At 43.2% G+C, this 136,811-nt stretch overlaps 1 protein-coding gene across 1 annotated transcript; it reads left to right on the top strand.

The window, feature by feature from the left end:
- The first annotated feature begins 51,410 nt into the window (after positions 1 to 51,410).
- Positions 51,411 to 130,502, top strand: LOC136572048 (arf-GAP with SH3 domain, ANK repeat and PH domain-containing protein 3-like). The gene is made up of 24 exons (XM_066572668.1): positions 51,411 to 51,926; positions 53,535 to 53,607; positions 54,050 to 54,195; positions 54,803 to 54,877; positions 54,963 to 55,012; positions 60,685 to 60,781; positions 60,894 to 60,979; positions 62,671 to 62,746; positions 62,827 to 62,913; positions 65,030 to 65,133; positions 66,945 to 67,014; positions 78,740 to 78,827; positions 90,091 to 90,139; positions 91,209 to 91,369; positions 91,468 to 91,601; positions 91,696 to 91,787; positions 98,811 to 98,991; positions 99,087 to 99,172; positions 99,284 to 99,399; positions 107,597 to 107,664; positions 107,745 to 107,846; positions 123,920 to 124,109; positions 127,015 to 127,183; positions 127,260 to 130,502. Exons 1-24 carry the CDS (start codon positions 51,804 to 51,806, stop codon positions 127,348 to 127,350), a joined length of 2,514 nt encoding a protein of 837 aa, XP_066428765.1. The 5' UTR covers positions 51,411 to 51,803; the 3' UTR covers positions 127,351 to 130,502.
- The last annotated feature ends 6,309 nt before the right edge of the window (positions 130,503 to 136,811 follow it).

The raw sequence follows: 136,811 nt of genomic DNA, 5'->3' as shown, positions 1-136,811 counted from the left end.
CAGCCTCAGAGCAGACACCATGCTGCAGCTCCACCAGTGAAGCCTAAAGCAGAAGTCTAGCAAGAAAAGTATTAAGCCAACTGCTATATGGCCGAAACGCGTTGTACCTACAATAAACTGTGGAACCTACTACCGCTGCTGGTGCCTACTTACATCTGATACACCATCCTGGACTAGGAGGCGCCTAAGCATAGGCACCTCCGTGAAGTAAGTTAATACTTACCTATTTCTTGCCTTACAATCACCTTATACATTGCCAGAGCGCTGAGGACTTTTTTCTTTTTGTTTGTACCTATTTCTTCTCCACCATTGTCATATGATTGGAGTTCCCTCTAGCTGCTCTCATAAATATATGAAATTCTTCAAGGATTTATGGTAACCTCCTCACCCCCTTATCCAGGAGTCTTCCATCAATATTCACCATCTCTCCATCCTTGATTATCCTTCCAGTGAGCGCTACCCACCATCTGTCATATATAAGTGTTGGTATGGAGGAGCCTGAAATGTGGCATTGAGAATATTGTATATTGAGGAATTAAAACCTTTTCAAGAAAGACCAGAGAGGCAGACATGTTCAAATTGGGTTAAGAGAGGAAATGTGGTAGTTCCATAAGGTATTATTGTACCGAGAAGCCACCGGAAGCTAGGGGTTTGACAGGAGGAACCCCCCTGTCCCACCCCTATCTCCCAATAGGGTGAAGACACCAAGGTCCTAGCAGCACAGTGTGGATAGATTGTCCCAGCGCTGCAGCCTTAGCCTGAGGGTTACTATAGTTTTTAGGCTTACATTATTACCTGTGGAGGCTGCCATGTTACTGCTGTAATATGGCAGCATTTAGATGTCATAATGTAAGCCTAAAAACTATAGTAACCCTCAGGCTAAGGCTACAGTGCTGGAAAAAATCTATGCAGACGCTGCAGTCTGTCTGCTAAGTGCTGCCCGGCATTTCAGCCAAGCATGGTACACGGCCGGCCGCTCACCTCTCCGTCCCGCCGCATTACGGCTACGTTCCCCCTATGCCGCCTCACGCCTGCATTCTGGCCGCCGGCTGTCACCTCTGTAGCCCTGGCCGCATCAGTACTCTGTCATGTCCGCTCCAGGTAAAGCACTTCCACTTCGGTTTGCCCTCCCTGCTGGCGACGCCGCAAAGCGGTTCTACAGTCAGGGTGGTTCGTCCTCCTGTTCCGCCGCCGCCGGGGAAGACACTTGATCGTGGGAGTGCGCAGCTACAACGCCGGTGCCCGCTCTATGCCTTTTCTATAACTCTTTAGTGGCCTTGCAGGACCTGCAGGTGAACACCCTCTGCAACCAATCAGCTACAGGGGGCGTCACCCCCCTGTCAATCTTGACTCCACCAGGAATTCCTGGTGGCGTCAAGATACAATAATACCGTTCCATAAATTAAGCAATATAGATTGGGAATTTTAAGGTAACCAAAAAAGAGGGACAATGGGAGGCAGTAGTTTTCAGAGAACACAGAAAAGGTTGGAGAGACAATAGCAAGTAGGACCAAAATGAAATAGGTTAGCATAGGTTTTTGAGGATGCTTAAAATATAAGCTCTACTCCAAAAATGAGATAATTTAGGGACAGTGCTCTGATTATTCACGTAAAGATATAAATGTATATATTTTTTTATATAGTTGGTATGGTCGTGTACTGAAGCGTGATTATTACCCAGATACACCACAAGGGGGAGAGCACACACCAGATCAGAGGAACACCAGAAGGCATAAAAGTAGGCAATCCGGGAAGAGATAATGAATCGGTAGGAAAAGGGATTGGGTGCTCACAGGGTAAAAGTGCAAGTTGGTGTTTGGTGAAAGAGCACTTACTCATGTAGGAGGTCCCACGCCTGGAGACCTCCCAAAGAAACAATTCTCCAGAAGAGTGTTTGTTTTAGTGATTCAATAAAAGTTCATATACTATTGTGCAGTCTCGGCAATAGCCCGGTATAGGACTCGGCATTCCCTGCTGGGCAGTGAAAGCTACATCACTAGTGATGTAGCATACACTGATCTGCAGAAAGGAGACTGCCGAGAATGGACGTAACATCACGGGAAGGAGAATTGTCCGGCTAGAGGTGAGGTGACCCGGGGGACTGGAGGAGCCAGTAGAAGATCGGTGAGGAGAAGATGCGGTAAGAAGACTGACAGGGGAAGAATACGTAAGTATTGATTTTTTTTAATGACAGAACCCCTTTAAGGGCGCCCACCCACTGGCGTTTTTTTTTCCCTGCGAAATTCGCAGCATTTTTTTTCTCCTGGGGTCTATGGGACTTGTAATGTTAAAATCGCGATCGCGCAAAATCGCAATTTACCGCGAATCGCGGTAAATTGCGATTTTGCGCGATCGCGATTTTAACATTACAAGTCCCATAGACCCCTGCAGAGAAAAAAATGCTGCGAATTTCGCAGGGAAAAAAATCGCCAGTGGGTGGGCGCCCTAAGGGTGACTACCCACTACAGTTTTTTTTCACTGTGAAATTCGCAGCGCTTTTTTTTTCTGCAGGGGTCTATGGGACTTGTAATGTTAAAATCGCAATTTACCATGAAACTGCGATTTTGTGCGATCGTGGTTTTAACATTACAAGTCCCATAGACCCCTGCAGAAAAAAGAACCACTGCCAATTTCGCAGTGAAAAAAAACTCTAGTGGGTGATCACCCTAAGGCTAAAATTTGTTATGTCATTAAAAATGTACTTTAGGCGACTTAGTTCTGTGACAAATATATTTACATGAGAAATACATTCAAAATCTAAGATAAAAAATTGAAATTTTTAGGACAGTTTCTCCAATCTTAACGTGACCGTTTGGCTGTTTAAAGAACTAGGATGGATTTAAAGAACTAGGATGGACAAGCGCAGCCACAACTTATCAATTTCATTCCATTTGTTGAAAGATAAGAATATAGTCCATGATACAATATATGTCTATGGTGGGCAGGTAATATCAGGGAGAGTCAGAGCTCCATGGCTGATATCTGCTGTCAGTACAGATTTCGGTATCTGATGGCACAATGAAGCCTTGAGGGTGGCCTCTGACTTGTAGGGTCTCAAATAAGTACAAGTATCTGGGAAGTTTAGACATCTTAACCCCTTGAGTGGCGGGTTTCCTACCACCCTGTCGTGCCCACCAGGGCAGGTTTTTTAAAATGGTCTAATCATTGAATTTCAACTAATTTTGCAGTTGCGTCTCAAGAGCCATAACTTTTTCATTTTTCCATTGACATGGCCATATGAGGGCTTGTTTTTTGCGGGACAAGTTGTGATTTTTTAAACAGCGGGGAGGAAAAAAAGAAATGGGGAAAAAAGAAAAAAAGGGGCCATGTCATTAAGGGGTTAAATAATGTATTAACTTCCTTCTCTGGGTCATTACAACGCATGGATACCACATGTGTGATTTTATTTTTGATTTTTTACAAAGTAAAGGGAGACAAGTGTTTTTATTATTTTTTTTTTTTTTTTTTATTTTTTTTTAAACTTTTTTTTGTCCCTTTAGGGGACTTCCACAGGGACCCATCAGGACCCCTGATCACATTCCGAGGGTCCGATGTTGACAGCCCTTTACATGCTGCAGTGACAGCCCTTTACATGCTGCAGTCACATAGACTGCAGCATGTAAAGGGTTAACACAGTAGAGATCGGAGGTTTTCTCTGATCTCTGCTGTAAGAGCTGGTACCTAGCTGTCCTCTTACAGCCAAGCACCAAGCTCTCCCTGCCACAGAGACCATCGGCTTGCTTCTGACAAGCCGATGGTCTCTATGGCAAGCTGTAAACAAAGCAGGAGATTGCCGGCATATCGGCAATATCTTCTGCTGGTTTTTCAAAGCCCTTGCTTTGTTCTCTCTGGGTCTGTGCAGGCAGAGCACACTGTCACAGCTTGTGGCATTGTGCTCTGCAGCTCCCATAGTGATACATAGCCCAGAAATCTTCCGGGCTATGTCGCTATGAGCAGTGGAGCTCGTCTCGGAAAATTTCCGGGCGTGCCACTCAAGGGGTTAAGGGTGGGTTCCAGCGTAATTCCTGCAATTTGGCCACACCAAAAAAATGCGGGAATTTCGCTGGAAAAGCACAACGCCAGTTCCGCCAGGCTTTGCCGTGGCAGATTGGTCGCCCCATGTGGACGAGATTTTTGCAAATTCTCGTCCACATGGCTGGCCAATATAGGGATTAGCGTCCGCAGGCGGATTTGCCACAGCGAAATTCCACACGGAAATTCCGCGTCAAATCCGCCCCGTGTGAACGTAGCTTAAGGGCTTAAAGGGGTTGTCTCGTGGCAGCAAGTGAGGTCATACACTTCTGTATGGCCATATTAATGCACTTTGTAATATACATCGTGCATTAATTATGAACCATACAGAAGTTATTCACTTACCTGCTCCGTTGCTAGCGTCCCCGTCGCCATGGATCTGTCTAAATTCGCTGTCTTCTGGCGTTTTTAGACGCGCTTGCACAGTCCGGTCTTCTGCCTTGTGAATGGGGCCGGAGAGCTGGTCCCGCGTCGTCATCGTAGCTCCGCCCCGTCACGTGTGCCGATTTCAGCCAATCAGGAGGCTGGAATCGGCAATGGACCGCACAGAGGCCACTGTGCACCATGGGAGAAGACCCGCGGTGCATCGTGGGTGAAGATCCCGGCGGCCATCTTGGAGAAGGAAGAAAGAAGTCGTCGCAGAGCGGGGATTCGGGTAAGTTATATATATATATATATATATATATTTTTTAACCCATCCTTTGGGTTTGTCTCGCGCCGAACGGGGGGCCTATTGAAAAAAAAACAACCCATTTTGGCACGAGACAACCCCTTTAACGTTAACACGTAGATTATTCTGCTTCAGTGAAATAATGTGAGAGTGAAGCATTGTTTGTAGAATAGAAGAACCCTGAAGGAATGAATTGAAGAGAAGGATCATATGTGGTATCAAGATCTCAACAAGAGTTTTGTGATATAGGTAGGTAAGGCCATTTCCTTAATGGTCTCTGACAGCTCTTCCGCAGTAATGTTCTGGCCCAAATCAATCAATGCATCAAGGAGTAATGTGGGCAATAAGCAGGAGGCTAAGTAATCGTCTAAGCGCTGGTCTCTGCTAGTCGGGTTTGCATTAGGAAGGGAGTAAAGATAGTTATATGAATTATGAAACAATTGTGCCGCTTTAGTGGGATTGAGAAGGTACAGGCTCATAAAATGGAAGAATCTGTCTCAAAATGGCCGCTAGATACAAAATGGAGCATTATAATATATAAATAAGCTTGTGCGTAGTGAAACAACAATTCAAGCAGAAATAACTTTAGAGCATGAGTTTCGGTGCAATGTCTAATGATTTGTTTTTATTCTTCCGAGAACCAAGCCTGGAACAATCCTTATCAGAAGAAACTCCTCCAAGCCATGAGGTTTGGAAAAAAAGAACAAATTGTGCTAACGAGATATTAAAACCGTCTAGAAGCACAAGGGAGGACCAAGGAGGACGAGATAACGCCGGGAGAAACAGACATTTAAAGGATATTACACATATATTCTCACGTTACGCTATTACTGAACAATGCATGATTCTTAATGTTTGTCTAAGCCAATGAGATTAACGCTGTGACTAATGACGTATTCCTTTCCTGTATTAGAACTATACCAAAGTGAATAAACTTTCAGTGTACGCGCCTTAAGCAGAGTGGGCTGTATACTTCCCACGGCTCATCTCTACGTATCTGTGGGAACTGATAACTATAAATTATATAGTTTTTGGCCTCCTTGATGTATCCAGGTACGAACTAATTTGGACCCCAAGGCCTGAAAGGTTAATGTGATCGGTCATGTGTGGCGGTCCTTAACAACTGGCGTAGTTGGCAGGATTTATTGATTGACGCTGATGATAACCATTGGACTACAACACAGACCTGGACTGATATCAGCCGTGCCAAAGTCATAGGACTGATCACCCTTATATACAGAGCGGTAAGTCACATATATACATATATATGATGTCTACCGTGGTCTGTTTTGGTACGTTTGATTGTAGTCTGTCCTGCGGTCAGTCGTTACTCCAATGTACAATTGTTACGTTGTCATCAATAGACATTGTTACCTCAGGTCTTGGGTAATCTTAAGTGACACCAAGGGACAGAATCGATAGATATAGGTACCTAAGTTGTTGTTGCAAATTTATTGTGTATTTAAAGATATCCATGAGTATAGGTTCCAGGGGGCGATTCTGACCTCCAGTGGAAAAAGGGCTCGGATATTAGGTGTATTTAAAAATATCCATGAGTATAGGTTCCAGGGGGTGATTGAGCATAGGGCATCAGACGTGAAAGTCTTTGAACATCACGTGATTGAGCATAGGGCATCAGACCTCCAGTGGAAAAAGGGCTCGGATATTAGAAACATGTTGAAGTTCTTTAAGAAGAAGTCCAGTGTTACTGGTCTCCTGGATCCTGTCCACTTGGTGTCATGTAGAGGAGGGAAGGAGTATGTGAAGAAGGTTAAGAAGTTATGTGAGATAGTGGGTATTCCGTCTGGTGGCAGGCTACAACCTGGATTGTGGTCAGAAATGTTGATTAAGTGCAGAGGGTCACTGAATGATGCTGGTTTATTGAAAGACGCTGAAATGTGGCATAAAGTTTCTGTACAGTTGAAAGCTGAAGGTTATGAGGAAGTTGAATGGATTGAAGAACATGTAAAGTCTTACAAGTACCGTAAGCCTGTCAGACCGCCTCCATACGAGGGCTCTGATAAGACTGATGATGTTCCACATTGGATGTGCACAAGGTGTGGAATTCAAAACCCAAAACGGAGGGAAACTTGTTTTAACTGTGGCGCCCCCAGACCCTGCGCCACTGACACTGTCCCGAGTGAGGAGTTGAAAATGCAGAACATGTGGTGTTATCAGAAGGTGCCAGCATATGTGTTATTTATTAGTCTAAATGCAGGGAATAGTTCATATTCAAACATACAGCTGTTCTGGAAAGGTGGGGGCTGACGGTTTTAGACTTCACTCCTTGTTCAGGATCACAGACAGAGAAGGAAAAGTGTGTTAGCTGATAATGAAGGAATTTTGGTTGATAGACGATTGCTCAAGTTTGCAGAGAAAAATGTTTCAGTAAGTGACGTAAAGTTGAAGTAAGATAGTTGCAGTTTCAAGATGGCGATTATTCATATGCTTTGAGTTGAAGACAAAGGAAGGCAGCCCTTCTTCACCATCTGAGGGCACCGCCTCGGCCGTGTCATGGATGATGTTTTTCTCCCTTTGCCCTGCCCCTAGATGGCCGTATTGTTATTGGGGCCAATACCAGTCGGTAAATCTTGATACGTGTCTAGTATGTAATATTCCTGGACCCTCCCGTCACTATCGCCCAGTCAGGCCACGCCTTCGGTGGCCATTTCAGTGCCAGCCATAGCCCAGCGGCCATTTTAGCATCTGCTGTAACAATACCTTCAGCTGCCCCTCAGGTGTCATCTTAGCTCCGCAGCAGAAATGAGTTGACCTCTGACCTCCCATCTATGTATGTTTTTACCCGGCATACCAATTCTGCGCACTGCAATGACGAGTGCCTTTTCTAAATTTTGCATAGCAACATTCAAGTCCCCTCATCGCGCCTGCAAACAGCCTTCTCCCGATTATCTGTTCTGCAGTCTGTGTTTAGCACCCCCATCCCAAGTAGGTTTGTGCTTAAAACTGCCCACAAATGTAGTTGTTGCTGAAAAAAACTTTTCCACTTTGCAAGGGGGAAAATGGAGGAGAAAGGGAATCCTCTAGTCTGTGTCCCCCTATGACATGAAGCAAGTTCATGCAGAATCTGCAGACAATTATGTGCAATTAACTACCGTACTGTTTGTCCTGTATATTTTAATGTCCTAACATTGTGTCATTGCTGTACGTGTTGTCCATATCTCATAAGTCAGATACTGCTGAGAAGAAAGGTCACTATAGGTGCTAGGATCACAAACGGCAGTAGAAAAGCTTACAGAAAGAAGGAGAGGGTCAATATGTGATAATATATATATATACATACAGGAATAGATAAAGGGTTAATGCTTGATTTGTGAAAAGCCGCAGCTGCAAGTCGCCCCCCTTGTCTCCGAAGGGGGGGGGGGTTGTAGTGAGGAGGAACAGAGTTTAGTGAGATTTGCAGAGAAGGAATGTGTGCTTCTCAAGGCCAAAGATTAGAGCGGAGAACCCTGGACAGTAGCGTTGTTTGCTTGAACAGAATAGAATCCGTAATGAATCCAGTGAATCAATAGGAAAGGTAGGAATTCTAAGGTATATTTTTGCTGTTCTTTGTGTAAATGTCAGTTCTGTGATTGGTTGCACGTGTGTGTAATTGCTAAATGTGTGTTCCTTTTATGGGAAATATTAGTGATGAAGTGGTTGTTGTGGAATCTGTTGTACATCTCTAGTACAACAAACAGTTAAAGTTTGATTGATTCCAGGGAGGGGTGGGAGTGATTGAATGCATTTGTTTGCAAGATGAGGACAGTTGCATCATACGCGTTACGTCCTGTGTGAACTCTTACTAACATTTAAATGAGAGAGACAGATTTGACCGCATGAACGGATGAGAGTTAATGACCTGTGTTTGGACTGTGATGAATGTAAGATGTGTGATGCAGATATTGACTGGGGATAGAAGTGTCCTTCTGCATGAGACTTTACTTGTTTGTGATGTGGATGGGCAGACTGTGGAGTTTGAACGAAAGTGTAAAGAATGATGCAATCGGCCAGTATCAAAGGGGTGGAGCTAGATGATGTAAAAGTACGTAATGGGAGGGGTTCAGAAACTTGAGCAGCTAGTAAAAGTTTTTTGTTTCCTCAAATTTGATGAGACATTGCAAGCAGGACCAGACTAATAATGAATTTGCTTAAGGAATATCACATTCCAAATATTAATAGGTGTTTGTAGATTATTCTGCCCTGATGTAATTCATGTCTCTGTTATTGGCACTGATATCTTACAAGCCTTATCTGCATCCATCAAATTCTCACCAGATGGATCGGTACGGGTTGAGACCTCAGGTGCCGGTTCAGAAGAGTCTTGTAAACTAACTGCTCCAACAAACACCCCTCTTTTTCCAGTCCAGAAAAGACTCTGAAGGGTCAGCCAGGCGCCTACTGCATGTAGGCGCTGTGTGCTGTCGGCGCTGTGTAATGTAGGTGCTGTGTGCTGATAATTTGGAAGCCTGCCAACAAGCCACAATTACACTGTTAATTTTTCTTGCAGAAAATGTCTGTAAAGCCTCTAAAGACAAACTCCAGTTCTGCAAAACAAAGGTTGTTCTCCTGGGTCATTGTTTAGGCCAAGGAACTGGACATCTGACATAGGAACAAAAGGCTGCTGTCCAGGCCATACCTATACCTACATCTGTTGCCAAACTCCGCACCTTTCTGGGCCTTGTTTCATACTGCCGCCCATGGATCCACTCGGTTTCCTCTCTCATGCAACCACTCTATGACTGTCTTTCAATTATTCTTTTCTCTCTCACCTCTGAAGCAGCTCTCTAGTCTTGGGTATTCCCAACTACACTTTACCCTTTACTCTTTTCTGTACTGAACTTTCTAGCCTTTTCTGTACTGAACTTTCTAACCATGTAACGGCAGTGTTGACACAAAAGCACGGAGGACAACCACAGCAACTTGGATACTACTCCATGAGGCTGGATCCAGTGGCTCGAGGAGCTCCCTCATGTGTTTGTGCGGTGGCAGCAGTACAGGCAATGGTTGACAAACCTTCTGAGTTGGTATTGGACTACACCCCCCAATTCCTTAGTGGTCCTCACCCCTCATGTCATTCGAAGCATATTCACGCAAGTGCAATGCAAGCACTTATTTCTGGCCTGTCAGATCTGGCTACAATGTGCTCTTTTCATTCTTTCCAATGTTGCTACAACTTTGAACCTGGCTACTCTACTTTCAGTTGAGTATCCTGGTTCACAGGGGGGAGTAGAAGGCATGGGTGATCTAGGTATTGCAGATCAGCTATTTTTAAATTGTTTGCAACAAGGTTCTGATCTATTTGAAATAGAATATCAGCATGATTGTCTAGCAGTGATGCAACAAGAAAATGTAAGTTTTAAGAGGTTACTGAAGCCCCTGTTAACAATGCATATTTTGAGTTGTTTTTTATAGATGGTCCCAGGGTGAGGATGGACGACTCCACACTGGATATGCAGTGGTCACACAACAAGATGTCCTAAAAGCAGAATGCCTCCGCATGTCTCAGCACAAGAAGCGGAACTGAAGGCCCTCACTGAGGCGTGTAGAGTGGCAGAAGGTAAGACGGCAAACATTTACACTGACTCCCGGTGTGCATTTGGCATAGCTCATGATTACGGCCCAACATGGAAGGCCAAACAGTTTTTTACCTCACCAGGACAGCCAATTAAGAATGATGCAGTGGTGCAGAGTCTCACGGAGGCCCTACTTCTAACTAACAAAGTGGAAAGCTCACACCAATTCCTACACTGGAGAAGCAAGAAGCAACGCCATCACAGACCACACAGCAAAGGCAGCGGCCCTCAAGCCGTGGAAGAAAAGAAGAATTTGACAAAAATCTTGGACATTGACTAAACTTTGGACTTTGATAAAAACTTTGGACTTTGATAAAAACTTTAGACTTTGATATGCTAAAGACTTTACAGTTACAAGCCAGCAAGGAAGGAAAAGACAAATGGACTTAATATGGGAGCAGCAGAACAGTGCGGCGTATGGCGAACAGTCAACAGAACTTGCCTACCACGGTCCCTGTGCCCCATGATGGCCCAACTGACACACGGAAAGACGCACCTCCCAAAGCAGCAATGATGTTGACGCTTGAACGAGGACGGGTGGCTCCTGGGTTTTCTGTAGCTGCTGCATCATTTGTCCAATTTTGCATGATCTTTGCCGTAAGCAGCAGGGCAGAAGTAAATTTGCCACATAACACTTGCCTAGACCACTCTACCCATTTCAGGGATTGCAAATTGGCTACACTCAGCTCCCACTTCTTGGGAAGTATGAATATGTGCTTGTTGTTGTTGATTTCTTTTCAGGTTGGAGACCTACCCTGTTACCAAAGTAAATAAGCAGGTAACCGCACAGAAGCTCATGAATGAGGTAATCTGCAGATATGGGGCACCGGAAGTGATTGAGTCAAACAAAGGTACACACTTTACAGGTGAAATAATGCAACACATCATGTCTGCTCTGGGTATATCCCAGGCTTTTCACACACTCTACCATCCACAGAGTAGTGGGAAAGTAAATCCAAAAGGCAATGGAGGAAACGGGCAAATTTTGAATTGAGTGTCTCCTATTAGTTTTTCTTTTTCTCCGCAGGGTACATGCCACAGTAGCCAAGTTTGGGAAATTATTCTCTTGTTAATTTTGTCATAGGTCTCTCCAAGGAATTGTCAGTAACGCACTCTGTAGCCTCTGCTTCTCTCTCAGGTCATACAGACGAGTGTCACAATCTAAAAATCAGGTGACGGGGTCTATGTGAAAAAGTTTGAGAAAAGCCCGGTTTGAAGGTCCCTACCAGATGTTGCTCACCACCCCAACTGCAGTCAAGCTCGAAAGAAAGTCCACTTGGATCCACACCTCGCACTGCAAAAAGGCCCTGGGTCCCGGAGCACAGAACTCATGATCCTGCATATCCTTTACAGGCTATGGGCAGGGTTGGGGACCTTGGCGGAAGTGGATGTCACAGTGACATTGTGGTACAATTCCTCTAACACACACAAGTAGCCACATACACCTTTGACTACTGTACACTAGCCCCCTGTTTCAGGGATCAGAACAAATTAATACAATCAATAAGACTACACTGAGGGTGAGAATCCAACACCGCATCGTGCTAAGAGAGAAATTGACGATCCAGGTGGCAGGTTTGATCCACGTATATATATATAGATGCAATCAGAGTGCCAAGGGGGGGTGCCAGATGAGTTTAAAGCCAGGGATCAAGTTAAGGCCGGATTTGAGTCCCTGTTTGGAATAGTAACCATCAATAAGAATGTTGATATATATTACAACCAACAAAGGTTCGTGAACTATACAAGAGATGCACTTCAAGGGCTTGCTGATCAATTAGGCCCCACAGCCACCATGACTTTCCAGAACCGAATGGCTCTGGATATGATACTAGCCGAGAAAGGTGGTGTTTGTAAAATGATTGGCGAAACTTGCTGTACATATATTCCAGATAATACAGGTCCCACAGGCAAAGTGACTATCGCTATAAAGAAATTGGCCACATTGTCAGAAGAGCTGAAGCGTAATTCTGGGATAACTAACCCCTGGGATGAGTGGTTTGCATGGACCGGACAATGGAAACAATTCTTGATGCAGATAGGAATAGGGATTCTGGTTACTCTTATCATACTCTTGCTACTTTCTGTCTGTATTGTGCCCTGCATAAAACGCTCCTGTGCTAAGCTTACAGATCAAATGGTGCCTATTGTTCCCGTATATGTTGATAAAGAGACCCCGGGCAATACAACAGAGCGATTTGTCCCCTTATGGATCTGTCTCAACAGAAGCAGGGGTGACCACTCTAGTTTCCCAGCCATTAGAATAGAATAGCATGTGTGTTGTAGCTCCCTTCCGTGTCCATCTGGTCTTTGCGTTTAGTTAGTTAGGATTAGTTGTCGGGGAAGGGATTAGCCCTTGAGCAGCTGACCAACAATGATAGGTAGGGCATAGATCATAAGCTAGAGATAGGGAAAGCAAACCTTACCCCGTCCTGTAGAAGTTATAAAGTATCGTTTATTTAGAGACAGTTTCTAGGGGGGATTGAGAAGGTACAGGCTCATAAAATGGAAGAATCTGTCTCAAAATGGCCGCTAGATACAAAATGGAGCATTATAATATATAAATAAGCTTGTGCGTAGTGAAACAACAATTCAAGCAGAAATAACTTTAGAGCATGAGTTTCGCTGCAATGTCTAATGATTTGTTTTTATTCTTCCGAGAACCAAGCCTGGAACAATCCTTATCAGAAGAAACTCCTCCACGCCATTAGGTTTGGAAAAAAAGAGCAAATTGTGCTAACGAGATATTACAACCATCTAGAAGCACAAGGGAGGACCAAGGAGGACGAGATAACGCCGGGAGAAACAGACATTTGAAGGATATTACACATATATTCTCACGTTACGCTATTACTGAACAATGCATGATTCTTAATGTTTGTCTAAGCCAATGAGATTAACGCTGTGACTAATGACGTATTCCTTTCCTGTATTAGAACTATACCAAAGTGAATAAACTTTCAGTGTACGCGCCTTAAGCAGAGTGGGCTGTATACTTCCCACGGCTCATCTCTACGTATCTGTGGGAACTGATAACTATAAATTATATAGTTTTTGGCCTCCTTGATGTATCCAGGTACGAACTAATTTGGACCCCAAGGCCTGAAAGGTTAATGTGACCGGTCATGTGTGGCGGTCCTTAACAGGATCATAAAGTATGGTATCTGATGGGGTCTTAAGTGCATAAGGGAAAGTTTTAGCTAATTTATCTCTAGAGGTCCTTTCGCACGGGACGACTGTTGGGCAACTGATGCCTGACATTTGTCCCTGTGTCTCCACGCTCCTGCACGGGAGCTAGCAGAGCTGTCTCGCTCTTGGAGCGGCCAGCAAGGGGGTGAGGCTGTGCAGAAGATTTCTCTTGTCTTGCTTCCCTGCCCCCTCCATTCACATAACACAGCGGCCGTTCGCTATTGAACGGTGGCTGTTTAAACTGAACGATGAGCGATGAGCTTCATCGCTCATCTTCAATACTGCAGCAGAGGCCCCATGGCAGCAGAGGTCACATTTTGCATTGCCCACAAGGCACCCAACACCCAAGTGGAGTGTGCTGTAATGTGAAAATGCAGAATCTCACCCATGGCCTGATATGCCTCAACCACCGATATGGCCCTCTTGGAATGCTACAAGGATCCCCCTTAGCCCATCCGGTACCTCAAAGAGACCCAGAGAGCCTCAGGGTAGCTGTCCTAGACAGGTATATCTGCAGCGCCCGCACTGCATCTAGCTTATGCAGGGCCTGTTCTTCTGGAAGAACTGAATCGAGGAAAAAAGTTGGTAGAACAATATCGTGATTGAGGTGGAAGTTTGAGATCAGATTTGTTAAAAAAGAAGCTCAAGGTAAAGAGGTGACTGCCACCAACATGGTCAACTGTAAGGTCAAAACACGCATAGCTATTGACTCTAATGGTTCGAATGGATATGGCTGTCATGCCTCCAACATGAGATAAAGGTTCCATGAAGGTACAGGGGACCAAAAAGGTGGGGCTATGTGCAAAATACCCTGCAAAAAGGTACACACGTCTGCTTCGGCTGCCAACAGACGTTGAAAAAGAAGAGATAGGGTGGACACTTGTCCCTTCATTGAGCTAAGACCCAAACCTAGGTCCAGACCCTCCTGTAAAAATGCTAGGAGGTGAAGCAAAAATAAAATGGGCGCAGCCTTCGCACCAACGAAAATAACTCCTCCAAATGCAATAATAGACTTAGGAGGTTAAATCCTTTCTGGCTTTTATCATTGTATGAGTTACAGGCTGGGAGAAACCACGCTCTTTCAGAACTGCAGTCTCAAACGCCATGCCGTCAAATGCAGCCGAGGTACAGTGGAATGAAAAAGGGGGTCCTGCGAGAGTAGGTCAGCGCAAGGTGGAAGGTGCCAGGATACATTGTCCAGCAGCTCGATGAGATCTGAGTATCACGCACTCTGGGGCCAACCTGCACCCACCAGCATAACTGGGCGACCCTCCGTCTTGATCTTTCTAAGAATTAAGGGAAAGGGACGAAAGATGTAAGGGAGCCGAAAGTCCCTTCATGAAATCACAGAATAAATGCGAATGTAATCTCACCCAGATCTGCGCTACCTATGTATATAAAGAAAAAAGAAGCAGACTTACATGGCAGGGAGAGTTCACAGGTATAATAGACTCCCCAAGGCAGTAATGGCTAATGGTAATCCCAGAGGGAAAATGTAAATCAAAGTCCACCGTGGCATTAGCGGTGAATTTTAAAGTTTTTTAATATCGGGTTCGTATAGCACAACATATAAAACAAAACTTCATACAGACATACAAAAATCATATGCAACGGGTTTCGGCACATGAGTAGAGAGCCTTTCTCAAGCATAAATACATTAAGAACAAATTGCTTATTTAGATCATAATCTCTTACAGCAATAAGCCAATCTATGATGCTTCTGGGTGGTACACCTGGGAGCAGTGTGGCGCCGTTGAATAACGCAGGGTGGGGAGTCGCGCGTCACGTGACATGCATATCTGTAGAAGGAATGCACAAAAAATGTGTTCCACAGTTACCGAAAGAAGACTTAAGCGTAACGACAGCATCACGTCACCCACAGGAGTATACATTCAATAAAACAAGCATAATTGAAACACAACAAGGAAAAGAACAAACTGTCCTGTATATTAAAATGCTAATATAACATGGTTTCTTTTTTGGAAAAATTAGCGATGACCACATGTAAAACATTTTGATATTAATTAAGAGTTACTGGATCTTTTTATGTATTTAAAGAGACAATCGTTTAGCACCTACGAGTCCTGTAAAGATCAGCATTCCCAAATGGTGCAACCTTTTCTGGGGAATGGGCTTTGATGCGTAAAACGTTTTCAAATTTGATTTTAGATAGAATCATCAAGAAAAGACAGGAATTGACACATTATTTTTTAAACAAGCTTTCTACCATGTTAATCAACAGTCAGTAGAACATGTTCTTTATGCCAATAGTTTAGAAATTTTTATTTTTTTCTAAAAAAAAATCCATAAAGTCACTAGGGATTCACTGGATTTTAAGAAGAGAGAATTTTTTTCTTGGCAATATCGTTCCTATACTCGGCTCAAACCTTCTAACCACCAGACCAAAGTTAAGACCGCCAAATCCACTTCACAGTGGACAGGTCAAACTTTGACATACACCCATTCCTTTCCTCTAGACTTCAGAATATTCCTAAACTACTGTTGGAATATGATGTGTGAAACACCTGTAGATTCATACAAGAGGGCAGTAAAGAAACGGTGTACATGCAACTAATGTCCAGTTTTCATCGTGCAGTTGAGTTTATAACAGGTACATTGTGTTTTTCATAATTAGAAGAATATCTTGACAGTTCCTATACTGCAAGTAGCCTGTATTACATCACTAGATTGACTCGTTGTTCGCTACTCGAACATAAAATGTTTCACAAGTGGTGGTTGTTAACTTCTAAATCTGCTTGGTTAGGTGATTATTTGGAGTGTCACTTTGCATTCAGAGCAGATATCTTAATAAAAAAGCATACAGGTCTCTCTCTGTTTGTCTGTCTTTCTCTCTGTCTGTCTGTCTCTGTCTGTTAGTCTCTCACTCTGTCTGTCTCTCTGTCTTTCTGTCTTGGTATCGCTCTGTCTCTCTCTCTTTCGCTCTTTTTCTGTCTCTCTCTGTCTCTCTCTATCTATCGCTATCTCTTTCTGTCTCTATTGTTCTCTCTGTCTATTGCTTTCTCTGGGCCTCTTTATTAATCTCTCTGTCTATCGCTCTTGTTCTGTCTGTCTATCGCTTTCTCTCTGTCTCTCTATTGCTATCGCTCTCTATTTGTCTCTCTATCGCTCTCACTGTTACTGTACGCCATCTCTGTGTTTCGGTCTCTCTATTGCTCTCTCTGTCTGTTTCTCTGTCTCTTTATCGTTATCTCTGTCTCTCTATCATTCTCTCTTTCTGTCTATATATTGTTCTCTCTCTGTTTCTCTATCATTCTCCCTCTGTATGTTTCTCTATCACTCTCTCTCTCTTTGTCTGTTTCTCTACTGCTCTCTTTCTGTCTGTCTCTCTATCGCTCTCTCTGTCTGTCTCTCCATCGCTCTCTATGTCTCTATCGCTTTCTCTGGGTCTCTCTATCACTCTCTGTCTTTCTATTGCTATCTTGTTCTGTCTATATATTGCTCTCGTTCTATCACTCTTTTTCTGTCTAACGCTGTTGTTCTGTCTGTTTCTGTCTGTTTTTTCTCTCTCTCTGTCTTGGTATCGCTTTGCCTCTGTGTCTATTTTGTTCTCTTTCTGTCTGTCTGTCCCTCTCTGTCTTTCTATTGCTCTCTCATTCTGTCTGTCTATCACTCTTGTTCTGTCTATCGCACTCTCTCTCTCTGTCACTCTCTCTGTCTATCTCTCTGTCTATTGTTCTCTGTCTGTTTATCGCTCTCTCTCTCTCTCTGTCTCTCTATTGCTATCTCTCTCTATTTGTCTCTCTATTGCTCTCTTTCTATCACTCTCTCTGTCTTTCTATGCTCTCTCTCTGTGTTTCTCTGTCTCTCTATTGCTCTCTCTGTTTCTCTATCACTCTCTGTTTGTTTTTCTATTGCTCTCTTTCTGTCTGTCTCTACTGCTCTGTCTATCTCTCCACTGCTCTCTGTCTGTCTCACTATCTATCTCTTTCTGCCTATCGCTCTCTCTCTATCGCTTTCTCTCTGTGTTTTTATCGCTCTTTCTGTCACTGTTTCTCTATCACTCTCTCTGTCTCTATCACTCTCACTCTGTCTCTCTATCGTTGTCTGTCTATCACGCTTTCTCTCACTGTCTCTCTATCACTATCTCTGTCTCTCTATCGCTCTTTCGCTCACTGTTTCTCTATCACTCTCTCGGTCTCTATCACTCTCACTCTGTCTCTCTATTGCTCTCTCTGTCTCTCTATCGCTGTCTCTCTCTGTCTCTCTATCGCTGTCTCTCACTCTGTCCCTCTATCGCTCTTGGTTGGGCAGTGTGTGGTGCAGCTTAGCAGTGTATTATGTGTTGCTCATCAATGCTTGACACATTCCAGCACATGCCTGAAGCACAGCAGCGCCGCCCATAGACTTAACATTGTAACTTTCAACCCGCCTGACAGGTCCCTAAATGTATTAAACTCACATCTGATGATTTTACGGCACTGGTGAGCATGTGTGTCATCTAATGACACCAAATCAGCCACCAAAGTTACTGCAAAGGAGTCAAAGTGTGGTGCAAGAAAAAGCATGTAGGCTTATTTATATTAGATATGTATGTTTGTAGTTTTATTTTTTATAATAGTTAATATATCTCGTAAACCTGAGCTAATCCAAGGTTTTCAATGTCATTTTGTCATCCTGAGGCTAGTTCATCAATAGCATTCTCCCTGGAAAACCCCTTTAAAGGGGTTTTCTGGTTAGCAGACATCCCTTTAATAGGGATGTCTGTAGTAAAATAATAAACAGAGCTGTATTCACCCTTCCACTGCCTCCAGGATCCAGTGCTGCAGTCCTGATGTGGTCCCGTCATTGGTTGTGACAGTGGCTAACACCGGAAGTCAGCTTATTACTGCAGCCAATCAGGGGCATCACCACTCGTTCTTATGGTATCGGCCCTCACGTCCTGTGCACCATGAAAACAGCCTCACATCACTGCGGCGAATCCTTTTATCACTTGAGGGAATCCCTACATCCCCTCAGCTGAAGGGATTTTCCCACCACGTCTGAAGGGATTCCCCGCGGAGACGAAGGAAGCCCTGTTGCGGCTGTCACAGCCATGGCAGAGGATCGTGATGTTCTCCCATTGTTTTCAAAACTATGGTCAATATCACAAAAAGAACAGTCTAATAAAGTGCAAAAAGTGACCAAAATACATAATGAATCTGTTTTATGGTATGCAACCATTTTTTTGCTATAAATAAAGCCAGAATTCTGGCACATTAAGCTCAAGCTATCCGATTTTTTTCACGTTGAGAGATGCCCAAATCTCGCGCAGAAATACAACACATAATTCGCAATTGGGAAATTTAGGGCTTATGTTCACGACTGTACTTTCACTGCGTATTACGCGTGTGTTGCACGGTTGCGTGATACTCGGTGAATGAAGTAAGTGAAAATTATTGGACTTTCATTGATCCATACACATGCGCGTGTAGACACTCCATCTAGATACACACAAGAAAAAGATCGCAGCATGCTCTATTTCTCTGTATACCTCTGTGTGAGCCCTGCACATTTGTATAGTCTGTGTATGAAACACTGTCTATATGTAATACATATACACAGTCGCACTGCATGTCCGTGTGTGTGTGTGTGTGATACGCAGGCATGCACAGTGCACTCGCAGCCATATGTGGTCTCTGCTGGCAGAGAAATGTAAAAAAAATCAGTAAAGCGTTTTACTGATTCGTTCGTGGACAGTAGGCCTTACATCTGGTTTTGCAACAATACTGTGAGAAAGATAAATTGCAGCATATTCTATGATTCTGCAGAAAGCTTCCCTTGCTAAGGGCAAGTTAAGAATCGCATCACACTCACATCACAGTCACATGAACATGTGATTTTCATGCGAGTGCGATGCAATTTTAAAAATTTCCCAATTGAAACAAACATTTAAACACTCGTGAAAACTGCATGTACTGCAATGCGATTTTCTCTCAAAACACATCACACTTGTAGGGAAAATCATGGGTTGAGGAGTTTCTGGGACTGATATCACGCCAGCCTGTGTAAATACAGCTTAAGGTCTTATTCACACAAAAATAGTGACCATGTGTAGCATTGGATTCCAATGTATTCACTCACATGAGCAATTTTCAGGCGCGTTAAAAATTTGCACTGTCCAAAATAGAACATTGCCGACTGAAAATGGTTTGTGAAAAGATAGATCTTGCCCTATCTTTTGCGGAGAAATGCTGGAGGCTCCCTGGAGGGAATTTAGCTGCATCCAACACTCGGAAAAGAAGACAGCTGGCTCTATTTAAGCATTAGCAGTCATACTGAGGATTTCTACCGACCGAAGACTTCTGCCCTTTACACTCGACAGAAAACGACCCCCTGATAGCTAAATCGAAGGGTGACTACTCCTTACTGATCCTCCTCGACCTCTCCGCAGCATTTGAGACCGTTGACCACAAACTCTTCCTCAATATGCTTCGCTCCATCGGCCTAAGGCCTTTTTCACAAGGGCGACAGCGATATTGCAGTGAGAAAATCACACCCAATATCGCAGCTGTGTTTCAGCATTTTTTGTGCGATACCGCTGCATTTTCTAACGGCGATACAGCAATTTTCTTGTACGGTTTTGTCACGCAATTTTGCCTCAATTTTGGGATAGGTCTTATTTTTCCCGAAAATAAGATCTACCCCGAACATAAGACATGCCTTTATTTTTCTGTATTTTGAAATATAAGCCCTTCCCCTGAAAATAACCCCTAGCTGCATTACATAAAAAAAACAAAAAAACAACAATACATTATCTAACAGCCATGGTTCGGGTTCCAATGCATCAGATCACATGGGATCACATGGCCGTATTCCTGAGACGTGAAAGTGCCCGGCCAGGCCAATACAGCGCCGGGCGTTTTTACGTCGGGCCTAAAAGATAGCCCTGGAACTATCTTTTGGGTCGGAATACGTCGGCCACTGCATGGGCTTCTATGGGAACCCATGGCAGCAGCTGGAGGTCGGAGGGAGTTTAGCAGCGTGGCTGCTAAACTCCCTCTCTCTGCTCTCCTGCCGCTGTGCAGGTGAGCATGCGATGGGGAGGGAAGGGAAAGGGGTGACAGCACGGTAGTCTCAGCGTACATGCGCCGGGAACCATGCCGTCTGAACGGGCGCACAAACGTTTGATTTGTGCACCCATTCACCAGTTTTATCTCTCCCAACGTAGTGTATATCGTCCGTCCGTGAAAATGGTGTCCGATATACACTCGTGGGAATAAGCCTTTAAAGGAATTTATCACACACTGCAATTTTTTTGGGCCTTGAACAGTCTGAGACCAGTTTGTAGTAGCTTTGTTATAGATATACTCAGAACAAATATAGGTGTGTACAAGTTTGTATGTAAAGTCAACATTTAGAAGGTGTGCTACCGTAGTAAGATAGTGGGAGCAAATAGAAGTAATAGAAATAACAGTATGAAGCAGCAAAAACACAGGAGTAATAGCTACAACTTGAACAATGATCTCTGAGCACTCAGATACGTGTTATCACCATATAGTCAGGGTGTGAAGGTCAGATTAACGTCACATGACTGTAATATTCAGGTGTATGTTAGAACCTGTAAAAGCAGTTACTAGCCAGACTGGTTTGCAGTATTAACTTACAAGGACACAGTAAAGATAAAGCTGGGAGCAGAGGAGAAGCCAAAGAACTGTGTTGGATAAAGCTGGCTAAACACGTTAGATTGCAGATACAGCCATACACGTTGTAGTCTATATTGGCCATTCCAGTCGTTCAAATGTGCCAGAAAGACAATTGTTCTGCAAATATTTTTTAAAGGAATGATCATTCATGCATGAAACAGTTTTCATCTGACTATGGCCAAATGCACACGGCCAGGTCGGATTCCGACTGTGAGATCTCGCAGCGGAATCAGACCCTGTGCCTCACGGTGACCCCTGCGTACCTGTTAATTGTCTTCTTCTCCGTGCTGCGGATGTGTTGGCTGGCGTGCGAACACTCAGTGCAAATACGCCTGTGTGCATTGGGCCTATTTGATAGGTTGAAGAAATACTCAGAGGAACTATATGCCTGCAACCACATACCTGGACTATTGCATGAGGTGGAGCCTCTGGACTTGGAGCCCTACATTATGGAGTCAGAAGTGGTTATGGCAATAAAACAACTAGCCAAAGATAAAGTACCAGGCATAGATAACATACCAGCAGTGCTATTGCTGCCAGTACCAGTGCAAAACATCACAGCGCTGAGACAGGCAGTATGGGCATCCACACAATGGCCACAGTACTGGAAAAGATCTGTCTTCATCCCTCTACCAAAGAGAGGCGACTCCCAGAATTGCTCCAACTACTGAGCAATAGCCCTCATTCCGCATGCAAGTAAGATCCTTATCAAAATTATACAGAAAAGACTGAGATCAGTGAGGATGCGGCACCTGGGATCATATTGCAAACCTGGAAAAAGCTAGAGAATACCAAAATAATATCTACATGTACTTCATCAACTACATAAAGGCCTTTTATTGTGTCGACCATGACAAGCTATGTCATGCCCTACCAGAGCTGGGCATATCGGCACATCTAGTCAAGCTAATAAAATCACTTTATACCCATCATTAAGCCACAGTGAGAACACAGTATGGGAACACAGATTGGTTTCAGATCAGTAAAGGCGTCCGACAGGGCTGCATCCTCTCACCATAATCTATATGCAGAAGTGATCATGTGGAAAATGAATCTAGTCAAATTGGAAACCGGGGTGAAGATAGGTGGCATCAACATCAACAATCTCCATTATATGGATGACACAATTCTGCTTGCAGAAACAGAAGCTGGTCTGAAGCAGCTGATATGTAAGATTAAAACTGAGAGTGAAAAAATGGGCCTCTACCTGAATTAAAAGAAGACTAAAATTATGACAACTGCAAAAAATGGCCAAATTCAAATCAAAATCGACAAGACTTAATCTTTTATGGTTCGAAAATTGACCAAGATGGATAATCTATGCCAGAGATAAAACATAGGATAGCAATGGGACAAATCACAATACTAAACATTAACAAAATCTGGAAAAGTAGGGATATTGGTATAGCAAGTAAATACAGGATAGTGCAAACCATTGTTTACCTCATAGCCATGTATGGATGTGAAAGCTGGACTGCGAAAAAAGCTGATAGAAGATAGTCCTATGGGGAATAGTTAAAGGATCTGGGAAAAAAGAAGGCAGAGAGGAGACTTTATAGCTGTCTACAAATATCTGAAGGGTTTTGACTTCAGAGAGATCAGCCCTATATTCATTTGCACATTGAAAGACTAGAAGTAGTGGGATGCAACTGAAAGGGAGGATACACAGATTAGATATTAGAATTTTTTTTCTGACAGTGAGGGTGATCAATGAGTGGAACAGATTGCCAAGGGGACAGAAATCTGTTTGGGATATTTAGTGAATCCTGCACTGAGCAGGGGGTTGGACCAAATGACCCTGGAGGTCCCTTCCAACTCTACCATTCTATGCTTCTATGAATTAGGCTAAATAGCCATTTCAATGTATGGGACTTTAGCTGTTATTTTTTTGCGTGCACAAAAAGTACACCAAAAATAAATCCTAGTTTTGCACACAAATATGCAAGGTCCGATGAGCAAAAACGCTGCACAAATGCACATACTCTCATGTGAATCTGGCCTAAATGGGTACTAACCTTTCATGAAACTTATGCTCATCTACTAGCTTGTGTTAGGCCTCATGTCCACGGGGTTATCCGCAGCGTTTCTCCCGCACGCAGATCCGCGCCCCATAGGGATGCATTGGACACCCGCAGGTAGTTAAATACCTGCGGATGTCATTTTTCCTGTCAGGTGCGGATCCGCGGCGGGAAAAAATCCGGACATGCTCCATTTTAGTGCGGGTCTCCCGCGGTGACGGCTCCTGCAGGCTTCTATTGCAGCCTATGGAAGCCGTCCGGATCCGCTGGAGACCCGTACCAGAATTAAAACTCACCTGCTCTGGACGATGCGGTTCTTCCTAGGGGCATATTCATAATTGCATTTCAAGCATGCCTGGAGCATGGGAAACATAGAAACCGGGACTGGGGAGAGACAGAATGCAGCCAGCCATGAGTGGAAGGGATAGAGCTGACAGCAGTCACTGCTCAGTACTACAGTCCGATTTCTGTTTTCCATGCTCCAAACATGCTTGGTATGCAATGATGAATATGCCCAAAGGGTCTCCCAGCTTCTCTGCTATCCACTGTCTGTTGTCAGGTAAAGAGCTTCTGTAGTAATAAGGACATGTGGTCATTCCCTTAGCAATGGGGGGAGGAGCTATCTCCACAACTGCAAGCTGACAGATCTGGAGATACTGTCATAATGATCCTCACAATCTCTACCACTCCTGGGCTTGTGTGTGTGTCTGTGTGTGTGCACACACATTATATTGGGTTTCCTCAGCATCAGGTCAGAATGCTTGAATTGTCCTGGTAGAGCAGAGTGGTGAGCATTCAGATTCTGCCTCTTTGCTGATTGGATCATAGACTGTGCAATGTAGCATCAGAGGCCAGGGCAAGGAAATACAGGACAGTGAACTACTGGCAGAGTGCTGGGCTTGCTACATGTTCCCTGAGTGAAAGGGGATTGCAGACAACAGGCTAATAGAGAAATAGGGAAGATCACCTGAAAATCAGAACTTACAGACATGAAATGGTGCAAACAGCAGAATAAATAGAGCCTGGTATATTTTAGAAAACTTGTTGAAAACTCAGTTATGCTTTAATTAGTTGGTTAATTGGTTGATCATATTGTATACTGAAATGTATATATATATAAAATTCCAAAATAGTCATTTTGTGTTCATCTCCCTTCCCCCAAGCAGAGATAAAAAAATAATTTAAAAGTTGCATAGACCTCAAAATGGCACCAATAAAAACGACAAATTGTCCCACAAAACACATGCACTTACACTGCTATGTTAACTTAAAAAGAAAAATGCTCTGGTCCTGTAATGTTGTGACACACAAAAAATACTTTTGTAAAAAAAAAGTGTCTATAAAAAGTGTTTACATTGTGCAAAACTGATACAATATAACAAAACCTTTAATTTAATTCTATGTCTCATTATGGTCATACCAAATTTATAAAGGATTGCTCAGTTGTAAACTGTTAATGGCCTACCCTCAAGATAGGCCATCAGTGGTAGATTGGTGGGGGGTCTGTAGCCCAGGACCCCTGCCAATCAGGTATTTGCTGGGCAGATTTATACAGGAAGCAACAGCTCTGTTTCCACTACAGTAGCCAGGCTCAGTACTATAGCCTAAGTGCTCATATATTTCAATAGCCCAGTAAATGGGTGATGGCTGGGGGTACCTGGCAAAAAGGCCTGCCAATCTACGACTGATGATCTATCCTGAGGATTGGCCTTCAATAATTTACAACTGGACATTCCCTTTAACATAGTATTTATACCACATGGAAAATACCATAAAAATAAATCACCAAAAGACAATGGTGAAATAGGTTTTTTTACATTGCCTCTAGCAAAAAAAATAATAATAACAGTTATTCTATACATTATATGCATCTCAAATTAGTCCTTATAAAAACTAAAACTTGTTCTGCCAAATACAGGGTGTCATACAGCTATTTTGACAGAAAAAAACTAAATGCCATGACTGGAAAAGAGGTTACAATTTACTGGTTCTTAAGGTTAAAATTAGTTATGTCACTAATGGGTTAAAAATGCACTTCGGGTAACTAAGTTCTGTATCAAATATTATATATTCAAAATCCACAATAAAAAAAGTGAAATTTTTGGGAGGGTCTTCCCAATTTTAACATAACTTTTAAGCTAGTTTCCCACGGGTAAGCATGATATCGGGTTATGAAACTCAGCGATGTACCGGCAGATGCAAGGCGTTTTTGTGTCAAAAATGTCTCCCATCACTTTGATAAGGTTGCGATCTTCTGGTGTGGCTTTCAGCAACGGTGGAGGATGGGCAAGTGTTTCCCATTGTTTTTAATGGGTAATCTCTAGATATGAGCGAGCGTACTCGGAAAAGCACTACTCGCTCGAGTAATTTGCTTTATCTGAGTATCGCTGTGCTCGTCCCTGAAGATTCGGGTGCCGCTGCGGCTGACAGGTGAGTCGCAGCGGGGAGCAGGGGAGAGCGGGCGGGAGAGAGGGAGAGAAAGATCTCCCCTCCGTTCCTCCCCGCTCTCCCCTGCAGCTCCCCGCTCCGTGCCGGCACCCGAATCTTCAGGGACGAGGACAGCGATACTCGGATAAAGCAAATTACTCGAGCGAGTAGTGCTTTTCCGAGTACGCTCGCTCATCTCTAGTAATCTCACTTTGCACAATTGGCGATGCGTACCAAGGGAACACCCAAAAATGGGACATGCGACTCCTGTATATGACTCCATTCAAAAGAATGGGGTTCATATTCATGTGAGATTTGTGTGAAAGCGGCCTTAGAGGATTACCATTGAAGAATACAACTCTTCCTGCCATAAAGAAGCCATCATGTGATCATGTCAATAGAAGAATAAAACAAGTTATGATTTGTATAATAAGTAGGTGGACCCTAAGCCTCTGTTTAAAAAAAGGTACAGTCAGAAAACCCTGACAATGTTAGTGCTATAACCCGAGGTGCATGTAGCTGTGTTCATTACTAATATATTGATAATTCATTGTTTTAATGGAAAAGACTACTTCCACGTTGAGCAATATTTTAGCTTGTCTTTTTGTGCCATCTTGTGGTAGATTAAGAGTATACATATGTGAATTTCTATACAAAATTCTACATCTACTAATTAGAAATCAAAGAGGCTGTCCCAAGATTTAGAGTTAACCCCTATTTACAGGATAGGGGATTATTGTCTGATCAGTGGGGTACAACTTCTGGGACACCCACCAACTACAAGAAATGCCCGTCCACATTAGAATACAATTTAAAGGGCCATAGGATTTGTATCCCTATTAATTGTGTAGCTAATCTCTGGATATAAGTAAGCTAGTGTTACCTTGGTTATTTATTCATTTTTATCTGAAACTCTTGCCCTCTTTTTCCTCAGATGGTCATGTGATCTCAGTTCTGACCAGCTCAGATTTACTTGGGTTAATGTATTCAATTTCAAGTCAGTTTCTCAGTTTGTGTGATGATATTACATGACTTCTACCAAAGAAACTGCTTAGAGGGGCACACATACACTCCTATTACAGTTACTGTCGATGATCACACAGCTACTATCAGACAGCTATAATAGAGAAGATCACAGCTCAGCATCCTGACTGCATAGCTTATTTAGGTGCATATTGGGTAATGAATAAACTGTAGAAACAGCAAGTAGAAATGGTATAGCCTCTAGCTAATTCTGTGCTAATGCATCATGGGATTGATGTGAAAGTCAGAGCAAAAAATCTCAACATCAAGATGGTGCCTGATAAGCATTAGACAGGTGGCTGCGCTTCATAAAAGTGGCTGCAATACATATAGGAGATCTACACAGTGTGGCAGGCAATGAGGTGTGTGTGTGTGCGCACGCGTGCGCGCGCGTGTGTGTGTGTGTGTGTGTGGGGGGGGGGGTAGCCCTTTAAATTTATGAGTTCCCTTAACTCTATCTACCACCCTATTATATGCTATTGATCTTTAACTGACTAATATTCTCTAAACCTCTAGTTCCCATCTCTAAGACCTTTCCCGTGCTGCACCAGTTCTCTGGAATACACTGCCCCAGACTATCAGGTTAATTATCAATAGCCATAGTTCTAAGCTTGCACTAAAAATCTCTCTTTAGGCAGGTCTATCACATTCCCTAATCTAACTCTTCTCTGTTTCCCCCTCTTCTATATTTCTCTTTAAAACCTTATCCCCTAATCCCACAGTGTCCCTCACACTACATGCACTCAAAGGCACTTCCTATCTGTACATACATAGATACTGGCTGGTGGCCGCAGCATAGAAACAGAAAAAGGACCCCGTGGTCCATCCAGACTCTTTCCTTTCTATTTCTCTCATAGGATAGATCTATGCTCTTCCCTTTATATTGTGTCAAAAATAGCTGGTTAGTCAGCCTAACTCACAGATTTTAGAAGAATATTGGTCCTCCAGCCCACAGAATCTTGGAAAATATTGTCAGAATAGCAAGGAAAAATGGAAACATTTTTAATGAAAACCAATTATAGAAGTGTTTTATATCTATAATAAGCTACCAGCATGAGCACATATCACACCCCTTAATTAAGTAACTAACAGAAGGTGGGGGTTTTCTGGAGTTTCTTTAATTCAGCGCATTGCCTAAGGGTGCGTTCACACGAGCGTAGGCGTATTTACGTTCGCACGAGCGCAGCGTATAATCGCCGGAAAGAACGTTTTTCGCCGATCACGACCAGAGCTAGAAAGCATATTTTCGTTTGTTCCTACCTTTCAAACGGTCTTTTCGGCCATCGAATATGCGTTGGCGCGTATTTCGGTCGCATATGTTCCGTGTTTTTTTCGTGTTGCCGTTTTTACGCGCCGTAAAATCGCCCGTGTGAACGAATACATTGGAAACCAATGCCTCAGATGGTCACGTTTATATGATTGGGCGCAAAAACGCGCCGTTTATGCGCTCGTGTGAATGCACCCTCCACCTGATTCAAACCCTAGCTCAGTTCACACCTGATACGCTAAAAAGTGATACATAATGATGCTGCATAAACGATGAGTGATGAGTTTAACTTTGACAGTGCAGTGTAAATGGCATCTGTTCAGTATTGAACAGCCATTATGTTAACTGAATGGAGAGGGGCAGGGGGAGCAAGAACTGAAATCTACTCCTGCCGCCTAGCTGTGAGGCAGCGATACAAGCAGGATCATGGGAGTGTGTATGTGCGGCTTTAGGCTGCCTGTCCATGGGCGTTGCGGTATCCCGGCAGACGGATGTCCGCTGTCAGTCTACCTGACAGATAGGCTGACCACGGAGAATCGCGGCAATTCACAGCATGCTGCGAATTGCCTCTTGCGAGCGGAGAATCGCAATGATTCTTCGCTCGTGGACAGGGGGTAAACGCTCTCCATAGCAGCGCTATGGAGACCTTTTACTGCGTTCCCCACGGCCGGATTATTGCCTCGGGGAACGCAATTTAAACCCGCCCGTGGACAGGCATCCTTAATGACCACTTTTGTCGTGAGTAGACAAGTAAAGTAGAAGTTACAAAGCATAAACACTAATACAGTAGTATACAATTCTCTCATTCTGAAAGTGGAATGTGGCCACTTCAAAATCTGAGGGAAGGATATTCATGTAGGACTAAGGACTAATGCCCATGGCCGGATTTCTGCTATATTTTACGCGGCAGAAATAACGGCGTTGTCCCGCAGCTATTAGGTTCTATTGAATCTAATAGCTTACTGTTCACGCTGCGGAATTCCGCAGCGTGAAAGAACACGTGGCATGCTCTATTTGCTGCAGGAATATGTGGGTCCGGCTTCCATTGTAGTCAATGGAAGCTGGCCTTCATGCTATACTTCTGCGTCCCTGTCCACCGCCGGCTGCGTCCCTGTCCACCAGGGGGGACGCGTACAGCGGATCCGGAGTGGTGAGTATGGAGGTTTTGGGGGGCACCGTGGTGGACTACGCTGCGATATTCTGCTAGTGGATTCCGCAACGGCTGTGGGCATGAGGCCTAATTGTAGTGAATTTAGGAAGGGTTAATGGTGTTATAACACTAATGTTATAAACTCTGAGGCCTCATTCTCACGACCGTATGAGACCACGTATGGCAACGAGTGTACTGCGCATGATTGCGTATCTGATGCACGCGGTCATGCGCAGTGTGACTGCCTTTTTTTCTTAAATTCCTCACTCTGTTTCAGAGCGAGGTTGCATATAAATCGCAACCTGTATGCAATGTATTGCGCATGGACAGGATTTGCATATGCGCTCATAGAATTGTATAGAGCTCCCGCTGCGTGGTACGTAGAGAAATAGCGCATGCTGCTATCTATTTCTCGTACATATTGACAGTCAGACTTTACACTCTACTGTGAATGGATCAATAAAAAACTATTTAATTTCTTGACTCCATTCACCGCATGCATCGTGGTAGTAATATGTGTTTAAATCACGGTGGTGTGAATGAGCCCTAAGAGGTGATTATCCTTTTTCACATGCATAGCCACCTTCTCCCAGTCCAACAAAACATGTACATTGGCTCTATATAAATGCAATATAACCCGCTTCCCTGAAAATAAGACCTCCCCGAAAATAAGCCCTAGCCTAATTTTCAGGAGGCATGAAATATAAGCCATACCCCCAAAATAAGCCCTAATTACACTACATAAAAAATACATTACCTAACAAGCTTGGTCCAGGTCCCTTTCGCTGCTCTCTAGATGTTTGGCGTTATTCCCGCAGTCCTCACCAGGGCTGTATTGCGGCTACCATGGGCCCTGGGCTCTATGAATATTGTAGGCTCCCCACTGGTATAAAATTGTAATCATTATCTGACGCTGCATAGATGCAATAACAGAACCAAGCTTAACACGTAGATGCAGATACAGTACCCACACCAAGCTTACCACATAGATACAATAACAGAATCAAGTTTTGTGCATAGATATGGTACCAAAACTAAGCTTACTGCATAGATCCAACACCAGTACCAAGCTTACTACAAAGATACAGTACTCAAACCAAGCTTAGTACATAGATACAGTACCACAATCAGGCTTACTACATAAGTTCAGTACAAGAATTAAAGATTGAGTTTTCCTCTATCAAAAAATATATCCACTATCATTGTAAAAAAAAATAAGCAAAAGAAAAAACACTAAAACAGATTCATTAGATCAGCATATATTTTATATACTGTTCTGTCCACTTTTCTATGTGACCCTAGCCTGAGGATATTATTTTTCCTGGAAAACTCCTTTAATATCTCTGCAATATAACAACTGTAACCATTAACCCTTCTCAATCCATTTTAGCATTCAGGGTATCCTAGGAGGCTTGCAGTTTCTGACGTTATACAACGTCGCCATCTGCTGGCTAAATACAGTAACTACATACTGGGATGGGTCGGAGTGCCGCCAGCAGCAGACTGGCCGGCAGAATATACCCTGTCCGACGTCTTCCGACATCAGAGGCTTCAATGATTATGTCGGACGAATTTCCAGTTTCAAGAGTTATACATCAATCATATATCGAGCATGTTCATATCCACAGATATAGCACCTAGGCCTATAGTTCTGTCAACTATCACAGTACTAGACGACCAGATGGCTCAGTCTGTGGCTCAGTGGAACCATGTCCACTGTTCCTGACACAAGGTAGCTATGTGCCATGCTGCAATGAAAAAGTAATCCCATACAGCAATATAAATATCAAGTTTGTAGAGCCACATAGTTACAGATGTAGGAAAGCCCAACATGATTGTGATAACTTTTTGTGATATTATCTTAAGCCACTGAAAAGCTATAATTATTTTAATACAGCAAAAACCATTGTAAAACAATTGAAAGCCTAATCAAACAGTCAAAAACGTTACCCTGAGCCTTCCACGTTTGAAGAATTGTACACAAGATAATGACCCTCTCCTCTTCCTGTTTCCCTCCCCCCCTCCTTTACACCCCGCACTTTCCAATTAAGTTATTAAAATGCATATGATGTATATTGATATATGTTAATTAATACGCACGTGCATCAAGTTTGCTTTGTATATTATTGAAATGCCAATAAAAATCCAATGTACAAAAAAAAAAAAGTTACATATTAAACTTATTTAAAACATATTAAACTTTGCTAGATCGGTACCAGCAGCAGTACAACAACGAAAATGTGCAAACCATGTGTATAAAACTGAAACACTCTTACTATATCCTGAAGACTACAGCGAGCTGTAATACAGTATTCTTCATGTGGGAATGGGAAATGTCTTACCCTATTAAGCCCTGACAATACTAGTTCGCCCTTAATGCCTTAGGCTGCCTGTCCACGGACGATTTTTCACTGCATTTTCTACAGCGATAATCTGGCCGCGGGGAACGCAGTGAATACTTTCCATAGACTACTATGGAAAGCGCAGCCCTGCTGTCCACGAGCAGAGAATCATAGTGATGCCTTTATGATGGCTGTTAACCTGTGTTAGACATTCAGGACAAACTTCGCTTAATTGGGAAAGATTCCTAGTCATATCAAGAATATTATATAATTATGATTGACATAGTATGCTTGTTTTTTTCTTATAGTGCTCCTAATAACTATATGGCTTTGCAGACTTGGTATTTATACTAACATATGTGATTAGTTGGGATGACCTGTTGCCACCCTGTGGTGATTTGGTCTGTATTTGTTTGTAGTACCGATTTATATAGTACATTTGATTTACCATTAGGTGCATAAACAGATGAGCCTATTTGTGGAAGCATTTCCATACGTGAAAATGATGCCCATGTAACTTGACAAATCAATGGCTTTGTTTCGACAAACGTGATTTTGCTGCACAAAATCTTTGTACAAAAAAAGATAGGACCTGCCCTATCTATGTTCGTGTTACGTCTCCCAACCTAGTACATGTGCAAATATGATCCGTAGCGGCGAAGTATTTGTGCATCTTAAACTGCACTAAAGGTTATACATGCAACTTGATTTATTCAAATTGGCTTATTCACATTTTAGCTATGCCCACTTGTACGCATAAGATTGTCTGGTATCCATATTTGATGCATGAAAAAACTTCTAAGCTGAAATGTTGCTTTTGATGTGTAATATATGTAATTATAAATACCGCTAGAATGAGCACATGTGGACATCACCTTGGACTTCTATTTGGATCCTATAACCCGGGATGGACTGGTCCAGCTGTTCGTTCTGCTGCATTCCTCATTATTTACATATTTTGCATTTAAAGGAGGACAGGTGTTGTTTTCTTCTCTCCCATTTACCTGCTGCAGGCCAATAGAGTGTCCATTTTGTGTCTGTCAGGCTATATGTTGATACACACTAGAACAGTTTGCTGCACCATTCATACAAAGGCATCCATGGAAAACCATTTACATGGGGTAGTGTGGCTTATTAATGGCAGAGAAGGTCGCGTCTAAGAAGTGCTCCCTATTAACTCGCGGCTTACCTCCTGTTGTGGACCTTTCAGGGATCATTGAACCCATCCATGGCACGACAAAAGGGCGCAGGCACTCCACATCCATCCTCTGAACGGAATCAGGGAGCAAGCAGTTCTTTCACTGATGGAGACTGCCAGCCACAGCGGGGGTTTCAATATGCTTGTTATAATATGTTTACTTTGCAACACCTATTCCCATAGGTATTAGTTTACTATTGTCCTTCTTTGCAGGTTCTTTTTCTTAGACGGTCCTTGAGTTAAGTCTACTCATTTATTGAATCATTCAGATATCATTGATGTAGCAGGTAGGATGTGGGAAGCGCACCCCAGTATTGGCTTCCTCCACCCGTCCGTAGCGTTTACAGCACGAGGTGCTGTTTTTAATTGTATTTTTGCTTGTATATTTTTTTTTTATGTTTCAGAGATTAGTTCCCTACTTTAGTTTTTGTTATATTTCCCTCTCCTCTTTCCCTTTACTTTTCAACTGAAATGGGTTGGGCATTTGATTGCAAAGTTATTGTTTAGGACTAAGGATGAGCGAGTATACTCGCTAAAGCACTACTCGTCCGAGTAATGTGCTTTAGACGAGTATCTCTCAGCTCGTCCATAAAGATTCGGGGACCGATGCGGCTGACAGGTGAGTCGCGGCGGGGAGCAGGGGAGTGCGGGCGGGAGAGAGGGACAGAGAGAGATCTCCCCTCTGTTCCTCCCCGCTCTCCCCCGTAGCTCCCCGCTCCGCAGCGGTCCCCGAATCTTTAAGGACGAGCAGAGAGATACCCGGCTAAGGCACATTACTCGAATGAGTAGTGCCTTAGCGAGTATACTCGCTCATCCTTATTTAGGACTTTTACCCCTTTATCATTATATCACCATTGTTAATGTTTCTTTTTCCACATTCAATACTAAAGGCCTTAATGTTCCAGGGAAAAGAATTCAAATTTTATATTGTTTAAATAAAGGTTATGGTGGCCTTATTACAGGAGACCCACTATAAGGCAAATCACATGACCAGGAGCACCTCGTGATACTATACCTCTTAGTTGCATAGCCCCTATCTGTTTAAAAAGACCCGTGGGGTGTCTATAGTCTTTTAAAAGTCCTTCCAACATCAAATCATAGCTTCTAAGGTGGACCCAGTGGGCAGGTTTTTGTTTGTTAAAATATGTGTATTAAACAATATGCTGACTCTAGTCAATGTTTCCTTCCTTAACCAGGACCAGATCTCCTTTGGTAGAAGGCTTCTCTGTAATCTTGCAGAAGTCGCAGATGGTTCTAATATACAGGGATGAGACTTTAAACTGGTATTCGGCCCAATGATAAATGCTTTGTCAGGTAGGTCCTCTGTCTCCCTGTCAGCACTACGCACACTAACACGGGAACTGACAACCCTACATCTTATTGATCTATGGAGGCTCTTTCATCCAGGTGTCAGGGACTGTAGCTTCTACTCTATGGCACACAATGGTTATAACTGTAAAGAGCATGTCTTTGTGTCTCATAGGCTTTTAGACCTGCACTCCAGATGTTCCATGTGATCCTTTTTGTGGTCAGATCATGCCCCTGTCTACAGCGAACTTAGTGGCCTAGGAAAGGTTCAAAGAGTTAACACGTAGCATCTAAACTATAATCTTCTTAATGATTCATTATGCTTTAAAGTTATTAAAAAGGCCATAGCATACTTTGCAGTCACTCATCAGAATCACAACTCCGGACGCCCTTTTCAGTGGAAGCTTTTGAAGAGTGTCATAAGGGGAATCCTTATCTCACATGACTTTCAACTTAAAAAAGATTCATCTCATGGAGTTAAATGCTAAAGAAGCATTCAATAAAGGGAGTCCCCAGACACTTTAAAGGCAAAGATATCTTCCCTTAGACAACAAATTGAGTTAATTTTAGATCAATATTCCTTAGGATTTCAAGATAAGGTTAGGTCAGGTTTCTTTCAATTCGGGAATAAATGTGGTCGATGGCTGGCCAGAAGTCTTCTGAGGTCACCTCAGATGTATGTCTCTGGGATCTAATCTAGTAGCGGTGATATTGCGGTTTCAGGCACTAGGGTGGAGCCTCAGGTGTAGTAGCTACAGGTCTGGAGAGTAGTCAGGGAAGAACCAGGAGTCAGCAACAGGAGGTCTCAGTTTGCAGTATGGATGGAGGAGGCAGGTAGTGTAATCAGAAGGGTAGCCAGGGGTCAGCAACAGGAGGTCTCAGTTGAATAGCAGAGGAGCAGGCAGACGTAGAGCTTAGAGGGCTTGATCAGGGCTTGGAGCACAATAATTATGTGCTGGATCTGAGGCAGGGTCAGGCTTTTATAGGAAGTGCCAATTAGTGGCAGGGTGGCGCCAGGACAGAGAGACAGTAAGTGGATTTAACAGGAGCAAGGACAATGCTAGGATCAGCAGAGGAGCTTGTCCAGTAAGCTAAAACACAGGAGGTCCCAGGTTCAAGTGCAGACAGTTACCCCCTTCTTCCAGGATGACCTCCGGACGTCCCAGGGGCCGGTTTCCCTGAATACCTGTCCTGGAATTCCATTCTCAGCCTAGGGTCATGGACGTTGGAGGCAGGTATTTTCTTCTGGCCCATATCTTTGCCAATGCACCAGGTAATGCAGACTGCCTCACTCCCCTCAGGATCATCTCTACAAGAAACTCATCTTGCCTTTGTACTTTTACAGGAGGGAGAGGTGGTTCTGTTGAAACACTTTTAACAGGGGAACATGGAAGATAGGATGGATTCTGAGGCTCTCTGGGAACTGTAAACAGAAGGCCACCTGGCTGATCCGTGCTGTGTTTTGGAAGGGACCAATTAGTCTTTGTCCAAGCTTGGGAGAAGGTACATGACACTATAAATTTTATCACCCACTTGAAAGGTAGTGGCTGCTTGGCAATGTGTCTTCAGTACTCTCTTGTAGGAATTCTTCAATTTGCTCTGGGTTTCGGCTAGCGCCGTCAGTCTGTGATTGACCACCAGGACAGGGGTGCTAATAGGAAGGCCTGGAATAAAGGCAGGATGTATCCCGTAATTAGAATAGAATGGGCTCTGGGCTGTGTTGAGCATCGTTGTAGGTGAACTTCGCTGTTGATAAATAATGCAACCAATCGTCCTGGATGTGGAAGATGAAGCAGTGGAGACACTGCTCCAAAGTCTGGTTTGTTCTCTCGGTCTGGCTCTTAGACTGAACAAGAAAGGCAGAGGAGAGATTCACGGTAGTTCCCAGGGCCGTGCAGAAGCTTTTCCAGAACTTTGAGGTGAACTGAACCCCTCTGTCTGAGACTACATCATCAAGTATTCTGTGGAGTCAGAAAACTCCCCGGATCATCAACTCCGCGATATGCTCGGCGGTGGGAATCTTTTTTATGGGGATGAAGGGAGCCATCTTTGGGAGTCGGTACAAGATGAAAATGAGGGTAGTCATTCCTTTTGAGGGGGCAGGTCCACTATAAAGGCCATAGATATAGATCCAGAGGCGTAACTTGAAGCTCCTGGGCCCCAATGCAAGACCTGTAACAGGGCCTCCAACTATATTGCTTTATTTGTAGTACTAAGCTCCCTATAAGATGAAGAGAGGCCTTACAGGCCCCTTAAGGCTCCTGGGCCCAGGTGCAACCGCATCCCCTGCATCCCCTATAGTTACGCCAGTGTATAGATACCCATGGCCTGGATGGGACTGAAAGAGATTGTACGAAACCCAAAGGGCAAGCTTGTGGTTTCTTTTTCCGAGCACATACTTTGCAAGAGGTGACATACCTCTTCACATCCCTCCTGCACTCGGTCCACCAGAAGGAATAAAGCAAGAGTTCTAAAGGCTTTGTAACTCCAGGGTGTCCCCAAGCTTGGAATCATAGATTGTGAGTCAACCAGCCTCAGGAACATATAGCTGCTGTTCTTGCCTCTAAAGTTCATCTGTGAAAGAAAGCTTTACATTCTTAGAAGGATGACTCAGGAACGTGTCTCTTTTGTATCCTTTCTTTTGTTAGAAGGTCTTCAGAGTGCAGGATACCCAAAAAATTTTGGAGGGACAGAATTGTGTAGTCTGTGTTTGACTAGTCTTTAGGCTCCGGAAAAAAAATATCCTGGACAAAACAAATGCCTTGCCATTTCTGGAATCTGGAATCGTAGGATACAGTAAAATTGAACCGGGAAAAAAAAACAGGGCCTGCCGATAACCTCTTGGCAGTACAGAGAAATTCTAAGTTCTTATGGTGAGTAAGAACTGTTACTGGATGGTGGGCTCCTTCCAAGAGGTGCTTCCATTCGGTGAAAGCTATATTGATGGCCAGAAGCTCCTCGTTCCCGACGTCATGGTATTTTTCTATGAGTGATAAAGTGTAGGACAGAAATGCACAAGGATGTAGTTATATCTTATCTTCAACTCATTGTGACAGGATAGCTTCCACTGTGGAGTCAGAGGCGTCCACCTCAACAACAAAAGGAAATTCTTTATTTGTATAGCGCCAACTTATTCTGCAGCGCTTTCGGGGGACATAGGGGATACAAACAATACAAAAATTACAGAAATTACAGGAGTTACATGTGGTATTCAATTATTTGGAAACAAAGGGGGTGAAATGATATAGAAGGTACAGGCACAAGAGGTGGGGCAAGGGGGAACACAGCAATGTGACAATAACATGTGATATACAATTTTTAGGACAAAAATGGGGTGGGAGTAGTACACGAGGTATGGGGCAGGAAGTGTACATGATAGGCAAAAGTGGAAATTCATAGGGAAGGGCAATGGGCATATTGTGGGGATGGGGGACTAGATCAGGAGTTTTGGTATGCTACTTTGAAAAGATGCATCTTTAAGGTGCGTCTGAAGTTCCGTGCGTTCAGAATTGTCCGGATGTTTTGAGGTAGAGCGTTCCAGAGGAAAAGCGACCGCTGTCTGCAGACCTGACACTTCACAAGAGGTGTGCTCTCTTCCAGGTGCACAAAAGATAGGTTGTCAAGACTCTTCAGCCCTACAGAACACCACTAATTCCTACTAATACATGTAGGGAGAAATGACACTGCAAAAAAGGACCTTGCAACTATCTGCAGAGACTTTGAAGACCTTGGAAAGAAGGTGAAGGAACTAGGAGCACAGGTGGTCTTCTGATCAATCCCAGTGCATGGGCATGGAATAAGAAAACGGAACAGGATTCTAGAGGTGAACAACTGGCTACGTCGATGGTGCCACTTAGATTTTTTAGACCATGGAGAGAATTATCTATATGGTGGACTGCTTGCTAGAGATGGGTTGCAAAATTGTTTGCATCTGATGCGCGGGGTGGAATATTAGCCAATATGTGGGGCTGACATTTACTATTTAAAGAGCAGTCTGTATGGAGTGTGGGCATCCTGGAACATGGACCTACCGCCCTGTTTCATTTCCTTAGCTGTATGAATTTTAGTATGCACTACCATCTATAGGCTTGTGCTATGTTTTTATCCATGTTATTTCTGTTATAAGATATTTATTACTATGTATTTGTATGTTATTGATCTATAGGCTTGAGAAAGACCATAATAGGTCGAAACGTTGCCTGTTTTAAAAGGATGAAACAATAAAAGTTTTTGCTCTTAAATATTTTGGAAGCACCTGTTATGCTGCTACCTCCCTTCTACACATTTGGATTAACTATGAGTGGTTGATGATCCACAACCCGTTGGTGGCTTGGCATAGTGTGCGTAGGTTAAATGCACCTTTTTTTCCCCTCCGGTTTTGCTGATCTTACTGGGGTGATCTGAGTGCTGCTGACTGCTTTTTCTTCTGAGATACTGATATGGAGGTGTTCGGCTGGTTGAGGGTGGAAAGGCAAACAAGTCAGTTTTTGAGAGGTTACTTTAGAGAAAAAGGGAGGACAAGGTGTTAGAAGCAGCAGATAGACAGTCGCTGATGTTTTGGAGGAAAGGTGCAGAGAGGTCGCGGGAAGAGGTGTATAACTGGGTGTCATCAGCGTAGAGGTGGTATTGAAGGTTGAATCTGCGGATGGTTTGTCCGATCAGGGCTGTGTAGATGGAGAAGAGTAGGGGACCAAGGACTGAGTCCTGGGGTACCCCAACAGCAAGGGGGAGCGGAGAGGAGATAGAGACAGAAAAAGCAGTCAGAGAGGTAGGAGGAGAACCAGGAGAAAGCAGTGTCCTTTAGGTTGATACAGCGAAGCATAGCAAGGAGGCGATCATGGTCGATAATGTCAAATGCAGCAGGGAGGCTAAGGAGGATTAGTAGGGATTAGTTCCCCGTCGATCTGGCCGTACTCATGTCATTTGATACATTTGTGAGGGCAGTTTCGGCTGAAATGTAGGGGGAGGAAGCCAGACTTGAGGGGGTCGAGGAGAGAGTTATCAGAGAGAAAACGTGTGAAGCGAAAATAGAGTAGGCATTCAAGTAGTTTGGAGATGAAGGGGAGGTTTAAGATGGGTCAGTAGTTGGCAGCCTCAGTCGGGTCAAGGGTCAGTTTCTTTAGCAGAGGGGATAAGATGGAGTGTTTGAATGAGGAGGGGAAAATACCAGAGGTCAAGGAGAGGTTGACCATCATTTTATTTAATTCCCTGTATTTGATACATGGTCGCTGGGTTGAGTCACTCTTTTCCATGAAAAATATGGGTACCCCCGCCAGGGAAGAAGAAGGTCGAACGAATCCCTCTTTCAAATTTTTCTCCAGGTATTTTCAGAGCACTTCAACTCTGCTTCTGAAAGGTTGTAGAGCGGCCCAAACGGAATAGAAGCACCAGGAAGCAACTCCTTTGGGCAATCATAGAGCCGATAAGAGGGCAGCTGGTCAGCTTTCTTCTTGCTGCAGACATCCCTGAACATCAGGTATTGAACTGGTAACTTCTCAAGGTCCTGTTGACCATCCTCTGGGTCTTGCACTGGTTTATGGGCGGATGGTGCTATCTTGCAGTTCTCTTTACAGTACTCTGAAGGGAAGGCAATGGTCCTTGATTCCCAGTTGATAGAGGAATTATGGTTAGAGAACCAGGGGATTCTGAGAATCACTGGAAATTTAGGGGATGAGATTAGCTGGAAGCTGACCGTTTCTTGATGATCAGGTTTCATGCAGAGCTCCAGTTCGACCGTCTCCTGTGTGACAGGTCCCGAAGACAAGGGTGACCCATCCACGGTTTCCATATCAGTCGGTATGGGCTTAAGTCTGGTTACAATGTTTTTGTCAAAAGCGAATCTAAAGTCCATCAAGTTTCCTTCTGCTCCTGAATAACTGAGCACTGCATCCTCTTATTCCCCATTAAAATCTCTATTGGGAGGACACAATAGTGGAGTAGGGGAAGGGGTTTTCACTCCATTTTGAACTACTGTGTTTGGTGGCACCCCTTTGTTTTGTGACGACTGTACTGGCCGTGGTCTTGACGTTGGCTAGGGTGAGAGTCCTTTGAAATTTATTTGGACAGTTTAAGGCATAATGTCCTGAGCTTCCACAAGGAAGTGGTGGAAAGGGGTCTGCAGATGACATCGACCTGATTCAGTTCTGGTGCAGCTTTAGTAGAGATGAGTGAGCACCAAAATGCTCGGGTGCTCGTTACTCGAAACGAACCCTCGAGCATCGCGGGAAGTTCGACTCGAGTAACGAGCACCCGAGCATTTTGGTGCTCACTCATCTCTACTAAAGCTGCAAGTCAATGGGCGACTCGAGCATTTTTGTATATCGCCAATGCTCGCTAAGGTTTTCATTTGTGAAAATCTGGGAAATTCAAGAAAGTGATGGGAACGACACAGAAACGGATAGGCCAGGCGAGGGGCTACATGTTGGGCTGCATCTCAAGTTCCCAGGTCCCACTATTAAGCCACAATAGCGGCAAGAGTGCCCCCCCCTCCCAACAATTTTTACTTCTGAAAAACCCTCATTAGCAAGGCATACCTTAGCTAAGCACCACACTACCTCCAAGAAAGCACAATCACTGCCTGCATGATACTCTGCTGCCACTTCTCCTGGGTTACATGCTGCCCAACCCCCCCGCACGAACCATTGTCCACAGCGCACACCAAAGTGTCCCTGCGCAGCCTTCAGCTGCCCTCATGCCACACGCTGGCCTCATAGCCACACCACCCTCATGTCTATTTATAAGTGCATCTGCCATGAGGAGGATCCGCAGGCACACACTGCAGAGGGTTGGCAGGGCCAGGCAGCGACCCTCTGTAAAAGGGGTGGGGCGATAGCCCACAATGCTGTACAGAAGCAATGAGAACTCCAATCCTGTGCCACCTCCGTCAGAAGCTGCAAACGTGGGCATAGCAATCCACACAGTATTCATTCTGTCAAGGTGTCGCATAGCTCAATCCACACTGCAAGGGGAAAGCCGTCAGCGCTCTGCCCCCTACCCAAGTCAGTCAGTGCCTTTGTGCCAGACAGGTCAAATACCGCAATGGGAACTAAGTTTGCACCAACAGCATAGGTGGGTCCTAGGAAACCCAAGACATGAACAAAAAATTGATCTGAGCGGCTAAACATGGCAGACTTGCACCGCGCCCACGGCATAGGCCTCGGCCCACAGATTCAGCAATCCTAGGCTGGAACCGGAATTTCACTGCACCCAGGACATAGGCCTCTGCACAAACCCTCAGCAATCGCGTGCCTACAGCGGACTCCAATGCTAGCGTAGCTGTGCACGTCCCATTAGCGCTGTATTGATCCTGTAGTTTGTCCCAACGCAATGGGATAGTAGAGCTAATGTCAGATTAAATACAGCTGGGCTTTGGCCCACACTGCATGCCCCAGTCAGACTGGGGTTCTTTATAAGTAGACACAGGCAGGTACAACTCCGTGTGGACCGACAGCATGGGTGGGTCCCAGGAAGCCACCGGCGTTACATAAATAAATCCCATTGCATTGCCCAGCACAGTTGAGGTAACGTCAGATTAAATGCAGGTGGGCTTCGGCCCACACTGCATGCCCCAGTCTGACCGGGGTTTTTAATACATAGACACAGGCAGGTACAAATCCCTAATGTGAAGTCCGTGTGGACCCAAAGCATGGGTAGCTCCCTGGAACTCACCGGCGGTACATAAACAAATCCCATTGCAGTGCCCTGGACAGCAGAGCTAACGTCAGATACAATACAGGTGGGCTTCGGCCCACAGTGCATGCCCCAGTCAGACTGGTAATATGTACCTTAACAGTAACCGCGTTGGTGGGAATGTGGTGGCGACTGCGGACCTAGTAGCGCGGTTTTATTTAATTGGTTTTCGGAATGTGGCCAGGATTAAGTGGGCCGTGGCGGGGGGATGGTGGGGGGGCTCTCTTGTTGTGTCGTTAAGGGTGAAATCCTTGGACTGCCACCAGATGGACCAATGCAAAGGTATTTGCCAAGAATGTTTTCATTGTTGGAGGAGGAGGGGGATGTTTTTGAGGCATTACATGTCCTCTCCACGTGTCCGTGGTTATATGCACCTTAACAGTAACCGCGTTGGTGGAAAATGGCCTCGCCGCCATCATGTCTTTGGGAAGCCTCCGTTTCCACACCCCAGTGACATAGCATTAGCAGCGGTATAGGCAGAGCCCAGAATTAGTAACATTTCAGCGGTAGCATTAGGGACAGGCCCCAGTAACATATCACTAGCAGCATTATAGGGTGAGCACAGTATTAGTTCCATTTCAGTAGTAGTAGCAGTCAAGACAGGCCCCAGTAACAATTCCTAAGCAGCAGTATAGGGGGAGCACAGTCTTAGTTCCATTTCAGTAATAGTAGCACTCAAGACAGGCCCCAGTAACAATTCTGAAGCAGCAGTATAGGGGGAGCACAGTCTTTGTTCCATTTCAGTAATAGTAGCACTCAAGACAGGCCCCAGTAACAATTCCGAAGCAGCAGTATAGGGGGAGCACAGTCTTAGTTCCATTTCAGCAATAGTAGCACTCAAGACAGGCCCCAGTAACAATTCCGAAGCAGCAGTATAGGGGGAGCACAGTATTAGTTCCATTTCAGTAGTAGCAGTCAAGACAGGCCAGAGTAACATTCCCGTTGCAGCAGTTTATGGAGATAATAGTCTCTTTCACATTTCAGTAGTTGCAGTATAGACAAGGCCCCAGTTACATTTAAGTAGCAAAAGTGTAGGCCAACCCCACACACCTTGCTGTACCATGAGTGCAGGCGAAGCCCATAAAAATTACTAGGATTACACTGTAGGCGAGGGCCCCAAAAAATTGGTGTACCAACAGTACTAATGTACCTCAGAAAAATTGCACATGCCAACCAAGAGGGCAGGTGAAACCCATTAATCGCTTAGCTTACTGTGGCTTAATTTGTAACTAGGCCTGGAGGCAGCCCAGTTAAAATAAAAATTGGTTTAGGTGCAAGTTTCAACGCTTTAATGAGAATTGAAATGTATAAACATGGTTTACAAAAGTAATATGACTGAGCCTTGTGGGCCTAAGAAAAATTGCCCGTTCGGCGTGATTACGTGAGGTTTCAGGAGGAGGAGCAGGAGGAGGAGGATGAATATAATACACAGATTGATGCAGCTAAAAGGTCCCCATTTTTTATGGTGATAGAGAACGATGCTTCCATCCGCGGGTGCAGCCTACGTATTGTTTAGGTACCGCTGCTGTCTGCTGGTGGAGAAGAGAAGTCTGAGGAAATCCAGGCTTTGTTCATCTTTATGAGTGTAAGCCTGTCGGCACTGTCAGTTGACAGGCGGCTATGCTTATCTGTGATGATTCCCCCAGCCGCACTAAACACCCTCTCTGACAAGACGCTAGCCGCAGGGCAAGCAAGCACCTCCAGGGCATACAGCGCGAGTTCAGGCCACGTGTCCAGCTTCGACACCCAGTAGTTGTAGGGAGCAGAGGCGTCACGGAGGATGGTCGTGCGATCGGTTACGTACTCCCTCACCATCCTTTTACAGTGCTCCTGCCGACTCAGCCTTGACTGGGGAGCGGTGACACAGTCTTGCTGGGGAGCCATAAAGCTGGCAAAGGCCTTGGAGAGTGTTCCCCTGCCTGCGCTGTACATGCTGCCTGATCTCCGCGCCTCCCCTGCTACCTGGCCCTCGGAACTGCGCCTTCTGCCACTAGCGCTGTCGGATGGGAATTTTACCATCAGTTTGTCCACCAGGGTCCTGTGGTATAGCATCACTCTCGAACCCCTTTCCTCTTCGGGTATGAGAGTGGAAAGGTTCTCCTTATACCGTGGGTCGAGCAGTGTGTACACCCAGTAATCCGTAGGGGCCAGAATGCATGTAACGTGAGGGTCACGAGAAAGGCATCCTAACATGAAGTCCGCCATGTGTGCCAGGGTACCTGTACGCAACACATGGCTGTCTTCACTAAGAAGATCACTTTCAGGATCCTCCTCCTCCTCAGGCCATACACACTGAAAGGATGACAGGCAAGCAGCATGGGTACCCTCAGCAGTGGGCCAAGCTGTCTCTTCCCCCTCCTCCTCCTCCTCCTCCAAAACACGCTGAGATATAGACATGAGGGTGCTCTGACTATCCAGCGACATACTGTCTTCCTCCGCCTCCGTTTCCGAGCGCAAAGCGCCTGCCTTTATGCTTTGCAGGGAACTTCTCAAGAGGCAAAGCAGAGGAATGGTGACGCTAATGATTGCAGCATCGCCGCTCACCATCTGGGTAGACTCCTCAAAGTTTCCAAGGACCTGGCAGATGTCTGCCAACCAGGCCCACTCTTCTGTAAAGAATTGAGGAGGCTGACTCCCACTACGCCGCCCATGTTGGAGTTGGTATTCCACTATAGCTCTGCGCTGCTCATAGAGCCTGGCCAACATGTGGAGCGTAGAGTTCCACCGTGTGGGCACGTCGCACAGCAGTCGGTGCACTGGCAGATTAAACCGATATTGCAGGGTCCGCAGGGTGGCAGCGTCCGTCTTGGAGTTGCGGAAATGTGTGCTGACCCGGCGCACCTTTCCGAGCAGGTATGACAAGTGTGGGTAGCTTTTCAGAAAGCGCTGAACCACCAAATTAAAGACGTGGGCCAGGCATGGCACGTGCGTGAGGCTGCCGAGCTGCAGAGCCGCCACTAGGTTACGGCCTTTGTCACACACGACCATGCCCGGTTGGAGGCTCAGCGGCGCAAGCCAGCGGTCGGTCTGCTCTGTCAGACCCTGCAGCAGTTCGTGGGCCGTGTGCCTCTTCTCTCCTAAGCTGAGTAGTTTCAGCACGGCCTGCTGACGCTTGCCCACCGCTGTGCTGCCACGCCGCGCGACACCGACTGCTGGCGACGTGCTGCTGCTGACACATCTTGATTGCGAGACAGAGGTTGCGGAGGAGGAAAAGGGTGGTTTAGTGGAGGAAGCATACACCGCCGCAGATACCAGCACCGAGCTGGGGTCCGCAATTCTGGGGGTGGGTAGGATGTGAGCGGTCCCAGCCTCCACTAAATTCACCCAATGTGCCGTCAGGGAGATATAGTGGCCCTGCCCGCCTGTGCTTGTCCACGTGTCCGTTGTTAAGTGGACCTTGGCAGTAACCGCATTGGTGAGGGCGCGTACAATGTTGCGGAAGACGTGGTCGTGCAGGGCTGGGACGGCACATCGGGAAAAGTAGTGGCGACTGGGAACCAAGTAGCGCGGGGCCGCCACCGCCATCATGTTTTTGAAAGCCTCCGTTTCCACAAGCCTATATGGCAGCATCTCCAGGCTGATCAATTTGGCTATGTGCACGTTTAACGCTTGAGCGTGCGGGTGCGTGGCGGCGTACTTGCGCTTGCGCTCAAACAGTTGCATTAGCGACGGCTGGACGGTGCGCTGAGAGACATTGCTGGATGGGGCCGAGGACAGCGGAGGTGAGCGTGTGGGTGCAGGCCGGGAGACGGTCGTGCCTGTGTCCAGAGAGGGGGGTTGGATCTCAGTGGCAGGTTGGGGCACAGGGGGAGAGGCAGTGGTGCAAACCGGAGGCGGTGAACGGCCTTCGTCCCACCTTGTGGGGTGCTTGGCCATCATATGCCTGCGCATGCTGGTGGTGGTGGCTCCCCGGCTGATCTTAGCGCGACAAACCTTGCACACCACAGTTCGTCGGTCGTCTGCACTCTCAGTGAAAAACTGCAACACCTTTGAGCACCTCGGCCTCTGCAGGGTGGCATGGCGCGAGGGTGCGCTTTGGGAAACAGTTGGTGGATTACTCTGTCTGGCCCTGCCTCTACCCCTGGCCACCGCACTGCCTCTTCCAACCTGCCCTGCTGCTGCCCTTGCCTCCCCCTCTGAAGACCTGTCCTCAGTAGGCTTAGCAAACCAGGTGGGGTCAGTCACCTCATCGTCCAGCTACTCTTCCTCCGAATCCTCTGTGCGCTCCTCCCTCGGACTTACTGAAATTACTACTACCTCACCAACTGTCTCATCGTCATCGTCCTCCTCACCAACTGAAAGCTCTTGAGACAGTTGCCAGAAGTCCCCAGCCTCATCCCCCGGACCCCGGGAACTTTCCAAAGGCTGGGCATCGGTCACGACAAACTCCTCCGGTGGGAGAGGAACCATTGCTGCCCAATCTCGGCAGAGGCCCGTGAACAGTTCCTGGGAGTCTGCCTGCTCCTCAGAATGTGTCATTTTCATGGAGTGAGGAGGCTGGGAGGAAGGAGGAGCAGCAGCCAGAGGATTCAGAGTTGCAGCTGTGGATGGCGTAGGAGACTGGGTGGTCGATAAATTGCTGGATGCACTTTCTGCCATCCACGACAGGACCTGCTCACACTGCTCAGTTTCTAATAAAGGTCTACCGCATGGACCCATTAATTGTGAGATGAATCTGGGGACCCCTGAAACTTGCCTCTCTCCTAATCCCGCAGCAGTCAGCTGTGATACACCTGGACAAGGAGCTCGGCCTGTGCCCACCCCCTGACTTGGGCCTCTGCATCCTCGCCCCCGTCCACGTCCTCTAGGCCTACCCCTACCCCTCAGCGTGGTGTATTACGAGTAGAGCAGAAATAGAACGCTGTAATTAAATGTGCCGCTTATTGGCCTGTGGTTGGAGGCTGACTTCGCTTACGGAGCACACAGCAGAGCCAGGAAACAATTATGCACACGCCTGTAGTGAGACCTAGGTGCGTATGACTGAGCTACTTGATTTCACAGGGCAGAACCAGTCAAGTGGCCAAAGGCCAGTGGTAGGCCTTAAGTATTTTGTTTCAATTTTTTAAAATGGTGAGGTGAAAAACCAGACAGACACTGTATGCAGCGTATATATGTATACTGTTTCCCTCTGGCGGGATGACGGCGATCATGTAACGGACACAGCAGAGCCAGGAAACAATTATGCGCAAGCCTGTAGTGAGACCTAGGTGCGTATGACTGAGCTACTGGAATTCACAGGGCAGAAGCAGTCAAGTGGCCAAAGGCCAGTGGTAGGCCTTAAAGGGGTTGTCTCACGCCGAAACGTTTTTTTTAAATTCAATAGGCCCCCCATTCGGCGCGAGACAAACCCAAGGGATGGGTTAAAAAAAAAAAAGTTTATTACTTACCCGAATCCCTGCGCTGCGGCGACTTCTTTCTTCCTTTACCAAGATGGCCACCGGGATCTTCACCCACGATGCACCGCGGGTCTTCTTCCATGGTGCACCGTGGGCTCTGTGCGGTCCATTGCCGATTCCAGCCTCCTGATTGGCTGGAATCGGCACACGTGACGGGGCGGAGCTACGAGGACCAGCTCTCCGGCACGAGTGGCCCCATTCACCAGGGAGAAGACCGGACTGCGCAAGCGCGTCTAAAAACACCAGAAGACAGCGAATTTAGACGGATCCATGGCGACGGGGACGCTAGCAACGGAGCAGGTAAGTGAATAACTTCTGTATGGCTCATAATTAATGCACGATGTATATTACAAAGTGCATTAATATGGCCATACAGAAGTGCTGAACCCCACTTGATTTCACGAGACAACCCCTTTAAGTATTTTGCTTCAATTTTTTAAAATGGTGAGGTGAAATACCAGACAGACACTGTATGCAGCGTATATATGTATACTGTTTCCCTCTGGCGGGATGACGGCGATCATGTAACGGATACAGCAGAGCCAGGAAACAATTATGCGCAAGCCTGCTGTAACGCTTAGCTGGGTATTAATTAGCGACTACTACCCCCAGCAGACACGCAGTAAACTGAAGACGGTCACAGGCAGCCCAAATATAGTATTTTTCCCCAATTTTTTTGAAAAAGCCCACTGCCTATATTGCCAGTATACCTCTTTCCCTGTACCACTGTCCTTGCCTCACCAGTACTGCCCCTATACTCTGTAAAATGACTGCAGACTGAGGACGCTATGGTCTGCACGCCCGATATAAAAAAAAATAATAATTGTGCAACACTGCTAAAAGCAGCCTCAACAGTACTGCACACGGTCAGATGTGGCCCTAAGAAGGACCGTTGGGGTTCTTGAAGACTAAAATAACACCTAACACTCTCCCTATAGCAGCTACAGCAAGACAGCACTTTCCCTGATCTCTCTCAGCGTGCATCTGTGGCGAGCCGCGGGCGGGGCAGATTTAAATACTGGGGTGTCATCTGATCTCCCCAGCCACTCACTGCAGGGGGGTGGGATAGGGCTGGAATGTCACAGGAGGAAGTTGTAATGCCTTCCCTGTGTTTCTATTGGCCAGAAAAGCGCGCAAATTTCTCAGGGAAGGAAATGTAATGGAGTCGAGCACCGCGTGGTGCTCGTCTCTAGTAACGAGCATCTCGAACACCCTAATACTCGAATGAGCATCAAGCTCGGATGAGTACGCTCGCTCATCTCTGAGCTTTAGTCCTTGGCTGGGGACTCAACATGGATTGACTGAAAGAGTAAGGGGTGTTAGTACCCAAACCCTGCAGTCTCTCTTTTCACTGCTCGGAAAGTCTCTGGTCAATTCAGATGCACAGCTGAATGAAATCTTCCAGGTTATCAGGGGTCCACACTCTAACAAGTTCATGCTTTACCCACTCAGATAATCCCGAATGGAATTGGCTCTGTAGTGCTGCTGGATTCCACGTGGTATCATTCACCCAGTGACGAAATTCCGCCGTATACTCTGCAACGGAAGGTCGCCCTTGTCGTAGGTTATGCAACCTCCCTTCGGCCCAGCCGTTCGGATCGTCAAAGATTTGACCCATACGGTCATAAAGGCATTGAGGCTATCAAGAAGCCTACTGTTGATCACTATGTATGGTGAGGTCCAGGCAAGTGCCTCATCAGTGAGGAGGTTGATGAGAAAGAATATCTTTTTCTGGTCACTGGTAAACAAGGTGGGCTGCATCTGAAAATAGATTCGGCATTGATTTAGGAAATCTCTGTATTGGCAATGATCTCCCACAAATTTTGCTGGCAGTGGCATGCAGACATCCAAGCCAGAATGATACAAATCCAACAGTTGTTTCTGTAAGGTACTTACCTCCTTCTGTTGATCCAACACCAGTGTTTGTAACGCAGAAAACTTCTTCTGGTAGGAGGCACAGAATTCTTGGAGCTCCATCACGTGTCTCTGCAGGGTGGTCACTACGGACTCCATTTTTTGTGCATGTTTATTTTATAGAAGTTTCAGGCACTAGGGTACAGCCTCAGGTGTAGTAGCCACAGGTCTGGAGAGTCATCAGGGAAGAGCCAGGAGTCAGCAACGGGGAGTCTCAGTTCGCAGTACGGATGGAGAAGGCGGGTAGTGTAGTCAGAAGGGAAGCCAGGGGTCAGCAATGGCAGGTCTAAGTTCACAGTACAGATGGAGGAGGCGGGTAGCGTAGTCAGAAGGGAACCCAGGGATCAGCAATGGGAGATGTCAGTTTGCAGTACAGATGGAGGAGGCAGGTAGCGTAGTCAGAAGGGAAGCCAGGGGTCAACAAGAGGAGGTCTCAGTTGATTAGCAGAGGAGCCTCTCACACAGCCTCATACAGCCATGATTTTCCATCAGAGTCTGTTCTATTTTTGGGCGTTTAGCACTCCTCATCAATGATAAGGAGTGCTAGAAGCTGGCATCAGCCGCAGCATAGCTGCAGCTGAAAACAAAAGTAAAACGCGGCAAAGCTCTGCGATTTAAATCGCGGGGCTTTGCCGTGTTTATGTGTGAGGGGTTTTTTATTAGGGCATGTAGCATTCATAGCCAGAGCAAAGAGCTGCTCCTACTTCAAAGGCTCTGAGTACCCGTGAATTGCATGGTCACCTCTTCATTTGAATGTTGGTCATGTACTAGCCTATTTCTCCTGCTGGAGACATTGCCATAAATAACTTTACAAAGATGACATCTTTAAATTACAGTTCCTACAATTGCTGAACCCCAACTTTTTAGAGATCCTGAATGGCACATATTATACAGATGTTTAGGTGTCTCTTGCTTAACCTTCTCTATCTGTATGTTCGAGTAGTTCTGTAAATTTGGTATTGTATTCGTGAAACCGGTAATTCCCAATAATGTTATAAATAGGTCTTTCCCCGAACAGAGATTCCTGCAAAGCACGGAATTGTTGGATGACAAAGAAAAATGTAAGCAGTCAAAATCATTTAGGGCAAGTAAGTTCAAGTCCTCTGATATGTGAAGTAGCACTGTTGCTTTCTGTATTAGGCTGAACACATACGCCTGTAATTTGCTACATACCGCCCGTGAGATATACATGTATTACATGCAGCAAGTATGCAATGAACATTTATCTTGAGCGTGTATTCTGCGCAATATATGTGAGCAGCACAATGTAAGGATGACTACCCACTACAGTTCTTTTTCACTGCGAATTTCACAGCATTTTTTTTTCTCCAGGTGTCTATGAGACTTGTTAATGTTAAAATCGCATCGTGCAAAATCACGATTTCGTGGTAAATTGCGTTTTTGCCGCGATGCGTTTTTAACATTAGAAAGCCCCATAGACACCTGGAAAAAAAATGCAGCAAATTCGCAAACGCTACTGGGTAGTCACCCTAATACAGCATATTACGCACAAAATATGCACAGGTAATATGCAATTACAATATGGTCATGTCAGAGAAACTTTATAAGTGCAAAACAGAGTCCATTTAGTGCAGTGTATAGTGATTGACAAGGCAGAAGGGCTTAACCCCCTCTTGTATTTGGAAAGACATATACTTGGAGCACTCATTTCCAACATTTGGGCCTACATGCATGTCCTGTAATCCAAATCCTGTTTTTAAAAGGAGTTGTCGGGAATCTAGACACATTTTGCTAAGAAAAAGAAAGTTTCTAAAATAAAAAACAGACTTAAACTGACACTTTTATTACTTCTGTTGTTCAAGAGTCCCCGCTGGTCTCTGTTTACTTCAGTGCAGCGATGACGCTCTGTACATGCATGTAACCACTGCAACCAGTAACTGGTCTTTGCATCGTCATACAAGCACGACTGGCTGCAATCATCACGTCAATGTACGACACATCATTGACTGATGAGGAGCACCAGAGCGGGGATGGGGGAAGATTTTGAAGGTTTTACTTCAGCCATTTTTCTTGCCTCCTTTTATCAAACTCAGTTTTAGTTCCCAGACCACCCCTTTATGATTAATAGAGATTGTGGTGTTATAAGAGGAGGAGTGGGAGGAAGTGCAAGAACCCTTCAGTGGGGTTCAGTAACTGACGCCTTGTAGGAAGCCAGAAGTGGGTCATGTTAGGAGATGGTGACCACAAAGGGGTCATTGTTGGGTAATGTGATTCAACAGACCAGATGGAACCCAGGATTTCAGATACAAAGCAACAAGAAAAAAAGGTAATACCAACACTAATAAATGCAGTGGCACAAAAGGTGTTAAATGCATTTTTAACCCAAGTATATGTTTATTATTGTTAGTATATTAATATGGCATATTAATGTAGGAGCAATCATCCCATCATCAGAGTACCCTTTGTGTATAGAGTCCTTTCCAAATGATTGGTGCCAAACAGAAAAAAGTGGTGGAATGGTGCATCACTATCACAAATACACAAACAGTAGGAACTCTTCATCCAAGAGCAACATACGGCTCCTCCTCCCTAAGCCTCCGGGCGGAGAAGCCACCTAGCACAGGCGAGCACACAGCACAGGTCACATAGCTGTGCAGAAGACGGCAAGCTCAGACTCTGCTCCTTCCACCGACTGGTCATGTGACTGGGCTAGGCTAGAGGAGGGGGAGCAGGGACCACTCTCCTGGAAGACCTCCTATTGATGGGTGCCAACTAATCCCCACCCAGGGAGAAGAGTCTGGATTACAGGGGAAGCCTTCCACATTGTAGTGACAACTACAAGACGGCGGAGTTACTGATGAAAGGCTGATGATGCCAACTTCACGAAGTTTGTAGCTGGGGAAGATCTCGCGGGTCGGAGTGCACAGAGTCCCGTACTGAGAGGACTCTGCCCGATGCCCAGGACGCCAGCCAGCACCTCGGGTCCAGGAAGGAGCTGGCACCATGCCGGATGCCACCCCAATGTCGCTATTCCAGGAGGTCTCTTCGGAACATCTCCAGGGACCATTGCCCACCGTCCTGGGCAGAGTGCAGCAGTGCAGACAGGGAGTGAGCGCCCTGGAGGAGGTGGGTAGAATGCCAGTGTAGCCGTGGATGTTGCAAGTGTGTGCTTGATATTTGCTACATTGTCTCAATTTTACTATACTGCTTTGTTTTGGCTGTGGTGGCCCCTCTGTCATTATGTCACACCTTGTGGGAGAGAAGGGTGTGTGCGGTGGGGGGAGCAACGTAACTGGAGTGACTGAAATGAAAGGGGCTTTTATTTCCGCATGCCAGTGGCTATAAAATAATACTGCCAGCCCCCTCCCCTAATGTAACTCTTTACATACCTCTCCTCGCAGTGCTGGAGGGGAACATCTGTCTGCAGGAACTATGTAGCCCACTGTCACAGTACACAGGAACACACAATGTCACTGGGAGAGACAGCCACCAGCCTGCTGGTCACACAACAGCAGTACTGCAACATTTACACTCACTACTTTACAGAGAAACAGATAACCATGAGCCAAAATGCTCAAAAAGTGACATTATGTGACTTGAGTTGTGTATCTGTTGCCTAAAGTGATTGTTGAGCTGTAGCTTTACTAGCATGTAGTTATCTTCCCACATCTTTATCTATGGACTATTTAAGTATTTATTAATTTCTCTACTCATCCTGTTGTAGTATTGTTTTAAGTGCAAATTATTCACATCCATGTCTGTGCCTTGTCATAAGTTTGTGTGTGTGTATATATATATATATATATATATATGCCTCTTTGGATCTTTTTTATTATGTCTGAGGAATAACCCTGAGAGGTTCAAAAGCTCGCTATAACATCATGTATTTTTGTTAGCGATTAAAAGGTCTCATATCTACAAAATTACTTGGTTTCTCATTCGGGGAACAATCACATTTTGTTATCTTCCTATATAATGTTACATTTCCTGCTACATCCATTCCCTTTATGTCACTTATTCAATATCGTATATGTAAACAGAATGCACATCGCAACCAATCAGTGTCCTACCTTTGTCTTTCACATACTTGCAATCAATGCATACGGTAGTCATAAAATTTTGTTTTAGTGAAAGTACGCTTCAGAAGACTTGCTCCTTCCCCTAGTAGGACACAGGTGAAGCCGTTGTCTGCAAAACCCCTCTAACTAGACATTGGCATAGACCGATGAACAGAGTGAGTGGGCAGACTTGTGAGAGATATGTATGTGTGTCGCCAGTGTGGTGCATCCTCCATTTTCATTGATTTTCCCCTTGATGTTTGAATGAATGAATAACCTTTTTTTAAGGGATTAGCAGTTTGGTGTGTTCTCATGTGATATTTGTTATACTTGTCAGCACTTTCCTACACTGCTTTGTTTTGGCTGTTTTTGTTTAATAAATACAAGGATGATACATTGTTCCAATCTTTCTACTTTTCCTTCAGCACTACATGTCCCTCATTGACTAGGGCTTCACAGTTACTTGTGTGCAACCTCATATATTCTTTATGAGGAAAAAAAGTCACAGGTGTCTTGTCGTCTAAAGGTTAACAATGTGAACGCGCAAAGCTGCAGTAATGTCAGTTTTACTACCCATCATGCAGCCCTAGGCTTATCATATCTGTACAATTTCTCACAATGACTCTGAACACCTCTTAATATTATTTTCTATTTTTGTCTTTTTTTTAACTGATAGAGTTTAGAGACAGACCTACAGGTTCTTGCCAGGATCCGGAAGAGTGTTAAATCCATCTATACTTCAGGTCTCTGTAAGTATAATGGGGGTACTTGTATAGTTGTGTGAGTGCAGAACCTTGTTTTCAATTACAGCTTCATCTTTATTCCATAAGCCTTTGTTTCATAGAAAATTGATCCATTCCAAAATCTGCCCAAAATGTACAGAGCATTAATGGATTATTCTGTGTAGGCTCTTTAGTTTTATGATCCCAAAAAGTATTTGTAAGATTTCAACATCATAGGATCTCATATAAAAATCTAAAAGGTGAGAGACTGACCCTTCACCGAGGCAAGTTGTGCCCTGCTTTTATATTGCCCCATTCAAATGATTGGCTGTCTATGTAATATGTGGGTGACACTGCTCTGCCAGGACAGATGCCACTCACCAGTTAACATGATTGTCATTTAGAAGGAAAGGATGGTCTTCTTCCTCAGTGTATAAGAAGCTCAGATAATATTTTCCTTAACCTACAGCTTTTGTGGAAGCGCAGGAGAGTTTTATGGATGCTCTGCAGTCTTTGGGTTCCAACCAGCTCTCATCCAACAACCATGAACTAAGCACTGGCTTACTGAACTTGTCTGTCCTTTCACGGGAGCTGGGCTCACTCTTCAGTAACATGGTAAGTGGATTTTTATGACACAATTTTCCTTAGTTCTCACTTTATGAATCTTCAGCCTCAGCTCCCCACCCTGTATGTAACTGCTGACCTGACAGCACATTCTCCGCTTCATATGGCTCCAATTAAAGAGAAACACCCATAGAACTTGTGGGAGTATGCAGACTAATGCTAGAGTGTGAGAGGGTGAAAAAGGAAAAGTGCTGCAATCGTGAAAGCATAGAAAAGTGTAATAAACAGTGCAAGAACTGAGAATGCAGAGAGACGTTCATTTGAAGAGCTGTTACACTTTCAGTAAAACATTTCTGCTCTAAGTAGCCAGCACTGTACTATTGATTTTCTGGATTACTTTCCCCACTGATTCTGTGTCAAATCTTGCCAAGGGAAACCACAACCATTGGCTACATATGTTGTACTTTTGCAAAGCCCCTATGAACATTCTGCTGATATCAGCAGATCTGAGTAGCTCCAGATGAGGGACAATTTGAACAATGGTTGTTTTTTCAATTAGAGGTCTTTAGTAGCATTGTAGAGCTATTATTTTAGTAGAAAAGTGAAAGGATAACAAAAAGCAGTTATATGACTTTAACTCTTCAATGCATTTTGCTAGATACACAACCTGAACAGCATCCTCTCCTTTCCTATGGACTCATTACTTCGCGGAGATTTAAAAGATGGCCGAATGGTGAGGCGACTCATTTATCATAAATCTGTTGAATTGTGGGTGATTATGTTTTAGCTGCCTAACACCTCCTTATATGTTACTACAGGAACTGAGGAAACAGGCAGACAAGAGCTGGAAGGAATGCGAGATAAGAATGTAAGATTATTGAATTTGAATATTATTGAATATTATTACTGAATTTGTAGATTCCCTTGGTACTGCTGGCAGTATACATCTGGATGTAGTACAATGTACAGTAAGGCATTCAACTTTTAAGCCCCCCCCCCCCCCCCCCATACATATTAGACAAAAGTGTACAAACGCGCAGATTTTAGCGGGACCAGACGACTGTTGGATGTGCATGGTGGCTTCCCGACTTTACCCTGACAGATGATGTAGAATGATCGGACATGTTGAATTTCAAGGCCCATCCTTTTGTTTATCCCAGAGATAAGCCTCCAGAGCTGTCTGTCTGGAGGCTTATCTCTAAGCCTTTTCTACTGTCCGTATGGAAAACACTTGAATACTTGCCCAAACTGAGCATTCATGTTTATGGCGGAGTTAGGAGAAATCGCTGTCAGCCAACAGCTGTTGAAGATATATAACTCTTTTAGTTTTGCAGAAAGCCAGGTTTTATTTAAACTAAAATATTTGTTGAATATAAGTAGAGAAGTGCTATATGTTTGTAGATGTTAAAGTTTACCTGCACTTTAGGCTGGGTTCACACAGGGCAGATTTGCTGCGGTTTTCCCGCAGATTGCTGTTGCATATCCGCACTGCGGCAAAACCGCTGCGTTTGCAGTGCAATGCAGCACAAATGAGTTTTGGAAAAAAGCTGTTCTCACAGGACGGATTTTTTCCACACAGCCGCAGTTCGGAAATGCAACTGCGGCGCGGTTTTAAAAGAAACAGCATGTCCATTCTTCTGTCTTTTCCACGGCGTTTTTTGTCCATAGACCTCTATGGACGCAGCTAAATCCGCACCAAAATACGCTGCAAAATGTAAAGAATCACTGCGGAAAAAAATGCTTGCGGATTTTTCCGCACGAAAATCTGCAGGAAAGTCCGCAAGCCAAAATTAACTTTTGAAGTGGTTTTGCCGCAGAAGCAGTTCTTCTGCGGCAAAACCGCAATGGAAAAACCACGTTAGTTAGTTTTAGCAGCATGTGTCTCTGCCTTTCTCCTACCCCCTCTCTGCTCCTCTCCATAGACTTCTATGGACAGCATGAGTCATCCTCCTCCTCCTGTTCACTGTCTTATTATCTCTGTGGATTTCACTTGGCAATGGAAGTGGGCAGCAAATAAGAAGGAAGGGAGACCCCTAGTGGCTAGTACCTAAATGTAATTTTAGGTAAATAGAGTGGCACTTTTCTAGTTATCACATTTCAAATAAAATAAAATAAATCTTGATATATGTATAGGGCCAACTTATTCCACAGTGCTTTCAGGTAATTATTACCCCCCACCAAGCTGGGTTCTCATTTTACCAACCTCAGAAGGATGGAAGGCTGAGTCAACCTTGAGCCAGCTACCTGAATCACGTGGGGATCGAACTTGCAACCTTCAGGTTGTAGGCAAGCGCTTACACTCTGTGCCACACAAGTGTGTGATCACCTTGAATATATGAGATGGACAAAGAAATTTTAATCAATAGAAACAGCAGGTGGTGCTATTCTAAAATCAGTCCTGGAAAATCGGGGGATCAAAACATTTTTTAATAAGAGTGAATACAAAAAGAATTTTGAGCTGGATTTGGCTAAAACCATAATTTTTCATGGAATAACACCTTTAACCTCTTAACGCTCCATGGTGTACAGTTACATCATGAAGGTTTGAGGTTTGTATGGAGTAGGATTGGGGTGTCGATCCCAGTCAATACCCAGCAATTTTATCATTGGTAGCCTCCTGTAGGCTCCCAGGGATGCCATTGCAGATTGCCTATGAAGCCATGCCTCTGTAATACTATGATATAACTTTAGACTGCAGGAGCAATCAAACAATCGCAAGTTAAAATCCTCTATGGGAATTTAAAAAATGTAAAAATTAGTAAAAAATAAAATTTAATAAAAGTAAAAAAAAAATCCTATATTGATAATAAAAAAATCTAAATAAAAAAAACAAAAACATATTTAGTATTGCTGAATCCGTAAATGTCCTATGTATCAAAGGAATGCATTATTTATGTCACACAGTGACCGTCATCAGAAAAAAAAATACTCAGGGTCAGAATTCTGCTTTCTTGGACACCTTGTCTTCAAGAAAATATTTAATAAAAAGCTATCACAAAGTCTTACGTACTACAAAACGGTACCAATAGAAACTACAAGACAGCCTATAAAAAAACAGCCCAACCACTATGTTGATGGAAAAATAAAAAAGATATAGATGGCAGCAAAACAGAATTTTATGTTTTTCAAAAGATATATTTAATTTAAACTATATAAATTTTGTTTCTTTGCAATCATACTCACCCATAGAATATATCATGTCCTTTTTGCTGCAGTGCAAACACAGTAGAAACTAAACCCCCCAAAGATGGCGGAATTGCATCTTTTTGCCATTTCACTTCACTTAAAATTTTTGTATGGTACATTATATAGTACCACTGAAAAATACAACTCATCCTGCAAAAAAATACAACTACATCCATGGATAAATAAAAGTCATGATTTTTTTGAAAGTAGGAAGGAAAAAGTGAAAATGTAAAAAAAAAAAAAAAGGCTACGGTACATTCTTTTGAGGTAAACCGAGGTATACAGCCATGTGATAATTAGACTGGAAGGTTTTCTTAGTCAGGCTCCATATGGAATATTGTTTACCATTCAGTACACCTATATATGAAAAAGACATAGCTAAACTGGAGCAGTTACAGTAGTAGGCTACCAAAGTAATTAAGGTAATGAGTATTTTTCCTCCAGTATTGGAGTGAGGGTGCGGGCAGACGAGCGCATAAACGGCGCGTTTTTGCGACCAAACGTATATACGTGACCATCTGAGGCAATGGTTTCGAATGTATTCGTTCACATGGGCGATTTTACGGCGCGTAAAAACGGCAATTCGAAAAAAAACGGAACATATGCGACCGAAATACGCGCCAACGCATATTCGATCGCCGAAAAGACCGTTTGCAAAGTAGGAACAAACGAAAATACGCTTTCTAGCTCTGGTCGTGATCGGTGAAAAACGATCGCTCGGGCGATTATACGTTGCGCTCGTGCGAACGTAAATACGCCTACGCTCGTCTGCCCGCACCCTCAGGAAGGAATTTTCTTTCCCTATTATGAGGTAGTTGACAACTAGTTCACTGCAGGACGATTGGTTGAAATTAGAATTACCCTTTTTTTCAAAGGAAAAGGTAAAAAAAACATTCAAAATTAGTTTCTTTAGTATAACATTAGGATGACTTGAATGTCTTAGTGCAGTCACCTCTGTGTGCTCTATATGCCTAAATAAAAAAAATATTCCCACTGTTTTTTTTACATTTAATTAAAAATTAACTTATGTTGTGTAAACATTTTTTCTCGTCAGTTGCATTGGAGGACAAAGCTTTGGGCCATGGGTTGAGCTACTGCCACTGGGAAGCGGACACTAAGTAAGACAAGTGCTACCTCCTCCTACCAGCTCTTGAAAGCACCATGCTACCAGTTTTAATTTAGTGTCTGTAGGAGGCAGACTTCTTCTTTCAATGGTCTTCTGTTGTCCTGAGTCTGGGACTACTGGGCTTGCACTAGACTCTCCCGGTTTACCGAACCAAAGAGGGCAAACCGACTGGATTTAACCTCTCCGTTTACAGCTTGACCCTTAAAAGGCAAGGAGGTATGGTCAACGTTAGTTTGTCCCTGACCCGCCAGCCATAGTGACCTTCAGATCGAAGCACTCCCTCCCTTCTCAAAGGCAGGCGAGCACTGAGGAGTACACTAATGGAGTTCGTATCATCTCTTCCCATCCTTGCCCTCCTTTTTTCCTCCTCTGGTGCCCCAGCAGGACCACCACTTAGTGCTTGCTCCAGGGAATAAGATAGGGGGATGGACTGCTGCTAGCTGCTTGTGCGAGGAGAATGTAATGGCCCCTCAACTCTTATACAGTTCTCCAAGCAGGGCTGGGCAAAGCTCCTCTCCCCTGCGCCAGTACCGCTTCTTCTCTGGCCACCGCTCCATCTCTGTGACCGCGATGCTGGCGTAGGAGATAAGTCCCAGGGACAGTGTGGCTCCCCATCTTTCCCCCTGTGAACCACTTCACCGTATGTCCGGCAGTGCCACCGCTCAGACTGCAGGAGGTGCCTCTCTAGTGGGGTGTTTCAGGGCTGTTGAGCAGCTTTCAGCCGCGACTTCTGCCCACTTACTTCCTCCAAGTTTAAAATTTAGGCCCCTGTGGTGGCCTACTATGGGGCACTTCCAGTGGGGAGGGGGTCGTTCCCCTCATGGACCACTAGAGTTTTTCCTTGCTGGAGGTGATTTCTCGTTTTTTCTCCAATTTTCTTCTTGGCAGCAGGATCCTCTCTTCTCATTGGCTCCTGACTTCATTTGCTACACAACCTGCCCTCAGGTCCTGTTTGTTCCCTCTCTGCATAAGCACATTGCTCTCTACTGCAGCTGGGAGCTGTGGTGGACCTGTCAAATTAGCCGACATTTTCCCAGCAGAACAACCAAATCCTGGGCTGCAGATGCTGCCACTATGCGGTCATTAACTTCCCTTCCTTCTGGCAGCTTGCATCTTTCTGGCGCTAGACTCAATGCGATTATTTCTAAGGGAAAGAGTTTACATCTTCCACAGCATAAAGCCAGCCATGCAAGATCTGTACAGAAGAAATGTTTCACGCATGGCTTCTCCAGTAGGTCATTCTCTCCCGGTGGGACAAATCAGCAAATGTTCTCGTTTGGAAGATCTGACTACCTCAGCAGCTTCAACATGATCTTTTCTAATCCTAAAGATTCAACCACAAACTTCCAATCTATGTGTCCAGATATTAGGAACCTGAGTCTCAAACAGTGAATGCTGTCGTAATTCCTTGGGCTGAATTCTAGTTCCCGCACATTTTCCCTCCCTTTTCTCTCATACCTCGACTTCTCAAGAAGGTCAAGATGGAGGACATGCCAGTGATTCTCATCGCGCCAGTCTGGCCCAGTCACACATGGTACATGGACCTAGCCGACCTGCTTGTTGACACTCTGTAACCCCTATCTCCTCGAGAAGATCTTCTCCTTAAGGGACAGTCTTCCACCCAAGTTTATCCACACTCCGTTTAATGGCAAAGTTGTTGAAACCATGGTCCTGAGAGCCCATGGTTTTGCTGAACCCGTCATTCAAACCAAGATGAAGAGCTAGGTAGTCCTTCTCTTCCCAAGTCAAGCATTGTGTCTGGAAGACGTTCTTCCTCTGGTGCGAACATGACTTCCATCATGTGATTTTTTTCTCTATCTCAACTTCTTTCTAACTGTTGTTAATCTGTTTTTATCCTACTTGCTGTTCCTACTGCTTGCATACAAACTGGCTAGCTTGGTGCCTTCAGGAGGGTTATTGTTAGTAGGAGGGGCTAACACTTTTTTTTTGTTTCGTGTTCCTCTCCTAGTGGCAGTACCTATACACACAGTCCTAGGTTGTGTCCCCCAATGAATGAAACAAATAGATTTTACAGTAAATACAAAAATCTTATTATGGCCAGATGATCGCATGGTATATTACAGAGGGAGCTGTTACTTCTCAAGGTGAATACGGTACTTTATGGAGGCATCATATAAAGGCACATGGGGTTATAATGGGTCCACGATATGGTACTTGTGTAAAAGAAATGGTGAGGTTTAAGCGTACAGTGTGTTCTTTCCCTATAGGACAAAGAAAACACGCTCAGGAGGGCTCCGAATGGAATCTGATGCTACAGAGGATGCTGACAGAGAGAAAAAACTGTTTCAACTTCACTTATGTGAGGTACAAATAAACTTTAAATATATAATTTTCGATAGGAAATTCACATAAAAGCTTTAGAAATTTGCAAGGTACCTTTTCTTTACATGTTTTTCCTTTATGCATTCTTCACAAGTACCTACTCAAATTAGGAGAGCTTCAAGTTAAACAAGGTCCAGACTTTTTGGAGTGCCTCATCAAAGCCTTTCATGCGCAACGCCAGTATGTATTGGTGTATTTTTATTTTTAAAACTTATAGAATTTTCATGTAATTGTATCTTTTCACACATTATTTTTATTATATTATTATGTTTGTATTATTGTTTCATAGGGAAACAGACTCAATGATTAAGAAATTTACAGTTCACTTTGGATAGAACATGAATGATAACTACATTAAAGGGAACTTGTCATCAGCTGCAGCTTTTCAGAGAAAACATATTTTAAAAAGCAGCTGTGAATGCAGTGAAGAGTCATCGGGGCGGTTCACTGGCCAGTCGGCTAAACTTACAGGCCTCTCCTTATTGGTGTATAGAAAGAGACCTGTCAATCTAGCTGGGCAGGGAGAAGCTGGGAAGAATACACCCTGATGACTCTATCTCTGGATTTCATGTTGTCTTTGGTTTGAGGAGTTCCCTTTACATCAAAATGTTTTCTTCTAGTTAATGGGTTGTCTCCTTTTAAAAGAAACTATTTTCAACAGAGCGTATCTACAAACAGTGTCTGTCTGTGTGGAGGACCCAGCATATTCGTGCATCAGTTGGATTGTCCATCCATATTGGAGCGGAGAAATGTTGCACTTCTATGGTGGTGTGGCAGAGAACTGAAGACTTGCTGCTGGGCTTCCCCTTAGAACACGGCTTATTTCTGGGGTTCCCAGCAGCAGGATCCGCTAGAATCAGCTAATTGTCAGTAGACCCTTCGAATAAAGAGATTTTCCAAAGTGGATAACTCCCTTTAATGGAGGAGATTAAGAGCAATGTGTATAGTTATAGATATTTCATTGACATCATACATTCAGGTTGGGGATATTACGACTAACATTTTAACCACTATGAGCTGTAGTATATTTCTGGTATGATTTACACCCCATTTACATAAAACTAATGTGAGCGGTGTATATTAAAAAAAAAAGTTGCAACATTTTTATGCTAGTAGAGTTTAGCAGAATGTTGCAACGTTTTTATACCACTTTTACAATAATAAATTCACTTGATAAAGAACTAAAGGACATATCTCATATCCGATGAATCATGTCACCTGTGCAGACAAGCTTCCAAGGTCATCCTTCAGCGTTCCCTTTAAAATAGCAGTGCCACCTACGAATTGTGTGCCCACTTGGTGGATCTTCACCAAACTTTGTTTGAAAATGACGATGGACGCTAATAACAGACAGATTGACATGAAAATCAAGGACACATCGCTCTCCTGTCTGCATCGGAAGGCATTTTGTCTCATGTTCCCCCACTGACTGCAGCAGAATAAAGCTTTTTGCGCCTCGTTTAGCAAAACTGCCTTAACAGTAAGACTGTTCTTCTTGCCCATAGCAACCAATCACAGCACAGCTTTCATTTTACCTCAGCAGCTTGACAAATGAAAGCTGCACTGTGATTGGTTGCTCGGGGCAACAAGGACAGTCTTACTGTTAGACAGTTTTGCTAAATGAAAATTTTTCTGTTTCTATCAATATCAAATTTACGAGTCTTATTACCAGTGAGTTATGTGGGTTTAAAATCAGATAGATCATTTGTAATAACCCTGTATGTGTATCTAAAGAACTGAATTGTGTCCTGTTCTTACTAAATATGCAATTGAAGTACAACATATATTCACTTCTGTGTATATCTCTATTTTATACTACATGCTTTGCACTAATAATGCTATAAAGGTAACTTCTAATAATTATGGTTTAGTTTTTTTCAGGATGGATTAAATGCTACTCAAAGTCTTCTTCCTTTCATTGAGAAGCTGTCCTCATCCCTGCATATTGTGAGCACCATTTCCTATATCATACCTGAGCTTCATACATATATAATGCACTGCAATAATTTCTTTCATATGCTTATTAGATTCATCAGACTCAGGAAGATGGCCTTAAACAACTTTCAGAAGTTCAGGATAATCTGCAAAAACAGTTACAGATAGAAAATAAAGAGGTGAGAAAGAGGGCTCAAAGGTGAAATAATAGGGAATTTGAGGAGGTACACTTATTTTCAAAAAAGCCAAGCACCTAGAAGGAGTTGTTGGAGTAAAATGAAACTTTCTATATGTGATTGTAACGTTGGTATAAGGATGTGATTACAATATCAGAGCAAAAGTACAATTTGTTGTGGAAAACTGAACACAATTTCTGTATGGTATTCGGCGGCATATCGCTCCACATTTGCTGTAACTGAGGATCCAGGTTGTGCAAACTGGTAGGCTGTCAATGTTGGCATCTCAAAAGCTCCCATACATGTTTTATTGGTGATAAATCTGGTGACCAGGCGGCCACGGAAGTTTGACAATGTTGTGGAGACACTGATGTGACCCCCTTGCTGTGTGCGGCTGAGCATTATCCTGCTGGAAAATGCCTCTTGGAAGCCGCCATGAGAGGAACACATTTGGCCGCAGGATGTCATGGACATATTGCTGAGCTGCCATTGTCCCTCATATCACTACTAGGGGTGACCAACTGTTATATGCAATGGCCCCTCATACCATCACACCAGCATTGGGGGCAGTGTGCCGCTTCACAGCAAAGTCAAAATTGACGCATTCAAACCTACGTCTCCAGACAGAAACAGAGCCGCTTTCAATACCCAAACTAAACCTGAATTCATCACTGAAGACAACCCGGTTCCACTCGGTTGCAGTCCAGTTTTATAATTCACAACACCACTGCAAACAGAGGCGATGAAGTACACATAATGGGCGCTTTGAAACCAAATGTCCTTCAGCCCAGCACCTGGAAATGTTTCCGACAGACAAAGGGGCTTGTAACGATGGTGCTACCTGTCTTTCTGGGCAACTAAGCACCGGGCCCACACGAACGTGGCCCAAAAAACATAGGTTAAGGGAAACTGACCCTGTGCTGCAGGGAAGATGACTTGGCCCTACCTACAAGCAGAATGATTGCCTCTATATAGGTGGCCCCACGCTGGAACCTCGGCCCTGCTCTCCCTGTAAGGGTGATACTCGCAACCAGGCGGAATTGACACATTAAATGCACAAACTCACTTACCACACAACCCCACACACTAAAGCAAATGGTAAAGCTGAATATAAAAGCGAGGGATTAGTTTGTACATCGGCCAATGAACTTAAGCTGCAAGGCCGCAACAAGGCTCCTTGTAAGTTGCAATCCCTTCTCTAGCAAGACACAAAACAGGCAGCACAGGACACCAAACACACAGCAAGCTGCAAGCTGACCAGACACTACTCACACAGCAAGCAGCAAGCTGACCAGACATTACTCACACAGCAAGCTGCAAGCTGACCAGACAGTACTCACACAGCAGACAAGACTGAGGAAATACCTGTTTCCTCATTGCAGAGGGGCTGGGGTATATATCTACACCCAGACCCAGGGGATTGGCTTACCTAAACAACCACACCCAGCCAGCTCAATTAACCCTCACCTTTGCAGGTTTGCTCCTGGAACCCTGTATAACAACAAACTCCAGCAGCACAACCTAACACTCAAAATGGCAGACTCCAAAATGATTGGAGCTGCTTATGCTTGTCAGACGATTAGACCATCTACTAGTGGTCTGTCTAGGGCACCCTGAGCCCGATCGCCTTGTGTGTGCCCTCACACATCCACTGGTCCAAACACCTTCTAACAGTCTGGTCAGAATAGCCCAGGTAGCGAGCAATTCGCCTAAACAACTATCCAGCTTCTCCCATTTCAATAATGTGCCTCCTCTCAAACTCTATTAACTGATATCAAATGTCAGAAAAGAAGGATTGAGCAGATGAATTTCAACAAGCTTGGCCCTTTTTTTCTCAAGGGAGATAAGTCACCACCGGAAGGGTCTGGCAGCGGCTTATTTTCCTCTGCCTATTGAAAATGCATGCATACTATGCTGAACTAAGAGTGTCCAGGTATGGGGTGGGGGGTTGGAAGGAATATTTGTTGGCCTAACAATCTTTTGGCTGACAGGTACCATATCTATTGTGTATGGTCAGTCTTAGTATTTACTTGGCCTTGAAGCAAAAGTGTGACCAGCTGATAGGGGAATTTTATAATGCAATGCTTTGCTGTATGTGATTGTACCTTCTTTGCCTCAGGAATCACCAAACAGGAAGGATGCTGGATATAGTTTACACCAACATCAAGGGGACAAGCAGCATGGAACAGAGAAATCTGGATTTCTGTATAAAAAGAGTGAAGGGTGTGAAACATTCTTCATTAATATTCCTTAGCTATATGAACTCATTCTGCGTCTGTCACATTATGCAGCTCTATCACTGCTCATGAGAGCTATATTAATTTTCCATCCTATCATTCTAATTACTGTGACTAAGATGTTTCCACACACTGCAGTTTTTGCACATTTTTCTAAACTGCACTATGTAATCCGGGTTTATTTCTAATGTATCTCCACAAGGAATATATGTTTCCATTTTCTTCTCTAAGAACAGTATGTCTCTGTCACTTGATTTCTTTTCAGCCACTACTTGATATTATTTTTCTTCTGTTTCATAAAATAAATTAATGCAAATAAATGTTTACGCTTACCCTAAACTTTGTGTTTGTTCTAAAGTTCTACCTCTTCTTTTACATATAAACTAGAACTTTAACCATATGCTAAATGTTGTACGATTGATAATCTCTAGAGATGAGCGAGCGTACTCGGAAAAGCACTACTCGCTCGAGTAATTTGCTTTATCCGAGTATCGCTGTGCTCGTCCCTGAAGATTCGGGTGCCGGCACGGAGCAGGGAGCTGCAGGGGAGAGCGGGGAGGAACGGAGGTAAGATCTTTCTCTCCCTCTCTCCCGCCCGCTCTCCCCTGCTCCCCGCTGCGACTCACCTGTCAGCCGCAGCGGCACCTGAATCTTCAGGGACGAGCACAGCGATACTCGGATAAAGCAAATTACTTGAGCGAGTAGTGCTTTTCCGAGTACGCTCGCTCATCTCTAATAATCTCCCATTCACCCATGGTGTTAATGTACAGTGCTTTTCAAGCCCCAGGTGTGTTATATTAAAAACAGCATGTGTTTTCTCATTACATAGAACATAGCAAATAGAATTCGCTTGCCTTAGAATAACAGAACTTTGCCAGTCAAAATTCATAATCTGAATTTGCCCAGAATTTACAGATGCCTTTTTCCAGGACCTTACAATCTCATGAAAGAAAACCCAATCTACGATTTTCATATTTAAAGATTTCCAATTCAAAAATAAAGAGGATAAATGTTCAGTGGGGATCGAAAGTTCCTTAGTTCTAGCAAATAATGGGGGTTCCAGTGGAAGCCCCCCCCCCTCCTTAAAGTCTTAATGACATGTCAGAAGCTTTCACTTTAATGCAAATGTTTCATTAGAGAGTGACATGTTATTTAAATCTGGTTTTTAATATATGCACAATTTTTATGTGACTATTCACATAGAATCTTGAAATATTCCAGTTTTCCGTATTTCACTTGTCAGCTTTGCTGTGTACACTGGGAGAGTCTCAGCAGAGGATGGGGGGATTTAACCAGAACTTTAATGCACAGCTGGAGGCCTAGATGAACTAGGTTAGCAACATTATACACAAGCTAAGGTTCTGTATGCATCTCTCCTGTCACTCTTTCTTCTCTGAGGAGAATCTGTACTCCGTCACTTCCAGAAGACTAATAATGTATGACATTTCTCTGTCTCTTGACTGTCATATATTTCAGCTGACATTAAGCACACACATTCTGCTGTAGTACATGTATAAAATGTGCCTTTTAATATGTGCGCCCCTGGGGAAGCTTTTAAAAATAAAAAATAAATAGCTACAACATTTTTAAAAAGAACAAACACTTTTTTCTGTCTTACAAACTAAATTCTTAGGAAAATAACTTTAAATACGTGACAGATTCCCTTTAAACCCTGAGTGGATTACAGAGAGACCATCTATTCACATTTTAACAGTTTTCTAACTTTCATTAAAAAACAGCTCAATATGCCATGTATTATATTAATTAATAACATTAATTTGTCCAACTTTTATATAGTATCCGAAAAGTATGGCAGAAAAGGAAATGTGGAGTGAAATATGGATATATGACAATATCGCACAGTACGGTAAGTGGAAACTGTTTGCTCCAAATAAGTGTGTTGCTGCTGCATGAATAATTGCATTTCTGTGTACCACTTAGAGTATGCCGCAGGCATATACAGAACTGTATGACATATAACATTGGCACTAAAACATTTATCAGAAAAATATGTGAAAGAAAACATCTACTTGCCAGTCTTCATGATTTTCTGCAGGCTCTAGAAAACAAACTTGCATCACTTGAAAGTGTATGGTTTGTCTCAGGCCTCTTTCGCATATTGTAGAACATCCATAATATGAATCGGCAGTATGGAGAAATAATATGGATCTGTGATAGTTCTATGGGAATCATGGTAAAAGCAAGCAAAATGTCTCACAGAACATGCACAAAAATCTGTAGACATAAAGACAGCTGTTGAAGAATTCATTCCCACTTAGTGGATTTACTGTGGATTTTCAACAGCGGAAAAAACTGCAGCAAATCCACGTAAAATCCAAGTTGATGCGGATTTTGGTTTGCCTTCGCTTCAGTTGAAGGGTTGAAATCCACAGTGGATCTGTATCAAAAACTGCACTACACTGTGCAGACTTTAATGTGGATTTGTTGTAGGTTTCTTCACTATAGAAAATCTCCAGCAAATTTACCACATAGGAACATACTGTAAGAATAAAGCTGCCAAATTAGATTAGAAGTTATAAGCAGAGAGTATAATTGCCCTTTTAAAACGGGACGATTATCATTCAAAATTGTTCAGATTCCTGCGCTCCCGCAGGTATTTGAACGACAGTCGTCCTGTGTAAATGCATGTAGAGACTAAACAACAGGACAAAAGTTGTTCAGTTGTTTATTTTCTGCATGCAGAAACCTGAATGGCAAGCAGCTCAGAACTGAATGACTGCTGTTTACACTCAACAACTGCCTGTTTACAGTGATTGGAGGCAGGCGGCGGGGGGATGCTCCCTAGCTACTCCGCCTCCATTCCAGCAGCGCTGTGAGCGATGCCAGGGATACTCGCTTGTGTGTAACAGCACAGGAGAGAGTATTACTGGGACGAGAGTCGGGCCTCGTTTGCCTGACATCTTATGTCGTATAAAAGGACTTAAAGACTGGGTTTCCATGACAGTATCTGCATACATTTCAAACCCTATCTACCTGAAGCATTATTGGCGGACATTGGCTCCCGTGGGTGGACAGAGTTTCAAACACATGATTGCCAGTGTTGAAAAACAACCTTTAGGAAATTTTAATTGCCTGTGTTCTGTAAATAAAATGTAGGAAACATACAATATTCAGTCTCAGAAACCGTGTAGTGTTATTCCACAAAAGTTTTTTTTTGTTTGTTTGTGAACCTGAAGGCTGCAGTGAAGCAAAGTCTGTACAGACGTATTAATACCCACAAAACACAGAAGAATAACATGGTGATATTACCATAACCTAAAAGTATTATAAATCAAGGGAAAACACAAGAAACTGCATTGAGATTTGGAGTGATTTTCATAATATCATTGTGTCCAGAAAGTTGATTCCGTTTGAACAGCACATGTCTTGTCTACTAACAGTGCTTGGAACATATGGTTAGACATGCATCTCTGAAACATTTGCAGACAGCTGTACGTGTAAATATATATGGCAAAGTTTATGGATTATGTTGAATTTCTAACAGCTGTGTTTAAAGTTCAAAGATATTTAATCAAAGTGTTTTCATGTGGAGTAGCTTATGATTCATAACAAAAGGAACAGGATGCAATGTATTCACAGGCTGCCTTCTCCTTCATAGCAATACTTGCGGAAGCAGAAATTAATGGGCATGTCTGTCCCTGACTAGTGTTTAAAAGTTCCCTGCAAGAGAAACCAAAAATACATGGTGTTATAGCAAGCTTTCGAACCTCTCAGGGTTCTTTCTCAGGCTTAATGGAACAGAAAGCTCCCCCAGCAGAACATTTACTGCACAGAATCAGGTACATAATATCGAATGGTGAACATGTGAATGTCCTGGGGATCTTAGTGTTGTTCCTGCCATTGCTCCTTCTGCTATTTGTACCTACCTAGGGTCAGTACAGGCGGCCTATGTTCGGGGTGAGAGGTCCTCCTTGTCAGGACGATCACCCCACTTTAGGCAGCGGTATTTTTTCCCCTTTGCCTGTTAGGGCTAGATTCATAATTGCTTCCCCTTGTTTATGTTTGGTGGTGGTTTTAGTGTTTTACGGGGGTCTTTCTGAAGTTTAGTTGTCCCATGTGAACACGGTCTTGCCTTTGTGCCGGGTGTGGTGTGTTAACATTCAGCACGGATGTAACAAAATAATCGAAACCTGTTTTTTTTACCTGTGGGTTATTTTGAGTTTAGAGTAATTATGGATCCCTTTTTGTTATTGGCTAATCATCATGAAGCTCTTTCACTGGAGGAGGCTGATATTAAACAGAAGACGGTTTGGTTGGTTCCCTGTAAGGAGCCTAAATTAGATTCGCTTGATCATTATTCTGGCAACAGGCAGCTGTTTTTAGCTGGTGCTAAAAAAGCTACTTTTGTTTTGGGTTATCTGACAAGATTAAGGATTTAATGATTCAGTATCCCATTCCTAAGACTCTTGACTTTGGTCATCGGGTGAGGGAGAGCATTTAAAGGGTGAAATCTTTCGCGACCCCTGATTCAGAGGATCTAGGCAGCTGGGCACACTAGTCAGAGAGAATAAACGCTGAGGGAAACGTTTGTCCGAGAGCCACTGCTTTTACTGTGGATGGACGGATCATTTTGTTCAGGCGTTTCCATTTCAGAGCTCTCAAATGGAGACCTAAGTGGTCAGGAGATTAAGCGGGAGATTCCTCTGGGTTCAAAAATTGCCTTGATGTCATCTTCCAGGGTGGTTCTTCCTGCTGAGATAATTCTAAATATGGGCAATTTTCCAGTGACTGTATTTCTGGATAGTGGTGCTGGGATTAATTTGATTTGCCAAGATGTGGGGAAGCAGTTGGGATTGTCCTTGAAACCTTTAGACAATTCAATTCCTGTTTAAGCCATGGAATCCGCTCCTCTTTCAAAGCTATTTAAATTTTTCTTTTCTTTATGTTCATTTGAAAATTGGAATGATCCATTCAGAAGAAATTATTTTGTTTCTTATGGAGACTCTCCCTACTCAGGTGGTGTTGGGGTTGCCCAGGTTGAGCTTACACAATCCTGTAGTTGACTGGGAGAGGGCAGATATTGTTAAAGGGGTTGTCCCGAGGCAGCAAGTGGGTCTGTACACTTCTGCATGGCCATAATAATGCACTTTGTAATGTACATTGTGCATTAATTATGAGCCATGCAGAAGTTATAAAAAGTTTTATACTTACCTGTTCCGTTGCTGGCGTCCTCGTCTCCATGGTGCCGACTAATTTTCGCCCTCCGATGGCCAAATTAGCCGCGCTTGCGCAGTCCGGGTCTTCTGCAGTCTTCTATGGGGCTCCGTGTAGCTCCGTGTAGCTCCGCCCCGTCACGTGCCGATTCCAGCCAATCAGGAGGCTGGAATCGGCAGTGGACCGCACAGAAGAGCTGCGGTCCACGGAGGAAGAGGCCATCTTCAGCGGTGAGTAGAGAAGTCACCGGAGCGCGGGGATTCAGGTAAGCGCTCCGGTGAGCTTTCTTTACCTCCCTGCATCGGGGTTGTCTCGCGCCGAACGGGGGGGGGGGTTGAAAAAAAAAAAAACCCGTTTCGGCGCGGGACAACCCCTTTAAGTGAAATCCTGGCTGTAGACATAATTGTATGTCTGTTAATGTAGCTACAGTACAAGCTGAAGAATTACCAGAGTTTATCAAGGATTTTTCAGATGTATTTGCTAAATAAGGATCGGATAAACTTACACCACATAGAGTAGATGATTGCGCCATTGACCTTATTCCTAAAAGTCGCATGTATATCTTTTCTGGTCTACAGAGCCAGGCCGTTAAAGAGTATATTGTCGATAGCATAAAGAAGGGTCATACATGCCCATCTGATTCACCTTTAGCTGCTGGATTATTTTTTGTGAAGAAAAAGGATCAGGGTCTGTGACCTTGTTTTGATTTTAGGGAACTAATAAGATGACTAGGCACATTCCGTATCCGTTACTACTCATTCCCGACTTGTTTAACCAGTTAACTGGAGCCAGCTGTTATTCTCAGTTTGACTCATATTTAATTATATGCCTCACACAAATCAAAGATGGGATGAGTGGAAAAAGGCTTTCAATACTCTCAAAGGGCACTTTGAGAATCTAGTGATGCCTTTTGGCTTGACCAATGCTCATGCAGTGTTTCAGACCTTTATTACTGAGGTGCTTCAAAGGTCTATTGACTGTTTTTGTGTTGGTATATCTGAACGATATCCTTATTTATTCCCTCTATTATGTCTCTCATGTATAGCATGTCCAATAGGTGTTGCAGGTGCTTCATGATCATGATTTGTTGGCTAAATGAGAAAAGTATATATTTGTTATTCAGGAAGTCACATTTCTTGGTCATGTCATAACTCCTTTGGGTTTCAAGATGGATCGAGATAAAATCTGGGTTGTCTTAGATTGGGTACAGAAAATCTTAAGGTATTTCCAAGGTTTTTAGGGGTTGCTAATTATTAATGAAAATTTATACCGTCATTTTCAGAGATTGTTAAACCTTTGACTGACATAACCAAGAAGGGTGCTTTTCCATCAAAATTATCCTCTCAAGTGTTGAAAGCTCTTAGTACCTTGAAAAAATGTTTTTCTACTGCTCCTATTCTTATACAGCCAGATTGTGGTAAGCCATTTGTTGTGGAGGTGTATGCTTCTGAGGAGGGAGTGGGAGCAGATTTGTGTCCAGGTACCAGCGCGTTGATGAATCTTCATCCTTGTTCTTTCTTTTCGCCGAACATAACTCATTGGCCGAACATAACTATGACATTGGGGACAGAAAGCTTTTGGATATTAAATGGGCCATTGAGGAATGGCGCCTCCTCTTAGATGGAGCACAACATAAGAAGACAGTTTCTACAGATCCCAGAAATCTGGAGTATTTGTAGTCTGCCCATGACAGGCCTGGGGTTCGGTATTCTTTTCTCACTTGGATTTTTTTTGTCACATATCGTTCTGGTAGCAAGAATGTCAGAGTTGATTGTCTTTCTAGGAGTTTTGTTCTGGTTGTTTTACATGAACCTCCTGTGCCCATTCTGTCTGAGGAGGTAGTTGTGTCATCTGTGACTCTGGATCTGGAGGAGCAGATTTGTAGGACTTGGAGTCTGGCTCCTTCAAGTCCTCCAGATGGAAAGCTCTTTGGTCCGCTGCACTTAAGATTTCAGTTATCTGATAGGACAGGACATCTGGGGATTATCAATACCAGGATACTGATAAGGAGAACTTACTGGTGGCCTTCTAGGTGATGTGATTCTTTTCAGATCAAATAAACATATCAAGATGGTCGCGCAGGACCTTGTGAAACGAAAATTAACATATCTTGTAATAACACAAAATAGGTGAACTCCTACCATATTTCATTTTTAACTTTTATGGTGTCTAATACCTTCGGATGAGATAGGTAGTATTTGGTTCAACAATAAGATTAAATCCTATCTTCAGCCATAGAAGAAAAGAAAAAAGAGAGAAGACCTCAATAAAAGAGAGGAATTAGTGAAATTTTAAACTTAGAATATAGACAGTCAAAAGATGCAATAAATTTATTAGTGTCTCCTGCTGGATGATAAATTTACTGTGACTTTAGACACTTTTGTCTGACTTTCCACCACCTATTGTTTAGCTTAGGTTATTCCATTATTTTCCGTCCAAGTTTTAGTGGTCTAGGCGTTTGTTGTCACATAACTTTCCACTAACTATGCCCCCTTTCGCCCTTTCAGCTTCATTGCACTCACATGCAGTTGATTTTGTAATGGATTTTGGTGTAGATCTATTGCAAATTTCACTCTTTCGATTGAATTCAAATTAGTGAAGAGCACAGCAAATCAGCTGGGTATGAATGCACCCTAAAACATAAAATGCATGTGGTGTGGAGAATGTGCACCAGTTTTTTTTTTTGCATAAATTGAGACAAAATCCTGGCACATTAAGTTTACAGCTGATTCACATCAGCATTTGGTATTTCTGTTTTCCTGTTCTGTTTCGAGAGCAAGAAAGGGGAATCCCCTGGCCGAACGGCTCCATCTTCTGACGGAACCCCATTGACCATAATTTGTACGATTTCTGGTTAGCAGTCCGGCATTTTGTTGGTATTTACAGGATGAAATAGTTCAGGATGCTTTGCTATTTTGATCTGTTTTCTAGCGGAAATCAGCGACATAGGTTCCGAACAGAGCCTCTGATACTAATGTAAACAAGCCTTTAATAAATCTTACTGTTTTTGATTGCATCATAAAGTATAATTTTTCTATTATATTTTGATAAAAGCAACAAAAAATCTTACTGTTTAACATCATAATTATAAATATGGAAAATGATAGAATAATAGCTTTACAATATATTTTTCATCCGCATAACATCTGTGGTGAAATCTGTATTCAAAGGTGTATTATTCCCTTGAAAAAAGGTCCACGTAGTCTATATGCTGCAGATTTCTTCTATGCGTGGACTCAAAATAGGGATGTAAGGAGAGCAATAAATTTCACTCCCCCCCCCCCTTTTGGTCATTAGGTTTGCAATGCTAAAGTCAGCTGGCTAGTCAATTGGAACCTGATTAGCCACTCCCAGCTGTTTCCTAGTCGTACCTTAAACTTTCACTATAATATCAGTGTAAGCTTGCATGCCACGCGGGTGGCTGCCACGCGAATATCAGCTGTATTAAAGTATGAGCTGAGAAAGTATGATACAGTTCCATCATGGCAGTTCGACAGGGTAGGCGACAGGTAGGCCACAAACTCTGCCTTAATGCTTTACACTTAAAAGCTAATGCTAATGTTGTTGCTTAGGTGATTTTAACATCCCCACTAATGACCCCAACTCCCCATCTTCCTCTCAGCTTCTTTCACTCACCTCCTCCCTTGGTCTCTCTCAACTCACAGCCTCTCCCACTCACAGGGATGGCAATACTCTGGATCTGGTCTGCCTCCGGCTCTGCTCTGCTGCCAACTTCACTAACTCCCCTCTCCCGCTCTCGGATCATAACCTCCTCTCTTTCTCTGTCACGCTCCCTAACATCTCTCCAGACCCATCTACCTACAGTACCTACAGGAACCTTAAGGCCATTCACACCCAGAACTTTGCTGAATCCCCACAGTCCTCTCTGTCCCCCATCTCTCTCCTCACCTGCCCCAACCTGACTGCCGCTCACTACAACACCGCTCTCAAACATGCCCTGGATGAAGCGGCGCCCCCCAGGACCCGAGCCATCCGATGTAGACCACGGCAACCTGGCTCACACCTCAAACGCGCTTCATCCGGCGGTGCTCTAGAAGTGCTGAATGGCTGTGGAGGAAATGGCAAACATCCGCAGACTTCCTCCACTACAAATTCATGCTCAAAACCTACAACCTTGCCCTCCACCATGCCAAACAAGTCTATTTCACCTCTCTAGTCTCCTCACTATCACACAACCCTAAACGGCTCTTTGATACTTTTCACTCCCTTCTCAGCCCTAAACCACAGCCCCCGGTGACGGATCTCAGTGCCGAAGAGCTGGCTGCTTACTTTAAAAAGAAAATTGATGACAATATAACAATATAACTTCCCAACCCCAGACTAGCCCTGACCCTAGTCTTGTCAGCACTGCATCTAGCTCCTGCTCACTGTCTGTACTCAGACCAGCGACAGAGGAAGAAGTCTCCAAATTGCTCTTCTCTGCTCGCCCCACCACCTGCGCTAGCGACCCCTCCCCTCACACCTCCTCCGTTTCTTCTCCCCAGTGGTCATCTCCCATCTCACCACTATATTCAACCTCTCTCTGACCTCTGGCATCTTTCCCTCTTCTTTCAAACACGCCATCATATCCCCACTGCTAATGAAGCCGACTCTGGACGCGACTGATGCTGCCAACTACCGACCCATCTCAAACCTCCCCTTCATCTCCAAACTACTAGAACGGCTGGTTTACTCCCGCCTTGTAAGCTACCTATCAGAGCACTCTCTCCTAGACCCCCTACAGTCTGGCTTTCGACCTCAACACTCGACAGAAACTGCCCTTACAAGGGTATCCAATGACCAACAGCCAAATCGAGGGGCGATTACTCCCTACTGATCCTCCTCGACCTCTCTGCAACATTTGACACTGTTGACCACAAACTCCTCCTCAGTATGCTACGCTCCATTGGCCTAAAGGATACTGCCCTCTCCTGGTTGTCTTCCTACCTATCTGACCGCTCTTTCAGTGTCTCCTTTGCTGGCTCTACCTCCCCTCCTCTTCCCCTTGCTGTTGGGGTCCCCCAGGGCTCTGTCCTCGACCCCCTTCTTTTCTCTATCTACACAGCCCCTATTGGACAAACCATCAGGAGATTTGGCCTCCAATACCACCTGTATGCTGATGACACCCAGCTATACACCTCTTCCTGTGACATCTCTGCACCTTTACTCCAAAACATCACTAACTGTCTGTCCGCTGTCTCTAACACCATATCCTCTCTCTTCCTAAAACTAAACCTCTCTAAAACTGACCTGCTGGTATTTCCACCCTCCACTAACCGACCTCCTCCTGACATCTCCATCTCAGTGTGTGGTGCCACCATAACTCCTAGACAACATGCCCGCTGCCTTGGAGTCATATTTGATTCTGATTTCTCTTTTACCCCCTACATCCAATCTCTGGCCCGAACATGTCAGCTGCACCTCAAGAACATCGCAAGAATCCGCTCTTTTCTCACTGTGGACACGCTAAAAACGCTTACTGTTTCCCTCATCCACTCCGGGCTCGATTATTGCAACTCGTTGCTGATCGTCCCCCCCTGCACCAGACTCTACCCTCTCCAATCCATCCTGAATGCGGCAGCCAGGCTCATCTTCCTGTCCAGCCGCTACTCGGACGCCTCTGCCCTGTGCCGGTCACTGCACTGACTGCCCGTTAAATACAGAATTCAATTTAAACTCGCCACCTTCATCCACAAAGCCCTCCACAGTGCAACGCCCCCCTATATCGCCTCCCTCATCTCAATCCATCAACCAGCCCGGGCTCTCCGCTCTGCCAACGAAACCAGATTGAGCGCCCCTTTAATTCGAACTTCTCATTCCCGCCTCCAAGACTTCTCCAGAGCAGCACCAAAGGCTACCTGAGCAATCCAGGACTCGCAGAACTTCAGGCGTGCTCTAAAAATGCACCTCTTCAGGGAGGCATACCGAATTCCCTAAACAAACCCCTCTGTACTCTGCCTGATAACATGCTCCCTGACCTACTGACTGCAATCCCTGCTAGCCATCATAAACCGCTCCTGCAGTCATACTGTTTCTGCCGTCACACGGCTAAATGTCTGACCATTGTCTATGTGTATATCACCCCTCACTCTCCACCTCGCCATACCGTGCACATCTCCAGCCCCTTTACCTTCTGTATCACCCCATTACTTGTAGTATGTAAGCTCGTTGGAGCAGGACCCTCACCCCTATTGTTTCCATCAATTGATTACTTTGTAACCGTGGTTCTGTAATGTTTGTACTTTTGTCTTTCTGTATCCCCTGTCTATGTAAGCGCTGCGGAATATGTTGGCGCTATACAAATAAAGTTTATTATTATTATTATGTGGAAATAAAAGTGACGTTACTTCCGAATGACCCTCGTATTGTTAAATCCACATTGAAAGGTGCTAATCTACGTCAGGATCTACAGCATCAGCATGTGCAAATCCATGGCAGAAAAATGCAGCTTCTGCCATGGATTGTGAGGTAGATCCATTTGTAAACAAGGACTAAGGCCTGCTTCACACGGGCGTAAGCATATATAGGTGCACATTTGTACTGCGTATTTGTGCGATAGGCATTGCGTTTTTGTACGTGTGTGTATTTTTCTGTCTTTTTTGTGCATGCAAAAACGCAGGGGACAAACATGTAAGCATATCCCATTGATTTCAATAGGCAATTAAGTTTAATTAGTTTAATATATGTTATTTTCATGTGCTATATGCAAAAATAGGACATGCTGCGTTTTTTTGCTTAATCAAAATGCGCACGCAAAAATTTCAAATGTGACCGAACCCATTGAAAACAATAGTTCTATTCACTGTGTTTTGTATGTTTAATGCACAGTGCAAATGCTTTTGTGTAAATAAGCCTTTAGTGTTCCTACAGCTGAAATGGGAGTCATACAGAGGTTCCATATAAATTAGTATTGGTGCTGTATTACATCTTTGCACAACACAACAATTTTATGTCAGTAGGTTCAACAGGTTAAGGCCAGCTTCACACAGGAGTCAAAATCGCATGAGATTTGTGCGTTGCGAGATGCACAAATCTCGCACAATTATGAATCCCATAGCAACGCTATGCGGGAAAAAAAATCGCAGCATGTACTATCTTCTTGTGTGCTCTCGCATCACAACGCCCATTGCTCTCAATACTGCCGCCGGCCCCATTGTAAGCAATGGGAGGATTCCACAATTCTCTGCTGTGACTGTGACAGTGGCAACGGAGGATTCCCTTCAGCCCTGAAGTGATGCGAGGCCATTTTGCCATGAAAACGCCTTGCATCCTTGGGGATTTCACATGGTTGGTGAGCACGATATGGAGGCAGGATTCATGGCCCCATATCACGCTCGCCCATGTGAAGTTAGCCTAAGTCTAAATCTACTGTAACATTGATAATAACAGATAATCAAGTCAGTTATGGCTAAAACATAAGCCACAAAGCCAGTACAACACAGAGCTGTTAGCTCTCCTTCACTTGAGTGTATGTGCAAGTTTGGTATCACCGCGTCCGTAAAAGTCCAAACTATTAAAATATATAATAATTTATTCTTTACGGTGAATGTCATAGAAAAAAAAACATAATGCATTTTTGTTGGCACCCTAGCTCTTTAAATTGAAGAAAAAGTGATCAAAAAGTCTTATGTGTCCCAACATGGTGCCAATAAAAACTACAAGATGCCTTGCAAAAAATTACATGCTCTCACACAGCCACATCATTTTTTTTCTTCAAGGAGTTAAAGCAGTAAATAGCATAGCTTTAGTTAGAATGCGAGATCTCGTTATAACTTGCAAGATCCTTTGTTCTGTGATTGTCTGGAGCTGCAGGCCAGAAGTTTCTGGCCAACTTCCTGACAGGAGACAGCGAAGATACAGGTTGGTATGTAACCTTTTAAAAAAATTTTTAATGGGTCCCAATTAGTTAAAAAGGTTTATTCAGCGAGGGTGAGGCTAGTGAGTTTTAAAATAAAAAGGGTCAGGTGATAGCGTGTCTGCAGGGTTCTGTTGTCGCCAGTAAGTGGGGGAAAGGTGCCAAACATTGTCTGTCTTTATTCTCTGAATGGAGAAAACAGAGGTCCTGTGATAGTGTGTTGATAGAAGTGATCCATCTGATGGCGCCTGGAAGGAAGCAGTGGAAAATAAGATTTCTACATATTTACCTGACACGTTAATAGCCTGTCCTTCTAGTTGGAGCTGAGCTGCAATACAAGCCATAGCCACATGTATAGACACATCTATGTGCCTATTGAACCCCAGAGCTCCCATCTAAGAATTGGCCAGAAAACGTCTTTAATCGTTATCTAAATGTATTTATTTTTACTTGTATATTTGAAAAACGAATTAGTTTGGATTTCCACCTACTAAATTTACATTATATTTTTGATTTACATGCAGTTTTGCTTTCAGTGTACTGTTCTTCTTCTTACTTGCAGATTAATCGACCTCCAGCTAAAATCAAATTGCTGACATGTCAGGTGCGGCCACATGTTGAGGACAAAAAAAGCTTCTTCTTAATCACACGTGAGTATTGAAACTCAAATCATTCATATTAGCATGTACAGACATGCGTGACAGTGTGCACTGAATGTGGCTTTCAACCCACCCTTAACAATGAAATCTATAATTATGAAATAGGAAGGAACAGTGATTGTGTTCAGTTGCTGTTGAGTTTTGGTCTTGTTGTTTTTGTTACTAGTCCTATCACAGTATAGAAATGTATGATCTCTTCTGCAAGCATGCACTCTTGCCATTCCGTGCCATGTTTTTGTGGGTTATAAGACACAGTGGACTATAGGACCTATAAAAGTTTAATCTACAGTTAATAAGAGAAACAAATTGACATACTTATAAGATTTTATCTAGTTGTCCAATTTAAGGCTCCCACCCACTAGCATTTTTTTCTCCACTGCACTGCGAGAGTAAGTGAAAACTCTCGCAGAGCAGTGCGAGAAATCGCAGCGATATCGCTGCGACATCGCTGCGACAGTCTTTTCAATGGGGCCAGCGGCAGCAGCGCTAGCCCCATTGAAAAGATATGGAGAATGCAGCGGACTTCTGCCACAGCTGTTGCAGGAGTTTCCTTCATCCCCGCGGGGACCGCAGGGATGAAGGAACCCTCTGTCACAGCTGTGACAGCTGTGGCAGAAGTCAGCGGCATGCTATCTCATTGCTTTCAATGGGATCGGCACTGCTGCCGATCCCATTGAAAGCAGTGGTTTCTGACTAGCCCTGCAGAATGATTATCGGAGAAGGGCTTGAAATATAAGCCTTTCCCCGATAATCATAAAAAAGTGGTTAAAAAAATTACTCACCTCTCCTGCTGTCAGCCGCATCCTCCGGCTGGCTCCCCGGCACTGCTACTGAGCTCTTTCAGCAGACGGGGATTTAAAAATCCCCGCCTCCTGAAAGGGCTGTGCAGATTGGTTGAGGGCTCAGCCAATAGCAGCTACTGCTTAGCTATTGGCTGAGCGCTCAGCCAATGGCAGATAGCTCTTAGCTATTCATTCATTCAAGCCCTTCTCCAATAATCATTCTGCAGGGCTTGTCAGAAACCACTGCTTTCAATGGGATCGGCAGCAGTGCCGATCCCATTGAAAGCAATGGGATAGCATGCCGCTGACTTCTGCCACAGCTGTCACAGCTGTCACAGCTGTGGCAGAAGTCAGCGGCATTCTCCTTATCTTTTCAATGGGGCTAGCGCTGCTGCCGCTGGCCCCATTGAAAAGACTGGCGATGTCGCAGCGATATCCCAGTGATTTTGGGATATCTGCCTGCGTTTTTCTCGCACTGCGATGCGAGACTTTAACTTTAGAATCGCATCGCAGTGGAGAAAAAAACGCCAGTGGGTGGGAGCCCTTAGTGGTGTGCAGTGCTGGCCTCTCCACTCATTATAAGAAAAAAATCTATCACTACACTGACAGTCCGCCCGTATTCTGTTTTTGTAGAAAGCAGCATGCCTACACCACAACAGCTCAGTGAATAAATAATGTATTAGAACTAAGCTAATTGGTTATGGTACCACATTTATGTAATCTTGTTGGTGCATCGATGTGCTGGCAACAGCAACTAGGAACATCAGAGGGGAGGAGACAGAGCCAGGATGAAGATGATGTGTGACCCCACTGGTTGTATATAGCTAAAGCTTGGCGTGAAGTGGGGTTAATGTCACTAGCTCTGGTGGTTTAGGATAAAGTCTTCTTCCTTGTTGGTCTATGATAGAAGAGCAGGTTCATATTTTATTCCCTAGTAGTCTATGGTAGAAGATGGGCTTCATATTTTTTCCTGGTGGACCAGAGCACAATATTAGGTTGATGTCTGGTGGTTGCAGAGTTTTCCTCAGGTACCACTGGTGGAAATGTATGGGACTATGCTTCCCTAGTGTCGCCATGGCTAAATGCTGATGAACTGGAGAATGACAATTCCGCTTTGGCTATTATTTGCGTTGTGCCCTAATGAGCACAACCTCAGCAGGTGAGGAGTATACATCTCATACTTCATTGTGATTTATAAACACTACACTTTGGTCAGCGCCACTGTTTCTCCTTTTTTGTTCCCTTTCATGTCTCTGGAAAGTGGTGGTTTACTGACCTGTCTTTGCTCCAGCAATGTGACGAACTGTGTCTTCTCAGTGCTGCATGGGAAGAGAAGCTGAACATGGTGTGTGCTTTGCATTCAGCTTTCCTTCCTGTCCTGATCATACAGATCAATGCAGTGCAGAGAAAAATGTGCCCATTTTCTTCAGTTGTATAACGCTTTATGAACTTTTTGTCCTATTATTTAAATTTTTAAAAACCCAGTTTGTGGAGTCTAGCGCCTTTGAACTTCCATGACTGAAGACTACAAGATTGTTTTTCTCCTACACAGTGCTGCCTTCAAAGGCTCATGGTATATTACAGTGGTTGTAATAAAATGTGTAAAAAGTCTTATGCTGTCCCCACATTAGTCCTGTTTTTCTAGGAGCTGCAAAACCGGAATGGCCCAATACTCAGTCAGTATTCACACAGTGCGGTTTGTGTTTCACCAGCAGAGCTTGAATAGAGCACATATTATAAGATAGGCTGGAAATAAGGGTGGAGATGACCATTTCATAATCTGCGCTCCATTCAAGTTTTGTTGGTGAGCGCAAACTGCATTATGTGAGTATGGAAGACATGCACAAACACACTAATCTTGTATGTTCAATGCTTTCCTGGATGGAAAGCACTATGGAACATTTATTAATTGAAGAAGAACAATTATTCCAGTAAAATTTGATTATTCTGCAGTTTGATAGAATGTATTTGATGGTCTGGCTTTTGACTCCCTCAGAGACTACATACTGGTGAATCCATGGGTGGTCTATGACGTCTCTGGTTTCCAGAACCTGATGTTGCAATGTTAGATTTAGAGCTTGTGTGTTGGCATATCAGCGCTACACTTCAATGTAAGTACTGACACAAGCCTTCAACAGTAGATGAGAGATGCCATGGACCCTCCCCTGAGTTCTTGGGAGAGTTCAGAGTTGTTGTGAGAAGCAATGAAATGTGTCCAATGGATTACAATTTCCAGGAATCCTGCTCCCCTACGCCATGAGTATTATTATGGTCACATTATTATGGTTTATAGAAAGACTTGTCAGCTAATAATAAACAGATTCATTTCAGTAAAAGAAGTTCCAAAACTTTATAGTATCCATTGATTGCTTGTGTATTCACAGGGTTCTTGTACAGTGCTGCTAATGTGCATGTATAAACTAATAGACCTAATGACATTTTATTGCTTTAACCCCTTAATGACATGGCCAATTATGGTCTTAAGGACACTATGATTTTGTGGAGATTTTCATCTCCACTTTTCAGAAACATAGCTTTTTATCCATATGCCCATATGAGGGCTTGTTTTTTTACATGGTGAACTGTAGTTTTTATTGGTACCAATTTTTGGGTACATACAATGCATTGTATAACTTTAATTAATTTCTTTTGAAAGGCAGAGAAAAAAACATCAATCCTGCCAGTGTTTGTTTTTTTTACACAGAGTTATTCATACAGCATAAATAACTAGTTTTTTTGTGCGGGTTGGTAGGATTATGACAATACCAAAATTATATATATTTTTAGGTTTCTCTACTTTTGCACAATGAAAACCCTTTTTTGGAAATTATTTTCTTTTTTACATCGCTGCATTCAAAGTCCCATAACTTTTTATTTTGACATTGATTGAGCCCTGTGAGTACTTGTTTTTTGCGGGATGAGCTGCAGTTTTTATTGGTACTATATTGGTATACATAAGGCTTTCTTACCACTTTTATTGCTTTTTTGGGAAGCGAAATGAACAAAATAAGTACCAGTGAATATGGTGAACAATATGTATACGGCACCACGGGCACTGAAATAGGAGCAAATATCAAAATATATTTAAGTACATATGCACACAAACTATTAGTACAGAGATATACCGTAAATTGCATAAAAATAAACTACATTGAAATGCATATGTATGTAACCCAATTTTGATCAAGGTAAGCAATTATAGGACATAAAGATCCAAAATACTGATTTCAGTATAAAGAAAAGCTCTGCATCAAAATTGTTTAAAAAATAAGAGATACTTAATGCTCATGTTATGGCCCATGGAATAAGCCCAAAAACCCCACGTGTTACCATGTGGTGCAACTTCCTCAAGGGAACTTGTGATCTCACCAAGGACAGTCCCTTAAATAATGAATCATATAAAGCATATCCACGAAACTTGTTTATGTAAGAACACCCACTTGGCTGTGCCCCATCTCAGCATGCGGAAGCAAACTATTGCGCTGACTCAGCGGCTGCTGAGAAAGGCTGTTTGTGTAGCCGAAACGTGTTCAGTGTGATGTCTGTCCATTTTTTGACCTTGGAATAAATAATAAAGATGAAGTTTGGTTGAAGAAGCCAACTTGTTTTTGGATCTCTTTTTCTTATGCCTTTAACACCGCTTGAAGCTAGCGGATTACCAGATCAGAGCTCCAACCTCTCCTCGCATACAGCTGAGACACTGCTTGAGTAGGTGAGCCACACACACATTAGATTGTTTTACTGTGAAGAAATTTTGCTAAATTAGACGGAACCATGGCGACGAGGACGCTAGCAACGGAGCAGGTAAGTGAATAACTTCTGTATGGCTCATATTTAATGCACGATGTATATTACAAAGTGCATTAATATGGCCATACAGAAGTGTATAACCCCACTTGATTTCGCGAGACAACCCCTTTAAGAAAACTGCACCATACGGTGATATGCGTAGGAGTTTTGGGCTCATTCCACGGGCCATAACATGAGGATTAAGTATCTTCTATTTTCTAAGCAATTTTGATGCTGAACTATTCTTTATACTAAAATCGGTATTCTGTATCTAAATTGGGTTACTTTTGTGCTAGATGTGATTGTGGTGGGCATAGAGGCATACAGGTTCCGTATGGTATCCTGCAGCATATCGGTCCACATTTGCTGTAACTGAGGCTCTATGTCGTTTAAACTTATATGCTGTCAAGGGTGGTGACATAGATGGTCCCATACATACTCAATTGACAATAAATCTGGTGATCGGGCAGCCACAGAAGTGTGGCAATGTTGTGGAGGCATTCCTGTGGCACCCTCGCTGTCTGTGGCTGAGCATTATTCTATGGGAAATTTTACAAAAAATAAACAAGTAAAAGTTAAAAAAAAAACTTTTCACATAAATATCTATAATAAAAAATCAAAACAATAAAAAACAAAAGCATATTTAGAATTGCCGTGTCTGTTAAAGTCTGGTCTATCAAAGTCATGCATTATTTGTCCCGCATGGTGAATGTCATCAGAAAAAAAATACACAAAGCCAGAATTGCGCTTTTTTGTTCACCACATCTTCAAGAAAAAAATGAGCCCTCACACAACAATGTTGACGAAAAAATAAACTTATGGTGGTCTGAAGATGGCAGCAGAAAACAATTTTATTTTTTCCCGAAGGTATTTTGTTTTTAAAAAGTAGCACAGCAAAAAATAAATAAATTTAGTATCGTAGTAAATATACTGACCCACAGAATAAAGTTTTTATTAAATTTTTACCGCGGTATGTACTTTGTAAAAACAAGACCAACCGAAAGATGTTGGAATTGCATTTTTTTCCATTTCACTTCACTTAGAAATGTTTAAGTTTTTCATTATGTGGTACATTAAATAGTAGCTTTTAAAAATACAACTCAAAAAAGAAAGCCCTCAAGCAGAGTCATAATTTTTTGAAACTGGGGAGGAAAAAATAAAAAAGGGGCGGTCTTCAAGGGGTTAATAAAAGTTGCCATATTGCCTCAACCATACTCATGTGTACACTATACGCTATGTTAAAAAAGTATTGGGACACCCAACAATTCTGTGCTGTCAGCCGAAGAGGATATGCAAATCAAATGTGTGAGCATTGGGTATAAAAGGAAAGTACCACAAAGGCATATGCCAGTACAGAAACCATCAGGATGCCATGAGGTGTAGAGTTGACAGACTTCCACAAGGGTATGGTGGTGGGATGTCACCTGAGCAACCAATTAGTACAGGACATCACAGTGCTTTTGGACCTTCCAAAGTCTACTGTTGGCAATGTTATTTGGAAATGGAAAATATCTGGTGTGTGCGTAGTGCAAGAAGACCTTGTAAACTGACAGAGCGTGGACAATTAAACCTTGCATGAACTGTGAAAGCATCATGCACATTGTCTACCAAAACACTCACTCAGGGGGTTTCACAGGTCATTGGAACATCCATTAGCACCAGGACCATTTGTAGAGAACTGGATGCGAATGGTTACCATTGGAGAGTGCATTTTAGATTGCATTCTTTGAGGATTGAAGTTTGGAGGAGGATTTATTGTGGTCTGGGGGTGTTTCTGCTAGGAGGGACTAGGACCTGGTTATAGTGAAGTCTACTTTCAGCGATAAATGGGTACAGAGACTTTCTGGACAATGTGACATTACCTACACTGTGGCAATCCTTGGTACAGCTTCGAGTCTCTGTCAACATGACCGAGCACCGTGTAGCTTTTCTGGCACTAGGTTAAAGGCAGGCAGCGAGATCGGGCAAGCCGGGATTGGTACACAGGATGTCACAGTAGTACAGAGGATTAAGCAGAGACATGGTCAGGAGCAAGTCAGTGGTCGGTGCACAGAGATGTCTGGCAGCACAGAGGATTAGGCAGAGACGTAGTCAGGAACAAGCCAGTGGTCATTACACAAAGAAGTCTTCTTTGAGCAGGTAGAGGTAGAAGCTGGTTTAAGGTCTGAAGGTACAATAAACATGCAAACATGCTCTGGAACTATAAGGGCCAAGCTTATATAGGAAGCTAATTGGGAAAGTCACAAGACATGAGGTTTTCCAAGACAGGGAAACATGGAACCAGGAACATAAAACAGGAGACAAGGGATGAGGAACAAGGTGCTATGATCTGTGTGTGGTGTGTGGATGAGGGTCCCCACCCCCTTTTTTTTTCTTTTCATTTTTTCCTTTCTTCCCTCCTTAGAACAATTTAATTCTGGTAGCTGTACTGTGATTGACGGGAAAGCTTGAAAATACGGCTTAGATAAAGGCAACTTTTGGTTAATTTGATAGACAGTGATACTAATTAAGGCCTATTATCATAATTAGGAATTTATCATTGTTGTTGTTTAACTGTGTTCAAATGTATTAGGTGGTTTAATGAAAGATACACGCAATGATGAGGATTCAAAATGTTTATTTATGGTTATGTAAAATTAAAATACTTTAATAAAAACTGATTAGGCCTAAATCATCAAGGCAGAACTTGCAGCACCAAGGTCACGGAAGAGGCAGCAAAGAATTTGACGTGGGACAAAGATCATCTTCCAGTGTTCTCGGCAGTTCACATACTGGGAGTAGACAACTGAATATCTGACTTCCTTAGCAGACAAACAGTCGACCCAATGTCTTTCAGGAAGTTTGTCAAAGGTGGGATCATCCAAAATGTCAACCTCATGGCATCCAGAATCAATTGCAAGCTGCCAGCCTTTGTGGTTAGGTCTCAGTGGACGCTCTAGTAGTTCCACAGACAGAATTCTGGTTCCATACGTCTCTCTCCCATTCCCACAACTCAAGAAGATCAAGATGGAAGGCTTTCTAGTATTCTCATTGCCTCAGATTGGCCCCACAGAGCTCTTTGAGAAGATCTTCATTTAACAACATGGCGGTTGAAGCTGGAGTCTTGAAAGCCTGTGGATTTGCAGAACCTATCATTGAAATGATGATGAAGGCTAGGAAACTCTCCTTTTCTCGGGTTTTATCATTGCATTTGGAAAAAGTTCTGTAGCTTATGTGAACGCAATTTTTATCCTATGCATTTTTCTTTTTCCAGTTTCTTGTCATTTCTACAGTAGGGTCTGGATATGAGTTTGAGTCTTAGTTCTTCAAAGGGTAAGGTATCCACACTATCCATATTTTTCAATGTCCACTGGCCTCAAAGTTGGCTGTACTGTTGTACAGGTGGTCGCGCACGCTGCTCCTCCATATCTTTCTCCTGTCCCTCCTTTAATCACTTGCTTAATGTGTTGCAATCTCATCCATTCAAGCCATTAAGAGAATTTCCAGCTCATTTGTTGCCCTGGAAGGTGACCTTTTTGGTAGAAGTGGACGAGGAGGAAAGAGAGGGGTGGAGCAAAACCCGTACAGACATTTTTGTTGTGAACAATGATACTACATACGTGGTAAGGAGAGTGGAGTGGTAACTTCAATAGTGGAGGTGCTGCTTGACCAGATGATACACCACCTGGGTGGGCATGACAGAACAAGAGAATAGGACTAAAAACTGACAGTGGAGAAGGTGCAACATTCCAGGTTAGAGCAAGTAGGAAGTGATTAAAGTTGTGGAAAACAACTCCTTTTATTTAAAAAAGTATGTGATCAGCTTATGAAAAGTGTTTCGGGGATAACCCCTTCATCAGTTTGGCTGGTGACCTTTGGTCACTTCCTACTTGCTTTAACCTGGAGTGTTGCGCCATCTCCACTGCCAGCTTTTAGTCCTATCCTCTTGCTCTTTTTGGTAGAAGTCACATCAATCCCCCGGGTCTCAGAGATTGCAGCTTTGTCAGTCAAACCTGAGTTCACTATATTTCATCAGGTCAAGGTAGTCCTGCATCCTGTTTGTTCCTTTCTACCTACCTAAGGTGGTTTTGGAATTTCACATCAATGAAGACATTGTTTTGCCTTCATTTTGTCCATCCACTCTTCATCCGAGAGAACACATTCTTCCCCAACTGGATCTTATGTGAGCCTTGCAGATCTACCTTTCTCAAATGGCATCTTACAGACGCTCTGACTCTCTATTCATGATTCTTATTGGCTCAAGACATGGTCTTGCGGCATTTAAGGTAGTCATTTCTCGCTGGATCCGATCAAGGGTGGCAGAAGCATACCGTGCTAAAGTCAAAATGCCTCCATTCCATGTTACAGTACATTCTACTCTGGCAATGGGTGCGGAACGCAACGGGGCTGCTGCTATGCATGTGTACAAGGGTGTTACCTGGACCTCTTTGCACACCTTTTCAAACTTTTACTGGGTGCACATTTTTGCATCCGCAGATTTAGTTTTACTAACTATGGTAAACTTTTCGCATGCGTACTTCTATAGTTTTCCCACCCTCGTGGGACGGCTCTGGAACTTCCCAATGTTTCCCGCTTTGTTCTCCAATGATACAGATGAGAAAGCAAGATCTTTGTACTTACCATAAAATATCTTTTTCGTCTCATTCATTGGGGGACACAGCACTCACCTATGCTGTTGTTAGTATTTTTACTAATATTTTCATCCTTGTTGGAGAGTCTCTTTGCAGTTGAACATGGTGCTGCATTGAGTTAGTTTTTTAATAATTTTGTTGTCATGTTGCCATATTGACTGATAAAGGGGTTCTGACACACACACACACAAAAAAAAGTGTTCACACCTTGCCAGGCCAGGACCGATTGCCAGGCATGTACCTTCCAGCCAGCATCTTCTTCTGTGGCTTGTAGAAGCAGAGCAGGAGTGGTCAAAATGACCGCTTCCTGCTCTGCTCCGTCTGTCAGCCACTTCCGAGGTGAACGGACGGACCGCCCACAGCAAGCACGTCACAAGCAGTGCTTGCTGTGGGCGGCATGTCCGTCCTGGCTAAACTCCCGAGATTCTGCGCGTGCGCAGTGGAGACGCAGCCCATCCTGACTCCTGTCAGAGGGCACCTCTCCACTGCGCATGCGCGCGATCCCGGAGTGGCGCGGCTCGTGGAGGTAGAAGCAGAAGAACAGCGCCTGCCGGGTGATGACCCCACCGATGTCAACAACAACAGGAGACAAGGTAAGTATCATGTTTTTATGCTTTAACAGCCATTAAATCGTGGATTCCCTGTGTCCATTAGGCAGACCAGGGAACAATGGCTGGTAAAGCATAAAAACATTATTCATGTCAGAACTTTAATTGTGTATCCTACTTGGCTGCTCAAACTGTTTGCATACAAACTAGTCAGAATGTTGCCTGCAGGAGGCGTATACAGTAGCTAGTAGGAGGAGCCAATACCTTTTCTGCCTAGCGTCCACCTCCTAGAGGCAATAGCTATACACAAGGTCTTCAGCTGTGTCCCGAAATGAATGAGATGAGAAAGAGAGATTCTAGTGTAAATATAAACATCTTATTTCCTTCCCAACATTTTTTTTTTCTGACTTATTTTTGTTGTTTAACATTTATATTGTAGCGTGCCTCGAAAAATCCATTTACATTGGATTGCAAATAGAAGGTCAGACTGTAGGAACAGATACTAATCTGTACCACCATGCAGGCAGTATAGAATTGAAGGTAGCAATCCCCCATTCGTGAATTGGAGATTTAGCTAAGGGTGCCTTCACATGGGAATATTTTGCTGTCAAAATCCACAGGTCTAAGGATGCTGTCACACAAGCAGAATATTCCCGTAATCTGCGCATAAGGCTACTTGCACACATACATTTTTTTTGTCCAATTTTCGGACAGAAATAGGACCCATTCATTTGAATGGCTGTATGCGCAAAGGCTTTTTTGTTGCTCTGACTAATAGTCTGAGTACAAAAATACTATAGTAGCATGTTCTATTGTCCGATTTTAGGAAGAGAGTAGCAGATGTCAATATGTGGCGTTCAGCACATCGGACAGCACACAGATGGGCTGTCTGAGTATGGTCCACAAATCTTGGGCGCAACTTTTAAAACGCTCTTTTGCAAGTGACGCAGAAAAACTATGTGCGAGAAAGATTGGGCAAGACATATCTTTTTCACGTGATCCGATAGTAAAATAGAAGAACAGTGAAATCAATGGTTTTGTTTCTTCCCTTTATGTGGCCATGATTTTCATGGTCGCATAATGGGGCAAAAACATGGCCATGTGAAGATGCCCTAAATGCGGATGTTCTGCTATTTTCAATTCTGCATCAAAATCCGCATATTAGACATTTACATTTTAGCGCAAATTTTTCATCGTGGCAGAATATTACACAGCGTCATGCCGAATATTCCTTACTATGTGAAAGTATCCTAAGAGGTATATATCAGAGAGTTGCTGTAAAAGTGAACATTCAGAACTCAATCTATTTTTTCTACATCATGTACTATAAGGAATGCTCCAGCACCACCACTGTGTGCTGAGCTGCTGATAGATACTGTGGGCTGTAAATCATATGCTTTGAAAGAAAATGTAAGCGCCGTAATATATCTGTGTATATCAAGGCAGCTTTGTGCTATAGTAGAGGATCTGTGCATTGCTTTACATATTTTCACTTCTCTTTCAGATAACAGAACATATCATTTCCAGGCTGAGGATGAGGCTGAGGCATTTGTGTGAGTCAAATGTATACACTGTTGGATAATGCCATATGTTGTGTTTAGATGTTCTTCAATCATTGAACAAGTGAACGATAATTGTTTGTTTTAAACGCGAGCCAGCGACAGCATGAGAAGCGTGCATTTTTCGTTCATCTTTTAGTATCAGCAGGACTAAAAATCATCGTTGGCTCGTTCGTTTCGTCTAAACACTCCCCGCTCAATGTTTAACATAGGAGTGGGAAGTACTGAACGAGAAGTGAACGATTCTCAAAGATGATCTGACTGTCTAAACAGGCCGAATGAGTCAACAGTGACGTCACTCGCTCAGACAAGAATCGGGTCGTGTAAATGGGGCATTAGGGTGGTTTCACACACAGCATTATTCAGATGTTTTATTGCCGTTTTAAAGGAATTCATACCACAGTTTTATGACAAAAAATTCCAGGTGAGGTGCTGTGTTCAGTGTCCTGGAGTTGAAAGAGGTACTTTGGTGAGACTTCTGCTCCCATATCTCATGTGTGTGGGGTCTACTGCAATGAAAATGGAAGTGATCTCTGCCAGAGTGGCTTGTCTGTTCGCATGGAGAATTCTAGCTTGATGCCGCTGATTGTGATCATAAAGCACCTGTGGGCGGCCATTGCACTTTCCACTGTGCGTTGTAATGTCTGCAATAATGTTTTTTCCGGTACATACATTAAACTGTACGGTAAATTCCTACAACTTCAAAAATGGAACATCCCACTATCATGCTTTATTGAAGATCCGATAATTCATATTGCCTCACCATGGGCACGATGGCCAGTGTTCAGCCCCCTCACAAGTTAACACCTCACAACTTATGCAGGTGTGGGCATTCCTGAGGTAACGCCACTTCATAAACAGTTTACATACTTTTGGCATGTCAGTGTACAGTGTCTATACCCAGTGATAGGAATAGAGTAAGGCAGAAGGCCACAGGCTGGAGAGAGGACATTGCCAGCACATTGCGATATGATCTACCTTCTAAATTAAAATTGATAGATTATTGCGTCATATAGACATCAACATGGATTTATATGCTCCTTCATTTTTCCTTTTCATAAAGATGGATATCAGTGCTTCAGAACAGTAAAGATGAATCCTTGAACGCAGCTTTCAGTGGAGATACAGGGTCAAATGACAACAATAATCAACTGGCAAAGCAGATTATTAATGAGATTCGTTCCTTACCTGGGAACCAAGTGTGCTGTGACTGTGGAGCTCCTGGTAATTTGTCTTGTTGTCCATTCATTCTTTACCTTCTCATTTTATGGTTTGCATACTTTTTCTATTTCCTCTTTTCTTACTCTGGTTTAATTCCACAGATCCCTCCTGGGTATCCACAAACTTAGGAATTCTCATTTGCATTGAGTGCTCGGGAATTCATCGTGATTTTGGAGTGCGCTATTCACGAGTCCAGTCTTTAACTCTTGACTTACTGAGCACTTCTGAGCTCTTGGTAGATATCACATTGTATTTCAACATATCACTCTCTTCCCATATATCATGTTCTGAATGTCATCATATCCCAATATTTCCATGTATTTCTACAGATTGCAGTTTCAGTTGGAAATACCAAATTCAATGATGTTTTTGAAGTAGTTCTTCCAACACCAAGTCCTAAGCCTAAAGCCACCAGTGAAATGTAAGTGTCGTTCAATGGTCTTTGCACACCAGGAGTATTTTTGAAGACATATAGAATGAATAACAGATATACTATAGCTGATAGTCAAAAAGAGGCTGCATGAAGGCTAGAACTACATGGTGACTTTGCCTGCAACAAGAGTCAAGCGAACAAAGATCGCTGCATAGTTCTCTGACCTCACATTGTTATTGAAGGCATTGGAGTCGTAGTGCAAGTTACAGGTTGCTGTGACCATAAAATTGAAATTGCAAAAAATCCATTGACATTGCGGTCATGGCAACCTGCTACTCACACTGCGACTCCATAGAGTTTAATGGCAGTGTAAGGTCACAGGGCTATGCAGTCTTTGGTCATGTGTCCACTGTTGCAACCAAAGTCACTGTGTAGCCCTAGCCTAGGGTCAGGGTTATACAGGAACATGTGTCATATGACAATAAGCCACATAAAAGTCACTCAGCAAAACATTTGTGCAGCTTGCCATTGTGTGACTGTTTTTAGAGCCACAAATTGTTAGATAAATAGCCAAATTGCAGGCATGTCACAGACATGCACATGCATCTTACATTGACGTCAATGGTGGAAAAGTTACTTACGACTTGCAGCCTGTGACCAAAATCCAACAGACTTGGATTTGTTGTGACTGTCGTGTCGCAGTTACGTTACGTCACAATGTGTCACCATTGGCAATCTTTGGATGTAACACACGTCACTGTATTGCCCTAATCTAAATGGGTGCCACTCTTCATTAAATCTAAATCCACATAACTTAAGGACTGGACAAAACTAAGTAGTTGGTCAGGGCTATTTAGAGCAGAGGTCATCTCGTTCCCAGGGGTGCAAATCCATAGAATTCATCTGTTTTTTAACCTCTCTAGTGTTATATTGTATGATATAATACATGCAATAAACAGCATCCTTTGTGTAACTAAGAGCTACACACTTTGTAGATTTTCTATGGAAAAATGTATGTTACTATACTGTGTACAGAATAAAGAACTAAGTCAGTGTATAGCTATTGAGATAGGCTATGCTTCCACAGTGAAATATAGTACTGAATGATGATGCGAGTTATCATTACATTTTCCACGATAACTCAGTTGTATGATACATGTCCCTTTAAATAGGCAGATCAGCTGTCTGTTCAATCAATGTGCACTGACCGACAATGAGCATGTTGGTTTGTGCTTATTCGTTATGTTTCACACATGCAGATGATCTGCAGTATAGAGATGAACAATCGTTAATATGAACATTCATCCCTATATTGCTAACTGATTGGCTACACATAACCCTGGGGCTCACATAAATCAGCTAGTTAGCTGCTGAATCAGCATTTGCTCATTCGTTGGCTTATTTGTTGACACCTTTTTATGGTTTAGCAAATGGCTAATCTGAACATTTAGGCAAACATGCATTCTTGATTGTCAGGCCATGTAAAAGACCTTTAAGGAGAACATACATTTATGTTTCAGGGATAAAACAGCTCAGAAGCACTGTAAAACGTAAATTTATGCTTGTTGCTGACACAGTAGCACTAAAGGTTGAATTTGAAGAATGCTGGAGATGTAAGAGAGCACATCCTAAATGTCTTACTCATGAAGAGCTCTCCTGTAGCAAAATTCTGAGACCTCTCCACTGCTGTCCTCTGAATAGGGACAAGGTTTATAGTGAAAAGGTACTCCATGACTTGATTGCTGGTTAGGGGTCAGCTTTTTAATAAAGTATAGGAGCCCTTGGAATGTACAGAAAGGAATAATATTAAACAGAGAGAGGTACGGTTCTGTGATAATCTGTGGTGACTCTAATAAAGTTCTTGATCCTCATTTAGACAAAAGCCATCACACAAACAGGAAAAAATACTTTATAGGGAGGAGCTTTTTGATAGTTGGTGAACTATGCATGCATCAGAGAGAGATTATATATTTTTATCTAATCCACATCAGATATACTCGAGAATTGATTTCATAATAGTAGAAAAATGGCTTCTTCAGGATGTCATTAAACCCCCCATTGGTACAATAACATGGTCTGACCATGCTCCCGTGTCTATTTCTATCAAGGAACAATTTAACAAAATTCCAATTTCTCCATGGCGTCTTAATAACTCGCTCCTGTCGTCTGATACCAACATCCAACAGACTGAAACAGAAATGAAAGAATATGTTTTTAATAACAACCCAGATGATACATCCAGATCTAACTGGTGTGCACACAAGGCCTACATAAGAGGTTGTTTTATAAAATTATCTTCCTCTATAAAAAAAGATCAACATAATAAAACAAAGAGCCTCTTAAATAGAATCAAACAATTAGGAGACTCCAACAAATAAGCTTTCTCACACAGCATAAATGCTGAAATAAAAAAAATGACGGTATCAATTATACCAAATTCTGCATTGTAAGCACAAGCTTGCTCTTACAAGAACCAAAATGCTTTACTATTGGCAAGGCCACAAAACAGGGAAACTACTAGCCAACAAATTCAAAAATAAATCTAGTACAACTAGAATTTCTTATATCTTTGATAAACACATAACAAAAATTACTAATCCTCAGAAAATTGCAGACACGTTGGCTGATTAGTACGTTAATTTATACAACCTTAAAAAAGATAATTCTATAAACCACCCAACAGAATCGGACTTTGCAAGTTTCCTTGATGATCTTAGTCTCCCTATACTAAAAGATAATGACCTTAATTTGCTCAACTCTTCCATCTCTATACCCGAATTAAATACAGCAGTCCAACAATTAAAATCTAATAAATCTACTGGTCCAGATGGACTGACCAATGAGTATTATAAAAAATTCTCACACATATTGTCGCCCTATCTTCTGCAGCGTTTTAACTACATTTTAAAAGGCAACCGCCTGCCTTCTGAGATGTTTAATGCCACAATAATAACCCTGCCAAAGGCGGGAAAGAACCCCGACAGACCAGAAAATTTCAGTACAATCTCTCTTTTAAACAGTGATTTAAAGATATACTACAAAATTATTGCAAACAGAATAATAAAGTTCCTACCTTAATGTTATGTTCGCGTGGGCAAGTGAGCACCGGGCCACAGGAACATGACCCAGAGGGATAGGGAGCACCAGGTGAAACAAACTTAGATGAACACCATTCCCTATCTTCTACTAGGGTTAGTGGCAGAGACCTACCTGAGCGGGGACATCGTCACAATAAAGGGTGGCCCTGCGGTCTTTGGATCTGGGCCCAAGCTGCTCCTAGGAATCCACGCACCCTGGATAGGACACATACACATGCCACCACTGACAGGGACAACTGGACAGAGTAAGAAGACACACAGAGCCATAATCACACTATACAGCAGCCAAAATACAAACACTGTTAGCAGATTTTAAAACTACAAATGCCAGGTATTAGTTGACATTTTGATCAAAATATGGAAGCTAGCGGGCCATGTCATGGCTCCTGGCTATACCGTTAGTCCCTACACTAACCAGGAGTCCAGCGACATAACCAAACAAAACCACAAGACACAAACCTTTCTTGCAGCCACCACACACAGAACCTGCTCACACAACACACATAGAGAGAATGAGAACAGTGATGGCTGACCACACCCGCACCTGGGAAGACTGCTGGAAAGCATTTATGTGTACTGACCCAGAGTGATTGGCTGACTGGAGACACACACACGTCCAGCAAGCCCAATCCCTGATACCTGAGCAGAAAAGCTGCAGATCATCTGTAGTACCACAGATCTCAGGAGACAGACGTGATACCTCATTTAGTTAAAAACGACCAGGTTGGATTTGTAAAAAATAGACAGACGGGAGACACTACCAGAAGATTAATCAGCATAATCCACCTTGTGACAGAGTGTCGGATGCCTTCTCTTCTCCTATCTCTGGATGCAGAGAAGGCGTTCGACCGAGTACACTGGGGATACCTGCGATCAGCTTTATGCAAGTTTGGGTTTGAGGGCCCTATACTCACAGCTATTTTGGCCCTTTACTCATCTGCATCAGCCAAGGTATTTACATCTAGTTTCCTTTCAAAATCATTTCCTATAACAAATGACACCTGACAAGGGTGTCCACTTTCTCCTTTAATTTTTGCGCTAATTATAGAACTTTTAGTGGAAAAAATATGAGGGATTCAAATGAACTCGGAGGAGCACCGTATAAACCTTTTTGCTGATGATATTATTCTGATCTGCTCCTCCCCAGAGTCTACACTTCCGGAGTTCTCTAATATTATCCCAGCTTTTAGCGATACCTCTTACTAGAAGGTCAATAATTCTAAGGCTCCCTGCCCACGGATCTCCGCCACGGGAGCTGCCGCCCGGGAGCAGGAGCCGGCAGACGGATCTCCGCTGTCAGCCTGACAGATAGGCTGACCGCAGGGAATCGCGACAATTCGCAGCATGCTGCGAATTGCCGGCCGCGAGTGGAGAATCGCAATGATTCTCCGCTCGTGGACAGGGAGCTGGCGCTTTCCATAGCAACGCTATGGAGATCATCAGACAGCGTGATATTTAGAAAAATCTAAAGAGTCAAAGCTGCAATACTATTCACACTAGTAAAAGATGGAGGTTTAAGTTGTCCTATATTGCAATACTATTACGCCACTAGATCAAGCAAAATCCATGACAGGGTGACACTTCCAAGATTTGGGTTAAATTGGAACTATTCTTTTTAGGTGGGTTCGCCCTGTCAGATCTTTTGTATGCCACATTGTTTTTTAAACAGACGATTAAATCAAATCACCCCACTATTAAGGCTATTCTGAATATGTGTGGCAATAAGATTAATAAAAGTAACCTGTTTCTATGTAATTATTTACATTGTAGTGTGGCAATTTTGGAGATACACATCCCATTTTTAAATTTGGTTATGTGGAAAGCCAAGGGTATACTAAAAATCTCTTATGGTCAAAGGATATTATGATGGATTATGTTCTAGACAAACATGATTTTTACAAATATCTACAAATAAGACACGCTTTGACTCCTCTTCAAAATTCCATCTTGCAATCCCAACTCCAAAATTAGCTCACATCTCTACTGTGCTATGGAAAGGAGGTATATCTTTTTGTTACAAAATGCTACTGAATACTTATCCAGATGATATATCATTATATAAATCTATATCATACTATGATTCATATATGGTAGGATTATCCCCCAATATTAAAACTATGGAAAAAAACAGGAAAGCTGTTTTCAAATATCTGCAGCTTCCCAATAATTCTAAGGCCTCATGTCCACGGGCAAAAGAAGAATTAAAATCCGCAGCGGATTTTAACTCTTTCTCCCGCGCGCGGATCCGCACCCCATAGGGATGCATTGACCACCCGCGGGTAGATAAATACCCGCGGATGGTCAATAAAAGGGATTTTAAAAAAAATGGAGCATGAAAAAATCTGGACCATGCTCCATTTTCGTGCGGGTCTCCTGCGGGGACGGCTCCCACGGGCTTCTATTGAAGCCTATGGAAGCCGTCCGGATCTGCGGGAGACCTAAAATAGGAATTTAAAAGAATTAACTCACCCGCAGCGGGCCGGGAAGGTCTTCTCTTCCTCATGGCCGGATCTTTCTTGCTTCGGCTTGACGGATGTGCCCGGCGCGTGACGAGTTCATCCGCCGGCCGAAAAAGAAGATCCGGCCGTGAGGAAGAGAAGACCTTCCCGGCCCGCTGCGGGTGAGTTAATTCTTTTAAATTCATATTTTAAGCACTCATGTCCGCGGGGCAGGAGGGACCCGCTACGGATTCTACATGTAGAATCCGTAGCGGGCCTGATTTTCCCCGTGGACATGAGGCCTAAAGGCCCCTCTGGCATTAACTTTAAACATAGATAACTATCAAAGAAACTGTCAAACAGTGATTCTACACTTTACCCTGGTAACCAAAACCAAGATAGCTAAATATTGGAAAACTGATAAAGTCCCTACATTAAAAGAAATTATAGCGGGCATGAACCATAACTGCTGGTATGATATATGGATATCAAGTAGACATAATGCACTAGTGTACTAAAAACAACCAACTAGTGGCTATATACATAATTAAAATTGAAAATCTAGACCATATATACGATGGAGTGTCATAGGCATGTACAACTCTTTTACTGTCTCTGTTCTTGGTTTATTTTTCTTAAATTTATATAGATACATGATAATTTAACATGTTGATTTAAATATGTTGAGAACTATGTTGAACTATTGATTGTAGCGAATTTGAAGGCATTACTTCAATAACATAGTCCACTGTATACATATGTATATTTTGTTTTATCTTTCCTTTCTTTTTTGTTACTCTGGTTATGTTTGATAAAAATTTTCAATAAAAAGAGATATGAATAAAAAAAAAAAAACTAAGGAAATCAAATACTAATATTAAAGATATTTCAATGACACTTTAAGGCCGAATTCACATGGGCGTATTTGTGCACGCAATATGCAGAGAATAGAACGCATTGATTTCAATGGGTTCATTCACATTTCTGTATTTTGTACATACATTTCGGTTGTGAAGAAAAAAAATAGAGCATGCTATACTTTTCTGTGTCTTTGCGCACCAAAGGTCCCCATAGAAGTCAATGGGAGGCGCGCAAATGTGCACAACATGCAATGAGATGCATGAAACACTACCTAATTCCGCTAATTTGCTTCAAAGAACACATCTGGAACTAATTAGCCATTTCAATCGGTATGTCTTTGTTTGCCACACGCAAATGAGCATACTCTATGGGCGCAAAAATTACAGTAAATACGCTATACCTATGTGTGCACCAATACGCATATATTGTGAATCTAGCCTAAGGCTACATTTGTAGTAAATTCTGTGGAAAATATGCAACGTATGTGGATTCTGCATTAACCTTTTTCTGCACTATGTGGATGAGATTTGTTAAAATCTCATCCATATGACTTGTACTGTCAATGTGGATTTTCTACAGCATTTACACTATGTGTGAAAGTAGCCTTATTGCTCTCAGTGACTCTCCCGTGGAGTATACATGGGTTATTTCCGCATGAAATCATGTCTTAATAGGGCTTGCAGGAAAGATTACATCACAGCAAAATACGTTGAACACAGCTTTGTGGACAAAGAAAGAAGCAAAAGTCTTCATGGAATTAGAGAGGCTATTCAACAGCATGACTTGATGGCCTTACTGCAGAGCATGGCAAATGGCACAGATCTGAGTAAACCTCTTCATCCTGTGGACAATCAGGTATCTTACCCTACTTATTGGAATAGTGCAGCTTTGTGTATATATATGTCTTTCCCTCCCATGTTAGAAATGCTTTGTGTTTCCTGTTTTGAAAGGATCATGTGGAGTATCCCCTTCACTTTGCAGTCTATATGAGTGAGAGAAATTCCCTACCAATAGTAGATTTCATTATCCAAAATGGGTATGTAAATTTGCTTATTGAGGCAGAGCAGCATGGAAGTTTATAATTTGTTTTTCTATATCTATATATTATATTCTCTGTTTTACTGGATGGATGATTCTGGTTTCACAGGGGAGCTCTGGATAAAGTTGGAGCAGATGGACAAACAGCTCTGCATTCTGCAGTCAAATATAATAAACCAGATTGCATACGGCTTCTCCTGAGAGCAAAGGCATCTGTGAATACTGGTAAGCACATGTCTCTTTTCCCTCCCAATGTCCAGAAATCTTCATTACACTGTTTATTGAGACTCTCACCTTATTCTCACACTTTTCTAGTGTAAATAAGTAGAATTTACGCAAATCCCCTTTCCTGTAGTCCTTATAGCAGCACATACATATTGGGTTAATCCTCGTGCTGCATGCTGAGACAGGTGACATGCAGAGTTAAGCTTTTTCAACATAAAAAGGATCCTAGTTCTCCTCCTACACTATGTCAATAAAAAAACAACTAAGGTATGAACTAAAAATCAACAATTTTATTAAGAGTGAGATGCTGAACTGTGCTGCTGTTCAGACTGCAGGAAAGAGGAATTTCGTAAGTAAATTCTGTTATTCCTGGACATCCTCACAGCAGCATATACATATGGGGATGTATGAGCAGCCAAAACAGCATGTCCAAAAGTAGAGTCTTATTTGCTAAAATCCAGTCTACAATGACAGATGAATGTGTTAGGTGAAATCCAAGAAGCGACTCTACAGATGCTTTCAATAGGGATCTGTGTCTGTTCTACACAGAAGAGGTGGCTATAGCTCTAGTAGAATGTTTCTTATTCCTGTAGGTGGGGAGAGACCTTCAATCACCACTCTTACCTACCTGGCTAAGGAAGGTTTGGATGCTTTGCACCCTTTCCATGGGCCTTGAATAAATGCAAAGAGATGAGTCTTCTCTCATTATTCTTCATTCAAGACAGGTAGACCCTTAGGATCTTCATCCAGGAACTGTAGATGTTCATTTTATTCACCTGGATGGTCAGAACAAAATACCTGGAGAACTAGTTCCTGATTGATGTTCGTGGAGGAGCAGCATTTGAGCTAAAATGAAGGGACAGTTTGGTGTACCACCTTGTAAAGGTGAAGTGATAAATAAGACTTTTTGGAAGCCAAGGCCTGGAATTCATGGACAAGCTTTACTGAAGTGATAGCTACCAAGAACACTACCTTAGTAGCTAAGATACATAAGATACACACCTTGTAAAGGCTTGAAGAAATGATCACATAACCTTCTGAGTATCAAAGGTCTTATTTTGGAATGAGACTATGCCTTATTGAGTGCAGCTTTTGAATAGCCACCACAAATATCTTTACAAGGGCTTCTGCCATTAAGGAACTACCCAGGAAAGTTGGTGATGCAGAAATCTGCCCTTTAATGGTATTAAGACTTATACCTCTGTTATTTCCATTCTGTAAGAATTGGAGAATTGGTTAGTTGCTCTTACTGTAATCCTCTAATAACACACCACTTTTTGATGGTAGCCATCACTCTGGCATAGACTCTATTCATTGCAACATATCTAGAGCACATACAAGTGGATAGTACAGCCTAGGAAAAACCAAGCAACCTTAGTAAAGGCTGCATGCCATTAGGCCGAGCATCTTGAGATTCTTGGACACCAGGTCCGGTCTGAGGGGGAGCCACCAGTAGTTGCCCTGACTCATACTGAGAAACGTTAATCCACGTTCTTTTCTACCAAAAATTGAATGATAGCTATTACTGAGGCTCTTTCTCATACGACTGTTGCCAGGTCTCACGAGGGTATTCGGCTGATTGTGTCCTTACAGAGAATAAAACTTCTGGACCTTGCCATTGTGTACTCCTGATATATCCTACTCATATGTCTGTACCAAGAGCAACACACTTGCTGCTTCCTTGTTACAGATTTCGGAATGTGGACCCACTGGGCTAACCAACCAGCTGGGTGACTGGCAGCTGACCCCAGCAGACAGGAGTACCTACAGAAGGGTAACGGGCCCTAAGGTAAACAGGAAGATGGAAGGGGACTTGCCTACCAGCAGGTAATAGCCTCAACAAGGGCAGCCTTGCGCTGGAACCTAGGGCCTGACTAGCCCTGACAAAAAACTGGGATGAAGTACTGAACACACAGAAATGAAGACAGTGCAGAGAAATAATTTACTACAGAGACGAGAAAGAAACACAGACAGAAAGGAAATGGACACACATACACATATAGGGCACACAGTAAAGGTGCAAACAGAACAAGCAGACAAAGGTCAAAAATGACTTAGCAGTCCAGATACAGAAGACCTAGCAGTGGAGTGACCAGAGGAAACACCAATACTGAGGCAACCAGGAAGTGGAGCAGCTCAGCTTAAATAGGAAAGAGCTGAGAGCCAGAGGACTGGTTAAGCTTGTCAGTGCTGGGTGAAAACAGACATTGACTCCAAATGCACAGGAATAGCAGAATGATGCTTGGGGCTGCCCGCACCTGTAAAAGGGTGGCAGGCATGAGTAGCAGACCTTACATTCCTCCAGAAGGGCTGGAGACCTCATGCCTCCCTGCCTGTATTTGCATGCCACCGTTGTGGCATTGTCCAATCGGACCCTAACAGCTCTGATTAACAGTAGATGGTGCAGATGTTGGAGTGCTTTGAATACTGTGAGCAGTTCCCCAGCATTGGAAGACAGAGCACTCTCCATTGCAGTGCAGCAGCCTTAAGCTGAAACTCTTAGGACGTGGGCACCTTGACCTTGGAAGGATGCGTCGATTGTCAGGACAGTCCATTGTGGGGGCTTAAATGCTCTTGCCATGTTTAAGAATCAGCAATCAGTGTCAAGATGTCCTGGTCCTCTCTAGCAGAATGTTAGACTGATCTAGCAAGTCCTTCTGTCCGTCCCATCTGTCCAGTATTACTATCTCTAGTGGATGCATGTGCCATTTGTCCCAAGAGATTGCATTTTCGGTTGCAAACTTTAGATATAGAACCTTCATGGCTTGCCTTAGAGTTATCAGTATGAAGTCCAGCAGACCCAGGACTTGAGTCTGTAAAGATGATGCTAGCTCTGATTTTAGATTGTGAGAGTTGGTCTTCTCAAAGTTCAGTACCCTCAGTACCCAGCTGAAGGAAAATAGGAATGAGAAGACATGATCCATCTGTATGATGCAGAGGAAGTAGGCTTACCTCTGCCTCTAACGCTGCATTCATTTCCCTGGGAAGGGGTTCTACTCTGATATTGATGAAGATGTTGGTGGTCTAAATGATGGCTTAGCCAACTTATGGCATAATCTATACTGCGTAGGTCCGACAGACATTAGAAACGGATTTATCCTTTTTACCTAAAAGATCCACCATTAGCTCATCTAAGTGAGAGCCAAACAATCATCCCAGGTGGAATTCCATAGCGCACAGTGTAATTTTAGAGGCAGTATCTACTATCCAGGGTTTCAACCTCACTACAAGTCCCTGCAGTGGAGAGAGCCATAGTTTTGGCCACCAGTTTTATTCCTTATTCATGCGCATCACACAAAAATCTAACGGTAGGGAGATGTTCTTGGAGGAATCAATTAAATCTTCTCTATGTACACCATCCCATATATATTTCTGTAGGTAAATAAGCCAACCTATTCAGTATCTGCAGAAATTGTGGACACACAGACGCTTGGGCTGCACTAGCCACATAAATTATCTTACAGGAAATCTGTCACCAGGTTCATGTGGCCCGAACCACGGGCTGCATGAACCCACAACAGGTATGCATATTGCGATCCATAGGATCCTTCAAGCTACCACCATCTTCAGATGGAATCAGAGTTCAGTTGGAAGATTTAACAATGGCTGTGTCAACTTTGAAGGGGACTCCACCCTCCTGCCACTGATTCTCCTCCATAATGGCGGCTTGTCTCTCTGGATTTCTCCACTTTGAAAAACAGAACATCAAATTTTTAAATAGATTTTATGGCTGTCGGCATCCAATTGACTCTTCAATGCATTGGCTTTGTTTTTTTAATTGTTTGTGTTTTATCATTCATTTTTCTATTTTTAGAATTTTTCCCACTATTACTATTTATGCTGATATTATTATTATCATAAACAAGCGGACAATATTACTACTATGCGCTATGTTTGCCAATACCCAAATTCAGTCATTTTGTAATATTCAACCCTTGTTTTGCCTTGTCTTTTGTTATTTGCTGAAATATATTTTTGTTTTGTTTTCTGATCTTTTGCTTCCTCATTTTTACTTTCTCATTATCTGTACCTCAATTTATGTTTCCTTTACTTTCCTATGTTACATATATGTATAGCACTACTAAAGAAGCATTGTGTTACTTCAAAATGTGTTTTTAAAATGGTATTAGCTATAAAAATGAAGGAATTAATATGACAATATTTGTGTATTTGCCTATTCATCAAAGGGTCATGCATTATTCCCAGATTCTGTGTCTACACCATTAAGTGCTATACACATCTACCCACAGGTTGAACGTTTCCTGGGTTGACTGCACCCACCATCTCATGCATATATCACTCTTGTCATTATATCATCAAGATATTGAACTAGGACAGGATAAACACATTCCTACTGCAGCTAACTTTAACTGGGGTAGCTCCACTCTTTTCTTCTATCTCACATCATCTGCTTGTTCAACATGATGGCAATTTTTGGTACAATTTGGAAAAATATTTAAACAGAAGATTATTCCAATTGTAGCAAAATATCTGTTTGTGTAGTAGGGTTTTTTAGTGAAAGACTTCCAGTAATTGAAACCTACAGCCCTAATTCCAAAAATGTTGGTATGCTGTGTGAAATGTAAATAAATGATAAGGAAAAAAAGAATGCAATGATTTGGAAATCTAATATAACCATATAGAACATAGTACACATATCAGCAATGTTTCCAATTTATTTAAAAAATTACTTATTTAGAAATTGATGGCAGCAAGACGTCTCAAAAAGTTGTAACTGGGTTAACAAAAGGCTGGAAAAGTGGTACTAATGAAAAACAGCTGGAGGGTCAATTTTCTACTAAGTCACATGACTGTATATAAAAAAGAGCATGTTAGAGAGACATAATCTCTCAGACACAAAGATGGTCAGGCCAATCTATAAAATCTGCATCTAAAAATTGTGGAACAATTTAAGAAAAATGTTCCACAGTGTAAAATTGTGAAGAGTTTGAATATCCCCCCATCTACAGTACATATCAAAAAGATTCAGAGAATCTGGAGAAATTCATGTGCCACGGGACAAGGCTGACAATGAATATTGGATGCTCGAGATCTACAGGCCCTCAGGCAGTGCTGCATTAAAAACAGGCATGACTCTGTAATGCAAATCACGGAATGGGCTCTGGATTACTTCCTGAAATCATTGTGAACACAGGTTGCCATGCAATCCACAAATGCAAGTTAAAGATGTATAATGTATCAAGAAGAAGCCATAAATCAACACAATCCAGAAATGGCAGTGTCTTCTTTGGGCCAAAGCTCATTTAAAATGAACTGAAGGAAAATGGAAAACTGTTTTGTGGTCAAATAAATTAAAATTTGAAATTTTTTTGAAACATTGGTGTCCTGCAGACTCGAGCAGAGGGATCATCCAGCTTGTAATGAGCACACTGTTCAAAAGCATCTCTGATGGTATGGGGTTGTATTAGTGCCTATGGCATGGGCATCATACACATCTTGAAAGACACTATCACTGCTGAGCAGTATATAGGAGTTTTAGAGCAACATATGCTCCCATCCAAATAATGTCTCTTTCAGGGAAGTCCTTGCATAATTCAGCAAGACAATGCAGCCATACTGCTTCTATGACAACAGCATGGCTTTGCTGCAGAAGACTTCGGCTGCTGAACTGGCCTGCCTCTAGTCTAGACTTTTCACCAATATAAACCATTTGACACATTCTGAAACAAAAAGACAACATTTCTCTCCCAAAACTGTAGCAATTGGTCTTCTAACTTCCCAGACATTTAGTCTGGTGTACAAATAAGAGTGGATGCTACACAATGGTAGACATGGCCCTGTCCCAACTTTTTGAAAAATGTGTTGCTGCCAACAATTTCTAAATGTATTAATTTATTAAAAATGAAATGGAAAAATGTCTCCCTTTCGCGATCTGATATGTTTTATGTTCTACTGTGAATAAAATATGGTTATACGAGATGTCCAAATTATTGCATTCTTTCATTGCAGTTATTTACATTTTACACAGCATCTTAATTTTTTGGGAATTGGGGTTATATGTCCAGTTAAGAATGCTTCATGTATTCACTGTGCTTCATTAAAATTTGTTATCTGGACTACTTTCCTGTCTGGTCTGCAATTTATTTAGTTAGAAGTGAAATGTCAATTATAGTGACAATTAGATAGAGATACACTATCAATGTCTTTTTACCTTGACCATATGCTGTGACTGTGTACTTTCGTGGTACCTGTGTGTATGAGGAGATTGCATCTAACCTATGTAAATAGCTGCAGTCTGTATGAGCAGCTGAGTATATGTTGGGTGGATTGTGTGCTAACACCGTAAGCAAATACAGATGTTTGAATCATTGAAATATTGTTTCTATTTGCTGTGGATTTGAATGATAATATGCATGTATACTTTGTAAGGTGTTTCACACCATCGCCCAAGCTTTCTGTCATAAATTATGGAAAAAATGGTACAGCAGACTACGCTATTTTTTTAATGTTAAAATGACAGACCTCATGATGGAAATTGAATATATCCCGTTATAGTCAATGGGTTCTGCCATTATTTTCATCTTTCCATGAAGGAACAGAAAAACTTAAGGGCTATAGACACCTTTACTGTATTTGTGAAGTTGGATGTAGTTAAATATTTTTAATAATTTATTCTCTGCACTTGCAGTGTGGAAGTGTGAATAGAGCCTAACTAATATCAGAACATTTGCCTTTTTTCTCATGTTCTCCTGGAAAATTTGGGTAACAGACCTTCATTTGAAAGACCTGGCATCTCTTCTAATATGTCTGTTTTAGTATATACTTGTATTCCCCATGAAGTGTCAATTCTAGAGCATCTTTTAAGTAAAGAGGGAGATTTGTGCTACTGATGTAATTGACTCATAAAGGATTGTGTAACTTGGACGTCCAACAAATTCTGACCTGGGAAAATTACTAGGTGGACATGGGTTTTCATGCCTCTGGATGTGAACAAGACTTATTCCATCCAGTGGCCATCCATTGAGTTCTGAGGTCTGTGATTGGCTGCAGCAACTTGTGATGTCCCATACACAGGTTGGTACTGCTGGACGTCAACACAGTATCATACTGGAGACTCAAAGATTTGGCGGGTGGATTGGTTCTTACTTTTATACATGGGGACCATGATTTAAAAGAAAAATATTTTAACTCTGACAACCCCTTTAATGTTAAATTACCTCTAGGGAAATGTATAGCTTTAGAGCTAATGACCACGGACGGATTTCTGCCGCGTTGTACGCAGCAGAAATCGGCGGCGTTACCCCGGAATTATTAGGTTCTATTGAACCTAATAGCTCAATGTTCACGCTGCGGGAATACGCGTGGCCGGCTTCCGTTGTAGTCAATGGAAGCCGGCCGTCACGCTATACTTCCACTGTAGCACAGCGGAAGTATCGCATAAATATGCGGCCCCGCCCATGTCATCTGAAACTGCCGGCGTGTCATGCGCTGTACTGCGCATGCGCGCCGGCCCTTCATGCAGGACGCGTATGGAGGATCCGGAGTGGTTAAGTATGGGTGTTTTGGGGGGTGGGGCGCTGTGGCGAACTCCGCTGCGATATTCCGCTGGTGGAGTCCGTCATGACCATGGGCATGAGCCCTTATGGTAATATGGGTGATTATGGTGATTTGTTTCACTACCATAATGATAATGCAGGTGTCTGTGCAAATTGTCTGGTTAATATAATGCCTATGTACACCCCAACCCTTTAGTGGGTAAATATCTTTTTACCTAGTTATTCTGTATTCAATATTCTCACTAAGATTTCTTATTTACAGGAATTACCTATATAGTTTCAGTCAAAGTAATGGATATTGGGTAGTGAGACATGTCAGTGCTTTCCAAGAATTACAGTTTTCTGGGATGCATTTCAATTTATATTACTCAGTTTTCAGACTAAAGTGTCTGGAACTTTCAGAGAGGCTGGAAGTTAGAAAGGCTATTTAAAAGAAGGATCTGGCAAGTGGCCCAGGATTTATATTGAGCAGCCCCGTGGTCTAGAAGTTTAAGAAGTTTAGTTTGGCGCTGGTAGTGCTCTATAAAATGTTGGACACACTAATATTGGAGGGGTGATTGACAACAGAGGAGAGGTGGTTAAAGAACACAATGCTAGTGCACTGTTATCTGAGAACACAAATAATACCTTACAGACATACATTCTAAATTACTTAACTCATGTCCTTTGTCTTTTGGCAGTCAACCATGCTGGTTTAACTCCCTTGATGTTGGCTCAGAGTCTTAAACATTTAGAATGTGAAGAGCTGGTAAGTTGCCACAACAGTTCATTTTTTATTCCTTTCTGGAGTATGACTGATATATTACAGGATGTTTTAATTGGTTACAGCTGGAAAGAGCTGGAGATGGGAGTTTTAATATTGAACTGGATTTTGACTGGTTCCACATCGAAGAAGAAATAAGCAATAGTGATGAGGAAGATGGAGAAAAGGTATATTCCATGTGCTGTATTAAGTGACTATAAGTGTTTTTTAAAAACACATAATTGTGATCCATAACATGAATACATGGCATGTAAACTGCTGAATTGAATTATTCTGACATTGCTACATTATTTTCTGTTTTCAAGTGTAAATCTTGCAAAAATGTAAAATTAAAGGAGTTCTGTCAGGAAAAAAAAAATCATACTCACCTGTGCCTTACGGGGACATTCACCGGGAGGCTGCTGATCTTCTTCTTTCCCTCCGACAGCCGTCCAATCACAGGGCAGAAGCCGGCAAAGTTCCAGCTTCCGCCCCTGCTCAGATCACTGCCGGACGGTAAGTCCTGCCGCCCGGGTCTGTGGTCGACGCATCACAAGTGACTTGACAACCACTGATTGGCCTGGCCACATCTAACCTCTGCTATCCTTGGAGAGTTGACGGTGAGTGCGCATAGCCGTGGACTCTCCGAGGACGGCAGAGGATAGACACGTGCAGGAGCCACTCCCTCACGCACCAGGCAAACAGCAGAGGGAAGAACAACAACGGGATTAGGTGAGTTCGCTTTGTTTTTTTCACTCTTTTTTTTGTACAGGTTACACTCTACAGGGATGCAGGAAAGGATGCAGGTATGTATCCTCTTTTTAATTTTACTGACAGAACCCCTTGAACTGTGCTCCTAAATCCTTATGTGTAGGAACTATGTAGCAGTCTTTTGTAAGGCCACTTTCAGACAAGCATATTTTCCACCGCAGTTATACAGATCCGTATTATGGACATGGTAGATGACATTACCACCATATGACATCAGTATTTTATCAGTATTTGTCTCATTATTTACTATTATTGGTTTTTTTTTACTGCGCAAATACTGGTACGTATATAACCAATAGAAAATAGTAGCAATACGGAGGCAAAAATGCAAAAAATAGGTCATACTGCCTTTTTAAAAATGGTCATCAAAAATAGCGCCATGTGAAAGGATACATAGATCTACATTAGCTTCATATTATGGTTCGTTAAAAAAATGACCAAATATGGAGTTATAATATGCTTGTCTGAGAGTGACCCAAATGTACTTTTTTGTGTTCCTTCAGCTCTCTGGGAGGCATTGTTATTCATACTGGTTGATTTCCCTGTCATTCAGACATCCAGAACCTCTTCCTTGCTCAGGATCCCCCGATATTGGACACAGAGAGAAATTATCCCCTCATATCCCGTTTACTGTACAGTGATATTCTTGACTTGATCTACAGTATATCTTTAGATTGTGGAACACAATTTGATATGATTGACCCAATGCACAGGGATTGGAGCCCTTAGCCTTATTAATTTCCTAAAAGCTACAATGTTTTAGGAAAGAAATAGAAACCAAGAAATACTGGGAAGTGTAGTTCAATAGGTGCATCAGTGAGAAAGTAGCTAGCATTCATTACCTACTTGCATTCATAAGAAATTGGCAGTCTGAGATATAACCGCATAAAAAGAAAAGAAAGAGATGGCATCCTTAACAGAAACATGTAGCAATGTAATCTATACACATAACCTAACTTTTCAGGTAGTACTGAAGGTCTGAATGTTGTCTGTTTTGGATTAAATTGTAGATAAAACCATATATTTCTGTCTGGTAAGTGTTTGAATAGAACAAATATATTGCACATTCCTGTCCCGTTCATTATTGGGAGAAATGATACTGTGTAATAGTTTAGCACAGTGAGCCATATATGTGCAAATATACACAAAATCCACCAATATGTATATGGAATATGTATAATTTACACTCTTGTTGTTACATAAATAAAATGTATTGGCAACAAAGAGTATTTGGCTTACATTTTTTGTTGTAATGGTACATTGCCTGAAATGCAAGAGCTATGTATAATATAAACCATGCAGATGAGCTGACATCTACACTGTTTAGACGGAGCTCTGACATTTTCAGGCAATGTGCTGTTATAATAAAAATGTAAGCCAAATCCTCTTTGTTGCCAATACATTTTATTTATGTAACAATTGAGAGTGTAAATTACACATGTTCCATACATACTGGTGGATGGTTTTGGGGTGTCACAACAAGTAAACCAGCTGATATGCATATATATGACCTACCGTGCTAAACCTTTTCACACTTATCTTAAAGTGTAACTGTCATTTAGACTTTATAATGTACAGAATAAGTGATTCTAAGCATTTTTGCAAAATTTTTTATTAGCGTATTTTGTATTTTTCCTTCAAAACCCCTTCTGTTATGCAGCTGGGTGACGATGTTGTTAGGATGTTGCACAGCATTGCAGAAGAGGGTGCTCCAGCAGTGCCTGCACAGTTCTTGCAGCGTCCGAGGAGCAGGCCACGGCCCAGGCTAAAGATTGGGCCTTGTCACAGTGACTCTACCGTCTCCCACCTGGACGGTAACCGGTGACAGGTCCAAGGGCCGAGGGCAGGTTAATAAATGGGGAACCCAATGCTGGATTACCTTAGTCCTGTTTTGTATCACGTGTGACGCCACTGTTTCTTCTGCAGCAGGGGATTCCTGGATGGTGGAGTAAATCTTCTCCCGCGCAGCTTTCGTGGGGAATTCCAAGTTAGCGGAGTAAATTCACACATGCACGGGTACTTTTTAAGACACAGCCTCCGAAAACAGATGGGCAACTGGTCGTTTGACTTCAATTTCCAATAACTAACCAGTTGGGCAGTTTCTTGATAAATGGTGTGACAGGGAGACCTCAGGGGGTCACAGGAGAAACCACAGCCAAAGTTATCTGTAAGTCTTGACCTGACATCACGCTTGCTTTCCTCTCTCAATCTCTACTGGTGCACACTCCCAAGTAGAAACATGTTGAAATTTGCAAACACTCCTCACTCAATTTGCACACAATTACTTCACTAGACATTCATTAGAGAGAGAGCTAAACTTTACTAAGCATTCTTTCTTTACCCTCCTGCACAATAGGTTAAATGTTGCATAACACTTTTTTATGATGAAGGTAAAGAGCATTTCCAACACAATTACTTAAATAACTTTAACCCCTTAATGACGCAACCCGTTTTTCTTTTCCCATTTTTGTTTTTTCCTCCCCCTTCACAAATTTGTAACTCTTTTATTTATCCATCAACGTCGCTGTATGAGGGCTTGATTTTTGCGGGATGAGTTGTATTTTTCATTGGTGCTATTTAAAGTACCATATAATATACTGAAAAACTTAAAAAAAATTCTAAGTGAAGTAAAATGAAAAAAAAAAACGACGTTTCGCCATCTTTTAGTGCGTCTTGTTTCTACGGCGCACAAACGGCAACAAAAGTGACATGATAACTTTATTCTATGGGTCGGTACGATTACTATAATACCAAACTTGTATAGGTTTTTTCTTACTATACTACTCTTTTTTTTTTTTTAAAGACATTTAATTTTTTTCAATTATTTTCTGGGGTCATTTTGTGCACGCAATAACTTTTTTATTTTTCCATTGACGTAGTTGAGCAAGAGCTCATTTTTTGCGGGATGTCCTGTAGTTTCCGAAAGTATCAATTTGGAGTACATATGACTTTTTGATCGCTTTTTATTGCGTTTTTTCTGGGAGACAGGGTAACTAAAAAAGTGCATTTCTGGCGTTTTTGTTTTTTTTTTTCGGGCGACGTTCACCATGCACAAAAAATAATGCACTACTTTGATAGATCGGACTTTTACGGACGCGGCGATACCAAATACATATTTTTATTTTATATTTTTTAATAATAGATATGGCAAACTTTTATAACTTTTTTTTTTTTACAATTAAAAAAACTTTATTAATTTTTTTTAACTTTACTTTGAAGTCCCCCTGGGGGACTTTAACATGCGATGCTTTGATCACTTCTGCAGTATGACGTAATGCTATAGCATTACATTATACTACAATTTAACAGGCAGTCTATCAAGCCACCCCACGTGGATGGCTTGATAGGCAGTCTGGTAAGGCAGCCCTGGGGCCTTTCATTAGGCCCCCGGCAGCCATGACACCTGCACGGCTCCCCCGATCTCACAGCAGAATTGACAGCGGCATTTAAATGGTCAATAGCCGCGATCGGCCGAACGGCCGATCGCGGCTATTGCCCGCGGGTATCAGCTGTTATAAACAGCTGACGCCCGCACTGTATGAAGAGAGGTTGCCACGCAACCTCTCTTCATACATACCCCGCCGCTCCATGACGTACCGGTGATAATGTCCTTCATGATAATGTTCGAGAAAACAGAAGGCTTTGAAATAGCACACAAAGTCTTTTACTAAACTTCAAAAACAAGATAATAACAAAAGTACTTGAATAAACATTCTCACCATGAGGGAGTCTCTTAACACCATGTAGTTATCTGGTATGTGGCAGTGGATTCTTCAGGCTCCAACTCATTAGAAAACCCCGTAACGTTGGGTCTCTGCCAATATCCTCTAAGTCTTTGCAAATACCCCGGAGAAGGGCTTTGTGTAACCACATAAGGCGGAAGAGGATTTCTCGGAGGTGGACTCGTTGGTCGCCAAATGGGCTCACCCACAAGGGTAACGAGAAATTTTGGTCACTGAACACCTTCTCAAAGGGCAACAGGTACGGTGGCAGCTAGTCTCTTACTTCTCAGTTTAGATAATGCACCAGGATCCACGGAGAGTATCAGCTTTCAGTATAGCCGCTTCTATTCTGTTAATGCTGCAGTCTCGCGGACAGATTTCTGGTGGGGAATACGAAGCATCAAACGACTGTTCAGGCTACCCGGTCTCCAAGTTAGCAGACTCCCTCACAAGAGGGGCGGCAGTGGTAGTGCAGAACATCAGAGCGGAGGGGACTGGCGTTGGCCGTAGGGTAGGAGAGAATTGCGACTGCCATCTCTGTATCTCTTCGCTCAACCAAGGCTGTAGCTCCGGTCGTGGGCCACCAGAAAATTTCTGCTTAGGTCCCAGCACCATCTTGTTGGAGTGAGTGTCCTCATCAGTCTGCTTGAGCAGCTCAAGTGGCTCACTAGAAACAGAGGAAGTCTCCTCCTCTGGGTGGTTCTCAGCTGCAGACTGTTGCTCCGCATCGGGACAAACCCCCCTACTTTCTCCTCAGCCTTGGCGGGAACTGTGTTGCAGGAATTTTTCACGGGCTTGAGACTCCCTGCAGAACATGAGGGCTGAGCGCCATCTTGGCTCTGAATACTATCACAGTCCACATGAACACTTGGTTGCACACCATGTAATGCAGGCAACTCCACACAGTCCAACAACACCGAACATTCCCTATGCAATCTGTAGCGCTTCTCTGCCACATACAAATCAAAGTTTTCCTTCTGCATCCTCAGAATGCAGCCTATCCTGACACCACTCTGACAAATGTCCATAGGGTCAGAGGACCCACAATCTATTTATAAGAGTCAGAGAGATCTTGTCCTGGATGACTGAGAAAACAGAGGGTGTTGAAAATGAAAGTAACTTCACCTTAGCACTGCACGGGCAACAATCCTTCCGCGACAGGGAAAATGACAGGAAAAACGTCTCTTTTGGCGGTTTTGCTTCTTTCTTTATAACAGGCACATAAGATTTATCCTGTTTGTGACACCAAGGTAACTCCGCCCTGCAGTGTCAGAGGAGCCACGGCCTAGGAGACAGTGGGGTAGAGCTTGGGCCTTGTCACAGTGGCTCTATCGTCTCCCACCCAGAGGGTAACCAGTGACACGACCAAGGGCTGAGGGCAGGTTAATAAACGGGGAACCCAATGCTGGATTACTTTAGACCTGTTTTGTATCACGCGTGACGCCACCGTTTCTTTTTCAGCACGGGATTCCTGGATGGTGGAGTAAACCTTCTGTGCAGCTTCCATGGGGAATTCTAAGTTGGCGGAGTAAATTCACACACACACACGGGTACTTTTTAAGACACAGCCTCCGGAAACAGATGGGCGACTGGTCGTTTGACTTCAGTTTCCCATAACTAACCAGTTCAGCAGTTTCTTGATAAATTGTGTGACAGGGAGACCTCAAGGGGTCACAGGAGAAACCACAGACAAGGTTATCTGTAGGTCCTGGTCCGTCACCACGCTTGCTTTCCTCTCTCAATCTCTAATGGTGCACACGTACGAGTAGAAACACGCTGAACAACTTCTGGGGTTGACAGTCGCCGACAATCACTAGTCCATTATCTAAGCTTCCTCCATTCTGTACCACACAGGTTGAAGGTACCTATGTGGGCTTCCTGCAGAACTCCCAACACTCCTCTTTTTGACAGAACCAGTATAGAACTCCGAACTCTCTCTACACACTGCTTGCAAACACATATATTTAGCATCATCACGTGACAGACAAAAAAAAAAAAACCCAGACAGTCATCTCACATACCAGACACTTAACCCTTTCAGTCCTGCAGCTATGCAATACACATCATTCTTGCAACACAGAAGACAACGACAAGACAAATGCATGCATACAGTTAAGGAGGGGCCTAGAGATGAGCGAACGTACTCGGTAAGGGCGATTTCGCAATCGAGCACCGCGATTTTCGAGTACTTCACTACTCGGGTGAAAAGTACTCGGGGGCGCTGTGGGTGAGCGGGGGGTTGCAGAGGGGAGTGGGGGGGGGGGGGAGAGGGAGAGAGAGAGGGCTTCCCCCTGTTCCGCGCTGCTACCCCCCGCTCCACCACGCCACGCCCCGCCCCACAGCGCCCCCGAGTACTTTTCACCTGAGTACTGAAGTACTCGAAAATCGCGGTGCTCGATTGCGAAATCGGCCTTACCGAGTACGTTCGCTCATCTCTAGAGGGGCCCCATTGTACTGGGCCACTACATTCTCTCCAATGCAGACACAGCTGTTCACATAGAACACTGTATTAACGGATGCCCATTTTATGTTTTATTAATTTTAACCCTACTTTGTCTTCCTGTGCCCTGCTGCTGTTTCCCTGCGCTGGTGTTATTCCTCTCGGGTCTCTGCGGCTCTGTTGTCTGGCACTGTGAAGGAGAAGCCATTCTGCTTCTCCCCTTCACAGTGCCCACTCCCCACAGGACCTAATGCCCTGTTAGTGTCTCAGTGCATCTGGTGTACAGTACAATACAGTACAGACAATGTATCTGGTCCACTGGGAACAGCTGTGTCTGCAATAGAGAGAACAGTGCAGGCAAAGCTTTCCCTCTTCTGCTATGCTGTTTATTGAGTACGGGTTTCCCTAGCTCCTTCCTAGCAACCTCTTCACCTACCTGGATCACCAGAAGAGGGGTTTTAAGGAAAAATGTACAGAATATGCAAGTAAAACATACGGCAGATATGCTTAGAATCACATCTTCTGTACATTTATAAAAAAATAAAGTGTCACTGTCATTTCACTGATATAGTCTAATCTCGTGTGAACATACTTGGTGGAGACACCTTCATTTCATCATGGCTCCAGCTTTTTGCAGAGCGCGTTGAATTCACTAGCATTATGTGGTAAACAATGGATATTGAATGTATCTGTAAACAATGAATGCTTCTTTAAGATCTTGAAAACATTTGAGCAGCATTGACTGAAGAGTGTGAGTAGTAACTCCTTTTATATAGGCCTGGGGCATGTTTGACTACTTCATGCTTGAATTGTGATGAATATTTTTTAGCTGTTTTCTTTATAATCAAGTTTTCATGCATGCCTGTTTATAATGGCTTCTCTCCAGCAAGAGACCTTTAAGGGATTATAACTGAAAAACAAGTTAGAACGCATGCGGATAGTGATTTTCTTATGAATAAACATACGACCCCAGTTCTAAAAAAGTTGGAACACTGTGTAAAGTGTAAATGTAAAGAAAAAAAAGCAATGCTTTGGAAATCCCATATAACCATGTTTTATTCACTGAAAAGGAAAAAAGAAACTCCTGCGCTCAGGGTGACCCAAAGGAAAAAGACACCAAAGTAACACCAAGGAAAACAGAGGGGACCCTTTTTTTGTGGTAGGTGACATAAAAGGCTGTGGATCCTGAGTAATGATAACATAGATAATTTATTATGAATGATGAAGGGTGCAACGCATTTCGGAGCAAAAAGCTCCTTTTTCAAGCACAAATCTGCAGGCACAGACACAGGATCTTGGTTTGATTTGTGCTGGAAAAAGGTGCTTATTGCTCCGAAACGCGTTGCACCCTGTATTGTTTATAATAAAATATCTATTTTATCACTACTCAGGATCCACAGCCTTTTTTGTCATCTAGCACAAATTTGGACCCAGCTTGTTCCAAGATATCTACCTGAAGTCCCTCCAAGTTATTACTTGACCTGATGGTTGGCCCAAACTCCCACCATCTCCCGACCCATCAAGGGCCAACAAGTGTCACTCATAACCCAGACCCCTGTCCCACCTCAGCTCCTGACTGCAGGGATATATTCACCTATGGCATGTAACACAGGAAGCACACCCACCCAGGCATCCTCCTCCGAGTAACCGTAGGACACCAACAAACATGGCCAGCCTGACGACCCTAAAACACCAGAGACCACAGCTGAGGGAACCCATACCACCCTGCTCCTAACAGCGGGCATATGGCTCTATAACTCATCATCACTGCCTCAGTTAGCATTGCCTATCCACAGGATAGGTGATAAGTATCTAATTGGTGGGAATCCAATCATGAGAATGAGGGTCCCATGTCTTATGTTTGCACAGGGCAGTTGTCCAGCATGCATACTGTTGCTTCATTCAAACTCTTACTTCTCTATCTTTGGTGTTCCCATAGAGTTTTTGAATGTAGGGACAGGGAGACATGAGAATGGCCACTTTATTAGACACCTATCTAGTAAGTCATTGGACCACTTATGGCCTTTGGAACACAATTCATTGTTGTGTTTATCCACAAGTAACAAATGACCCAGGATACATTCCCTACATTACTACTGCACCTCCACGACCCTGAACTGTTGACGCCTGACCAGAAGGGTTCAACTATTCATGCTTCTTGCACAAAATTCTGAAACTCCCATCAGTCTGTTGCACAGAAACCTGGATACGTCTGACAAAGTAATTTCCACTGCTCAGTGATTTCATTTTTTGAGCTTTTTTCTCTTAAAGCGCAAATTCACTCAAACTGGTTATCTGCTGTTATAGCCCATCTGTGCTAAGGAACAATGAGTTGTGCATTCAGATGTAATAGTTTGAGTGCCAGCATTGTATTTGGCTAAAACTTGCTTAACTAGGCGCTGATGTTTGTTAAAACAATTCTTGACATCCTACTCTGACCTCCTTTTGTCAGTGAGGTGTTTACAGGATCCCATTTTGCTGGATAGTTTTCCTTAATCACACCATTCTCAGTATACTCTTTACACCAGCGGTTCCCAAAGTGGCAGTCAGGGGCTCCGACTGAGGGCCTGTGTTGGCATACCTATGGCACATGTGCCGATGGCTGCTCACCACTCTAGTGATTACTGTCGGGGTGCTGCAGCTCCCCGGCTGGTAATCACGTTGTGACGCTGATCCCGGTACACACTCTGACGACAGTGTGCACCTGGCATCCTCCTCCAATGAGTCCTCTCCTCCTCAGTTCCGTGGGGGTCACTATTACTACTGAGGTCACTGTGGTGGTCACTATTACTACTGGGGCCACTGTGCAGGTCACTACTAGTTCTGGGGCCACTGTGGTGGTCACTATTACTACTGAGGCCGCAATAGCAGTCACTATTACTACTGGGGACAACACTAGTAATGGGGTCACTATAACTACACAGGGTGGATTTGCTGTGGAGTTTACAGTAGCAGCAAAGTAGTTGATATTTTGAAAATTTCATCCACATGCTGCGGAAAAAATCTGCACAAAACCCGTGCGGATATTGATGTATGGTGTGGGATTTAATTCCGCAGCATGTTAATTTAAATATAATGTAAATCAATAGCCCATCCAGCGCTGCAGCTTTACTCCCTGTTTTTTTTTAACGGGTCCTGTTCTTTTTATAACGACGGAAGTAAAAATTATATGTTGTAATAAACCACGCCCCTAATCTCTCCCCTGACCACACCTTGGGGCTCCACGAGAAACTTTTGCTTCACAAAGGGCTCCATGGCTGAAATGTTTGGGAACCACTGCTTTACACCATTGCATGAGAAAACTCCACAAGATTGGCAGCTTTTGAAATGCTGAATCAGGGTAGTCTAATGACAATGAATATGTTTTGCTCAAAGTTGCTTAGATTGCTGGAATTTCCCACATGAAACTGAGCCACTGAAAAATATGCTCTTTGATTTAATGCTGCGCGTTGGGGTTACATGTCTAATTTCCATAAAAGGAAGCTCCAATTGTAAAAGGGCATGTGTCACTCATAAAGTAGACATTTAGTGTAGATATTTGGATTCGTTGGTCTGCTGCTTTCATTCTGCATCTTTTGGAGACTGTCTGTGGGTTGGTGTCAGGGCCAAAACCATAGGCGTAGCGTCAGGGGGTGCTGGGGTCGCCATGGCGACCCGGCCCATGAGCTCAGGGGGCCCCGGAGCCGCCCTCCGACATACCCCCATGCACATTCAGTGCATTAATGGCTGACCGTTCTTTCCCCCGCATGATGCGGCAGTCAGAACAGCCAGCCTGAGAGGAAAAGCAGGGAGGTACTTACGTGGGCCGGCAGGGGAGGAGGGAGGGGGTCACATGGGACGGCAGGGGAGGAAGTCACATGAGACGGCAGGGCACAGGGATCATGTGCTGCCCCCCCTGCTTCCTGCTGAACGGGGAAGCTTCTGAGTTTACCTCTCCTGCTGCTGCTGTCACATGGAGGAGAAGTGGACCGAGCCCTGGGGTAAGTGTGTATGTGTGTGTGTGTGTATATGTGTGTGTGTGTATATATATATCTGTGTGTGTGTATATCTGTGTGTGTGTGTGTATATCTGTGTGTGTGTATATCTGTGTGTGTGTGTATATCTGTGTGTGTGTATATCTGTGGGTGTGTGTGTATATCTGTGTGTGTGTATATCTGTGTGTGTATCTGTGTGTGTGTGTATCTGTGTGTGTGTATCTGTGTGTGTATATCTGTGTGTGTGTATATCTGTGTGTGTGTGTATATCTGTGTGTGTGTGTGTATATCTGTGTGTGTATATCTGTGTGTGTGTGTGTGTATATCTGTGTGTGTGTGTATATCTGTGTGTGTGTGTTTATATCTGTGTGTGTGTGTGTGTATATCTGTGTGTGTGTGTGTGTGTATATCTGTGTGTGTATATCTGTGTGTGTATATCTGTGTGTGTGTGTGTGTATATCTGTGTGTGTGTGTGTATATCTGTGTGTGTGTGTGTGTATCTGTGTGTGTGTGTGTGTATCTGTGTGTGTGTGTGTATATCTGTGTGTGTGTGTGTGTATCTGTGTGTGTGTGTGTGTATCTGTGTGTGTGTGTGTATCTGTGTGTGTGTGTATATCTGTGTGTGTGTGTGTATCTGTGTGTGTGTGTATATCTGTGTGTGTGTGTGTATCTGTGTGTGTGTGTATATCTGTGTGTGTGTGTATATATCTGTGTGTGTGTGTATATCTGTGTGTGTGTGTATATATCTGTGTGTGTGTGTATATGTGTGTGTGTATATCTGTGTGTGTGTGTATATATATCTGTGTGTATATCTGTGTGTGTGTGTATATATCTGTGTGTATATCTGTGTGTGTGTGTGTGTATATCTGTGTGTGTGTGTGTATATATCTGTGTGTATATCTGTGTGTGTGTGTATATATCTGTGTGTATATCTGTGTGTGTGTGTATATCTGTGTGTGTGTGTGTATATATCTGTGTGTGTGTGTGTATATATCTGTGTGTGTGTGTGTATGTGTATATATCTGTGTGTGTGTGTGTATCTGTGTGTGTGTATATCTGTGTGTGTATATCTGTGTGTGTGTATATGTGTGTGTGTGTGTATGTGTATATATCTGTGTGTGTGTGTATCTGTGTGTGTGTATATCTGTGTGTGTATATCTGTGTGTGTGTATATGTGTGTGTGTGTGTGTGTGTGTATATATATCTGTGTGTGTGTGTGTATATCTGTGTGTGTGTGTATATCTGTGTGTGTGTATATCTGTGTGTGTGTCTCTCTCTCTCCCTCTCCTTCTCCCTGGATTTACTGTATTTATTTGCACCCTTTACACGCAACTAAAAACCGCATCAAAACCGCATGCGGTTATTAATAGTGTCTGCAGCTCCCTTAGGGTGACCGCCCACTACATTTTTTTTCACGGCGAAATTTGCAGGGTTTTTTTTTTCTGCAGGGGTCTATGGGACTTGTAATGCTAAAATAACGATCGCGCAAAATCACAATTTACCGCGAAATCGCGGTTTTGCGCGATCGTGATTTTAACATTACAAGTCCCATAGACCCCTGCAGAAAAAAAAAACGCTGCAAATGTCGTCGTGAAAAAAACCTGTAGTGGGCAGTCACCCTAATACCGTACGCGGTTTTTAAATACTGCATGCAGGTTTTTATGTGTCTTAATTGTGGTTCTAAAGTGCAACATAAACATGACCCCCCTGAGGCCGCTCTCACACACGTGTTCAGAAAACGCAGCTCAAAATCGTGGCATTTTTACCGAGCAGCGTTTTTGAACACAGGTTACAGCGTGTGACAGCACTCTTCAATGCACCCCATCATTGTGATGGGTGATGAGATGTGTTAAAAAACACAAAAAACAGGAACAGAACAGACAGCTCTCGAAAATCACAGTGTTAGAAACACCATGTTCGAGCACAAATTTGAGTAACCTCATCGAAATCTAAGAGAGTGTTGTACCGCGGTTAGTACGGCACTCGGGGCGCTGTGCAAATAGTGGTAAAAAGCGGTGTGTGTGAGACTGGCCTGCGGGGCTACAAACAAATCTTCATGTAGTGCAGGAAATGCATCATGTTTGGAAAGATTACGCCAAGGGGCTAGATCATGTATGCAGCACGATCTAGGTATGGGTACGGGGGCGTGTGGGGTGGAGGGCCGGGGTGGGGGGGCCCCGAGCTGAACTTTTGCACCCGGGCCCCTGAGCCTTTAGGTACGCCCCTGGCCAAAACATATACCTTTATAGGCCCTAACAATCTTAGTGGGACCTGCACATCTGAGCCAAAAGTTGTTGCTTTCAAAAAGTTGCCCTGTGGCTCATAGGACTCCAGTAATATTAGAGAAATATTCTTCATGGTTTATGAAGTTGAACAAAGAGAAATATCTGACCAAGTATTTTGACTTTGTTGTTTTTTTTTCAGTGTACAAGGCTTGTAGGATACAAATACATAGGTTTCATTTTAATACCCTTTGCAAGCGCTGTCTGTCCTGAAAAAAAAGAATATCCAATATGACCCCTAATGCTAAAGGGATGTCTCCCCTACTTTTGTAAAGTATCACATTTTGCATAAAGTGGACATGTCACCACGGCAGCATATCAAATCCTAGGTTATTCTAGGTAATTCCAAGTTAAAAGCGAGTGGTAGTCTGATTGGTTGCCATGGGCATTTTGTATTCATCTTTTGTATTTTCTGGCCATTGAAAATGAAACCATCCATGTCACGTAGTGTGTGGTTACTGCTTTATGTGTTTTGTGCTAGGTACCATTCATGTGGGATGTAATTAGTCTGCACTGACATTACTGTGTCACAATGCTATCCCTGTGGGGATTGAATTCCGCAAGATTAAATTCTATAGGGGAATTGTTTTCTGCTACAGAATTTAAGGGATTTTCTCAATATTTAAAACTGCTCCACAGCCACTCTGTTTCCTAACTGCTGTTGTCCAGGACCTGTGACTGCTGTAGCCAATCACTGACTACAGCAGTGACCTTCTGTAGCCAGTCACATGTCCTGGTCAGCAGCAATCAAACTACTAATGACCACTTGTCAGTTTGTATGTGAGTGCTTCTGATGCTCCGCCTCCTGGTGATGTCACTGAAGATCCTACAACATATATAAAACACAGAGCCTGACCGACAGAAGAACAACACAGTTAGAACTCTTAGAAGGGAGGACAAAAATGAGAACAAAATGAGAATACAACTAAGTCGTTATTATCTCAGACACAACGTAGCGGTCCTGACAGAAGACACCGACCTACTGTCACCTCAGCGATCCAGTGGGTTGAAGGACCTGCAGTGACATCACTGTTGTGGGAGGAGCCATTGTGCAGTTAGGTAGAAAGTACTGTATAATGGATAAGCTGACAGCAGCTACTACCAGGACTGTCATGGGATCACCTGTGTGGGTGGATTCAGGAATCACATGACCAGGGGCTCATCACTGTATCCAGGAGTTTGGTGATGTGTGGAAATCAGGATGGATGTGGATGTAGCAGAGCTGTGTTGGTGTGATGTATGCTAATCAGGATGTAGCAGAGCTGTGTGTGTGATGTTCTGTGTATGTCATTTGTGAAATAGGATGGATGTAGTGTAGCTGTGTGTATGATGTGTGTGAATCAGGATGCAGCAGAGCTTTGTGTGTCATGTGCTGTGTGTGTAATGTGTGGGGTGAGAATGGATGTAGTAGAGCTGTGTGTGTGATGTGTGGGGATAATAGTTGTACCATGTAACAGAGCTTTGTGTGTAATGTGCTGTGTGTGTGGGAATCAGGTTGGATGTAGTAGAGCTGTGTGTATAATGTGCTGTGTGTGTGATTTGTGGTGTCAGGATGGATGTAGTACAGCTTTGTGTGTAATGTGTGGGAATCAAGATAGATGTAGTAGAGCTGTGAGTGTAATGTGTGGAAATCAGGATAGATGTAGTGGAGCTGTGTGTAATGTGCTGTGTGTATAATATGTGGAGTCAGCATGCATGTAGTAAAGCTGTGTGTGTAATGTCCTGTGTGTGTAATGTGTGGGAATCAAGATGGATGAAGTAGAAATGTGTGTGGCATGTAGTAGAGCTGTGTGTGTAATGTGTTTGTGTGTGTGTAATGTGTGGGAATCAGGATGGATGTAGTAGAGTTGTGTGTGTAATGTGTTGTGTGTGTAATGTGTGGGAAACAAGATGGATGTAGTAGAGCTATGTGTGTAATGTGTTGTGTGTGTAATGTGTGGGGACAAAATGGATTTAGTGGAGCTGTGTATGTGATTTGCTGTGGGTGTAATGTGTGGGAATCAGGATGGATGTAGTAGAGCTGCGTGTGTAATGTATGGGAATCAGCATGCATGTAGTAGAGCTGTGTGTGTAATGTGCTGTGTGTGTAATGTGTGGGAATAAAAATGGATATAGTAGAACTGTGTGTGGCATGTAGTAGAATTGTGTGTGTAATGTGTGGGAATCAGGATGGATGTAGTAGAGCTGTGTGTGTAATGTGTTGTGTGTGTAATGTGTAGGGTCAGGATGGATGTAGTAGAGCTGTGTGTGTGATGTGTGTGGGAATCAGGATGGATGTAGTAGAGCTGTGTGTGTGCGATGTGTGGGGATTATAATGCATGTACCATGTAGGGCAGCTCTATGACGCATTGCGTCACCAGAAACACTGGTACTATAATTTCCTAATAAATACTAGTCAGGTAGTATAGAGTGGCCGTGGAGCAGTTTAAAGTAATGGGAAAACCCCTTTAAGTACATCTTGAAGAATTTATTGTTGCAGATTTCTAACATACTTGAGGTGTAATTCCGCAATTAAAGTCTACTTAAAAAAATAAGAAATTCCGTAAGATGTCCTTCAGAATGCATTTCGTAGATAAAATCATAACAAAATCCTCACTAATTGACAAAATCTAAGTCTGTGCTGCGTCCTGCAGACAATTACGTCCCATGTGAAAGGTCCCTTTTAACGGAAATTAGTGTTTGCTGCTAATACCGGTAATGTGGTTCAAGGCTCTCTAAATGCCAACACAACAATAAGAAGGTTTTCATAGTGTTTAGAATATTTTTGTGCATATTTTGATAAAACGATGCATTAGTTAATTTCCCAAACCAGCATGACAAGTGCATCAGAATGCAGCTCAGAAGGATCTGCTCTATACCATGCTTGCACCTGAGTCCTTTCAATTGACAATGGCATGTCAGGATAATTTTTGTGAGAGTGATACCATCAATAACGGTCATTCAATATTAGAGTGATCCCATTTAGTGAAATAGAGAATAGGAACGTTCTGCTGTGCTTGCATGTTTCTATATAGAGTTCCATGGGTTGGATTTATAAGTTTTTCCTCTTCTCTCTCTGCTGTTTTCTTGTAGTTAAGTCCATTATCCCAGAATCCTGTGTTACCTTCAGCAGTGAGATCCTACCAGAGACAAACCTCACTGGGATTGGACATCAGCAACAGAACGTACGAGAGCTTTCTCATTCCCTCCATGCCACCACCTGCTCAAAGGTCCCGGAGTGAGGAGATGCCACCACCACTACCAGCCAAAACACATAGTCGTAGTGAGTACCTTTTTTAATGAAAAAGTTTTATAGTAGATACTGGAATTGTTTTAGCTGCCATAGATAGATTGTCACTGGAGCCTGTTAAAATCAGCAAACAAAGCTAAAGTCTGAGGCTAGCTTTAGGAACATTCAAGGAGTTATTGTGTCCCATAAACTAGTCCATCTGTCTGCCATTTCTTCTGTTTCCATCTTTAAAAAGGAATGCCCTGTTGTAAGAGATTGATGGCCTATACTCAGGATAAGTCATCAGTACTAGATTGGCGGGGTGCGCTGCCCAGGCAACATGGGTGGCAGCGATGCAAGATTATTCTAAAAAAAGCATTGCTGACACTCAAAAATCGCAGGAACAAAGATGCAATTTTGCCATGAATTTGCTTCCAGCAAAAATGCGATCGCCTTTGTGAAACCAGCCTTATTGTGCTGGGAGAATCTGCTGCTGATTACAAGCAGCTCTCCATGTACTTACCTTGCTGCTCTGAATTGCATGTGGGCGATTTTCCTATGCGAGTCCGATTCTGAGATGGATGGTAAGAGAACCCATTAGAATGGATTAAGTCACACAAGTGAGTTTTCTTTTGGACAGATAGTCTGAGTTAGGGCTCCGTTCCACTGGCGAGGTAATCGCACGTTTTCAGTGCGATGTGAGAGTGCAAGCTCTCGCAGGAAAGTCCCGCACATGTTGTTCTATGACACCCTTTCCACTAGTGATGTTTAAGGGCAAGCTGCGATGCGAGGATTAAAAATCGCAGCAGGAGGATTGTTTCAGCGTTTTGCAGTTTTCTGTCGCCCATACAGTGCAATGGCAAAACAGATTTCCGCTTGCGATTTTACAGTGTTGCGATGCGATTTTCTTGCAGAGATATCGCAATCGCCAGTGGAAAGGAGCCCTAAGGGCTCACACCCACTTGTGTTTTTTTTAACGCTGCGATATCGCTGCGGTTTTTTAACACGATTGTCAATGGGACTTTCTAATGTTAAAAACGCATCGCAAGTTTGTGTTTTGCAATTTTTGTGCGATGCGTTTTTAACACTAGACAGTCTCATTCCCAATCGCGTCAAAAAAAACGCAGCGATATTGCAGCGTTAAAAAAACGCGCAAGAAAAACGCAAGTGTGCAGGAGCCCTTAGAAGATTGCTGCTTGTCCTATTTTTGTGTGATTCCTCTTCAAGCACATTATTTTCTATGGGAGTGTTAAAAAAAGGCATCGCAATAGCATGCCTTCCACTTTCATGTAATTTTATGTGATGTTTTTTTAATGCAGGTTATTATAGGGACCACATGAAATAAAGAACCAGGAAGTGAGAAAGAATCCTGGTAAAAATACATGTTTTTCACGCTCATGAAAAACGTGTGTGACAATAGCATGAAAATTACATGGAAAACAGTCAGCTTTTCAGTGACAAAAATCACACTTGCTCCTGTGACTACAGCCTTAGGCCGGCTGCACACGGGCGAGCTGGATTCTGTATGCAGTATCCGGCAGTGACCCCGGCCAGCGACCCGACGTACATATTTTTTTAATATTTGTTTTTCCCACAACGTCACTTAGTGATGATGCGGGTACCTGCGGCCCATATACAATGTTAATTATGTATGGGCTGTGAGTCGGATGTCCTTCATCGACTTTAATGGAGTCATCCATATGGAGTTCACAGCAAAATACAGCATGCTGCAATTTTTTCTCTGCTCTTGGAATACGCAATTCGTATCTGTGAGTGTGAAGGAAAAAGCGAAAGTACATACCTTTCAATGCATGCAATTTGCTGCGGGTCCTCAGCGCGGACGCCAACCGCGGATTCCACAATAGGCATCCAGTCATGTGAAGCCAGCCTTAGACATTTCCTCCTGCCCAGACAAAGTAAATCAGTAGGTCAGTAGGAGGGTTAAAAGGGGCTTTCTCATGCAGGCCCCTCTCACACAGGCGGTTTTTACAGCGTATAAGCGGGCATTTGAAATGCCCACTAAAAGCACTGTACTGAGCCTCAATTAGTTTCAATGGGGCTTCTCAGACAAGCACTGTCTGTTCTATTTTAGTGCGTTGCAGTGCTTCTTAACGCACCACATCCCCCTTTACAATGATGGGGTGCGTTAAAACGCTGACGACTGTGTTTCAAAACGCTGTTCCAAATCCGCCCTGTGTGAACCTAGCCTTAGTGTGTTTTCCAAATAATACAGTGTGTGAAGCCACCCTTAGGCTGCCTTAACACTTGTGAGTAAATTACACGATTTTTGTGCAGTGCTAGAGTGTGAAAACGTAGCATTATGAAACCCAAGCTTTTCAAGGACTTCATTCCCATTTGCAATATTTTCTCTCATGCGATGTTGTGAGATTTAGAAATCGCTGCCTGCCCAATCTTTCCGTGTTTGCAATGTGTGATGTTTTTCAAGGAAAAAGCATCACTGACGCTCAAACATATATATAAACAAATTACAATTTTGCTGTGATTTTCACCAGTGTGAAGGAGCCCTTATTGTGCCCTGCAATAGTATATTTACATTATTGAGGAGAGTCCACCTCTATATGAGTTGCTCTACAGGATGGCTGCCATGTAATATTGGCAGGTGAAATGTTTAACCCCCTTCCCCAGTAGAATCTATTGTTTTCCCGAAGCCAGACTGAAAGGGGTTAACTGATGAGACTCCCCTTTTACAGCTATGCTTGCATCTGGACAACTCCCTTTTAGTTTGTTGTTTCCTAAGCATGCTGCAATAAGCTGTTATTTTCAGGGTCATCTCCCAGAGGCTGCATAAGTGAAGTTCAGGATGCAGATGTGGTAAATGTCTGTGGATCCCAACATTGTAGTCATAGAGCACAAATCCTAATGACTTGTGTAATTATTGTATCCTGTTTATACAATGCAGCATTTTCATATGAATTCTGTCATTTTGCACCCTATCCAGAAAGTCAGGAGTTTTCTTTGCACTCACCTGTCACTTCGGAACGCCCTGTAAGTATTTCCTCCTGCCCTTCTACTGGAGAGCATTGGGAAGGAGTTTCAGAAGTAGGATTGCAGCGTCGGTCATCTGAGCCTCCTCGATATACAGATGAACATAGCCATACACACAGTAGGTAAGACTGATCAAGTCAAGACTTCTTAGAATTATTGGATGAATCCATCGTTTTTCATTTTATACGTTTCTTTTAGCTTAAGCATGGATGGAGTAAAGTCTTACAGAAGAGTCAAATGTTCTCAGAATTTGGAAAGTTCAACTCAAACAAGACCTCCATTGCTATAGACATCATCTGCTTCCTGTGCCTTCCTTGCTTATTTCACAGGTGTGAACAGTAAAGGGACATGAAATGGGCCTGATGCAGACGACCATGTCAAATATACGGTACAATACCGAACTCCGCAGTTCTATACTCGTTCTGACTAAAACAAAAACTGTTGTTCTAGCTGTTTTCTCATCAAGGCACTTGTAGTTTATGGACTAAAATAGTACTCATTTCGTACCCATATACATAGGTCTGATTTTTTGAGTCTCTATTGCCTTCTAGATGGAAATAATCTGTATCTCTACGGTATCTTATAGTGCATTGAACACCAACTAGTGGCTCAGGAGCCACAAGGGATTTATCAGCATATGTTTGCAATTTCACAATTTCTTGTTTCTCTACATTAAGGTTAGGGCAGCCCGGCTGGCCAAAGATTACACTATGGCCCTACCACATTGCATCCTAATGTAAATGAATATGGTTGCATTGTGACTTTCAAGTGCTGCAATTCCACAATTGCAAGAAATCCATCAGGTATGGATGTCTTGTAGTTATCAGTTCCTGGCAACACTACTGGCATTTACTTATATTTTAGTGCACTCTTTGGGCTGAGTGATCTGTGTTGCGCTCAGTCATATAGCCCTGTGTAGTGTCATTCTCTCTTTTGTTTTTTTTTGGTAAATGTGGCCCCAACCATCACTTAAAGTTGAATTTGGTTCACAAGGTACAAACATCGCATGACCTGTGTTTTATAGAGCATGCCATGATTTTTTCATATGGCATAACATGGACTTACATATAAGAAAACAGTCTAAGTGTACACACAGAAATATGGAAATTTCTAAAGAAGAACATTAGCAAAAGCTACACACAGACTTTTTATCGTGTGACACTTGCAGTTCATTGATATATATTGAGTAACATGAGAGTTGCATATACATGCAACTCAAAAGATTTTCATGGGAACTGCTGTGCAACAAAATATCCAGAGGGAATACATGGGGTAAAATGAATTTGCACGCAGTTCCAAGATGGCAGCTCTAACGTAATGATCGCTATTAAAGGGGTTGTCCAGTTACTGGACAACATTGCCCCTATACCACCAACTGTGTTAAAATAACAATAACAGCTGTACCTACTCCTCTTTTGCATGGGGATCCAGCGCTGTAGCGCAGCTGTCGTCCCAGTGTTTGTTGTGAAGATAATGTCCCAGGAAGTAACCTGACAGCTGCCGCCAATTAGAAGTGGCAGCAACACTGCCTGTTCTCCTGCCATGATGCTAGGATTTCGGAATGGTGGTGCTGTAGTGGTAAGGTGACTTCCTGTGACATTATATCCACAACAAACACCACAAGGACGGTGGATCCGTGCAGCAGAAGAGGGGTAAGTACTGCTCTTTTTGTTATTTTTAGCATAGTTGATGGTATACGAGCAATGTTGTCCGGTAGCTGGGCAAACCCTTTAACTCCCTGCCAGTGTAGGATGAGCTCTGTTCATTCTGCAGAAAAAGGACATTACAGTTTTAAGAGAACAGAGCTTGTTCTAATTAAAGAGCTATAGCCCCGGTTCTATCGAGGCTGCCAACATGTTTTGGTGTCACTTTAAAGCTTATGTTCTTGGGGCTACAGCTATTTGAAATAGGGTTGGGAATACTGAATTTATAGCTGTCATTTTCACTCAGAGTGCAGAGGAAGGAGGGAGGGGAGAGGACCAGCTGCAGCATAAAAGCTCTGTGATCCTCTTCTATATCTCCCTATCACAGAGCAGGGGTGACGTGGACTTTTCTTAATGCTACTAGCCCCACATTACTCAGAAAGCGTATTTGCTCTCCGATTGTCACATATGGGGTTTTCCCCAGAAAATGAGTGAAATGATGAGGAATTGCTCATTTAATCAATACTCTACACCATTAAACCCTGCAGATGCTCAAACCATTGCAGACCGTGGAATCTAAATGTGTTTACAGACAAAAAATTGAAAACTTTTTTCCCCTTATAAAGTTTTAAATATTGAAAAGTTAAAAAACAAAAAATCTACGCACAAGCAACCCATACTATAAAATATTACTTTTATGCAGCACGATAAATTCCATTTTAAAAAAATGCCAAAAAAGCAGTTTTCTGATCATCTCACTTCCCCAAAACAGGAATAAAAAAATAATTAAAAAGTTGTAAATACCTCAAAATATTACCAATAAAAACTCTAGATATTCCACACAAAAAAACAGGCCTAAATCAGCTCTGTTGAATTGAAAAAAAAATTGCTGGTCCTGGAATATGGCACCACACAACATCTTTGTAAAAAAGGGAAAAGTGTTTATATTGTGCAAAAGTGGTAAAATGTTACCTCCTATAATTTTAGTATTGTCATAATGACTCGTAGAATAAAGATCACATAATATTTATCCCACACTGTGAACACCATATAAAAAAATCACAAACAAAAGTGACATGTATTCTGTTTTTATTGCCCCCCAGCAAAAAAAATAAAAATAATCATTCCATACATCATATGTACCCAAAATCTGGTTCCTATAAAAACTAGAACTTGTCAGGCAGAATGCAAGGTGTCATACAGCTACATTGCTGAACAAATAAAAAGGTTATTACCGCTGGAACACAAAAGGGGATACAATTACTGGCTTTTAAGGCTAAAATTAGTTATGCCACTAAGGTGATAAAAATGCATCTTCGGGCTTATTCAGACATGCGTATATCCGACGGGTTTTCATGCCCGGTCGATATATGTCGCCCCTCGCTGCAAGGGGAGGAGGCGGCACGGAACGAAAGCTAGTGCACTAAACTCCCGCCCTCCCTCCGCCCCTCGCCACTGCTTGCAATGGGAGGGGCGGGACAGAGCTAAGTTCCGCCCCTCCCATTGCAAACAGTGGCAAGAGGCTGAGAGGGTGCACGAGCTCAGTGCACTGCTCCCAGCCTGTCCCATCTCCTCCCCTTGCAGAGAGGGGCAGCGTATATCGGCCAGCCCATGGATAAGCCCTAAAGGCGACTGAGTGCTGCATCAAATATATTTACATGAGGCAAATTCCAAATCTACAATCCAAAGTGAGGGGTTTTCCAATTTTAACATGACTGTTGGGGGTTGAGGCTGTAGTATGATGAAATTCTGTGCATAGAAATATCATTTTAATAAAAAGGGTTGTGAATACCAATAAGTCTGTGATGTGAGTCTTTTTTCTGTAGTCCTGCTTGTTTTCTCTGCTAGCTGCTTTCACAACAGTTCTGTTGCAGCTCCTTAAGATATCATCTTATCACAGCTTCATCGCTCTGAATTCTTCCCCACAGGCTACTCTATGCTCCAGTGGAGAATAAGATACAAGTACTAGGAAAGAATTATTATCCTTTATTTATATGCTGCAGACACATTTCTCAGATATTGGACAGGGAAAATGGTAAAAAGCATTAAAATTTAAGACACCCAAATGGATAAAAATGTGAGTATATGCACTCCTGATCTTTTACAGGATGTTTCCAACAGACTGGAAGTCTGACTGAACGTAACATACAACCGCTTAGGATGTTACTTATTCTTACATATTAAAGTGCTGCTCGGTTGTGGTTTAAAGGAGATGTCCCGAGGCAGCAAGTGGGGTTATACACTTCTGTATGGCCATAATAATGCACTTTGTAATATACATTGTGCATTAATTATGAGCCATACAGAAGTTATAAAAAGTTTTTTACTTACCTGCTCCGTTGCTAGCGTCCTGGTCTCCATGGTGCCGACTAATTTTTGGCCTCCGATGGCCAAATTAGCCGCGCTTGCGCAGTCCGGGTCTTCTGCTGTTCTCTATGGGGCTCCGTGTAGCTCCGTGTAGCTCCGCCCCGTCACGTGCCGATTCCAGCCAATCAGGAGGCTGGAATCGGCAGTGGACCGCACAGAAGAGCTGCGGTCCACGGAGGAAGAGGCCATCTTCAGCGGTGAGTAGAGAAGTCACCGGAGCGCCGGGATTCAGGTAAGCGCTGTGCGGGTGGTTTTTTTAACCCCTGCATCGGGGTTGTCTCGCGCCGAACGGGGGGGGGGTTTAAAAAAAAAAAAACCCGTTTCGGCGCGGGACATCTCCTTTAAGGTACTAATAGATATAAGTATAACTTTAGTGTGCAATTAAGGCGTCAGTTAAAGCCTCTTGCTTCTGCAATCAATTAGAAGCAAGACGGGTTGTCAGCTGTAAGTCTCAGCTGATAACCCGGAGGAGAAGGGAGAAGTGGGTTTTAACCCTTTCTGCCTCCTCCTTTTTTTAGTACACATTGCTCAATGAGCGCGATGTACTAACAAGTGAAAGTATAAGTGTTACTTCCACTACGTGAGCCAGCAGTCAGTGATCGCTGGGTGACTTCTGGCACAGCAGAGCTAGAGGGTCACAGCAGACCCTGATCAGGTCTGCCAGTTACTATTGTCACTACAGGGGGTGTTTTTTCCTGTAACTGGGGCTTCTATGGATACCTCAGCTACAGTGGAGAAATGTCAAATAAAAAACAAAAACATGTGAATATCCCCCAGAGGTCTTATATGACATCACGGGGGACATAGATAGTAAAAAGAATAATTACATAAATAAATGTTAAAAAATTACAGAGTAAAATAACAATATATATATTGTTAAGAAAATAACTAAAAGCCGACGCCAACCTAAACCGTCGCTATATGCGCCCTGTAATCCCAAACCCTACATATTATATATCAAAAGTCCAAGACGAAATGAGGAACCTATTTCCATACTTTATTTTAGTGTAAATATACTAATTTTTAAAAAAAACTATAAATGTTTAAAAAATCATTTTTTTAGCTTTTTACCCCCAATAAAGCTAAAAAAGCTGAAAAAAAAGGTAAGTGAAAAAGATATTTAAAAAATAGCCCTATTTGTCACAGAAAAAAAAACACAGCAAAATAATTTTGGCAGCTAAAGGAAAAAAAATAGGGCAGTAAAACACCACATGGGTAAAATCCTAAAAAGTGTCTGGTCCGTAAAGGGGTTGTTCCGAGGCAAAAGTGACATTTTTTTTTCTGCCCAGTCCCCCTTCTAAATCAAACATTACAAAGTACTTGTGTAAAGAAGGTTTAAAGAAGGTTTCTACTCACCATTCTAGCGTTTCATCAACTTATAAAACTTCTTCCAAAGATGGCCGCCGGTCCTTTCCCAGGGATGCACCGCGGTTTTCTCCCACGATGCACCGCGGGTCTTCTCCCATGGTGCACCGTGGGCTCTGTGCGGTCCATTGCCGATTCCAGCCTCCTGATTGGCTGCAATCGGCACACGTGACGGGGCGAAGCTACGTGATGACGCGTAGAAGGGGGTGGAGCCAGAACGCCGCTCGTGCCTGGACCGACCAGAAGGGAGAAGACCCTTCTGCACAAGCGCGTCTAATCGGGCGATTAGACACTGAAATTAGACGGAGCCATGGAGACGGGGACGCCAGCAACGGAGTGGATAAGTGAATAACTTCTGTATGGCTCATATTTAATGCACGATGTATATTACAAAGTGCATTAATATGGCCATACAGAAGTGCTTAACTTAACTTGTCATCGCGGGACAACCCCTTTAAGCTACAAAACAGCCGTGTCCTTAAGGGGTTAAAAAGAAAACATTTATTGAATTGTATCTAGTTTTGAGGAATCTGATTTTACAGGTTTGCTTTATGCACACTGGGGCAGATTTATCAGTACTGTTGTAACAATACAGTTGAGTGATGTGTGAGAAATATTTATTAAAATGTTGCAATGCTCATAATAAATATCTCTCATATTAAGGGCTCCTGCACACGGGCGGATTTGATTTGCAGAATCCGGGGCCAGCAACTGTACCTGGATTCCGCAGCAAATACTGCCCATAGCCTCCTATTGAGAACCGCTGCTTTCTACACTCGAGTGGAAATTAACTGCGATTTCCGTTCACGGCAGAAAACGTAGCACGCCCCATTTCTGTGTGGTTTTCACCTGGACAGCTTGCATTGAAGTCAATGGAGGCCATCTGTCCAGCGGACCTTCCGCAATCATCATTACGGAAAGGCTGCAGGATCCCTGTCATCGATCTGTACTGCGCATGCAAGCCTGCATGACGGCCGGTGATTCTGCAATGCAGATAAAGAAGAATCCAGACAGGTAAGCTGGGTCACCGGCCAGGCACATGCAGGATCCAACCCTGTCATGTTCAGAAGGCCTAAATGAAGAATCTAATACTGGTACATGTCACCTATACATTTCTATTGGGATATATTTCCAATGGGTAGTGCTGACCCCCCTTTTTTTCCCTTTTTTTTTTCCCCCTGGTACATGTCATATATGTTGTTCATGTGTTTTACTTCTCTTAGATGCTCTTTACATCTGCTTCAGAGATGTCTTTTGGAGCTTTCAGCCTAGATCTATCCAAAAATTCCAGACAAAATAGTGCAGCATGCTGCAATATTTCATTCGGGAAAAAGCCAGGGGCCCGGATGGACCTGATGATAGTCAATGATGTCTGTCGGGCACTGTTTGGTTCTGTCATATGACGTATCTGTTTCCTGATGGAATTCCATTTTTCTGCTTTTAGGATGAAGGAGGAAGACACACAGAATGCAGATGTGAACAGGGCCTAAGGCAAAAATTGTGTATTGAAATAAATCAGTTTTTTTTTTTTTTTGGTGAAGGGAAGCAAAGGTTGTGATCAGGATGGGTATAGGGAGAGTCCTTAGATAGTAGGGAGTATAATCATTTTATATAGTATAATCCTGCCCATCCATCCCAACTCCAAGGAAGCTAGTCTGTCCAGTTCTTTTTGTATTGATTTTATTAGATGGGGAAAGTTAGCTTTAACCAGGTTTGAGGTCTCAGGCGTTAATAAAATGCCAAGATAGGGAATCGAGTGGGGGCTCCACTGGAATGGGAAATTGGATGACAATTATTGTTGTGTTATGTTAATCCATCATCAGAGATTTTGAAGGGTTGGCTTTTTGTTCTTTTTTAATCTTTCTTGCCCAGATGTAAGACTTTGCATTTTTTCCTTGTTAAATACCATTCCGTTGGTCGCCGCCCACTGTTCAAGCTATTCTAGATCTTCTTAAATACTCTCTCTCTTCCCTAGTGTTAGCTATCCCTCCTAGCTTTGTGTCATTGGCAGATTTGATCAGTTTCCCATCAATTCCCTCCTCCAGATTATTTATAAAAATGTTAAACAACACTGGGCCTAGGACAGAGCCTTGTGGTACCCCACTTGATACATTCTTCTACTTGGATGTGCATCCATTTATGACCACTTTTTGAATACCATCAAGTTTGTGCATTTGCGATTTTCGTGCAATGCGAAAGTCCCATTGAAAAAATGCAGCGATATCGCAGCATTTAAAAAAAAGTGGGTAAAAGCCCTAAGACTATTGGTCATAATACCACAGTCCTTAAGTAGTGAACACTACGGAGACTTGTTAGCTGATTATCTGCACCCATATCTTCAGAAAGACTTCTCTGACCACCATGCAGTCTTTCAAAAGGACAATGTGTCATCTAGTTCAGATGCAAGATGTCAGGCTCCCTAAGAGGGACATGGCCTCCCGAATTGTACATGACCGTCTCCCTAGAAACTTCTCGACTAGTTGTTGAATTTTCTGAACCTTTGACTCGGGGAGAAAGGAGCATTGTGTCTCTGAATTGAGCATTATGCCCAGAAATACTTTCTCTTTGCTGGGATTTAGGCTGGATTTCTCCCAGTTTACTATCCACCCAAGGAATTAGAGCAGGTTGAGGACCGTCGTCAGGTGTTCCACTAAAAGTTCTCTGGATTCCGCTCTGATCAGAATGTCGCCTAGATAAGGTACTATCAAGATTGACCTTTGCCTTAGGTAGGCCGCTACCTCCGCCATGATTTTTGTAAAGATTCGGAGCGCTGGGGAAATCATGAAAGGAAGACATCTGAACTGAACGTAACTTGTTCTTTTGCCCATGTTTAGCGCAAATCTCAGGAACTTCTAAGAATCCCTGTGGATCGGCACGTGAAAGTATGCATCCTTTAGGTCTATGGACGCCATATATGCACCCTTTGGTATCAGCTTTACCGTTGGGGAAATTGACTCCATCTTGAACCTTCGATACCTGGTATAGATGTTCAGTGGTTTTAGATTGATGATCATGCGTGACTTCCCGCAGGGTTTCCTTATCAGCAAGAGTCTGGAGTAGTGACCCCAGGTCTCTTCTTTCGGAGGTACGAAAGATACTGCTTTTAAATGTAGTAGGTCCCAAATGTCTTGTTGGAGTAGGCACAATTGTTGTACTGAGCCTCCTGTGGTTACAAATTTTCTTTTGGGGAGGGACACCAGCTCTATTTAGTATCCCTGCTGCAGAACCTCGGGGATCCATGAGCCCTCGCAGATTGAGGCCCATCGATCCGCAAAGTTCCCCAGCCTCGCCCCGACTGGGATGGCGTCAGGGTTTTTGCTTGGCAGGGTCCCCCTGATGGGGGTTAAAGAGGAAGTTCCTCCCTTTACCCCCCTTAGGGTAACTCCATCTGCCCGTCTTGCCCTTGCCCCTATACAACTCGGAATGCTGTGTTGGGGCCCGAAAAAGGGTCCTCCTTTTTGCTGTTTTTCTTCCAGAAAACCCCTCTTCCTGTCAGCTGCCTTCTCTAGAATCTTGTCAAGCTCTGGGCCGAAAAGGAATTGACTGTGGAATGGGAGCGAGCACCACTTATTTTTTGAGGCTAGATCGCCCAAGCTGGATTTTATCCACAAAACCCTTCTGACAGAATTGGATAGAGCTGTCGCCCGTGCTGAGAGCTTCACCATTTCCGCTGATTCATCTGCCAGGAAATTGGTGGCCATCTTAAGAATCGGGAGAGAATTTAGAATTTGCTCTCTTGGAGTTTTGTTGGATATATGGAGCTCAAGTTGCTCCAACCATGCTCCTAGGGTCCTGGCCACACAAGTGGCTGCTACCCCTGGCTTGAGGGTACTAGCTGCTGCTTCCCAAGACCTCCTCAGGAGACCCTCGGCCTTCCGATCCATTAGATCTCTTAACTGTGTGGCGTCCTCAAAGGGCAGTGTTGTTCTTTCGCCACCTTAGCCACTGGGAAGTCGACTGTGGGTATTTCTTCCCAACTTATGCACACCTCCTCGTCAAATGGGTAGCACCTCTTAACCCCCTTGGTGGAGAAGGAGCCCACATCGGGTTTTCTCCATTCTTTTTGGATTAGTTTGGAAATATTGCTGTGAACTGGAAAGGTATGTCTGTGCCTTTCACCTAACCCACCAAAGATCTCATCTTGGATTGTGCGCAGCTCCCTGGGCTCCTCCATCTTGAGGGTGCCCCTCACTGATTTTATGAGCTCCGCTAAATCTTCTTGGTGAAACAGGTATTTCTTGTAGTCCTCCTCATCCGAGGATTCCTCAGGAGCTGGCTCTTCCAGCTCTGACCAGACGGAAGTTTTTTCGGAGTCCAAATATCTTTCCGGACTGTACAACCTCTTGTGGCGCCTGGACCTGGATGCCCCTGTCGG

The sequence above is a fragment of the Eleutherodactylus coqui genome, chromosome 1 (assembly GCF_035609145.1).
Source record: "Eleutherodactylus coqui strain aEleCoq1 chromosome 1, aEleCoq1.hap1, whole genome shotgun sequence".
NCBI classification, from domain to species: Eukaryota; Metazoa; Chordata; class Amphibia; order Anura; family Eleutherodactylidae; genus Eleutherodactylus; species Eleutherodactylus coqui.
The sequence above is the reverse complement of the archived record's forward strand: the minus strand, read 5'-3'. Positions and strand labels throughout refer to the sequence as shown.

Bases quoted from the DNA above. Each gene is read 5' to 3' on its own strand.
- LOC136572048 (XM_066572668.1), top strand. From the start codon at position 51,804: ATGCCGGATGCCACCCCAATGTCGCTATTCCAGGAGGTCTCTTCGGAA. The intron at 78,828-90,090 runs GTGAGTATTGAA...CTTCTCTTTCAG, and splicing joins AAGCTTCTTCTTAATCACAC to ATAACAGAACATATCATTTC. The intron at 91,370-91,467 runs GTAATTTGTCTT...TTAATTCCACAG, and splicing joins CTGTGACTGTGGAGCTCCTG to ATCCCTCCTGGGTATCCACA.